A 144,179-nucleotide genomic window follows, 5' to 3' on the forward strand; every position below is an offset into this window, starting at 1 on the left:
ATAATTGTTCACCTCCTGGGTTATATGCATTCTTAGGTATTTTTTTGTGGCAAGTTAAATGGGATTGAGTTCTTGATTTGGCCCTCAGCTTCAATAATATTGGTGAATAAAAATGACTTTTGCGTATTGACTTGGTATTCTGAAACACTACTGAACTTGCTGATAAGTTCCAGGAGCTCTTTAGTAAAGTTATTAGGTGTTTTTAGGTATCAAATTAGATAATCCATAGAAAGAGATAGTTTGACTTTTTTTCCCGTAATTTGGATGCCTTTTATTTCTTGTTCTTGACTGATTGTTCTGACGAGAACTATTATTAATATTTTGTCATTAAAAGTGAATAAAAATTCTATCACTCTCCTGCTTCTACTTCCCTTAACTCTTACATTACAGCCAAAAGAAATCTTTACATTTCTCATTTTATTACAATAAAAATATGTATTTTACCAGAAAAATAAAACAAGAATATGGTTAAAAAAAACCCAAAACATATATCAAATTTAAAATTTTCTACAATAAAATAAAATCGATTGAAACATGTAAAATAAAAGAAAGCAGCCAGGTGCAGTGACTCACGCCTGTAATCCCAGCACTTTAGGAGGCCAAGGTGGGTGGATCACGAGATCAAGAGTTCGAGACCAGCCTGGCCAACATAGGGAAACCCTGTCTCTACTAAAAATACAAAAATTAGCCAGGCCTGGTGGCACATGCCTTTAATCCCAGCAACTCAGGAGGCTGAGGCAGGAGACTCACTTGAACCCGGGAGGCAGAGGTTGCAGTGAGGCGAGATCATGCCTCCGCACTCCAGCCTCAGTGAAAGAGTGAGACCCTGTCTCCAAAAAAAACAAAAACAAAAACAAACAAAACAAACAAAAAAACAAAGTGCAGGTGAGTGCTTCGAACTGAACACCTTAGAAGCCCTAGTCCATTGTGGATGCACTGAAGCCAAGATTGTCACCAAAACTCAGTTCTCTGTTCTCCAGAGTCCAGGATCTGTAAAACTCTGCATTTAAAAAAGCTCTCAATGTTTTTCCAGGGGAGACTGTGTTCATCTATATCCTATCTCTTCTCACCTTGATTCAAATCCTACCTGATCTAGCGGTGCTGTTTCTGGTTTTGAGCTTAGTTTTCTGTAATTCTCTTTCTTATTTGGATTGTGGTCTGGTCCTAGTCAGAAAGGAAGTTTAGGTGACTCAAATCTCTCTAGATCCAGAGTCCCATAGTCTATTCCTGACTTACATTTGTTGTTCATTTTCTTAACTAAGGCTGTTCAGCAAGCATCAAGAGTTAATGAGAAGAATACGGTTCCAAGGGATCATTACTACAATTCTCAAAGCCATCTCAGGGATATAAGCCATTTCTCATTCCCTAGCTCAAAATAAAACCCTACCAAAGACACACAGCTTACTATCCCTCATTCCACCACTCTTTCTGATCTTAATATGAACAGCCCAAGGCCTTATCTGGCATTTGAGTGCATTACCTACTGGAATGGGAAGAGAGCACCTTGTCTTTTTTCAAATAGTTTCTCCTCCTCATCTAAGCTTCTATCTGTAAAAAAGATTTGTTGAAAATGGAGCTGGCAAGTGGGGCCTTGGATGAAGAGGTAGAGAAGATCTTGGTCTTCAGTTTCCCATTCCATGTTGAAACTCAAATGAAATGTCCTCTCTCTTACACATCCAGACTCAGAATGCAGGGTGTTATGCTGGACTTGCCTTTTATAAGCCCCTCAGCTGGGTACGGCTCACTCTTATGACAAGAAATTTATTTCCTGGAGACATTATGGCCTTCATAAGGAATGTTTCAGGTTGTGATTTACTGGGTACCTTAGACACACATAAGGGGAGATTTTTTCAGGGTCCTGTCATAGCATCAAAAACCAAAATAACAAAACCAGCCAGGTGAGGTGGCTCACACCTGTAACCAAAGCACTTAGGGAGGCCAAGGTGGGTGGATCACCTGAGGTCAGGAGTTCGAGACCAGCCTGGCCAACATGGCGAAACCCCATCTCTACTAAACATACAAAAATTAGCCAGGTGTGGTGGCGAGTGACTGTAATCTCAGCTACTTTGGAGGCTGAGGCAGGAGAATCGCATGAACCCAGGAGGTGGAGGTTGCAGTGAGCCGAGATCATGCCATTGCACTGAAGCCTGGGTGACAAGAGTGAAACTCTGCCTCAAAAGAAAAAAAAAAAACCAGTAGGCATGAAAATTGAAAGTCAAGAGACTCATCCCCTTTTGATTTCTAGCCCTCTTTTCACCCAGAACTATTAAAAACCTTGGCCAGATTTTAAAATGCTAAATTAAACAGACCATATATTAACAGGTATATTTAAATTGTACACATAAAGAAAATTACATAAAGGCCAGGCACGGTGGCTCACACCTGTAATCTCAGCACTTTATGAGGTTGAGGCGGGCGGATCACTTGAGGCCAGAAGTTCAAGGCCAGCCTGGCCAACGTAGTGAAACCCCGGCTTTACTAAAAATACAAAAATGAGCTGGATGTGGGTGACATGTGCCTGTAATCCCAGCTACTCGGGAGGCAGAGGTGAGAGAATCGGTTGAACCCAGGAGGCAGAGGTTGCAGTGAGCCAAGATTGCACCATTGCACTCCAGCCTGGGTGACAGAGTGAGACTCTGTCTCAAAAAAAAAAAAAAAAAAAGAAAAAAAAAGAAAAAAGAAAATTACATATACCATTAAAATTGTATACCTATATGTCACAATTTTTCAAATGCTTGGAAATGACATATCAAATTATAGTTGATTGCATTTGATAAATATACAATAAAATAAAATGCAGAACAACCAAACTCCAAATAGAATATGCCTTTGTCTCTTGAATGTTGAAGAGATACTTAAATCAAATGTGATCACATTGAATTGATCAGATAGGAGCCAGTGCTAACTCAATCAACCACTGATTCCTAAGGCAGCAAAGAGCCCAGCTGGAGAAGCAAGCTTCTCCTCTACCTCACCCTCCCTCAGTCATCCTGGGTGCTACATTGTCTTCTGTAGAATTTGCTCAGCATTCACTATCTGAGCTGACAAATTTGGCTAGATTATTATCACAACCCTAACACATTTTGGTTCTTTGTTCTTGTTTCTTTGTTTAAAATAGGTTGTGGATATAACTATTACATCATGAAACTTTTTTTTTTTTTTGAGATGGTGTCTAGCTCTGTTAGCCAGACTGGAGTGCAGTGGCGTGGTCTGAACTCACTGGAACCTCCACCTCCCAGGTTCAAGCGATTCTCTTGCCTCAGCCTCCTGAGTAGCTGGGATTACAGGCGCCTGCCACCACACCCAGCTAATTTTTTGTATTTTTAGTATAGATGGGGTTTCGCCATGTTGGCCAGGCTGGTCTCAAACTTCTGACCTCATGATCCGCCCGCCTTGGCCTCCCAAAGCACTGGGATTACAGGCATGAGCCACCACACGTAGCCTACATCATGAATCTTTAGAAACCCAGTATGGTACTTGTCTGGGTCTAGTCCTAAAAATAATAAACAGATCCAAAAAACTGTTGCAACATTAACCTTTGAAAGCTGCCTGTGATGATACTGACTCACTGACCTCCTTTCTCCTCAATCCACAGAGAAAGTGCAAGAACCACCAGGTCTTAGGGCACATGGCCAGGACCAGGAGGTACCCAGTGAAGTGCTCTAATGTGGTCCTGTCCCACAGCCCCTGAACCAAATAAGGACAAGCAGAACCTGAAACCAAGGAAGGCTTGGGAACTGCAGACTCCAGGACTCTTTACTAAGACTAACAGGAGGAATGAAGGCAAAGATCAGATACCTGCAGGGTTGAAACCGTACCCAGACTTTGGAATTTTAGTGTCTCCTTCTTTACTCTGTGTCCACAGCCCTCTTTAAGAGTGGAGAGAGAAACATAATAGAAATACATGAAGAGTCTGGGTGCGGTGGCTCACGCCTGTAATCCCAGCACTTTGGGAGGCCGAGGGGGGCAGATCATGATGTCAGGAAATCGAGACCATCCTGACTAACACGGTGAAACCCCATCTCTACTGAAAAATACAAAAAAAAAAATTAGCCAGGCGTGCCTATAGTTCCAGCTGCTCAGGAGGCTGAGGCAGGAGAATCGCTTGAACCTGGGAGGTGGAGGTTGCAGTGAGCTGAGATCGTGCCACTACACTCCAACCTGGTGACAGAGCGAGACTCTGTTTCAAAAAAAAAAAATACATGAAGAGCCCAGCATACTCCTGAGTTCCTCTCTCAGGAGCTCATTCTATTCCTGGAGGATCATTGTGAGCAGGTGTATGAGGATACCTTGAAACTGCATGTGGCAGGCACAATTGCAGTAGATTACAAATGAAAGCCCATCTTGATTGGACATGAAGAAACCATGCAAGGATGCTTGGAGTTGGGGGCTGGATTTGACATGAAGGCAGAAGATACCTTCACAAAGTTCAGAAGACCTTCATTGCTTTCCTCACAGCAAAATATGAGCGAGGACAGTGCCCCTGCTGTTCCTTCCCTGGGTGGTGACAGAAAGTTGAGACACATACAAACACTTAACATAGTTTACTCAGCAAGCAAGAAAATCTTGGAAGGAAGATTCTACTGCAGAATTTGTGCAGCAGATATGAACTGAAGCATCAGCAAAACTGAAAAGTAATGAGAGAATCTGGTGGCTCTGAGGTGTTTTTTTCCCTTTGTTTCCTGCTTAGTTGCTCTTTGAGGATCCCCTGACTTGTTTTACTCCTGTGCCCTTTATGAATGAGTGATGATCATCTTAAAAATCAGGATGTTCGGCCAGGTGCGATGGCTCACGCCTGTAATCCCAGCACTTTGGGAGGCCGAGGCGGGTGGATCACCTGAGGTCAGGAGTTCGAGCCCAGCCTCACCAACATGGTGAAACTCCATCTGTACTGAAAATACAAAAATTAGCCTGGCTTGGTGGTGTGTGCCTGTAGTGCCCACTACTCAGGAGCCTGAGGCAGGATAATTGCTTGAACCCAGGAGGCAGAGGTTGCAGTGAGCCAGGATTGCACCACTGCACTCCAGCCTGGGTAACAGAGAGAGACTCTGTCTCCAAAAAAAAAAAAAAGAAATCAGGATGGTAAAAAATATTTTTCATGTATGTGTACCTTCCTTTTTACTCTTCTTCCTCTTCTTCTTCTTCCTCTTCTTCTTCTTCTTCTCCTTCTTCTTCTCCTTCTCCTCCTCCTTTTTCTCCTCCTCCTCCTCCTTCTCCTCCTCCTCCTCCTTTTTCTCCTCCTCCTCCTCCTCCTCCTCTTCTCCTTCTCCTGCTGCTGCTGCTTTTTTGGATTCTTCTGCTTCTGTTTTCTTTTTCTCTTTGCTATTATGTACATGCCCACCAAGAACATGCTAGGTATGGGGATTTCTGCACAGATGTTCAAGTGTTTTATGAGATGCCTTCCAGGAGGTAGAATCCTTTATGTAAGATCATGTGTCTTTCCACGCTTGATACATATTTTAAAATTATCTTTCAAAAGGTAATTGGCCATTTATACTCCTTACAAGCATGCACAAAACAGCAGGTTTCCTCTGATAACATAGAGACCGTATTAAGGAACATTTAAATTTCCAAACTGATGGTCACACAAACTCATATATTTTGTAATTATTTTTTAACCACCATTAAAGTTGGATGCCTCTTTATGTAGACAATGACAATTTTTACTTCTTTTACTGTGAAATGTTATTATAGGTCCCGTGTCTTTTTGTAATTAAGTTTGTAATTTTGCTCTTAATTTTTAGGGGTGGCTAACACCTTTTATTTGAACACCATATCTCCCACATCATTCTAGCAGGGTAGTGCCTATCCACAAATCCTGAGAATAGATTTGTTCTGAATCTGCTGTCATGAGTTAGCAAGAAGTCAATAAACCCAGAGTGTCATCCATCCGCCTAGCAGGGCCTCTTATCAAGTCATGAACTGGTTTCTCTCTTAATTCATGAACAGCTGAAGAACTGAAGGTGGATTTATTAATTGGCCCCATGCTTTACCTAACCACTTGGGCCAGGACTCAACCCTCTTTGCCAAGCTGACTATCAACAGGCTTGAAGTTTGCTCTCATAATGTACCCTAGTGTGCCACCAAGACACCTGTCCTGGCCACTACAACTTGTCTTATGGTTGTCTTGGTATAAATGCAAACTCAGATTGCTTGCTGTCGAGCATATATGTGGCCAGGACAGCAAATCTAGCATTCAGGAATGAGGCAAGAGGCCTTCCCAGACTCCCAAATGAACTTTTCAGAATTTTCCAAAAATGCTGAGACTCAGTACTTTCCAGACCCCACTCTCCAAAAGAATCATAGATGGGATCTGGGAACCATTCAGACACTCAAGCCTCCTCTGCAGTGAAAATGAACTTGGACCTAAAGAGGCAACCCTTTGTCCACAGGTCACCAAGAATGCTGAGCATCGATCTCCTCCCTCCCCATGGGAGACCTTACCTCAGTTCCATCAAAGCCCATATTGTTTCCCAACCTCCACAATCCAGACATGTTCTAGAGTAAACTCTCAGAATTGTCTTGAGATGGGACAAGGGCTGGTGGAGCTCCAGGTTCAGAATGGCGGCATCATTTTCCCTCCTGAGAAGTTTGCACCTGCTGATCAGAGCCCTTACCTCTTAGGGGGCTTAGCCCATGTCCAAGGAAGTACCCCCTAACTGGATCTCCCAGTCTCTTCCTCCTCTAAGGAGAGTGCCCATGAGACCCTCTATGCTAGGGAATACATGACCTCCATTCTTACGTAACTTGGTTGACTGATAAACGGATACCCTGAGAAACAAGAAGATGCAGGGAACATCTTGGTTCTGGTTAATCTGTGCTCCTTAGCTGAGGTGCCTGTGCAAATGCTGGAACCCAAAATAATATTGGGTGGTAGACACACAGACACTGCCTAATAAAATTATGTAAGTTTATGTTTAACATAAATAGAATTTATAATGTTATATAAAAATGTTGCTACTTAATTTTATAAGAAAATTCAGTCAGATTTTTATAAAGGCATTACAATCTAATTTTAATGAGAAGCTATGAAAATTATGTACACTTGGTGTGTAAATGACTGAGTTTTGGGTAATTCTGCAAAGGCCAACTATGAATGTGAGTCATTGTTAACCAAATGCTCTTACAGATACCATATTGCACACCTGTTTTAATTTGTTCTTTTACCTGAGGTCAATTTTTCATAATTTTAATTATCAAATTTTATACACTTTAGATAAAAGAAACCTTTGCAGTTACCATGTACTCTGTTGGTCTGTAGTTTGTTAGAAATACAAAATTTCAGACAAGATACAGGTATGTTGTATCAAAACCTGGATTTTATGTATTTCCAGGTGATTCACATGCACATTAATGGTTGTTATGTTGGAGTAATTCTATTCTTAAAAGGGGAAATAATTATATGGGTGTACTGGTTTGTCTAAAAGGTATAACTAAGATGGTACGTTTCAGTGCCTATACATCCTATCTCACACACACACACACAAAAACTGAGAAAAAAGTGGAAATGGGGAATAGATTGAAGTAGAGATTAAACAAAAATGACACATAGGCCAGGTGCAGTGGCTCATGCCTGTAATCCCAGCACTTTGGGAGGCCGAGGCAGGCAGATAACCTGAGGTCAGGAGTTCTAGACCAGCCTGACCAACATGGTGAAATCCTATCTTTACTAAAAATATAAAAATTAGGCCAGGCGTGGTGGCTCACACCTGTAATCCTAGCACTTTGGGAGGCTGAGGCGGGCAGATCATGAGGTCAGGAGATCGAGACCATCCTGGCTAACATGGTGAAACCCTGTCTCTACTAAAAATACAAAAAATTAGCCGGGTATGGTGGCATGCACCTATAGTCTCAGCTACTCAGGAGGCTAAGGCAGCAGAATTGCTTGAACCTGGGAGATGGAGGTTGCAGTAAGCCGAGATCATGGCACTGCACTCCAGCCTGGGTGACAGTGAGACTCTGTCTCAAAGAAACAAAACAAAACAAGACAAAGATTAACCAGGCATGATGGCACGCTCCTGTAATGCCAGCTACTCAGGAGGCTGAGACAGGAGAATTGCTTGAACCCAGGAGGCGGAGGTTACAGTGAGCCAAGATTGTGCCATTGCACTCCAGCCTGGTTGACAGTGAGACTCTGTTTCAAAAAAAAAAAAAAAAGACACACAATTAGCAGATATTGAAGTTGAGCATCAGTCTATTATGCTATTATGGTTATTGTGTAAATGTTTAAAGTATTCTGAATAAAACACATGTATGAAGAGATAAAGTTGATCTACAACATTAGCTCTTAAGATTGTGGTTCCTGGCTAAGCACAATGGCTCACACCTTTAATCCCAACACTTTGGGAGGTCAAGGTGAGCAGATCACTTGAGGTCAGGAGCTCGAAACCAGCCTGGGCAACTTGGTGAAACCCTGTCTCTACTAAAAACACAAAAATTAGCCAGGCATGGTGGTTCACACTTGTAATCCCAGCTACTCGGAAGGCTGAAGCATGAGAATTGCTTGAACCTAGAAGGTGGAGGTTTCAGTGAGCCAAGATCATGCCACTGCACTCCAACCTGGGCAACAGAGCAAGACTCTATAAAAAAAAAATTTTAGGGAGTGGACAAGATGGCCAAATAGAAACAGCTTTAGTCTGCAGCTGCCAACAAGAGACCAATGCAGAAGGCAGGTGATTTCTGCATTTCCAACTGAGGTACCCAGTTCATCTCATTGTGACTGCTTAGGCAGTGGGTACAACCCACAGAGAGTGAGCAGAAGCAGGGTGGGGCGTCACTTTGCCTGGGAAGTGCAAGGGACTGGGATCCTTCCTCCCTACCCACAGCTAAGGGAAGCCATGAGGAACTGTGCTGCCCAGCTGGGTTACTATGCTTTTCCCACAGTTTTTGCAATCTGCAGATCAGGAGATTTCCTCCTATGCCTGCACAACTAGGGCCCTGGGTTTCAAGCACAAAACTGGGTGGCTGTTTGGGCAGACACTGAGCTAGCTGCAGGAGTTTTTTTTTCATACCCCAGAGGCACCTGGAACCCCAGCGAGACAGAACCGTTCACTCACCCTGGAAAGGGGGTTGAAGCCCGGGAGCCAAGTGGTCTCTCTCAGCAGGTCTCACTCCCACAGAGCTAAGCAAGCTGAGAACCACTGGCTTGAAATTCTCAGTGCTAGCACAGCAGTATGAAGTTGACCTGGGCGATTGAGCTTGGGAAGGGCATCCACCCCCATTACTGAGGCTTTAGTAGGAGATTTTCCCCTGAAATTGCTAAGGAGGCTGAAAGGTCTGGGCTGGATGTGGCAAAATAGCTGTGGTCAGACTGCTTCTCTAAATTCCTCCTCACTGGGCAGGGCATCTCCGAAGGAAAGGTAACAGCCCCAGTCAGGGGCTTACAGACAAAACCCCCATCTCCCTGGGAAAGAGCACCTGGGGGAAGGGGCAGCTGTGGGCACAGCTTCAGCTGATTTAATTGTTCCTGCCTGCTGGCTCCGAAGAGAGCAGCTGATCCTGACAAGAGGGATTCTGCCAGCACAGCACACCAGCTCTGCTAAGGGACAGACTGCCTCCTCAAGTGAGTCCTTGACCCCTGAGCCTCCTGACTGAGAGAAATCTCCTAACAGGGTTCAACAGAGACCTCATAAAGGAGAGCTCTAGCTGGCATCAGGCCAGTGCCCCTCTGGGATGAAGCTTCCAGAGGAAGGAGCAGGCAGCAGTCTTTGCTGTTTTGCAGCCTCCACTGGTGATACCCAGGTGAACAGGGTCTGAAGTGGACCTCCAGCAAACTGCAGCAGACCTGCAGAAGAGGGGCATGACTGTTAGAAGAAAAGCTAACAAACAGAAAGCCACAACATCAACAAAAACATAAAGGACCCCCACACAAAAACCCCATCCAAACCTCATCAGCCTCAAAGATCAAAGGTAGATAAATCCATGAAGATGAGTAAAAACCAGTATAAAAACACTAAAAATTCCAAAAACCAGAATGCCTCTTCTCCACAACTCCTCTCCAGCAAGGGCACAAAAGTGGCTGGAGAATCAGACTGATGAATTGACAGAAGTAGGCTTCAGAAGGTGGATAATAACAAACTCCTCTGAGCTAACAGAGTATATTCTAACCCAATGCAAGGAAGTTAAGAACCTTGATAAAAGGTTACAGGAACTGCTAACTAGAATAAACAGTTTAGAGAGGAACTTAAATGGCCAGATGGGGCTGAAAAACACAGCACAAACACAAGAACTTCATGAAGCATACACAAGTGTCAATAGCTGAATCAATCAAACAGAAGAAAGGATATCAAAGATTGAAGATCAACTTACTGAACTAAGGCATGAAGACAAGCTTAGAGAAAAAAGAATGAAAAGGAATGAACAAACCCTCCAGGAAATATAGCACTACATGAAAAGACCAAACCTGTGATTGGTTGGTGTATCTGAAAGTGGCAGGGAGAATGGAACCAAGTTGGAAAACACATTTCAGGATATTACCCAGGAGAACTTCCCCAACCTAGCAAGACAGACCAACATTCAAATTGAGGAAATACAGAGAACATTGCTAAGATACTCCTCAAGAAGAGCAACCCCAAGACACATAATCGTCAGATTCTCCAAGGTTGAAATGAAGGACAAAATGTTAAGGGCAGCCAGACAGAAAGGTCAGGTTAAATACAAAGGTAAGCCCATCAGACTAACAGCAGATTTCTCTGTGAAAATCCTACAAGCCAGAAGAGAGTACGGGCCAATATTCAACATTCTTGAAGAAAAGAATTTTCAACCCAGAATTTCATATCCAGCCAAAGTAAGCTTCATAAGCGAATGAGAAAGAAAATCCTTTACAGACAAGCAAATGCTGAGGGATTTCATCACCACCATGCCTGCCTTACAAGAGCTCCTGAAGGAAGCACTAAATATGGAAAGGAAAAACTGGTACCAGCCACTGTAAAAACACACCAAAATATAAAGACCAATGACACTATGAAGAAACTGCATCAACTAACATGAAAAATAACCAGCTAGCATCATGATGACAGGATCAAATTCACACATAACAATATTAACCTTAAATTTAAATGGGCTAAATGCCCCAATTTAAAGACATAGACTGGCTAACTGGATAAAGAGTCAAGACCTATCAGTGTGCTGTATTCAGGAGACCTATCTCACATGCAAAGACACATATAGGCTCAAAATAAAGGTATGCAGGAATATTTACCAAACAAATGAAAAGAAAAAAAAAAGCTGGGGTTGCAATCCTAGTCTCTGATAAAATAGACTTTAAACCAAAAAAGATCAAAAAATAAAAAGAAGGGCATTACATAATGGTAAAGGGATCAATGCAACAAGAAGAATTAACTATCCTAAACATATAAGCACCCAATACACGAGTGCCCAGATTCATAAAACAAGTTCTTAGAGATCTACAAAGAGACTTAGACTCCCACACAATAATAGTGGGAGACTTTAACACCCCTCTGTTAATATTAGACAGATCAAGGAGACAGAAAATTAATAAGGATATTCAGGACTTGAACTCAGCTCTGGACCAAGCAGACCTAATGGACATCTACAGTACTCTCCACACCAAATCAACAGAATATAAATTCTTCTCAGTGCCACACAGCACGTATTCTAAAATTGACCACATAATTGGAAGTAAAACGTTCCTCAGCAAATGCAAAAGAATGAAAATCATACCAAACAGTCTCTCAGACCACAGGACAATCAAATTAGAACTCAGGATTAAGAAACGCATTCAAAACCTCACAACTACATGGAAATTGAACAACCTGCTCCTGAATGACTACTGGGTAAATAACGAAATGAAGGCAGAAGTAAATAAGTTCTTTGAAACCAATGAGAACAAAGACACAGTGTATCAGAATCTCTGGGACCAGAATCTAACACAGCTAAAGCAGTGTTAAGAGGTAAATTTATAGCACTAAATACCCACAACAGAAAGCTGGAAAGATCTAAAATCAACACCCTAAAATCACAATTAAAAGAACTAGAGAAGCAAGAGCAAACAAATTCAAAAGCGAACAGAATACAAGAAATAACTAATACCAGAGCAGAACTGAAGGAGATAGAGACACAAAAAACCTTCAAATAATCAATTAATCTAGGAACTGGTTTTTTGAAAAGATTAACAAAATAGATAGACTACTAGCTAGACTAGTATAGAAGAAAAGAGACAAGAATCAAATAGGCACAATAAAAAATGATAAAGGGGCTATTACCACTGATCCCACAGAAATACAAACTACTATAAGAGAATACTATAAACATCTCTATGCAAATAAACTTGAAAATTTAGAAGAAATGAATAAATTCCTGGACACATACACCCTCCCAAGACTAAACCAGGAAGAAGATGAATCCCTGAATAAACCAATAGCAAGTTCTGAAACTGAGGCAGTAATTAACAGGCTACCAACCAAAAAATGCCCAGGCCCAGATGGATTCACAGCTGAATTCTACCAGAGGTACAAAGAGGAGCTAGTACCATTCCTTCTGAAATGATTTCAAACAATAGCAAAAGAGGGACTCCTCCCTAACTCATTTTATGAGGCTAGCATCATCCTGATACCAAAACCTGGCAGAGACACAATAAAAAAAAAAATTTCAGGCCAATATCCCTGATGAACATCAATGCGAAAATCCTCAATAAAATACTGGCAAACCAAATCCAGCAGCACATCAAAAAGCTTATCCACCATGATCAGGTGGGCTTCATCCCTGAGATGCAAGGCTGGTTCAACATACACAAATCAACCAACATAATCCATCACATAAACAGAACCAATGACAAAAACCACATGATTATCTCAATAGATGGAGAAAGGGCCTTTGATAAACTTCAACATCCCTTCATGCTAAAAACTCTTAAAAAACTAGGTATGGATGGAACACACCTCAAAATAATAAGAGCTATTGATGACAAACCCATAGCCAATATCATACTGAATGAACAATAGCTGGAAGCTTTCCCTTTGAAAACCGGCACAAGACAAGGATGCCCTCTCTCACCACTCCTACTCAACATCATATTGTAAGTTCTGGCCAGGGCAATCAGGCAAGAGAAAGGAATAATGTGTATTCAAATAGGAAGACAGGAAGTCAAATTGTCTCTGTTTGCAAATGACATGATTGTATATTTAGAAAACCCCATCATCTCAGCCCAAAAACTCCTTAAGCTGATAAGCAACTTTAGTAAAGTCTCAGGATACAAAATCAATGTGCAAAAATCACAAGCATAGGCCTGGCATGGTGGCTCGTGCCTGTAATCCCAGCACTTTGGGAGGCTGAGGTGGGCAGATCATGGGGTCAAGAGATCGAGACCATCCTGGCCAACATGGTGAAATGCCGTCTCTACTAAAAATACAAAAATTAGCCAGGCATGATGGTGTGTGCCTGTAATCCCAGCTACTCATGAGGCTGAGGCAGGAGAATCGCTTGAACCCAGGAGGCGGAGGTTGCAGTGAGCCAAGGTTGCACCGCTGGACTCCAGCCTGGGTGACAGAGCAAGACTCCGTCTCAAAAACAAAAAGAAACAAAAAAAACACACAAGCATTCCTAAACAACAACAATAGACAAGCGGAGAGCCAAATCATGACTGAAATCTCATTCACAATTGCTACAAAGAGAATAAAATATCTAGGAAAACAACTTACAAGGCATTTGAAGGACCTCTTCAAGGAGAACTACAGACCACTGCTCAAGGAAATGAGAGGACACAAACAAATGGAAAAACATTACATACTCATGGATAGGAAGAATCAATATCATGAAAATGGCCATATTGACCAAAGTAATTTACAGATTCAATGCTATTCCCATCAAGCTACCAGTGACTTTCTTTGCAGAGTTAGAAAAAACTACTTTAAATTTTGTATAGAACCAAAAAAGAGCCCGTATAGCCAAGACAATCCTCAAGATGAATTGAAGACTTAAATGTAAAACCCCAAATCATAAAAATCCTAAAAGAAAACCTAGGCAATACCATTCAGGACATAGGCATGGGTAAAGACTTCATGACTAAAACACTGAAAGCGATTGCAACAAAAGCTAAAATTGACAAATGGGATCTAATTAAACTAAAGAGCTTCTGCATAGCAAAAGAAATTACCATCGGAGTGAAAAGGCAACCTATAGAATGGGAGAAAAGTTTTGCAAGCTACCCATCTGACAGAGGTCTAATATCCAAAATCTACAAGGAACTTAAACAAATCATTTATGTGGCCAACAAACATATGAAAAAAAGCTCATCAGGCCCAGAGCAGTGGCTCACGCCCGTAATCCCAGCACTTTGGGAGACCAAGGTGGGTAGATCACGAGGTCAGGAGTTCAATACCAGCCTAGTCAAGATGGTGAAACCCTGTCTCTACTAAAAAATATAAAAATTAGCCAGGCACAGTGGCAGGCACCTGTAATCCCAGCTACTTGGGAGGCTGAGGCAGGAGAATTGCTTGAACCCGGGAGGTGGAGTTTGCAGCCAGCTGAGATTGCACCACTGCACTCTAGCCTGGGCGACAGAGAAGGACTCTAACTCAAAAAAAAAGAAAAAAAGAAAAAAAGCTCATCATCACTAGTCATTAGAGAATGCAAATCAAAACCACAATGAGATACCATCTCACACCAGTTAGAATGGAGATCATTAGCAAGTCAGGAAACAACAGATGCTGGAGGGGATGTGGAGAAATAGAAATCCTTTTACACTGTTGGTGGGAGAATAAATTAGTTCAGCCATTGTGGAAGACAGTGTGGCAATTCCTCAAGGATCTAGAACTAGAAATACCATCTGACCCAGCAATCTCATTACTGGGTATATACCCAAAGGATTATAAATCATTCCACTATAAAGACACATGCACACATATGTTTACTGTGGCACTGTTCACAATAGCAAAGACTCGGAACCAACTCAAATGCCCATCAATGATAGACTGGATAAAGAAAATGTGGCACATATACACCATGGAATACCATGCAGCCATAAAAAATGAGTTCATGTCCTTTGCAGGGACATGGATGAAGCTGGAAGACATCATTGTCAGCAAACTAACACAGAAACAGAAAACCAAACACTGCATGTTCTCACTCATAAGTGGGAGCTGAACAATGAGAACACATAGACACAGGGAGGGGAACATCACACATTGAGGCCTGTCTGAGGGGGCAAGGGGAGGGAGAGCATTAGGACAAATACCTAATGCATGTGGGGCTTAAAACCCAGATGACCAGTTGATAGGTGCAGCAAACTACCGTGTCACATGTATACCTATGTAACAAACCTGCATGTTCTGCACATGTATCCCAGAGCTTAAAGTAAAATTTTAAAAATAATAAAAATTAAATTAACAAAAAAAGATTGTGATTACCTTTAGGGAGGAGAAGGAAAAGAGGCTGAAAATGGTGGTTGGGGGCATAAACAAGGCTAATTCTATTCTATGGTTAAACAAATGTGTTTGCCTTACAATGATTTATTAAGCTTTATATTAATGCTTTGTGCATGTATTTCTGTATGTATGCTATACATTAATAAAAATTTAAATATTACATATTTAATCCTAACAATATTTCAGAATTACAGTAATGTTTGGTATTATTTTGTTTTAAAGTGGGGCATTTTCATGCAGGTGTTCTGAGATGGATATTAATATTCCAAGGTATATCTTTATGTTCTGTCTCTTGGGAGACCCATAAGGTTTTCCAATTTCTACCTCAATTAAGTAGCACTGTTTTAATTTGGAGGATGCAATTTTTTACAGCAAAGTCTTCTCCCCACGATAGTACTCACCAAGGCCAGGCCGCCTAGCACAGTGCCCTGCACGCAGTGTGCACCCAGTCTGTACAGAACTGGTTTGAATCAGGAACAAAACAAGTAGCAGAGGTCAGTTCTACAAATGATAGAAAGTAGGTACACAATGAAGACTGAAAGGCTACACTCAACAGCAAACACTTTTGCATTTATTTGGAAAATATTTTAAACTAGCTCACCAAATGATGTTCATGTCAAGCAGTGATTTGGGAGTTTGGCTGTGACTGTAACCTCCTGGAGAGCTTTAAATCACATTGTCTCCTGGGTCTCACTCCAGGATTTTGGCTAATTGTGCCATTGCAACTTGAGTTTGGGGACTTTAAACATCCCACCTTCAGGTTGCTCTAATATCCAGGCAGGGGTAAGAAGCATTTATTCAGGGTGAAGAATGCATTGCTTGTGTGTGATTTTTATGTGTGCTTCAGGCTTTGCCCCATAGCTGCTCCTAAATTTGTGGGCTTAGAAAACATCTTTGCCCTTCAAAGTATACACAGCTGTTTGGCTAAATTGCAGCAGGAGAAAATATCAGCAGCTCTATCTATGTCACTTACCTTTCGAGTAAGAGGTTGTTTCAGGCACAGTAATTTGATTTCTTCTGTGTTGAAAATTATAAATAGCCTAGAACTACCAGAAAGAGATACAAAGATTTTGCAGATGTGTGGAGTGCATTATAGGTGTTTTCAAATTTCTCTTATAATGAGAAATAAAAAACATAATATTAGGCCTTAATTTACTAAACTCAGTGTTCAGCCATTTTCTCAAATGGTTTATAGTTTTTCCAAGAGACTTCAGCAGCATTCTCTAGAGGGAATGAATTCCCCCAAGAGTGCTAACTGGATGGGATGAGAATAAAACATAATCTTGCTTCTATTTCAGAAGTGTCCCTCTACAGAGCCTTTTTTTTTTTTTTAGGCGGAGTCTCTCTCTGTTGCCCAGGCTGGAGTGCAGTGGCATGATCTCGGCTCACTGCAATGTCCGCCTCCCGGGTTCACGCCATTCTCCTGTCTCAGCCTCCCGAGGAGCTGGGACTACAGGCACCCGCCACCAGGCCCGGCTAATTTTTTGTGTTTTTAGTAGAGACGGGGTTTCACCGTGTTAGCCAGGACGGTCTCGATCTCCTGACCTTGTGATCCACCCACCTCGGCCTCCCAAAGTGCTGGGATTACAGGCGTGAGCCACGCGCCCAGCCTCCAGAGTCTTGATGGACTAGAAAACGTGGCTGAGTAGTGTGGTCTGTGGAAGTGCATGAGCTCTGGACTCAGATAGAGTTAATCCTTAATCCCAGCCCAGCTGCTTAGTAGCTGTGGGACAGTTAAATAAACCTTATCTGCAAATAAAAGCATAATAGGCCGGGCGCAGTGGCTTACGCCTGTAATCCCAGCACTTTGGGAGGCAGAAGCGGGCAAATCACGAGGTCAGGAGATCGAGACCATCCTGGCTAACAGGGTGAAACCCCATCTCTACTAAAAAAATACAAAAAAATTAGCCGGGCGTGGTAGCGGGCACCTTTAGTCCCAGCTATTGCGGAGCCTGAGGCAGGAGAATGGCATGAACGCGGGAGGTGGAGCTTGCAGTGAGCCGAGATCGCGCCACTGCACTCCAGCCTGAGCGACAGTGAGACTCCGTCTCCAAAAAAAAAAAAAAAAAAAAAAAGCATAATAAAATTGATTGAAAAAAACAATTATTTTTATTCATTCTCATATCCATGCCCTTAGCATATGATTTTATAATAGTTCCCATCAAGAGACAGGATCTGTTTTCTAAATCTTGGATCTTTCTGGCCTTATTTGCACAGGCCAAAACTGAAATGACAGCATGTCAGTTTTGAGCCTAGGCTCAAAACGTCTTAAATGTTTCTAAAATGGGTCTTAAAAGCTCATTTTTGCTTGCTGAAAAATAAAAGTATCACAAGGAGAAAAATTGAAGTGCCCCAGTTGACAGGTAGCTCACTCTCAGAAGCAGAACCACCCAATCTGCCAGCAGCTGACCACTCATGCCTGAAGCCCAGCCTAAATTTCTAACCAGTTCAATGATGAGCTAGTAAGTTTTAGGATAGTTTGTTATGCAGTTATACCTTACTAACATAAACATTCATTATAGACAGGGTATCAGGATTCCAAAAAGATTCATTGCAAATAACCTGCAAATGGTCTGCACCTTATAAGTACTGATTTTCTTTTCCATTTATTTAAAGTTAGATTTCTGTTAGGTGGTATTGAATTATACAGAAGAGCAAGTAGATGTATATAATTGGTGCTTAAACTCACACAGTGCCCCATACCACAGGAGAAAAACATACAGCTACAGCCAGACAATTAGGTCCGAGGCCAAATAGCAAAATAAGGAGTTGACCTTTGTATTAATTTATTTTCACACTGCTATAAAGACATACCTGAGGCCAGGCACGGTGGCTCATGCCTGTAATCCCAGCACTTTGGGAGGCTGAGGCAGGTGGATCACAAGGTCAGGAGATCGAGACTGTCCTGGCTAACACGGTGAAACCCCGTCTCTACTAAAAACACAAAAAATTAGCTGGTTGTAGTGGCAGGCACCTGTAATCCCAGTTACTCGGGAGGCTGAGGCAGAAGAATTGCTTGAACATGGGAGGCGGAGGTTGCAGTGAGCACAGATCGCGTCACTGCACTCCAGCCTGGGCGACAAGAGTGAGACTCTGTCAAAAAAAACCCCAAAAAACAAACAAACAAACAAAAAAACTACCTGAAACAGAGTAGTTTATGAAGAGAAGAGATTTAATTGACTCAAAATTCTGCATGGCTGGGGAGGCCTCAGGAAACGTACAATCGTGGCAGAAGGCAAAAGGGAAGAAAGGCATGTCTTCAACAGGTGGCAGGAGAGAGTGAAAGAGAGAGAAAGCACTATAGACTTATCAAACAACCAGATCTCCTGAGAACTCTATCAGAGAGCAGCAAGAGGAAGTCTGCCCCCACGACTCAATCACCTCCCACAAGGCCCCTCCCCGACATGTGGGGATTACAACTCAAGATGAGATTTGGGTTGGGACAAAGAGCCAAACCATATCAGCCTTTAATCTATTCCCTCCACATCTGAACTTTGGAGGTCAACACTGTGAAGAGATGTGAAGACATGGGGTTTCCTCCTTCTGAGGCCCTATCATCCATTGTTTACTGTCTGATATTTGGAAGAGAAATCCCCTCCAAACAGCAACTGGGACACAGTGGTCTACATGTGGACACTTCCTGCTTGCAGCTGCTGCTCTGTCTAAGGGCACTGTGCCTCCCACCCTTGGGCCTGAACAGAGAAGTTTATAGGCAGAGGCTGTTCTCTCACTTCCAGCAGAAAAAGGATATTCAGGTCCTTTACCTCTTTGAGGTCAGAGAGTCACAGTCTTCAGAGATGCACTTCAATGTGCCAGCTACTTGCCATTTGAGGCTACTGGGTACCTGGAATGTGGCTGATTTAAAATGAGATGTGCTGCAGATATGAAATAGAGTCAGTTAAGAAAATTTAGAACCAAAAATCACTCTATTAATAATTACATACTGGGCTAGGCACGGTGGCTCACGCCTGTAATCCCAGCACTTTGGGAGGCCGAGGCGGGTGGATCATAAGGTCAGGATATCGAGACCATCCTGCCAACATGGTGAAATGCGTCTCTACTAAAAATACAAAAAATTAGTTGGGCGTGGTGGTGGGTGCCTGTAGTCCCAGCTACTCGGGAGGCTGAGGGAGAAGAATGGCGTGAACCCAGGAGGCGGAGCTTGCCATGAGCCAAGATTGTGCCACTGCACTCCAGCCTGGGCGACAGAGTGAGACTCCATCTCAAAATAATAATAATAATTATTATTATCATTATTATATATTGGGCTGGGTGAGGTTGCTCACACCTGTAATCCCAGCACTTTGAGAGGCCGAGATGGGTGGATCACTGAGGCCAGGAGTTCAAGACCAGCCTGGCCAACATGGCAAAACCCTGTCTCTACTAAAAATACAAAATTAGCTGGGTGTGGTGGCCCACATCTGTAATCCCAGCTACTTGGGAGGCTGAGGCAGAAGAAGTGATTGAACCCAGGAGGCAGAGGTTGCAGTGAGCTGAGATCACGCCATTGCACTCTAGCCTGGGCAACAAGAGCAAAACTCTGTCTCAAAAAAAAGATGATGATAATAATAATTATTATATGTTGATCACACATTTATTCCCAGTGTTCCATTATTGGAACACTAAGCATATGGGAGTTATTTATATCTCACTGCTCAAGGTCATTGCCAACGTCTGACTGCAAAAATTTTAAAAATTGCAACCTCAGGCATAAATGGGTTAAAATAATAATATTTTGGATGTACTGGGTTAAAAAATAATTTCACTTGTTTCTTTTTATTATGTTTAATGTGGCTACTAAAATATTTAAAATTCACACACGGCTGACATTTTATGTTTTAGAGGATTGCTTTTCTTTTAAAATCTCAGGTTGCCTACTCAGAAGATCAGGGGCCGGAAGTGTTATGAAATATTAAATATTAAAATAATTGCCATTATAGTGTTTCCATTTGTAAACAACATATATGTGTGTGTATAAAATTTATAAGTGGACCTAACCTTATACACAAGATTAAAAAATTACCCCCAGGCAGAGCTAAGCCCAGCTCAGAGGTAAAGCCCTTGCTGGAGATGACTGGAGCCAAGAGTCTGTCACTCTTGCCTCATTCAGTGCACTGTCTGGTAGCATCTTCTGTCACTCAAGGCCCGAGGGCGCGGGGCCGGGAGCTCTATCCAATCAGGGTGCTGGGATGGAAACTGTCCAATCAGATTCACAGCCAGAGAGGAAGGGGCGGCTCCCGGTATCTGGCGGGGCCTTTGTCTTTCGCTCCAGGTAGAGCTTGGGGTTAGTACATCACTGGCCTGCGTGCTCCGCTCCAGGAGGTCTCGGTGATTCTGCCACAGCCTCATCCTCCGTCGCCCTGTGACCTACTGGTATTGGAACATTCATAGCTAAGACTCCAGGACACCCACAAAGCCGAGAAATGCTGAGTTTGCGGGTCAGGGCGTCCGGAGACTGGGGAGGCCTCATCGGAGTCGGCCGGAAATGGCGGTGGCGGGACCGAGTCTGTGAGCCTGAGCCCCCCTCAGCTCAGCCCTCAGTCTCCTCTGGTGCAGGGTACCCAGGCGTCCTGTACCGTTTCAGCACAGCGGCTTTGGCCCCAGCCTGTAGCCCTCTTTGCGCAGCTCTGCGCCCGCATCTTCCCCAGCTTGTGAGGTGATGAGGAGAGGTTCACCAGGGAAAGACGCCGACTTGGTGTGCAGGGCTTCTGCGTGGAAGGAGCTCTGGTCTGTGGGGTCACCAGTCCCTACTTTAACCTATTCAGACATAAACGGAGGCACCATTAAAACATTAAAGAATTTATATGAGCAAACAGTGATGAACCAGTGGGACAGCCCCAGACATGGTTTGTCGTTTGGGGGCTACCAGCGGGTCTTGAAGAAAAGGCTTTAAGGTTTGTGAAGAGGCAAAGCAAACTAAATAATTGATTGGGTACAGTTATGTAGTCGTTTCATTTAGAGTGTCCAGGAGAAAATTTTCTGGTTATGTAATCAGATTAATTGGAGATTTATGGTTGGTTAAGCCTGAATTTTGTTTTCTCCTAAGGTAGTAACTTACGAGATACGCATTTGAGTTAGATCGTTTTGTTGCTGTTACACAGGAACCTAGATCCCTAGAGCCACTTCAGTCTACCTGCTATTTAATTATTTTAACTTTAATCAGAAGCACTGTTTTTTTCCTACATTTTCCAAATGTGTGGCAAGCAGAGTCTTAAATCTGTTCTGCCAGCCTAACTTGGCTTGCAGTAAAATCTTAAATTTCCAGTTTCTTTTTTTTTTTTTTTTTTGTTTGTGACGGAGTCTCACTCTATTGGCCAGGCTGCAACCTCCGTCTCCCAGGCTCAAGGAATTCTCCTGCCTCAGCCTCCCAAGTAGCCGGGATTACCGGCATGTGCCACCACACCCGGCTAATTTTTGTATTTTTAGTAGAGACGGGGTTTCACCGTGTTAGCCAGGCTGCTCTCCAACTCCTGACCTCAGGTGATCCGCCCGCCTTGGCCTCCCAAAGTGCTGGGATTACAGGCGTGAGCCACTGCACCAGGACTGAAATTTCCAGTTTCTTTTCAACATTCACCAAAGCCAACTACTCCCATCCAATTCACAACATTATCAACTATTTTTGTTTTTTATTGTATGTTTCTATTTGTAAATATTTCACCGGAGGAAAGCAGAAAATAATCCCATTACACTCCACTGTCAAAAATTTTTCTGCTTTTTCTTCTTTTATCTTCCCTAGGCACAAATGCCTTATCAGGATATCTTTAAATTCAAGTTTCCCTTTGGAAACTTGATGGGACAGTGTGTCCTCAGCCACACTGCTTTTTTTTAAGTCTTGAGTTTTAGAGCTCTCTTGGGATAACCCAAGATACACACAACAGCCATACCTTTTGGAAGGTTTGGTGAATATCAGCCCCTTGGTCATCTCCTTCCAGAGGACACACTGATGTATGGAAATGGAGCTTCTCAGGAGAGCAGCTGAATGTCCTGAGGCTGAGAGAAATATCCTGGTTTACCCTTCCCATAAAAAGAACCTTTGGGGATCTTAAGATTTTCTTTCCCCAGCCCCAGTTCTTCCTGGTCAGCCAATTGGATGGTTGTATTTAGGGGAAAAGACAAAAATAATGCCTGTCTTCTGAATTATCTCATATTTGTGAAGGGGGGAGAACTGTTTTAAAAGACAAAAAAAACAAACAAACAACAACAACAAAAAAAACTCACCCTAAGGAGGCATGCAAGAACTTGCAAAGCAAAAAAAAAAAAAAAAAAAAACACCAGGGACACACTGTAGGGCACTGTGCAGTGTCTTCTGGGAGGGAGAGCTTTGAGCACTTTAGTGAGTAGGGTAAGGGTGGCAGAATGTACCAACTTATAGGATTGCCTGATTTGACACTTGAGTCAGATATGTGTCTCTTCTGGCCGGGCACGGTGGCTCATGCCTGTAATCCCAGCAGCTGGGGAGGCCAAGGTGGGTGGATCATGAGGCCAGGAGATCGAGACCATCCTGGCGAACGTGGTGAAACCCCATCTCTACTAAGAATACAAAAAAAAGTAGCTGGGCATGGTGGCACGTGCCTGTAGTCCCAGCTACTTGGGAGGCTGAGGCAGGAGAATTGCTTGAACCAGGGAGTAGGAGGTTGCAGTGAGCTGAGCTTGCACCAGTGCACTCCAGCCTGGGCCACAAAGCGAGACTCCATCTCAAGAATAAGGGAAGAGACCAGCCCTCATATTGTCTTATGCCCAATTTCTGCCTCCAAAGAAAGAAGAACTAAAAACTAAAAGGCAGAAATGAAATCCACAGGCAGACAGCCCAGTGCCACACCCTGAGCCTGGTAGTTAAAGATTGACCCCTGACCTAATCGGTTATGTTATCTATAGATTACAGACATTGTATGGAAAAGTACTGTGAAAATCCCTGTCCTGTTCTGTTCCATTCTAATTACTAGTGCATGCAGCCCCCAGTCATGTACCCCCTGCTTTCTCAATTGATCACAACCCTCTCATGCGGACCCCCTTAGAGTTGCAAGCCCTTAAGAGGGACAGGAATTGCTCACTCGGGGAGCTCAGTTTTTGGAGACGTGAATCTGCCAGTGCTCCCAGCTGAATAAAGCCCTTCCTTAACTTGGTGTCTGAGGGATTTTTGTCTGCAGCTAGTCCTGCTACATTTCTTGGTTCCCTGACTGGGAATGAGGTGATTAATGGATGGATGGTTGATGCACCTCCTTAGGCAGCTGAGGCTTGCCCTGTGGAGCATCCCTGCGGGGGACTCTGGCCAGCTTGAGCAACATGGATCCTGAGAGCGCTCCCAGATAGGCATTTGCCCTGGTGGAATGCCTTGTTAGAGCGGTGCACAGCAGGCCCCTGCGGAGGATCAACGCAGTGGCTGAACACCAGGAAGGAACTGGCACTTGGAGTCCAGACATCTGAAACTTGGTAAGACTGGTCTTTGGAACTTGCCCACTCCATTTGAGTGGAAGCATGGCCTGATCACCCACGACGTGCCTGTACCGGCACTTTGGTTTTTGTTTTTGACTTGACTTGGATTGCTCGATACTTTGGTTTTGGTTTTGACCTGGCTTGGATTTCTTGATACTCTGATTTTTGTTTTGGTTCTGATTTGGTGTAAACTGTGAAAGTGTGTGTGTGCCCTTTTTACCCGTTCTTTGTTTTGTGGTGTGCGTGTGGTGTGAGCGTGGTGTTTTGTCTTGAGGAAGCATGGGTCAAGCACAAAGTAAGCCCACCCCACCAGGAACTATGTTGAAAATTTCAAGATTTAAGGGAGACTATGGAGTACTATGACACCAGGAAAACTTAAAACTTTGTGTAAGATAGACTGAACAGCATTAGAGGTGGGTTGGCCACCAGAAGGAAGCCTGGACAGGTCCCTTGTTTCAAAGGTATGGCACAAGGTAACCTGTAATCCAGGGCACACTGACCAGTTCCTGTATATAGACACTTGGTTACAGCTGGTTTTAGACTGCCCCCCACAGTGGTTGAGAGAACAGCAGCATAAGCGGCTGGCAGAGGCAAGGAAAGACCAGCAGAGAGAGAGAGGAAGAGACAGACAAAGAGGGAGTCAAGAAGAGAGAGAGAGAGAGACAGAAAGTGAAAGAGAGAAAGAAAGAGGGAAATATACAAGTAGTTAAGAAAAAAAAAGTGTACCCTATTCTTTTAAAAGCCAGCGTAAATTTAAAACCTGTAATTGATAATTGGAGGTCTTTTCCGTGACCCTACAACACTCCAATACAACCTTGTTGTAAGTGTAAGCAAGGGTGAAGCCCAAAAGCACTGAGGCCACTGACAACCTGTAGCCTTCGTATCAAAAATTCTTAACTGAGTAATCTGTGGATGGCCCAAATGCATTCAATCTGTAGCAGCAACTGCTTTGTTAACAGAAGAAAGTAGAAAAATAACTTTTAGAGGAAACCTCATTGTGAGCACACCTCACCAGTTCAGAAATATCCTAAGGGAAAAAAAAAAAAAGATGATTTAACATTAGCCACTGAAAATTCCCTTAACCTAGCAGGTTTCCTAACAGGGGGTCTAAATCTTAATTACCATACAAAGGTCTGACCAGACCTAGGAGGAACTCCCTTTAGGATGGGATGATAGAAGGAAAAAAAAGAAGCCATCTATACCAATTCTAAGTTAATTTGGACTAAACAAGGTCTTATTAATAGCAAAGGATAATTGAAATCCAAAACTTACAAGGTTTTCAACAAAAGTAAAGTTTGCTAAAAGTTAACAGTGTAACATGTATTATAGTAACTTCTAATCTTGTGGCCTTAGACAGTCTAGTCCACAGACATAAAGGAAGTTCACTTTGGAAAAGAATGGTTATCATCTTTGGGAAAAAAAGGGGAAAGAAGGTGAGGGAGCAGAATTTATGTAAAAAGAATGTTATATGGTAAATTCTTGTCCTGAAATAAATTAACTGGTTGTTTAAAGAAAGAAATGTTTGTAATAAGTCAGAAAGTTGAGGCCTGTAGAAGAATTGTCTGTGAAAGTCGTGAAAGAAAAAAAGTTATAAAAAAAAATTTATGCAAGAAATGTTGTATAATTTAAAAGTAACTAGGCCTCCTGAATGTAAAACTATTGAAAAAAACAGTTTATATGCAAGGTGTATAAACAAAGTAAAATATAACTTTGGTAAAAGGATTATAAGGAGGCATAAGAATGTAAATTTTTACCTACATTAAAAGGTTAAAAAAAATTGTTTTGAAGGTTTAAGCAAGTTTTAAAACATTAATTTTAAAGAAAATTCTGTGTGTAAACATATTAGCTAAAGTTAAAGGGGTATCATCCAGTTGTTCTGTGAACTGGACGTTAAAGTAAAAACACAATGAGTTTTTCTTAAAGCGCTAACATGCTCTTTTACAAAGATTATAAAAGGTTAAAAACAGTCTATAAAAATCTTACCTTGGCCGGGCGCGGTGGCTCACGCCTGTAATCCCAGCACTTTGGGAGGCCGAGGCGGGCGGATCACGAGGTCAGGAGATCGAGACCATCCCGGCTAAAACGGTGAAACCCCGTCTCTACTAAAAATACAAAAAATTAGCCGGGCGTAGTTGCGGGCGCCTGTAGTCCCAGCTACTTGGGAGGCTGAGGCAGGAGAATGGCGTGAACCCGGGAGGCGGAGCTTGCAGTGAGCCGAGATCCCGCCACTGCACTCCAGCCTGGGCGACAGAGCGAGACTCCGTCTCAAAAAAAAAAAAAAAAAAAAAAAAATCTTACCTTATGATCCAACATTAAAAATTGAATAAATGTGTCTATAAAGTTTTATTAAAACTAAGTTTAACATTAATAGCACACTAATATAAAGGTGAAATTTAGCTTATCTGGTATAAAAATCATACAGGAAGCATTGTCAAATATAAAATGGTATTTGGCTTCTTTGATCTAAAAACTAATAAAAAATACATGCTAAAGGAAATTTCTCAGTAGAAAGGCACCAAGGACTACAAAGTCCACTGCTGATGTCTCCACATTTAAAACAAAAGGTCAGTTTCTTAGAAATTATATACTTGGTTTATCTTCCGCTTTCCTTTCCATCAAAACTAAAAGTCTTTTAGCACATGTACCACCCCTAGAATTTCCAGTAAACCAGCACCAGCCTGAAGATCACGTTCTCATCAAAGGGTGAAAAGAAAGGAAACTTGAGCCAGCCTAGGAAGGACCCTACCTTGTGCTGCTAACCACTGAGACTGCTGTTCATGCAGCGAAAAAAGGATGGACTCATCACAACTGAGTCAAGAAAGCGCCACCCCCTCCAGAGTCATGGGCCATAGTCCAAGAGGAAAACCCTACCAAACTAAAGCTAAGAAAAATTTAACTCTCTCATCTATTCTATTACTCTTTCTTCTTTCCTCGCTCTATTGCTGACCATCTAGTTATTAATGTAGCCAAGTCAATTTCACCTCAAACTATTGCATTTAATGCATGCCTTGTTATACCCTGTGGGGACTTGCCAAGTCAAAGACTTGTACTTCAGAAAGCTCTGTACTTCAGAAAAGTACCTCTGTCCCTCCTGACTCTCCTCAGACTGGGCATTAGTAAATTAGGACCGTTTAATCCGGGGAAATTTCGATAAAGCCTCCAGTGTCAACCAGGAGCCTTGCTCCCCAATGTAGAGCTTTTATGCCATAGTTGGTCCAACATTCTGTGGACCACTAAAGAGCAAGGATGGACTGCCCCAACTGGTTTTTGTAATTCCCTAAAATCATACATTAATTTTACTAGAGGATCATAGAAGTTAAAGACTTAAAACAAACTTTGGCAAACAGGATACGAAGATGCAAATTCCTGGTTGGAATGGATCAAATATTCCATCCACACGTTAAACAAAAGCAATTGTTATGCTTGGGCACATGGCAGGCCAGAGGCCCAGATTGTCCCCTTTCCACTAAGGTGGTCCTCCTGTCCACCAGGCATGGGCTGCATGGTAGCTCTTTTCCAGGATTCTACAGCCTGGAGTAATAAGTTGTACCAAGCTCTCTCTGTGATATCCCAAAGTCCAGCACCCTGTGAGTCAGCCCCTGAGGGCCATCCAGCTTCTGTCTCCCAACACTAAGTTCACTTCATGTCTCTCATGACAGGGAGGAAACTTAGCATTCCTTGGAGACCTGAAGGGATGCAGTGAGCTTAAGAATTTTCAAGAGCTTATCAATCAGTCAGCCCTTGTTCATCCCTGAGCAGATGTGTGGTGGTATTGTGGTGGACCTTTACTGGGCACTGTGCCGAATAACTGGAGTGGCACTTGTACTTTAGTCCAATTGGCTATCCCTTTCACCCTGGCATTTCATCAACCAGAGGGAGGAAAAATAAGACATCGTAAAGTAAGAGAAGCCCCTTATGGGTCTTTCGACTCTCACGTCTATTTAGACACAATTGGAGTCCCACGGGGAATACCAGATCAATTTAAAGCTTGAAATCAAATAGCTGCAGGATTTGAGTCAATATTTTGGTGGGTGACAGTTAATAAAAATGTAGATTGGATAAACTACATCTATTACAACCAACAGCAACGAGCTTTTCGTGAGTTAAAAGAAAAGCTCATGGCGGCCCCAGCCCTGGGGCTACCTGACCTCACAATAGTTTTACATTCAGGAGGACTAATTACTTTTAAATTTATACAACAATTTCTTGCATAAATTCTTTTTTTATAATTTTTTTTTTTTTTACACAATATGTGTCAGAAAAAAAAATGATAGTTAATAGTTTTAACCCAGACTGTGGGACACTGGCCAAAGCTGGTGGCCTATCTCTCTAAACAATTAGACAGGGTTTCTAAGTGTTGGCCCTCATGTTTGAGGGCCTTGGCAGCAACAGCCCTGCTAGCACAACAAGCAGATAAGCTAACTCTTGGGCAAAACCTGAATATAAAGGCCCCCCCATGCTGTGGTAAATTTGATGAATACCAAAGGACATCATTGGCTAACAAATGCTAGATTAACAAGTACCAAATCTTGCTATGTGAAAATCCCCCCATAACCATTGAAGTTTGCAACACCCTAAACCCTGCCACCTTGCTCCCGGTATCAGAGAGCCCAGTTAAAACATAACTGTCTTAATCCTTTTAAATGGATCAAACCCCTCGGAGGATCATTGTTGTCACTGGCATTATTAATATTGGTATGTTTATGTTGTCTACTTTTAGTCTGCACATGTCTCCAAGGAGTCTGAGGACAAGTGCAAAGTCAACAACAAGCAATGATGGTGGTGGTGATCCTAGTCAATAAAAAGGGGGAAGATGTGGGTGGCAAGCCACCCAGGTGCCAAAGCAAGAGACTGAGGGCACAAGCTATTCCAGTATAATAAAGAAAATATATAGTATAAGAATAGTTCTACTAGAAATAGATTATGGATATGATTATATATGAATGTCATTAATCATTAGTTTGTAGCATTATTCTTTATTCTAATATTATAATAATCTTTGTTCTACAATTATAACCTAGGAAAAACCAGGCCCTACAGAGATAGGAGGTGAAGGGACATGGTGAGAAGTGACCAGAAGTCAAGAATGTTAGCCCTCTGTTACGCCCAGACAGGGCCACTAGTGGGCTCCCTGGTCTAGCAGTAATGCCAGCACCCATTACCTAGCAGACCTTGGTCTAGCAGTAGCATCAGTGCCTAGGGAAGGCACCCATTACTTAGCAGACCAGGAAAGGGAGTCTCCCTTTCCCCGGGGGAGTTAGAGAAGACTCTGCTCCACCACCTCTTGTGGAAGGCCTGACATCAGTCAGGCCCGCCTGCAGCCATCTGGAGGCCTAACCGTCTCCCTGTGATGCTGTGCTTCAATAGTCACGCTCCTGGTCCACTTTCATGTTCCACTCTGTATACCTGGCTCTGCCTTCTAGATAGCAGTAGCAGAATTAGTGAAAGTACTAAAAGTCTTTGAAATGCATAAAAGAAATAGTGGTGTAATCTGTCCTCTCTCTCTCTCCACCTCGGCTGCCAAACAGGGAAGGGCCCCCTGTCCAGTGGACACGTGACTCGTGTGACCTTACCTATCATTGGAGATGGCTCACACTCCTTACCCTGCCCCCTTGTCTTGTATCCAACAAATAACAGCATGGCCAGGCATTCAGGGCCACTACCAGTCTCCACACCTTGGTGGTAGTGGTCCTCCGGGCCCAGCTGTCTTTTCTTCTATCTCTGTCTTGTGTCTTTATTTCTATGATCTCTCATCTCCGCACATGAGGAGAAAAAACCCACAGACCCTGTAGGGCTGGGCCCTACATAACTGTGTAGAGGTATTAGACTCAGTTTATTCTAGTGGGCCCAACCTCCGAGACCATCTTGAGTATCAGGAGACTGTGAGCTATACTTGGATGGGAGCAGCTTTGCCAACCTCTGCAAAGTGACTCTGAAAAAGATGGCAAGCCCTGCTCCAGTCACACCTGGAAGCTGACTGGTTCCCGCATCACCAAAGCATGAGGAAATTAATCACAGGACTCATTTCCCTGAAAATTTGGACTTGTACAGTAAGGACTTCAACTGACCTTCCTCAGACTGAGGACTGTTCCCAATATATACATCAAGTCACTGAGGTAGGACAAAAGTTTGCTACAGTCCTATTATTTTATGGTTATTTTAAGTGTACCAGGACTCTAAAAGGAACTTGTTTGTATAATGCTATTCTATACAAGGTATGTAGCCCACGAAATGACCAGCCTGATGTGTGCTATAACCCATCTTTTTTCCTACTGCCCATAAAAACAGGCGAACTTCTAGGTTTCCTGGTCTATGCTTCCCGAGAAAAGAGAAGCATAGCTATAGGCGACTGAAAAGATGACAAGTGGCCCCCTGAAAGAATCATACAGTACTATGGGCCTGCCACTTAGGCACAAGACAGCTCATGGGGATACCGAATCCCCATTTATATGCTCAACTGAATCATACGATTACAAGCTGTCTTAGAAATAATCACTAATAAAACTGGCAGAGCTTCAACTGTTTTAGCCCAGCAAGAAACCCAGATGAGAAATGCTATCTATAAATATAGACTAGCCCTAGACTACTTGCTAACAGCTAAAGGAGGGGTCTGTGGGAAATTTAACCTTACTAATTGCTGTCTACACATAGATGACCAAGGGCAAGTAGTTGAAGACATAGTTAGAGACATGACAAAACTGGCACATGTGCCTGCGCAAGTGTGGCATGGATTTAATCCTGGGGCCATGTTTGAAAAATGGTTCCCAGCACTAGGAGGATTTAAAACTCTTATAGTAGGAGTTATAATAGTAATAAAAACATGCTTACTGCTCCCTTGTTTGCTATGTACTTCTTCAAATGATAAAAAGCTTCATCGCTACCTTAGTTCACCAAAATGCTTCAGCACAAGTGTACTATATGAATCACTATCGATCTGTCTTACAGGAAGACATGAGTAGTGAGGATAAAGGTGAGAACTTCCACTAATGAGAGAGGTTCTCAAACGGGGGGAAAAAGGGAGGAGACCACCCCTCATATTGTCTTATGCCTAGTTTCTGCCTCCAAAGAAAGAAGAAGTGAAAACTGAAAGGCAGAAATGGAATCCACAGGCAGATAGCCCAGCATCATGCCCTGGGCCTGCTAGTTAAAAATCCACCCCTGACCTAACTGCTTGTGTTATCTATAGATTTCAGACATTGTATGGAAAAGCATCATGAAAATCCCTATCCTGTTCTGTTCTGTTCTGACTAGTGGTACATGCAGCCCCCAGTCACATACCCTCTGCTTGCTCAATCAATCATGACCTTTTCAGGCGGACCCCGTTATAGTTGTAAGCCCTTGAAAGGGACAGGAATTGCTCACTCAGGGAGCTCAGTTTTTGGAGATGTGAGTCTTCCAATGCTGCCAGCTGAATAAAGCCCTTTCCTTCTGCAACTCGGTGTCTGAGGGGTTCTTGTCTGTGTCTCATCCTGCTACAACAGAGGTGGGCAGATCACGAGGTCAGGAGTTCCAGACCAGCCTGACCAACATGGTGAAACCCCGTCTCTAGTAAAAATACAAAAATTAGCCAGGCGTGGTGGTGCAAGCCTTTAATCCCAGCTACTCAGGGGGCTGAGGCAGGAGAATCACTTGAACCCGGGAGGCAGAGGTTGTAGTGAGCCAAGATTGCGCCATTGCACTCTAGCCTGGTCGACAGAGCAAGACTCCATCTCAAAAAAATTAAAAATAGGCTGGGTTGGTGGCTCATGCCTGTAATCCCAGCACTCTGGGAGGCTGAGGTGGATGGATCACCTGAGGTCGGGAGTTCGAGACTAGCCTGACCAACGTGAAGAAACCCTATCTCTACTAAAAATACAAAATTAGCCAGGTGTGGTGGAGCATGCCTGTAATCCCAGCTACTCAGGAGGCTGAGGCAGGAGAATCGCTTGAACCCGGGAGGCAGAGGTTGTGGTGAGCCAAGATTGTGCCATTGCACTCCAGCCTGGGCAACAAGAGTGAAACTCTATCTCAAAAAATAATAATAAATAAAAATAATAAAAAATAATAATGAATAAGTAAATAAAATAAAAATAAGGGATAAATATGCAAGGAAATAGCATAAAGAAAAAACAATCAGAACCTCAGGAAATATTGGACACACTTATAAAAATGCAAAATGCTCTGGAAAGTCTCAGCAATAGAATTGAACAAGTAGAAGAAAGAAATTCAGAGATCAAAGACAAGATCTTCAAATTAACACAATCCAGCAAAGACAAAAAAAAATGAACAAAACCTTAAAGAAGCCTGAATAATTGGTTTTTCTGAAAAAGAAGAAAAATCTAAAAGTTTGGAAAACATATTTGGGGAAATAATTGAAGAAAACTTACCTGGTTTTGCCAGAGGCCTAGACATTCAAATACAAAAAGCACAAAGAATACCTGAGAAATTCATCACAAAAAGATCATCACCTAATCACATTGTCATCAGGTTATCTAACGTTAAGATGAAGGAAAGAATCATATCATATATACATATATATATATACACATCATATATATATATCATCATATACACACACACACACACACACACACACACACACAATGGAATACTACTCAGCCATAAAAAGGAATGAATTAACATTTGCAGTGACCTGGATAACATTGGAGACTATTATTCTAAGTGAAGTCACTCAGGAATGGAAAATCAAACATTGAATGTCCTCACTGAGATGTGGGAGCTAAGCTATGAGGACACAAAGGCATAAGAATGATGCAATGGACTTTGGGGATGTTGGGGAAAGAGTAGGAGGGGGATGAGGGATAGAGACTACCAATATGGTGCAGTGTATACTGCTCTACTGCTCAGGTGATGGGTGCAACAAAATCTCACAAATCACCACTAAAGAACATACTAATGTAACCAAATACCACCTGTAGCCCAGTAACTTATGGGGAAAAAAAAGAGACTTAAAAAAATATATATATATACAAAAATTAGCCAGGCATAGTGGTGCATGCCTGTAGTCCCAGCTACTTGGGAGGCTGAGGGGAGAATCACTTTAACCTGGGAGGCGGAGGTTGCATTGAGCCAAAATTGTGCCATTGCACTCCAGCCTGAGCCACAGAGTGAGACTCTGTCTCAAAAAATATATATAAAAAATAAAACTAGTAATCCAGGCAAAACAAAAATGAATTATACATTATGAAAATACTCTGCCACATTTTTATACTAAATCAGCCAGTACTGAAATTTTTTAGATGTGCCATTTGAGTAAACTGTGTGTTCCAAGTCAGATTACCTATGATAACCTCTCAGTTATCAGTGCTATGAACCTAAATTGAAGAAACAAACTTGATATTTAAGAGGACATAAATTTAATGTTAAGTGTGAACTCATAGAGAACCTAGACAGCAGTGACTTTTTTCATTCCTGAGTTCTTAAAGCTTCCTTTATCAAAAGCACTGCATTTTATCACTCGCCACAGAAGAGATAAAAAATAGTCTAAGTTGGCGGGGCACAGTGGCTCATGCCTGTAATCCCAGCACTTTCAGAGGCCGAGGTGGGCAGATCACCTGAGGTCAGGAGTTCAAGACCAGCCTGACCAACACGGAGAAACTCTGTCTCTACTAAAAATACAAAATTAGCTGGGTGTGGTGGTGCACTCCTGTAATCCCAGCTACTTGGGCGGCTGAGGCAGGAGAATCACTTGAACCTGGGAGGCAGAGGTTGCAGCGAGCTGAGATGGTGCCATTGCAGTCCAGCCTGGGCAATAAGAGTGAAACTCCATCTCAAAAAAATACATAATAATAATCTAAGTTAAATATAAATTAAATGTGTGTGTGTGTGTGTGTGTGTGTGTGTGTGTGTGTGTGTGGTGACTGTCCTAACTACCAAAATAGGTTAGGACCGTTTTTTTCCTCTCAAACATATAATCCTGAGAAGACAATCCAAACTTCATGTACACTTTGGGAGACCAAGGCGGGTGGATCACAAGGTCAGGAGATTGAGACCATCCTGGCGAACACGGTGAAACCCCGTCTCTTCTAAAAATACAAAAAAAAAAAAAAAAAATTAGCCGGGCATGGTGGCAGGCACCTGTAGTCCCAGTTACTCGGGAGGCTGAGGCAGGAGAATGGCATGAACTCGGGGGATGGAGCTTGCAGTGAGCCGAGATCGCGCCACTGCACTCCAGCCTGGGTGACAGAGCGAGACTCCATCTCAAAAAAAAAAAAAAAAAAAGCTTCATGTACATTTCTGCTACCTGAGGATCTATTTAAACATTTGTAAAGAAATCTTATTCAATTGTCATGTTTAATGCATATTTTCTTGTAGAATAAAAATTTTCTCATGGGAAAAGTCTGATGTTATAACAGTAGCTTAAAGGATAATAAAAAATATGTTTTGCTCAGGAGACATTTCTGAAAAAGGCTCCAATAATATACTTATTTCGGCCGGGAGCAGTGGCTCATGCCTGTAATACCAGCACTTTGGGAGGCCAAGAAGGGTGGATCACGAGGTCAGGAGTTCAAGACCAGCCTGGCCATGATGGTGAAACCCTGTCTTTACTAAAAATACAAAAATTAGCCAGGCGTGGTGGTGGGCGCCTGTAATCCCAGCTACTCGGTAGGCTGAGGCAGAGAATCACTTGAACCCAGGAGGCAAAGGCTGCAGTGAGCTGAGATCGTGCCACTGCACTCCAGCCTGGGTGACAGAGTACGACTCTGTCTCAGGAAAAAAAAAAAAAAAAATCCGATTTCACTGGAGAAGTTATAAACTGTTAAATAAGCTATTCCAGAAACAATAGTATTGAGAAAATCCAACTAAATTGACAGGATTGCTTTTGTAATTGCAGATTGATGACAATCAGATTCACTGAGAGTGAAAAACTGTTTTGACTATTATAAACTTGTAATTGGATGGCTTATGTACCTGATAATAGAACCTCATGTGTGTTCTGTTACTGAAGTTTAATATGACTAAATGCAGCAAGGCTTTAATGCGTTATGGCAAAGCATATTTTCACCAGGTAAACAACCTTTTATGGTCTATTGACTGAGGACAGAAAAACCCTTTATAGTCTAGAACCCAGAGATTGAGTCTGCTTGCCATCTACACTGAAGCAAGACTTCAGGACCTTGAACCTTAGGTTGATAATCTCACAACTGAGAAGGGGCCCTCCAAATTCTTGCAATTGTATGCCCATTGGAGTTTTTTTTTTTTTTTTTTTTTTTTTGGAGACGGAGTCTTGCTCTGTTGCCTAGGCTGGAGGGCAGTGGTGCCATCTCAGCTCACTGCAAGCTCCGCCTCCTGGGTTCATGCCATTCTCCTGCCTCAGCCTCCCTAGTAGCTGGGACTACAGGTGCCCACCACCACGCCCAGCTAATTGTTTTGTATTTTTAGTAGAGACGGGGTTTCACCGTGTTAGCCAGGATGGTCTCAATCTCCTGACCTGGTGATCCTCCCACCTAGGCCTCCCAAAGTGCTGGGATTACAGGCATGAGCCACCACAACCAGCCGCAGATATTAAGGTAAAGTTAAACAGGGAAGTTTCTCCTAAAAAGCAAAGGCAGCTTTGATGTAGATCGCTTTCTTCACAAGATGAAAAATCAAGACATCTCTACTATCATGACACTCTTAGATTACGGTTTTTTTCTTATGGCTCTGCAAACAACAGAAATTAAAAAGGGCCTCTTGTGTGCACTCATGGGGTACACTTTTATATGTAGAAGATTTTGCAGCCAACATTATATATGAACAAACTTATGCCTTCATAAGTAAAAGATGAAGGTCCAATGAGGATGAGAAATTTTAATGGGACATCTGTTGCCTCATAATATCAGAAACAGAATATTGGTTCACTGCAGTTAACCTAATTCATAAGTTAAAGAGAACTTATTCAGAATAGATTATAGAGTATTGCCAGGAGGCCATTACTCTTCAATGGCTATCATTTGTTAGGTATTTTTGTTCCCCATGGTTTAGAGTAAATGAGGCAATGGTTAGAAATTTATTCCCCCTACTAGGGCTCTATAGCATATTCTATTGTAAAGGCTATGGTTACACAATAGACTTTAATTTTTCTTTTTAAAGTTGTGCAAAATAATAGAATTTCTCTAGATTACTTACTGGATGAACAGAGAAGTATCTGTGCAGTTGCTAAAACTTGTAGTTGTACATAGAAAAATATATCGGGTATTACAGAGATTCAGTTGTAGGAGATTAATAAATAGGCTGCTTGGTTGAAATGAGGAGACCATTTATTTACCTAATTATTTGATCTATTTAATGTTAGTTGGTGGGCTCATGAGACCCTGGCTAAAAAGCATACTTGAGGCCAGGCATGGTGGATCACACCTGTAATCCTAGCACTTTGGGAGGCCGAGGCGGGCAGATCACGAGGTCAAGAGTTCGAGACCATCCTGGCCAACATGGTGAAACCCCGTTTCTACTAAAAATACAAAAATTAGCTGGACATGGTGGTTCATGCCTATAGTCTCAGCTACTCGGGAGGCCGAGGCAGGAGAATCACTTGAACCTGGGAGGCGAGGCAGAGGTTACAGTGAGCCGAGCTCACGCCACTGCACTCTAGCCTGGCGAAAGAGCAAGACTCCATCTCAAAAAAAAAAAAAAAGCATACTTGAAACTCTTGTTATTATCTTTCTTATAGTCGAAATAGTAGTCTCCCTACTGCATTGTATTCTCTCAAAAGTTATAAATGTTTGTATGCAGTTATCTCTAGAATGTCAAATGATCTCTCTTTAACAGCAATCACAAAAACTCAAATGCATATGTGACCATGAGGACACCATAACCTATGAATGACCTGATAAGGACAAAAACTAAAGGTAATGGAAACTGAGAGTGGCATTAAGACAAAGTTTTGGTCACACTCTTACCTATGTGAGAACTTAACCAAAAGGGGGGAATTTTATAAACAACATTATTGAAGGCCATCATTCTGGATTGAGCTTGTGCATTACGCCCAAAGAGACCAAACCAAATCAAATGGAGTCACTCATGCTAAATGTGACATAATCAAACTGAAAATGTAAGGAAATAGGTAGATCCTAAAACAGGCCAGGTTTGGTTATTCTTTTGAAAACAGCAGATTTCAACACAAGGAGGTCACCTGTACTGTAACCCTTAAAAAAAAATAATAACCTGAAGTCCTTGTTTCCACTTTACAAAAGCTACAGTTCTGCTATTTCACAATGGGATTTGAGAATAAATAAGTAGATTTTTGATGGTGACAGAATAATATCAATGTCTAAAGCTTTGTTCTAGCTCTCAAAATTGAGAAGATGATCAAAAGGGAGAAATTGTTAAATTAATTATGCCTAAAGCTGCTCCCTTTTCTGTTTAACTTTGGTCACTAGGTTTTTTTTTAAACATTGTAAACTGAAACCTAACTGGATATATAAATAGACTGTAATCCATTATTGTACCAACCACTGTGTTTTTGCCAATAAAAGGACATCAAGTGTTCAAATTATGTTTCAATAAGGCAAATCCCAACCTGTAATCAATCTGGCTGTTTCTGTACCTCACTTCTATTTTCTGTATGTCACTTTGCTTTTTCCATCCACAAACCTGTTTTCATAATGTGGCTTTGCCAGAGTCTCTCTGAGCCTACTCTGGATCCACAGGCTGCCCAATTTGCAAATCATTCTATGCTCTATTAAACTCTGTTGAATTTAATTTCTCTAAAATTTTAAAGTTTTTCTCTTTTAAAAGTTTTCAAATATTTTCTTCTCTCTCTCTCTCTTTTTTTTTTCTTGAGATGGAGTTTCACTCTTGTTGGCCAGGCTGGAGTGCAGTGGTGCGATCTTGGCTCACTGAAACCTCAGCCTCCCAGGTTCAAGCGATTCTCCTGCTTCAGCCTCCCACGTAGCTGGGATTACAGACATGTGCCATCACGCCCGGCTAATTTTGTATTTTTAGTGGAGACAGGGTTTCCTCATGGTGGTCAGGCTGATCTCGAACTCCTGACCTCAGGTGATCCACCCACCTCAGCCTCCCAAAGTGCTGGGATTAGGCATGAGCCACCGCACACAGCCTAGTTTTCAAAAAAAATTTTTTTTTGAGACAGAGTTTCGCGCTGTCACCCAGGCTGGAGTGCAGTGGCATGATCTCAGCTCACTGCAAGCTCTGCCTTCCAGGTTCACGCCATTCTCCTGCCTCAGCCTCCCGAGTAGCTGGGACTACAGGCGCCCGCCACCATGCCCAGCTAATTTTTTGTATTTTTAGTAGAGACGGGGTTTCACCGTGTTAGCCAGATGGTCTCGATCTCCTGACCTCGTGATCCGCCTGCCTCAGCCTCCCAGTGTTGGGATTACAGGCGTGAGCCACAGTGCCAGCTCAAATATTTTCAATGATAAAAATAAATAATGTGCTGTTGGGCTTTGATTTTCTAAACTCATCCCTCAGCTATTTCCTCAAATTATTCTGTCTTCGAAATGCTTCTCCAATATTTTTTTTTTTTTGAGACAGAGTCTCATTTTACCACCCAGTGTGGATGGCAGTGGTGCAGCCAATCATGGCTTACTGCAGCCTTGACCTTCCAGACTCAAGCAATCCTCCTGCCTCTGCCACCTAAGTATTGGGACTATAGGCATGTACCACCATGGTTGGCTAATTTTTTCATTTTTTTAATGGAAACAAAATCTTATTATGTTGCTCAGGCTGCACTGGAACGCCTGAGCTCACATAATTCTCCCATCTTAGCCTCCCAAAGTGCTAGGATTACAGGTCTGAGCCACCGTGTTTGCAAAATGGTAGCAATTTTTCATCCCCCTTGTATCCATGCCCAATGCCAGATGCTTTTACAGTTGTTTCCATCAAGATTCAGAATCTGTTTTCCAAACCCTAGATCAGGCTGGCCTTATTTGCTCAGGGCAGTAGAAACCTGTGAACATGGCAATGAGCTAGTTTGGGACCTAGGCTCAAATGGTCTTGAGTGCTTCTGTTTTTCTTTTAGAATGTTGACATCACCTTGGAAAAAAGCCCATGTTAGCCAGCTGGAAAATAAGGTATCATGGGGAGGAGAAGCAAGGTGTCCCTATTGACAACCCCAGAAGCAGAACATCACCCCCAGAAGCACAGCTGCCTAGTCAACAAGCAGCTGACGACATATGACTGAAGGAGCTCAGCTGAAACCAGAAGAATGGCCCCACTGAGCCCAACCTAAATGGCTGACCATCTCGATTATGAACTAATAAGTTTTGGATGATTTGTTATGCTGCAATAGCTAACTAATACATGCACCCAGTGCAGATAGGATGCCAGGATTCAATGACAGGTTGATTACTAGTTATGTTCTAACAGTGGGCACCCTATAGGTACTGATTTTTTCCCCTGATTTAAAGTTGGGTGACTTGTAAGAGAATGTTGAGTAATGCAGAAATACAGGTAGACATGTATGCATGTGATTGGTGCTTATACCCACACAGTCCCACACACCACAGGAGAAAACAGGTAACTACAGCCTGACTAGTAGGGCCAAGGCCAATAGCAAAATAAGTTTTGCCTTTAATCTGTTTTCTCCATATCTAAACATTTGAGGTCAAGAGTGTGGACAGATCTGAAGACACAGAGTTTTATTATCCTGTGGCCCCAACATTCTTTCTTCACTGTCTGATCTCTGGAAGAAAAGTGGGCAACAGGTGGCCAGCAGTGGTCTACCTGTGGTTATTTTACTCCTGCTGCCATCTGCTCTTTTTATGGCCACTATCTGTTCCACCCTTAGAACTGAAGAAAGATATTGGTAGGGAGAGACTCTGCCTTCACTTCTGGCAGAAAAGGGATGTTCAGTTCATTCACCCCCCTGACATCAGAGCTGAACTTCAATGTGGCAGCTATTGGCCACGTGTGCCTCCTGAGTGACTGGAATGTGGCTGGTCTGAACTGCGATGTGCTAGAAAGGTAAAATACAGAGTTAGTTTCAAAGATTTAGTTTCAAATGTTTATATACATTATTAATAATTACACATTCCTCACACATTAAAATGATAATATTATGGACATATTGGGTTAAATTGTTACAATCAATTCAACCTGTTCCTTGTTTCTTTTTCAAGTTTGTCTACTAGAAAATTTAAGATTCACATGTGGCTCACATTTTATTTCAGAAGATTACCATCTTTTTAAAATCTGAGGCTGCCTCCTTTAGCCGGGAAGGTCATAAAATCTGAAATTTTAAAATAATTATTGTTACATTCTTTTCATTTTTGAATAGCCACTATATATATATAAATATAAATATATATAAAAATATATAAAAATAAAAATATAAATATATATAAAAACATAAATATATATAAATATAAATATGTATAATATATAAATATATAAAAATATATAAAAATATAAATATAAAAAATATATATAAATATAAATATATAAATATAAATATAAATATATATAAATATATACATATAAATATATAAATATAAATATATAAATATATAAATATAAATATATATAAATATATAAATATATATATATAAATATATAAATATATAAATATATATATATAAATATATAAATATTTATATATAAATATATATAAATATATAAATATATATAAATATATAAATATATATAAATATATATAAATATATAAATATATATAAGTATATAAATATAAATATATATAAATATATAAATATATATATAAATATATATAAATATATAAATATATATAATTATATAAATATAAATATATATAAATATATATAAATGTATATAAATACATAAATAAATATATAAATATATATAAATATATATATAAATAAATATATACAAATATATATAAATAAATATATATAAATATATATAAATAAATATATATAAATATATATAAATAAATATATAAATATATAAATATATAAATAAATACATATATAAATATATAAAATATATATAAATAAATATATAAAAATATATATAAATAAATATATATAAATAAATATATATATATATATATATATATATATTTTAGACAGAGTTGTGCTCTTGTTGCCCAGGCTGGAGTGCAATGGCACAATCTCGGCTCACCGCAACCTCCGCCTCCCAGGTTCAAGCGGTTCTCCTGCCTCAGCCTCCCGAGTACCTGGGATAACACACATGGGCCACCACAACCCGCTAATTTTATATTTTTTATAAAGACTGGGTTTCTCCATGTTGGTCAGGCTGGTCTCTAACTCCCGACCTCAGGTCATCTGCCCGCTTCAGCCTTCCAAAATGTTGGGATTACGGGCGTGAGCCACCGTGACCGGCCCCATATATTATTTATAAATGCATATGACCTTACACACAAGGTTAAATGCAAATAACCTCTGGGGTGGGCCTGGCTCAGCTCAGGGAGGAAGCCCTGTCAGAGAAGGATGCAGCCCAAGCTGTCACTCTTCTTTCAGCCCCGCATCTCATCACATCTTCCGTCAATCATGGCCTGAGGGGGCGGGGATTTAAATGTTATCCAATCAGAGACGCTAGGCAGGGAACCGTCCAATCAGGCACGCAGGTGAAGCGGACAGGGCGGCTTCCGGGTTTGGCGGGGCCTTTGTCCCTCGCTGTGGCCTGAGCTCCAGGTCTCGTCTTCAGCGCTCTGTGTCCTCTGCTCCTAGAGGTCCAGGCTCTGTGGCCCTGTGACCCGCAGGTATTGGGAGATCTACAGCTAAGACGCCAGGAACCCCTGGAAGCCTAGAAATGGTGAGAGTGCCGGGTCCGACATCCCCAGAGAGGGGAGGGGCTGGTTGTAATGGGTGGGAAGTGGCTGTGGCGGGACTCAGGCCTCCCGGCAGTCAGCTGCACAATCTGCGCCCCGAGTTCTTGCCCAGCTGGGCCTCAGTCCCCATCAGCCTTAAGATGGCGGCTGCGCTGACAGGCGGGCCCCAGCACGTCCCGTCTCTTCCTTGCGCAGTGACTGTGCCCTGGCCTGGAGCCCTCTCTGGGCAGCTCTGCATCCGCAGCGCCGCGTCTCTCCCAGACTGTGCAGGGACCACGGGAGGATCGTCACGGGAGAATCGTCACGGGAGAATCCTGACTTGGGGTGCGAGTTCATGAATGGGAAGAACTTTGGTCCTGGGTTCCTAGTTCCTCTTTTCTCCTATTAAAAATGTACAGACCGGGAGGGGTGGCTCACGTCTGTAATCCCAGTACTTTGGGAGGCCGAGGCGGGCGCATCACTAAGTCAGGAGAGTTCAAGACCAGCCTGGCCAGCATAGTGAAACCCCGTCTTTACTAAAAATACAAAAATTTGCCGGGCATGGTGGTACACGCCTGTAGTCCCAGCTACTTGGGAGACTGAGGCAGGAGAATCACTTGAACCTGGGAGGTGGAGATTGCAGTGAGCCGAGATAGCGCCACTGCACTACAGCCTGTGTAACAGAGCAAGACTCCGTCTCGGAAAAAAAAAATGTACAGAAGTCACCACAAAAATATTAAAGAAATTAATCAAAGAGTGATTAAAAAACTGTTGAGCACCCAGCTGTGGTTTGTAATTTGTTGTTCATGGCGGGGCTTGAAGGAAAGACTTTTATAAGGTGCATGATGAAGAAAGCCAAATTCAGTAATTGGTTAGGTACCGTTATGTAGTTTCTTAGTTTGTACAATAAAGGTGAAAATTTTCTGGTTGTGTAATCAGACCTTAATTGGCAGTATACAGTTGATTAAGCCTGAATTTTGTGTCTTTCAATGTAGTAATTTTCAAAACGATGCGCCTGAGTTAGATTTTTTTTTTTTTTTTTTTTTTTTTTTTTTGAGATGGAGTCTCGCTCTTGTCGCCCAGGCTGGAGTGCAGTGGCACAATCTCGGCTCACTACAACTTCTGCCGCTGCCTGTGTTCAAGCTTCTCCTGCCTCAGCCTTTTGAGTAGCTGGAATTACAAGCGCCTGCCACCCTGCCCAGCTAATTTTTGTACTTTTAGTAGAGACGGGGTTTCACCATGTTGGCCTGGCTGGCCTCGAACTCTTGACCTCAGGTGATCCGCCTGCCTTGGCCTCCCAAAATGCTGGGATTACAGGCGTGAGCTATCACGCCCAGCCACGTTAGATCTTTTTAAAAGTAGGAACCCAGGGTCTAGAGACACCTCAGTCTAATTGCCTGCCACTCAATTATTTTCACACTCCACGGGGAACTGATTTTCTGCTGCATTTTTCACCTGTGTCCCAAGCAGGGTCTTAAGTCTAACCCCCGTCCCCCATTTCTCCAGCCTCACTCTGGCTTGCAGTAAGATACTAAATTTCCAGTTCTTTCTGGCGTTCCCAAATGCCAACTTTTCCTACCTAATTCACATTATCACCTATTTGTCCTTTAGTGTACATTTTTTACACCGTATTTTAATTAGTTATTTTCTGACAAAGTATTAAATGGTGCTTTTAATAAGATTTGTTATCTGTTTGTAAATATTTCCCATGTGAAGAAAGCAAAGAATAATCCCCTGACACTGTGTTGTAAAAACTCTCTGTGCTTCTTCTCCTTGTATCTTCTCTGGGCACAGAGATCTTGTCTCAGGATGTTTTTGGGTCAGGGTTTTCCTTTGGAAACTTTATGGGGTGTTGTGTCCTCAGTCACCCTTCAGTTTTTTTCTGGTCCTGGGTTTCAGTATTGTCTGGGGATAAACCAAGATATCCGCCATGGTTATGTCAGTTAGAGTGTCTAGTGGATATCAGCTTCTGGGTTATTTTCTCCCATAGGAGAACCTGAAGTCTGGAGTGTATCCTCTCAAGGAAGCAAGTGGATGCCCTGGGGCTGACAGGAATCTTCTGGTGTACTCTTTTTATGAAAAGGTAACCCCTTGAGATGTTAAAATTGTCTTCACCCAACCCAGCTTTCATTTCTTGGAGACACATTGCTGGTCAACCAATCAGACTGTGGCATTGAGGGGAAAACAAATAATTTTTGCCTCTGGATTGTCTAAGGGGGCAGAAAAATAGTGAAATAACTATAGTGAAAGTAAAATAGTGGAAAAAAGTGGAACATTTGTGACAGAAAAAATAGTATCCCAAAAGACAAAAAGAAAAAGAAAAACACTGACCCCAGTGAGATGGCGTAAGAACTTGCAAAGTTAAATGCCCGTGGGACAGTCACTGGGGCATAGTGTGGTATCTCCTGAGTGGGTGGTTCTTGAGCACATAAGTGAGCAGGAGTGGGTGGAAGACTGTTTGAAGTGATTGAATGGCCTGACTTGAAACATGAGTCAGACACATCTGTTTTTTCATCAGCACTGCCACTCCCTGGGTTTGTCACCTTGAAAAGATTTGTTCATTTATTTTAACCTCAGTTTTTTAGCTGTAAATTCTATTAGTAGGGCTTGAAAGGTAGGAAAATATTTACCAAAGGCATAAAAGTGGTGGGTTTAAGAAAAAAAATAGTATCTAATAATATATTCCATTCATTAAAAATTCTCTATTCCCTTTTTACCCCCAGGGTGAGTTTAGGAATTTTCTCAGGTGTGTTTTTTATGGCTGGGTGATTTCAAACAGAATTCTAAGGCTCAGCTTTTAGAATGCTACCAAGGAAATGAGTAGGGAAAATCTCTGTTCCATTTTTTTGTAGAAAATAAATACATTTCTACAAGAAAATGTGGTAGATAATTGGTGAGTTACATACATTCATGAAAACATGAGTTTCTCTCTCTGCAGGGTAAATTTGTGACAGTAAACATCTCTGTTCAAATCCTGTTATCTTGATTTCTGAGTTTCATGCTAAATTTTATGAGATGAAACTTGGTACCACCTAGAAGTTTTCCCATATGACTAACTGTTTACTAAATGATTCTTAATGGAATTCATAAAATAATGCATACATTATGTGAAAGAAATAGATATTTTGCTTTTTTTATTGAGGTATAAATTGCAAACACCTTAAAATTTCCTTCCCTTGTATGAACACTGTGACTAATTTTGCTAGATTTTTCAAACACATAGTTTCAAAAACCAAGTGAGTAACTCTAACATAGAAATTAAAGCTTGAGCCCAGTGACTCAGAGCTAAGGCTAATATTGAGCCTGCAAAAGGAGTTTATTACAGGCCCAGTTAGTTTTTTTTCTGGGGAGCCTCCCCTGCAGATGTCCTAGCCTGCTCACTCTAGCTGTGGAAGAAGCTTTTCTGCTGAGAGAAGCTACAGAGTCCTGGAAAGGTGGGGACCCACAGGCAGATGCAGTTAAGGTTAAGATGGTAGGAGATTGAGAGGGTCTTACTGATGATAAAGTTGTTAATGTTTGAAGGCAGTTTCTAGACTTTGTAATACCTAACAAAGTTAGATTTATGTTAAAAATTTGAATTCCAAAGGACTATTGCAACAGGAGGAAATACCAACTGTAAGAACCTTAAGGATTGCAAAGTTTAGGCAGAAAAGGGCTTTCTTTCATGGGGAGGAGCAAACAAAATTAGAAGTTGGAGACGGCCGGATGCTGTGGCTCACACCTGTAATCTCAGCACTTTGGGAGGCCGAGGCAGGCGGATCATGAGGTCAGGAGATGGAGACCATCCTGGCTAACATGGTGAAACCCCGTCTCTACTAAAAATACAAAAAAATCAGCCGGGCGTGGTCACGGGCGCCTGTAGTCCCAGCTACTCGGGAGGCTGAGGCAGGAGAATGGCGTAAACCCAGGAGGTGGAGCTGGCAGTGAGCCTAGATCGCGCCACTGCACTCCAGCCTGGGTGACAGGGCCAGATTCCATCTTAAAAAAAAAAAAAAGAAGTTGGAGGTGACTGACAAATGAAGGGTGAAATAATCAGATTTTAGATCAGAGAATGTTTTACCCTGAAGTCAGCATGTTCTTAGGAGGGACATAAAATGGAGTTGTATATTGGCTCAGATTGAGGGTAGCTCCAAGTTCAGGAGCCTGTGAAAAATTTTATTTAGACCACTGAAGACAAATTCAGCTGATTTTTTTAAATGAGAAAAAGAAAATGTGCAGAGTTCTTATCGGAAAGGGGTCACAATCCACACCCCAAGAGAGGGTTCTTGGATTTCGCTCAAGAAAGAATTCAGGGTGAGTCTACAGAGTAAAGTAAAAGCAAGTTTATTAGGAAACAGAAGGAATAAAAGAATGGCTTACTCTATAGGCAGAGCAGCCCTGAGGGCTGCTGGTTGCCCATTTTTATGGTTATTTCTTGATTATATGCTAAACAAGGGGTGGATTATTTTTGCCTCCCAATTAGACAATATAAAGTCATTTTCTGATGTTTCCATGATGTCTCCATGGCATTTTGTAAACTGTCATGGCACTGGTGGGAGTGTAGCAGTGAGGACCACCAAAGGTCACTCTCATCCCATCTTGGTTTTGGTGAGTTTTATCCACCTTCTTTACTGCAACCTGTTTTATCACCCAGATCTTTATAACCTGTATCTTGTGCTGAACTCTTGTCTCATCCTGTGACTTAGAATGCCTAACCATCTGGGAGTGCAGCCCCATAGGTCTCAGCCTCATTTTACCCAGCCCCTATTCGAAATGGATTTGCCCTGATTCAATACACCTCTGACATTTCTCCTTTTTTTTTTATCTGAGACGGAGTCTCACTCTGTTGCCCAGGCTGGAGTGCAACGGCATCATCTCGGCTCACTGCAACCTCCACCTACCAGGTTCAAGTATTTCTCCTGCCTCAGCCTCCCCAGTAGCTGGGATTACAGGCGCCTACCACCATGCCTGGCTAATTTTTGTACTTTTTTTTTTTTTTTTTTCAGTCCAATCAGTTTACTCTGCTTTCTCCATCTCCTCCTCCCATTAGTCAGCCATTGGAACTGGGAAACCTCCTACTTTCCCCCTCTTTGTACTCTTTCCACAATTCATCTTGTCTTTCTGCAGCCATATCTTCTTAATACAGACTGAAGTTTCTGTCATTGAGAACAGAGTGATCCATAAACCTGGTCATCACACTTTTTATGAGATAGTAATGTGGGCCCCAGATCCATGGCATGGTTTCCTCTGGATGCACTCCTGGATCTAATTTTTGTATTTTTAGTAGAGACGGGGTTTCACCATGTTGACCAGGATGGTCTCCGTCTCTTGACCTCATGATCCACCTGCCTCGGCCTCCCAAAGTGCTGGGATTACAGGCATGAGCCATCATGCCTGGCCGTAATCTCTGACTTTTTTTTTTTTTTCTTGAGACGGAGTCTCACTGTGTTGCCCCGGCTGGAGTTCAGTGGCACGATCTCAGCTCACTGCAACCTCCGCCTCCCAGGTTCAAGTTATTCTCCTGTCTCAGCCTTCTGAGTAGCTGGGATTATAGGCGCACGCCACCACGCCTGGCCAGTTTTTGTATTTTTAGTAGAGATGGAGTTTCACCATGTTGATCAGGCTGGTCTCAAACTCCTGACCTTGTGATCTGCCTGCCCCAGCCTCCCAAAGTGCTGGGGTTACAGGCGTGAGCCACCGTGCCCGGCCAATCTCTGACTTCTTTAAGCAGTGTTTTGTGATTCTTGTCATAGGGATCTTTCACCATTCTGATTAGCTGTATTCCTAGATATTCTATTCTTTTTGTGGCAATTGTGAATGGGATTATGTTTTTGATTTGGCTTTTGGCTTGGATGTTTTGATGTACAGAGATTCTACTGATTTTTGTACGTGTATTTTGTATCCTGAAACTTTGCTAAAGTTGTTTATTAGTTTAAAGAGCTTTCCTGCTGAGACTATAGGGTTTTGAAGATATAGAATCATGTCATCTGCACACAGGGATAGTTAGACTTCCTTTCTTCCTGTTTGGATGCCTTTTTTCTTTTCTTTTCTTTTTTTTTTTTTTTTTTTTTTTGAGACAGAGTCTTGCTCTCGCCAGGCTGGAGTGCAGTGGTGTGATCTCGGCTCACTGCAACCTCCGCCTCCCAGGTTGAAGCGATTCTCCTGCCTCAGCCTCCTGAGTAGCTGGGACTACAGGCACATGCCACCATGCCAAGCTAAGTTTTGTATTTTTAGGAGAGACGGGGTTTCACCATGTTGGCCAGGATGGTCTCGATCTCTTGACCTCGTGATCTGCTCACCTCAGCCTCCCAAAGTGCTGGGATTACAGGCGTGAGCCCCCATGCCCGGCAGATGCCTTTTATTTTCATCTCTTCTCTGATTGCTCTGGCCAGGATTTCCAATTTTATGTTGAATAGGATGTTTGAGAGAAGGCATCCTTATCTTGTGCCAGTTTTCAAGGAGGAATGCTTCCAGCTTGTGTCCATTCAGTGTGTTGGCTGTAAGTTTGTCGTTGATGTCTCATTGTTTTGAAGTATATACCTTCAATGCCTAGTTTGTTAAGGGTTTTAAACATGAAAAATGTTAAATTATATTGAAAGTATTTTTAGCATCTATTGAGATAATCTTGGTATTTGTTATTAGTTCTCTTTATGTGATGAATAACATTTATTGATTGTATATGGAACCAACTTGCCTCCCAGAGATGCAGCCTACTTGATTATAGTGGATTAGCTTTTTGATGTTCTTCTGAATTCAGTTTCCCAGTATTTTGTTGATGGTATTTTCATCAATGTTCATCAAGGATATTGGCTTGAAGTTTTCTTTTTTTTTTAATCTCTGCCAGGTTTTGATATCAGAATGATGCTATTCTTATATATAATGAGTTGAAAAGGAGTCCTTTCTTTTCAATATTTTGAAGTATTTTTAGTAGAAGTGGTACTAGCTCTTTTTTGTACATCTGGTAGAGTTCAGCTAGGAATTTGTCTGGTTCTTTGCTTTTTTTTGGCTAGTAGGCTATTTCTTACTAATTCAATTTTGGAGCTTGTTATTGGTCTATTCAGGGATTCAGTTTCTTATTTGTTCAGTCTCTGGAAAATGTGTCTTTGCTCCCAGGTTACTATTCTCAAGCTTGGCCCAAATAAACTCTTATATTCATGTTGCCTCAGCTTTTTCCTTTTAGGTAGTCATATCACGTAGAATGAGCTAGAGCAGCCTCTATGAGGGGATCTCTCCTTTGATTGTACTCCACTTGCTGTAACACCCAAGAATGCAGAGTGTGGTTGATCCTACCTAGAATCTGCACATAAGGTCTGGCCTCTTCCTGGGATTTACAGGACACGGCCAGACTTTAGGTTGAGAATGTACAGAAAACCAACAGGAGGCATTTTCTCCATTGTGAGTTGTCAACATAGACATCTTAAAGCCCCCTTTGACAGTGTGGTTCTTTAAGCTTTTCAGATCTTGTTCAGTGATTTGCCACAGTTATGTGAGAGGCTCCAGATATAAATAGAATCTGATGACAGAATCAGCATTTTAAGAGTGAGATATCAAAGTCATAATGTATCCATAGCCATGACCACAACTATACCTACCTGTAAAATGTGATACTGGAGTAGAGTATTCTTGTCTTTCTCCTTACCCAAAAGCTAGCAAATTGGGACAAGTGATTAGGTTCTGGAGCTCCACCAGGCCATTTTCTATTTAGAATCAGCCTGAATCTCTCCAGCCTGGATTATCATTGGGCCATCAGCCCAGGGTCACTAAGAACCCTCTCACAATCACCTAGACGTCTTTGAGACATTTGAGGATGTCCAGGGCAGAATTGTGTCAGGCTGACAAGAGTGGTTAATTCTGCTTCTGGCTTGGTGTAAGAGAAATGAGTCATTCTGTGTGTGTGTGGTTTTTTTAGGGTTTTTTTTCTTTTTTTAGACGGAGTATTGCTCTATCGCCCAGGCTGGAGTGCAGTGGCGCGATCTCGGCTCACTGCAACCTCCGCCTCCCGGGTTCAAGTGACTCTTCTGCCTCAGCCTCCCAAATAGCTGGGAATACAGGCACTTGCCACCATGCCTGGCTAATTTTTGCATTTTTAATAAAGACAGGGTTTCACCATATTGCACAGGCTGGTCTTGAACTCCTGACCTTGTGATCCGCCCACCTCAGCCTCCCAAAATGCTGGGATCACAGGTGTGAGCCACCATGCCTGGCAATTCTGTGTTTTTTTCTCCCCTTATACAAGAGATAACTTTGGTTGGTACCCAGATGAGAGTTTCTCAAGTTTCCTGATACTTGGATGAAAGCAATAGGAGGTCTGGTGACTCAAACAGATAAAGTAATTGTTTTCATTTTATATGGCCATTCAAAAAACAGATGAAGCAGTCATGATCCTTACTATCCAGGAACATGTCTAGACTAACAACTGGATACATGGGTGAATTAAGCATTATATGGTTGGTACAATGAATAGATGTGTCCAAAAAAAATTGGGGCCACTGTTTTATATTGTTACTTCTGATACCATCAGCTGAGGAGATATTTATGGAGTGAAGATTTGTTATTATTTGTGTTTCCTTTACTTTGCTAAGAATATATATTTATCTTCTAGTATAATTATTCTAAAGAACTTTAATAAATTTGTTTAAATTGCTTATTAGTATATGTTATAAAATTGACAGGGCAGTGGCAAAAATAGATTAAAGTTACATAAGCTCTGGGATTTAAGATTCTCTTATGTAAGCTTAGGAAAAACAGAACTGGAAATACCTTGGTGGCAGAGAGAACATAATTCTACATAGGGTCCTTTCCCTGCCCAAATTCTGTTCAGATTCACGTTTTTTGGAGGCCTTATTTATGTCTGGCCCCGCTCTGGAGCCTTACCTCACAAAACTGATTTATAAAAATCAGAGTTTTGGCTGGGTGTGGTGGCTCACACCTGTAATCCCAACACTTTGGGAGGCCGAGGCAGACAGATCATGAGGTCGAGAGTTTGAGACCAGCCTGACTAACATGGTGAAACCCCGTCTCTACTAAAAATACAAAAATTAGCCGGGCGTGGTGGCACATGCCTGTAATCCCAGCTGCTCAGGAGGCTGGGGCAGGAGAATCGCTTGAACCCGGGAGGCGGAGGTTGCATTGAGCCAAGATTGTGCCACTGCACTCCAGCCTGGTGACAGAGCGAGACTCCATCTAAAAAAAAAAAGACTGGAGTTTTGTCTGGTGAGTCCTGCTGCTTTTCTAGAGCTGGTGCTCACAATTTTCTGAAACCCAAAAACAGATAAATGACAGAAATAAACTATTTATTTTAGGATCTTATTTTTTGAATTTGTATTAAAACCAGTGCTTACAGAAACATTCCATTTAGCACCTTGTTTTCTGTTTCTGCCAATCTAGCAGTTGCTCCACAAGCCACAAACAAGTAAATGTATACACAATAAAAATTTCTCTAAACTACATTAAACTTTTTCTATGTTCTTCTCATCTGCCTGTATTTAACTTTTATTCTATACCTTTAAAACAAAATCAATGACAGAGAAACAGAGGGAGAAATAAAAATGCTGAACCCTTTATCTAAGTCCTGGGAATTATTGAACACTTAGTATCAACTTCCAGGGTGTTATTAGGATTAAATCACAAAATGTGTTATTCCCAGCACAGTGCTCTGTAACATATCCTTGAGCACATAGTACCTGCTTAATAAACATTGCATTTGTATATGTGTACATGTTATTTTCCAAAGGCAGATTTATTCAGACATTGCCGCCTTCTGTTTGTTCTGTAAACTTTAAAGAGCCAGCGAAGAATATAAAAATTTAAGATGGAGATTGGTTTTATTTGTACCAGAAGTATTTGTGTTGTGACAAGAGTGCTAAGTGTAAGGGACTCTGTGCTGTACCTGCTTCTCTAACTAATGCTAATGAGCCCAGGGGGAACAACATCAGCATTGACAGGGAACTTGTTTGAAACACGCATTCATGAACCCTTTTCAAACTTGCAGATCCACATTACGTAGAGTGGGGCCAAAATTACCAAACGAGTTTTAAGCTCATTAAAGTTTGAGAGGCAGTGCTTAGCTAAGTGGTTATCAGCCCCGTCTTGTTTTTTTTGTTTTGTTTTGTTTTCTGTTTTTGAGACAGGATCTCACTCTGTCACCCAGTCTGGAGTGCAATGGCATAATCTCGGCTCAGTGAAACCTCCGCCTCCTGGGTTCAAGCCATTCTTATGCCTCAGCCTCCTGAGTAGCTGGGATTACAGGCACCCGCCACCATTCCTGGCTAATTTTTTGTGTTTTTAGTAGAGATGAGGTTACACCATGTTGGCCAGGCTGATCTTGAACTCCTGACCTCAGGTCATCCATGTGCCTCGGCCTCCTAAAGTGCCAGGATTACAAGTGTGAGCCACCGCGCCCGGCCTCTGCCCAGTCTTCTAATTAGGATTACATGGCAGAAATCTCTGTACTTATGCCCTTTCCATGGATTTCGTTTATTGTTCTGGGTGGAAGCATCCATGTTGTTTTAATGAAGTGCCTCATGTGACTCTAAGGTGAGGCCAGAATCAAGTATGAGGGCTTCAATATACATTCATGAGAGCTAAGTGCCACCTTTGCACTAAAGGGTGGTCTCAGGGCCCGTTCTGTTTGGGTTTGGTAGGGACAGGGGAGTGTGGCTCATATTTCCATTACTGTAGCAGAAATTGCTGGTGTCTGTGGCAGAGGAGGGCACCTAAGGACAGGAAAAGAGAAACATACTTTTATATTCATAGAGCAGCTCGTTGTTCCTGAATCCTTTCTGTTATAAAGGACAGAGAAATGGGTGGACTTTTTCTGCAGGACCTTCCTTCTGTTTGTGTGCGTGATGGTAGCAGACAAAAAGGTGGTGCTGACATTTTTAAAGGAACGTTCTCAAAATGCAGGTATAACTTGTCCAGAGAATGTTATCTAAAAAGGATTTTCAGAGAAAGAAAGAGAAAAAATGGCTTTTTTTCAGCTAAACGTGTCTCAGAAGAAGAGCTGTGTGCACTCTGCTTCATGGAATGCCATGTGTTTAGTACTTGCAAATCTTTACTTCTCGATTTGTGTTTTTCCTTCTTAAGGAGTTTGTTTTAACTACATTAAAAAATTCTTATAATATTCAAGGCTGTCTGCAAAACATTTCTTTACTATATACCAGAGCTTTCTCTACATTCTCTACATCATGGCTTCTTATATGCCACGCAGAATTCCTACCATAAATTTATAATCGGCACTACTAAAAATGTTCCCTTTGTGGCTGTTAAACATGGGGAGATGTAGATACTCAAGATTCCTATTGGGGGAAAGCTGGGGTCCCTAGTAAAGATGGAGAATATGTAATGTTGAGGTTTCATCTGTTTTCTCTATTAACTCTATGCAGAACAGGATTAAGAAAATGCTTATTTAAACAGAATACCATTTATTACCCAGAAAGTTCTGAAAAAAATTATTAGGAGATACCTGCTCTCTAGGGTGCTAAAGAAAGACTACTTAAAATCACTGTTAAAAATAACAGAACATGGGAGATATCTGTATTTTGAACTTTGTATAAAACTGATGTATCTTTATGGTTGCATTCAGATTATAATTTACTGTTTGAGGGGCAATATCTTAGCAGTGATGCCGTGTTCTTCTATGTGCATCAGCACATCATAAAAATTTGTTGGCTGGGTGTGGTGGCTCACACCTGTAATCCCAGCACTTTGGGAGGGCGAGGTGGGCGGATCACCTGAGGTCAGGAGTTCGAGACCAGACTGACCAACATGGAGAAACCCCGTCTTTACTAAAAATACAAAATTAGCTGGGCATGGTGGTACATGCCTGTAATCCCAGCCACTTGGGAGGTTGAGGCAGGAGAATTGCTTGAACCCAGGAGGCGGAGGTTGCAGTGAGCCGAGATGGTGTCATTGCACTCCAGCCTGGGCAACAACAGCAAAACTCCATCTCAAAGAAAAAAAAAAGAAGAAAGAAATTTAGAAGTTCAGACTTTACTCCAGATCTTCTGAAGAAAAAAAGTCTGCACAACAGAATCTCCAGTTTATTGTTCACCTTTAAAGTTGAGAGGTACCTTCGAACTCAACATGTCTTTTTTGTCTGAAAAATATACACAACTCAAACTTTATGATGTAAATATAGCACTCGAAGTGTACAAATTTTTGTTTATGCCCTTAATTTTATGCTTCTCATCCAGAGAAGTATCATATATATACTGGTGTTATGGATCTTATGCCATTCTCTTCTCTCAGAGTTAGAGAAAACATTAGATAATATTTCTGTGTGAAAAATTATTGGGGCCGGGCATGGTGGCTCATGCCTGTAATCCCAGCATTTTGGGAGGCCAAGGCGGGTGGCTCACCTGAGGTTGAGAGTTCGTGACCAGCCTGACCAACATGGAGAAACCCCGTCTCTACTAAAAATACAAAATTAGCCGAATGTAGTGGTGCATGCCTGTAATCCCAGCTACTCAGGAGGCTGAGGCAGGAGAATCGCTTGACGCCGGGATGCAGAGGTTGCCTCTGTCTCAAAAAAAAAAAAAATTATTGGATAATTTCAGTCATTCCTGCAAATCAGAACCAATTCTCTTTATTCTGTCATTTCACTTTAATTCAAATAATAAATTCTGCCCGTGGCCACTTGGTAAATATACGTGTGTCTTGTGTGCTTGTGTTTTTCAGGGGCCATTGACATTTAGGGATGTGGCCATAGAATTTTCTCTGGAGGAGTGGCAATGCCTGGACACTGCTCAGCAGGATTTGTATAGAAAAGTGATGTTAGAGAACTACAGAAACCTGGTCTTCTTGGGTGAGAATAACTTTAGTACACAATTACTAGTATACCCTAAAGGTTTCATTTCTCATTTTTTGAGAATAATTTTTGGTAATTTATGCTTTGCATAAATGAGTTTCTGATACTTGTTCTTAAGAAAACCTTGAGGATTTTTCCATATAGGAAAGAATTTTTTCAAGAAGTTTTATCTTGACTTAAACTTTCCACATTCCTGGGCTGATCTGTATCCTTCACTCTAGATTAGTGGCAATTCCAGAAATTTAGTGGCATAAAATATTGTTGCCCATATCTTAAAATCTATTTGCCGCCACCAATTTTTGATTAATGAATGCCAGGCAGTGAAATTAAGAACCTACAAATGTAAAATATTTTCTAAATACTTAGAAATTTCTGTTATAAATTAGTATTTTTAGGATTAATTTTCTAGAATATTCTACCACATCCTCTTTACTAAGCACAGTACTAGGTTGGTAACTGAAGAATATGAGAAAGATTCATGTTATTTATTTTCAATAAAGCAGGTATTGCTGTTTCTAAGCCAGACCTGATCACCTGTCTAGAGCAAGGAAAAGAGCCCTGGAATATGAAGAGACATGCGATGGTAGATCAACCCCCAGGTAGGTGAGAGTGAACACAACAGACGACATGAATGAGAGGTCCAAAAAAGAAGAAAGCCAATGCTTAAAATGTTATTTGAGAATCTGTGTTCCAAAGCAAATATTTTCTGGGAAGCCTGAGTTTTTTTTTTTAATTTTGCCCTCGCATAGGGTCATCTTCTGTCTTATGCTTTTAAATTCAAGGATTCTTTCCCCTTGGTGATCTCCCTTCAAGTTTGCTATCAGAACCAAAGTCCTCTTCATGGCATGCGAGACTCACAATCTGACTGCTTTTCCATTGTTTTGGGGGACACACAAATATCTACATGATTTTGAGAAACTCTATGTTAAACTATTTTCTTTTCTTTTTTCTTTCTTTTTTTTTTTTTTTGAGACTGAGTTTCATGCTCGTTGCCCAGGCTAAAGTGCAATGGCACGATCTAGGCTCACTGCAACCTCTGCCTCCTGGATTCAAGCAATTCTCCTGCCTCAGCCTCCTGAGTAGGTGGAATTACAGGCACCTGCCACCATGCCCAGTTAATTTTTTGTATTTTTAGTAGAGACAGGGTTTCACCATGTTGGGCAGGCTGGTCTCAAACTCCTGACCTCAAGTGATCCACCCGCCTTGGCCTCCCAAAGTACTAGGATTACAGGTGTGAGCCACTGCACCTGGCCAAACTATTTTCTTAGTTCTCTTTTTGCATCATGTCTGAAATGTGTAATAGTAGTGGTTTCTGTTCCACTGTTTTTTGTTGTTGTTGTTAACTTTTCTGCACACTCCATTCTGTTCTTATTACTATATTCTCGAAATATAGTTTGAAATTATAAAGCATCATGTCTTTCTACTTTGTTCTTTTTCCTCACGATTGCTTTGGCTATTTGAAGTTTATTGTTGTTTCTTGTAAATTTTAGAATTGTATTTTCCATTACTGTGAAGAAAAATGCCACTGAAATTTTGATAGGGAATTTATTGAATCTATAGATTACTTAGATAATAGGACACTTTAACAATATTTATTTTTTCAATCTGTAGACATGCAATATTTTTAAATTTGTGTCTTCTCTAATTTCTTTTATTAATAACATATCTTTCGTTGTAAAGATTTTTTACTTCCTTGTTCTCAGAAATTTATCATTTTAATGCTATTTTAAATTGTTTTCTTTCTCTGTTAAAGTGTATGGAACAATAACTTCATACTTGTGTGTTAATTTTATGTTTTGCTAATTTACTGAGTGTATTAATTCAGACAAATTTCAATGTAGTGTTCATGGTTTTTTATATATAAAATCATATGATCCACAAACAGCAACTTTTTACTTGTGTTCAATTTCAGTGGCTTTTTAAAAATGTTTTTGACTCATTATTCTGCCACATACTTCCAGTGCTATGTTAAAATAGAAGCATTGACAATGGGCACAATGTAGTTTTGCATTAGTGTCTGTGAATTTGAAGGAGCAAACAACTCCTCAAGCTTCTATAAACTGGTTTCAGTAGGTAAAGATCTTTTTCTGTCATGTCTCCAGGGTCATAGAATGCTCTCTGGGTTTGTAGTGGAGAGGGGGTGTAGCTTGGTCACAAGGCTGCTGGGTCTGCACTAGGGTCCACCTTTAGTTGGCTTGTTACAGGGGCTTGGGTAGTGGTAATTCCCATTTTATTTTTGGACAGACTGAATATCCTTCAACACTTTGATCTGTAGAGCAGACAATAGGGCAGGTTTCTGCAGTCAGGTTCATATATAATGGTCCTTATATCAGGATGTGAATGAGTATGGCGTTTATTGAGTACCGGAGAGGATTACTGTAGTTATGCAGACAAATTCTTTTTTAATGGTATATCAGTGTTGCACAGCAGATTTTATGAGTAAATATGTCACTTACTATTACTGCGCAGTTTCATATCAGTGTTTTGTTAGTGTAGGTTTCTTAACATTGAGTTATTGTGTTTTTTTGTTTCACTTTTGTATTATAATTTTAGACAGTTTGCAATTCGGTTTATCTCTTATAATTAAGAGATAAATCAGCCATATGTCTGTCACAATTAGATATATATGTGTGTGTGTGTTTATCTATAAATATGACCCCAATATTGGTTATGGCTTATCTTGTATATATTCTTTCTTAGCCAATTTTCAGTGGTTGTTTTATCTCACCTAAGTGAGTAGTCATGGAAATATTTTCACCATCTCTTATTTTCACCATGTGTTTAATGATGATGTTTCTCTCACCTTTGTGTGAGAGAAACACTTTTGTAATTTGAAGGTAATTTTTGAAAAGATTTATAAATCTGTATTTTTTTCAGTTTTTCCTTTAGAAAAATTAATTGTTGTAAAAACACATAATATTTACCATCTTAAATCTATTTAGGTGTACCTTTTAGGGCCAGACATGGTGGTGGCTCACATCTGTAATCCAGGATTATTTGAGCTCAAAAGTTTGAGACCAACCTGGGAAACATATGGAGAGTCCCTCTCTACAAAATGTTTTTTAAAAATAGCCAGGCATAGTGTTGTGCATCTGTGGTTCAGGCTACTTGCAAGACTGAGGTGGGAGGGTTACTTGAGCCTCAGAGTTTGAGGCCGAAGTGAGCCATAATTGTACCACTGCACTCCAGCTTTTTGACAGAGTGAGACTGTGTCTCCAAAAAAAAAAAAAAAAACCACAGCTCTACATTTCAGGCAGGCATGTTAATTATATTCACATTGTTATGCAAAAGACTTAGATATTTTACATTTTGTGAAACTAAAACTCAATACCCATTAAATAACAGCAACCCATTTTACCCTCTTTCCAGCCCTTGACAAACACCCTTCCACTTTCTGTTTTTATGAGTGTGACTAATTAAAATATCCCATATCAGTGGAATCATACTGTATCCATCATTTCGTTACTGGCTTATTTCAGGTGACATAATATTCTCAAAGTTTATCTTAAAATGTGACAAGATTTTCTTTTTTTTTTTTTTTTTTATTTTTGAGACGGAGTCTCCTGTCACCCAGGCTGGAGTGCAATGACGCAATCTCGGCTCACTGCAACCTCTGCCTCCCTGGTTCAAGCGATTCTCCTGCCTCAGCCTCCCGAGTAGCTGGGACTACAGGCATGTGCCACCATGCCCAGCTAATTTTTTTCTTATTTTTAGTAGAGAGAGGGTTTAACCATGTTGGTCAGGCTGGTCTCAAACTCCTGACCTCAGGTGATCTGCCATCCTCGGCCTCCCAAAGTGCTGGGATTACAGGTGTGAGTCACACGCTTGGCAAGATTTTGTTTTTTAAGACTGAATAATATTTCGCTCTACACATATGTTACATTTTTGATATGCTTATAAATCAAGAGACACCTGGGTTGCTGCAGCCTTTTAGCTTTTGTGAATACTAGTACAATAAACATGGATGTTCAAATATGTCTTCCAGGTCATGTGTTGCATATTTTAAATTGATAAAGAGGATTGCTGTATTTGATGATAATTCCATTTTTAATTACTTGAGAAACATTTATAACATTTAAAAATAATGACTGCATCTTTGTTTTCTACCAACAATTGACATAGGTTTTATTTTCATTGCATCATCAACAGATTTGGTGTTTTTAAATAATTTATAGTGGCCATTGTAATGGGTATGACATGATTTCATTTTTCATTGTTATTTTTATGTGTTTCTCTACAAATTATTAATTTTGCATGTCATTTCAAATGCTTTTTCCATTTGTGTATCTTTTATGATAAAAATTTAGTTCAATTGTTAATTTTCAAATCAAGTTATTTAACTTAGTTTTAAGGGTTTTTTATATATTCTGAATATTAACTGTGACATGTAATTTGGAAATATTCTTACCCATTTTCTCGGAGGCATTTTCACTGAGTTAAATGTTTTGTTTTAATGTGCAGAAATTTTGAAGTATAGCATAGTTAATTTTTTGTTGTTGTTCCTCAGGCATTTAGTGTCTTATCTAAGAAAATGGTGCCAAGACCAATGTCATGTCTTCTTTCTATTTTTTTCTAAGAGACTTATTAGTTTTTTTATGTCTAAGTATTTTACTTAAAATATTTTTGTATATGATTCAAAGAAATGATCCAACCTTATTTTATCAGTATTGATATTTAGTTTTTAACATTGTTTTTTAAAAGACTATTGTTTCCTCTTGGCAGCTTTGTAGATCATTTGATTATATATAAAAGGTTTCATTTCTGGGCTCCATATTTTGTTCTTTCATCTGTTCATCTGCCTTTGTGTCAATATTACACTGTTTTTGTTACTGTAGCTTCTAATTTTTTATTATTATTTTTGAGATGGAGTCTGGCTCTGTCGCCCAGGCTGGAGTGCAGTGGCTCGATCTCAGCTCACTGCAACCTCCTCCTCCTGGGTTTCAGCGATTATTCTGCCTCAGTCCCCCAAGTAGCTGAGGTTACAGGCGTGCACTACCACGCCTGGCTAATTTTTGTATTTTTAGTAGAGACGGGGGTTTCACAATGTTGACCAGGCTGGTCTCAAACTCCTGAGCTCAGGTGATCCCCCACCCTGGCCTCACAAAGTGCTGGCATTACAGGCGTGAGCCACTGCACCCTGCCTAATATGTTTAAAAATCAGGAAGTATAATGCCTGTTTATTCTTTTTCATGGGTGTTTGGCTATAGTTCATAATGAAATTTAAAAATTTTAAACAATATTTGTGTAATAAAACTGTGCTATTGTCATTTTTATAGAGGTTATATTGAATTTGTTCACCACTGTAGGTTGTATTGACAACTTAACTAAATTAAACTTTTTGAACCTTTAGCTGAAGAGTGTGTTTGATTGACTGATTGATTCGAGACAGAGTCTCTCTCTGTCATCCAGGCTGGAGTGCAATGGCATGGTCTCGGCTCACTTCAACCTCCGCCTCCCGGGTTCAAGGAATTCTCCTGCCTCAGCCTCCTGAGTAGCTGGGATTACAGGTGCCCACCACCATGCCTGGCTAACTTTTGTATTTTTAGTAGAGACGGGGCTTCACATGTTGGCCAGGCTGGTCTCAAACTCCTGACCTCAAGTGATTCGCCCACACCAGCCTCCTGAAGTGCTGGGATTACGGGCATGAGCCACCATGCTTGGCCTTATTTTTATTTTATTTATTTTTATTTTTAGAGACAGGGTCTTCCTATGTTGCCCATGCTAGTTTGGAACTCCTGGACTCAAGCAATTTTCTTGCCTTGGCCTCTGAAAGTGCTAGTATTATAGCCGTGAGCCACTACACTCGGCCCATGTGTTTTTTTTTTTCAAATATATTATTGGATTTAACAGTTTTACTTTTGCTATTTATTTATTTATTTATTTATTTATTTATTTTACTGAGACAGAGTCTCACTCTGTTGCCCAGGCTGGGGTGCAATGGTGTGATCTTGGCTCACTGCAAACTCCGCCTCACAGGTTCAAGCAATACTCCCGCCTCAGCCTCCCAAGTAGCTGGGATTACAGGCACCCACCATTATGCCCGGCTAATTTTTGTATTTTTGTAGAGACAGGTTTTCACTATGTTGGCCAGGTTGGTCTTGAACTCCTAACCCCAGGTGATCCACCCACCTTGGCCTCCCAAAGTGCTGGCATTACAGGTGTGAGCCACCGCACCCGGCCTACTTTTGCTTTTAATTTTTAGTTTCATTCAGTTTTGGTCAGAAAACACACAGTGTATGATTTTGGTTTTCTTATATTTATTTGTTGTTGTTTTGAAACAGGATCATACTCCGTCACCCAGGCTGGAGTATAGTGGCATAATTTTGGCTCACTGCAACCTCAGTCTCCTTGACTCAGGTGATCTTTTCTTCCTCCTAAGTAGCTGAGACTACAGACATGCACTACCGTGCCTCGCTAATTTTTTGATTTTTTTGTAGTGACAGAGTCTCACTATATTATTCAGTCTGGTATCAAACTTCTGGTCCCAAGTGATCCTCCCACCTTCATCTTCCAAATTGTTGGGATTAGATGTATCAGCCACTACTCCCAGGTGGTATTCTTTAATAAGACTTGTTATGTGTCCTAACAGAATATATCACATCCAAATAAAAATATTGTGTATTCTCTTGCTTTTAACTGGAAAGTTTTGTACATGCTGTTAAGCCTATTTGGTCTGTGGTACAGTTTGGATGTCCATGTTCTGCAAGGCTCATGCTGCAATGTAATACACAATGTTGGATGTGGAACCTGGTAGGAGGTGTTTGGGTCATGGGGACTAATTCTCATAAATGCCATGGCACCATTCTTTTAGTAATCAGAAAGTTTTCACTACATTAATTCAAATGAGAGCTGGTTCATTAAAATAACCTGTCTCCTTCACCTCACACTTGCTCTGTCTCTTACCATGTGATATGTCCAGCTACTCTGCCTTCCACTAAGATTATAAGTTTCCTGAGACCCTCACCAGAAGCAGATACTGGCACACACTTCTTATACAGTCTGCCAAACTGTAAACCAAATAAACCTTTTTACTTTATAATTTATCCACTCTCAGTTATTTGTCTATATGCAAAATAGTTAATACAGTCTATAATGTTGTCTGTTTTCTTACTGATCTTTTATCTAAATTTTCTATTTATTATTGCAAATGGGATCTTGATGTCTACAATTATTGTGTTGCTGTATATTTCTTGCTTTACCTTTGCCAAAATATGCTTTATATATATTGGAGTCCTGATGTTATATATACATATACATATAAACATAAATAGATAGATATGATAGTTATAGATTCTTGACCCATTTGGCCATTATATAATATCAGTGTTTGTCTCATGTTAGTACTTGACTTAAAGCATATTATATTCAATATAATTACTGCCACCTCACCCAATTATGGTTACTATTTGCATGTAATATAGATTCTTTTCATTCTATTACTTTCAGCCTATTTGACTCAATGCTAAAATGAGTCTGTTATAGACAGCGTATTGTATGCTTTTTTACTTAAACTACTCAGGCATCTTATTTCTTTTTCTTTTTATAAATTTATCTATTTTTGAGATAGAGTCTCATTCTGTCAACCAAGCTGGTTTGCAGTGGCATGATTACAGCTCGCTGCAGCCTCAACCTCCCAAACTCAGATGATCTCATCTCAGCTTCCAAGTAGCTGGGCTGCAAATGTGTGTCGTCACGCCCAGCTCATTTTATTGTTTTTGTTTTTGTTTTTGTAGGGACAGAATTTTGCCATGTTCTCCAGTCTGGTCTCAGACTCCTGAGTTAAAGTAATCAGCCCCTCTGGGCCTCCCAAAGTCCTGAGATTACTTTTTTTTATTAAGTAGTTTAATTAATTTATATTTAAAATGATTGCTTAAAGAAATAAAGTTACTATTACCAGTTTCATTGTTATTGTTTTGTTTAAATATTATTTTTTGTGTGTTCTGGGATACATGTACAGGATTTACAAGTTTGTTACATAGGTAAACATGTCCCATGGTGGTTTACTGCACCTATCAATTCATCACTTAGGTGTGAAGCCCTGCATGCATTAGCTGTTTATCTTGATGCTGTTTCCCCTACTCTGACAGGTTCCAGTGTGTGTTGTTCCCCTCTATGTGTCCATGTTTGTTTTTGTTTTTGTTGTTGTTGAGACAGAGTCTTGCTCTGTCGCCAGGCTGGAGTGCTGTGGCATGATCTCAGCTCACTGCAAACTCTGATACCCTGGTTCAAGCGATTCTCCTGCCTCAGCCTCCCAAGTAGCTGGGATTACAGGCATGCACCACCATTCTCAGCTAATTTTTGAATTTTTAGTAGAGATGGGGTTTCGCCACACTGGCCAGGATGGTCTTGATCTCCTGACCTCGTGATCTGCCCACCTCAGCCTCCCAAAGTGCTGAAATTGCAGGCATGAGCCACCGTGCCCAGCCCATGTGTTCTTATTGTTCGGCTCTCACTTACGAGTGAGAACATGTGGTGTTTGGTTTTGTGTTCCTGCATTAGTTTGCTGAGGATAATGGCTTTCAGCTTTATCCATGCCTTTGCAAACTACATGCTCTTATTCTTTTTTATGGTTGCATAGTATTCCATAGTGTATATGTACCACATTTTCTTTATCCAGTCTATTATTGATGGGCATGTGGGTTGATTCCATGTCTTTGCTATTGTAAATAGTGCTGCAATGAACATACACATCCACATATCTTTATAACAGAATTATTTATATTCCTTTGGGTATATACCCAGTAATGGGGTTGCTGGGTCAAATGGTATTTCTGTTTCTAGGTCCTTGAGGAATTCCCATAGTGTCTTCCACAATGATTGAACTAATTTACATTCTCACCGACAGTGTAAAAGTATTTCTATTTCTCCACAGCCTCATCAGCATCTGTTGTTTCTTGACTTTTTAATAATCACGATTCTTGGCCGGGCACGGTGGCTCACACCTGTAATCCCAGCACTTTGGGGGTGCCGAGGCAGGAGGATCACAAGGTCAGGAAATTGACACCATCCTGGCTAACACGGTGAAACCCCGTCCCTGCTAAAAATATAAAAAATTAGCTGGGCGTGGTGGCGGACGCCTGTGGTCCCCGCTACTTGGGAGGCTGAGGTAGGAGAATGGCGTGAACCTGGGAGGCAGAGCTTGCAGTGAGCCGAGATCGCGCCACTGCACTCTAGCCTGGGCAAAGAGTGAGACTCCATCTAAAAAAAAAAAAAAATTTAGAAAAAAATAACCACTATTCTTACTGGCATAAGATGGTATGTAATTCTGGTTTTGATTTGCATTTCTCTAACGATCCCTGATGTTGAGCTTTGTTTGTTTCTTGGCCACATAAATTTATTCTTTTGAGAAGTGTCCATGTTCTTTGCCCACTTTTTAATGGGGTTGTTTTATTCTTGTAAATTTGCTTAAGTTCCTTTTAGACTCTGGATATTAACGTTTGTCAGATGAATAGGTTGCAAAAATGTTCTCCGATTCTTAGGTTGTCTGTTCACTCTGATGATAGTTTTTTTGTTGTTGTGCGGAAGGTTTTTAGTTTAATTAGATTCTATTTGTCAAGTTTTGCTTTTGTTGCAGTTGCTTTTGACGTTTTCATGATGAAATCTTTGTCCATGCCTATGTCCTGAATGGTATTGCCTAGATTTTCTTCTAACGTTTTTATAGTTTTTGGTTTCATATTTAAGTCTTTAATCCATCTTGAGTTAACTTTTGTACAGGTGTAAGGAAGGGTTCCAGTTTCAGTTTTCTGCATAGGGCTAGCCAATTCTCCCAGCACCATTCATTAAATAGGGAGTTTGTTCCTCATTGCTTGTTTTTGTCAGATTTTTCAAAGATCAGATGGTTGTAGATAAGCAGTCTTATTTCTGAGTTCTGCATTCTTTTTCATTGGTCTATGTGTATGTTTTTATACCAGTACCAGGATGTTTTGGTTACTATAGCCTTGTGGTGTAGTTTGAAGTCAGATAGCATGATGCTTCCAGCTTTGTTCTTTTTGCTTAGAATTTTCTTGGCTATATGGGGTCTTTTGGGTTCCATATGAATTTTAAAATAGTTTTTTCTAATTCTGTGAAAGATGTCAGTAATAGTTTAGTGGGATAAGCATTGAATTACTTTTGGCAGTATGGCCGTTTTTACAATATTGATTATTTCTATCTTTTCCATTTGTTTGTGTCCTCTCTGATTTTCTTGAGCAGTGGTTTGTGTTTTCCTTAAAGAGGTCCTTCACTTACTTTGTTAGCTGTATTCCTAGGTATTTTATTCTTTTTGTAGCAATTGTGGATGGAGGTTCGTTCATGATATGGCTCTCTGCTTGTTTACTGTTAATGTATTGAAATGCTTGTAATTTTTGCACATTGATTTTGTATCCTGAGACTTTGCTGAAGCTTCTTATTAGCTGAAGAAGCTTTTGGGCTGACATTGGGGCATTCTAGATATGGGATCATGTCATCTGCAAACACAGACAGTTTGACTTCCTATTTGAATACCCCTTATTTATTTTTCTTGCCTGATTTTCCTGGCCAGAACTTCCAATACTACGTTGAATAAGAGTGGTGAGAGAGGGCCTTCTTGTTGTGCCAGTTTTCAAGGGGAATGCTTCCAGCTTTTGCCCTTTCGGTATGATACTGGCTGTGGGTTCATCATAAATGACTCTTATTATTTTGAGGTATGTTCCATAAATACCTAGTTTATTGAGCATTTTTAACATGAAGGTATGTTGAATTTAATCAAAGACCTTTTCTGCATCTATTGAGATAATCATATGGATTTTGTTTTTAGTTCTGTTTATATGATGAATTGTATTTATTGATTTGTTTATGTTGAAATAGCCTTGCATCCCAGGGATGAAGCTGACTTGATCGCGGTGGATAAGCTTTTCGATGTGCTGCTGGATTTGGTTTGCCAGTGTTTTATTGAGAATTTTTGCATCAATGTTTATCAGGGATATTGGCTTGAAGTTTCTTGTTGTTGTTATATCTTTGCCAGATCTTGGTATCAGAATGATGCTGATCTTATAAAATGAGTTAGAGTGGAGTCCCTCTTTTTCTATCATTTGGAATAGTTTCAGAAGAAATGGTACCAACTCCTCTTTGTACCTCTGGTAGAATTCAGCTGTAAATCCATCTGCCTCTGGGCATTTTTAGTTTGTAGGCTATTTATTACTTCCTCAATTCCAGAACTTCTTATTGGTCTATTCAGGATTCAAATTTTTCCTGGTTTGGTCTTGGGAGGGTGTTTGTGTCCAGTAATTTATCTACTTCTTCTAGCTTTTTCAGTTTATGTGCATACAGGTGTTTATAGTATTTTCTGATGGTTTGTATTTCTGTGGGGTCAGTGGTGATATCCTCTTTATGATTTTGTATTGTGTCTATTTCTTCTTCTCTCTTTTGTTCTCCATTACTCTAGTTAGTGTTCTATTTTATTAATGTTTTCAAAAAAAATAGCTCCTGGATTTATTGGTTTTTTGAAGGGTTTTTTGTGTCTCTATCTCTTTCAGTTTCACTTGGATTCTTCTTATGTCTTGTCTTCTGTTAGCTTTGGGGTTTGTTTGCTCTTGATTCTCTTGTTCTTTTAATTGTAATGTTAGGGTGTCATTTTGAGATCTTTCCAGCTTTTTGCTGTGGCTATGTAGTGCTATAAATTTTCCCCTTAACACTGCTTTAGCTGCATTCTACAGATTCTAGTACATAGTCTCTTTGTTCTCATTGGTTTCAAAGAATTTCTTGGTTTCTGATTTAATTTTATTATTTACCCAGAAGTCATTCAGGAGCAGGTTGTTCAATTTCCATGTACTTGTGTGGTTTTGAGTGAGTTTCTTACTCTTGAGTTCCAATTTGATTGCACTGTGGTCTGAGAGACTGTTATGATTTCAGTTCTTTTGCATTTGCTAAGGAGTATTCCTTCCAATTATGTGATCAATTTTAAAGTAAGTGCCATGTGACACTTAGGAGAATGTGTATTGTGTTGTTTTTGGCTGGAGAGTTCTGTAGATATCTATCAGGTCCATTTGACCCAAAGCTGAGTTCAAGTCCTGAATATCTTTGTTACTTTTCTGTCTCAATTGTTGGTCTAATATTGGCAGTAGGGTGTTAAAGTCTCCCACTATTATTGTGTGGGAGTTTGTTTAAGTCCCTTTGTAGGTCTCTAATAATGTGTTTTATAAATCTGGGTCCTCCTTGAATTGATTCCTTTAGCATTATGTAATGCCCTTCTTTTTCTGTTTTGATCTTTGTTGGTTTAAAGTCTATTTTGTCAGAAACTACAATTGCAACTCCTCCTTTTTTCTTCTTTTATTTGCTTGGTGAATTTTCCTCCATTCCTTCATTTTAAGCATGTGTGTGTCTTTGCATGTGAGATGGGTTTCTTGAATATGGCACACCAATGGGTCTTGACTCTTTAATCAGCTTGACATTCTGTGTCTTTTAATGAGGGCATTTAGCCCATTTAAATTTAAGATTAGGCCAGCCACGGTGGCTTATGCCTGTAATCCCAGCACTTTGGGAGGCTGAGGCAGGTGAATCACCTGAGGTCAGGAGTTCATGACCAGCCTGGCCAACATGGTGAAACCCCGCCTCTACTAAAAATATAAAAATTAGCCTGTCATGGTAGTGCTCATCTGTAATCCCAGCTGCTCAGGAAGCTGAGGCAGAATTGCTTGAACCTGGGAGGCAGATGTTGCAGTTAGTCAAGATTGTGCACTGCACTCCAGCCTGGGTGACAGAACAAGACTCCATCTCAAAAAAAAAAAAAAAAAAAGTTTAAGGTTAATATTGCTATGTGTGAATTTGATTATGTTTTCATGGTGCTATCTGGTTATTTTGAAGACTCTTTGATGTAGTTTTTTCATAGTGTCATTGGTCTTTGTACTTCAGTGTGTTTTTGTAGTGGCTAGTAATGGTTTTTTTCTTTCCATGTTTAGTGCTTCTTTCAGGAGCTCTTGCAAGGCAGGCCTGGTGGTGATGAATTCCTTCAGCGTTTACTTGTCTGAAAATGATTTTATTCCTCCTTTACTTATGAAGCTTAGTTTTCCTGGATATTCTTGGTTGGAAATTCTTTTCTTTAAGAATGTTGAGTAGTGGCCCCCAATCTCTTACGGCTTGTAGGGTTTCTGCTTAAAGGTCTGTTGTCAGTCTGATGAACTTTTGTCTATAGGTGATGTGGCGTTTCTCTCTGGCTGCCTTATCATTTATTCCTGAATTTCAATCTTGAAGAATCTGATTATTATGTGTCTTGGGGATGATCTTCTCATGGAGTATCTTACTGGGGTTTTCTGGATTTTCTGAATTTGAATGTTGGCCTTTCTTGTTAGGTTGGAAAAGTTCTTCTGGATGATATCCTGAAGGATGTTTTCTAACTTGGTTCCATTCTCCCTATCTATTTAAGGTACCCCAGTCAGTCATAGGTTCGGTCTTTTTACATAATCTCATAGACCTCAGAGATTTCTCTCATTCCCGTTTATTCTTTTTTCTTCAATCTTGTCTGCCTGTTTTATTTCAGCAAGATTGTCTTCAAGCTCTGAAGTTCTTTCCTTGCTTCGTCTACTCAGTTATTGATACTTGTGGTTGCGTTGTGAAGTTCTGATGCTGTGTTTTTCAGTTCCATCAGGTCATTTATGTTCCTCTCTAAATTGGTTGTTTTGGTTAACAGCTCCTGTAATGTTTTTCATGGTTCTTAGCTTCTTTGCATTGGGTTAGAACATACTCCATTAGCTCAGCAAAGTTCATCATTACCCACCTTCTGAAGCCTACTTTTGTCAATTTATCCACCTTAGCCACCGCCCAGTTCTGTGCCCTTCCTGGAGATATGCTGGGATCATTTGGAGGAAAGGAGGCACTCTGGCTTTTTAAGTTTTCAGCATTTTTTGGTTTATTCTTTTCATCTTTGTGAGTTTTTCTAGCTTCGATCTTTGAGGCTGCTGACCTTTGGATGGGATGCTTGTGAGGATTTTTTTGTTCATGCTGTTTTTGTTGTTGCTTTCTGTTTGTTTTTCTAACCATCAGGCCACTTTTCTGTAGCACTGTTGTGATTTGCTTGGGATCTACTTCAGACCCTATTTGCCTGGGTTTCTCTCACACCTGGAGGTGTCAACCAGTGGAGCCTGCAGAATAGCAGAGAGGACTGCTTGCTCCTTCCTCTGGGGTCTTTGTCCCAGAAGGGGAATGATCTGATGACAGTGGGAACACTACTTTATAAGTTGTCTGACGATGTCTGTTGTGGGGGTCTCACCCAGTCAGGATGCATGAGATCTGGGAACCACTTAAGAAAGCACTCTGGCTGCACCTTGGTGGAGTGGCTGTGCTGCACTGAGGGAAATTCCATACATCTGTACTGCCTGGATTGCTCAGAGCCAGCAGGGGGAAAGACTAAGTCTGCTGATCTGCAGAAACCACCTCATTGTTCCTGTTTTATGTATTTCTTGTAGATAAGTTTTTTCTCATTTCCTGTTTTACTACCTTTATTTTTGTTAACTTTATCGTTACATGCTTTGATTATTTTTTCATTTTTTGCATACTTTTTATAAATATTATGTAATCACCTTGAAGTATAATGTAATCATCTTAAAATGGAGATTACATAAAACATCTTTTTTTTTTTTTTTTTTTTTTTTTTTTTTTTAGTATTTATTGATCATTCCTGGGTGTTTCTCGCAGAGGGGGATTTGGCAGGGTCATAGGACAATAGTGGAGGGAAGGTAAGCAGATAAACAAGTGAACAAGGGTCTCTGGTTTTCCTAGGCAGAGGACCCTGCGGCCTTCCGCAGTGTTTGTGTCCCTGGGTACTTGAGATTAGGGAGTGGTGATGACTCTTAACGAGCATGCTGCCTTCAAGCATCTGTTTAACAAAGCACATCTTGCACCGCCCTTAATCCATTTAACCCTGAGTGGACACAGTACATGTTTTAGAGAGCATGGGGTTGGGGGTAAGGTTATAGATTAACAGCATCCCAAGGCAGAAGAATTTTTCTTAGTACAGAACAAAATGGAGTCTCCTATGTCTACTTCTTTCTACACAGACACAGCAACAATCTGATTTCTCTATCTTTTCCCCACATTCCCCCCTTTTCTATTCGACAAAACCGCCATCGTCATCATGGCCCGTTCTCAATGAGCTGTTGGGTACACCTCCCAGACGGGGTGGCGGCTGGGCAGAGGGGCTCCTCACTTCCCAGAAGGGGCGGCCGGGCAGAGGCGCCCCCCACCTCCCGGACGGGGCGGCTGGCCGGGCGGGTGCTGGCCCCAACCTCCCTCCTGGACGGGGTGGCTGGCCGGGCAGGGGCTGCCCCCCACCTCCCTCCCAGATGGGGCATAAAATATCTTAAAGTTAAAAAAATAAGGCCAAGCATGGTGGCTCACACCTGTAATCCCAACACTTTGGGAGGCTGAGATGGATAGATCACCTGAGGTCAGGAGTTTGAGACCAGCCTGGCCAACATGGTGAAACTGTCTCTACTAAAAATACAAAAATTAGGTATGTGGTGGAGGACATCTGAGACTGAGGCAGGATAATCACTTGAACCCAGATGACAGAGGTTGCAGTGAGCCGAGATTGCGCCACTGCACTCCAGCCTGGGTGACAGAGCAAGACTCCATCTCAAAAAAAAAAAAAAAAAAAAAAAAGTAAAAAAGATATATTTTAACTTCTTAAACTTTAATTAAATACAAAACCTATACTGCTATGTTTTCCAGTTTGTTATTGATACTACAAATTATATTATGTATCTATTAACAGATTTATATCTTGTATTTTTATATCTACAGAACTTTAACGGTTTTATGCACCATTATGATAGTAAAAAATTCTATATGTATCTGTATATTTATATTTAATAGGGAGCTTTATATATGGTTTTATGATGCTGTCTAGCATCATTTTATTTTTCAACAAAATGGATTCATTTTAGCATTTCTATTTGTTTATATGCAGAGTCTGTGTTTCTCAGACTGGATCTTGGACTCCTGGTCTCAAGAGATCTGACTGCCTTGGCTTCCTAAAGCTGTAGAATTACAGGCATGAGCCACTATGTCTGGCCACCATGTAACATTTCTTGTTACATTTCGTGCAACATTTCTTGTTACGTTTCCTGCAACATTTCTTGTTACATTTCGTGCAACATTTCTTGTTACATTTCGTGTAACATTTCTTGTTACATTTCGTGTAACATTTCTTATAGTGAACACCCTGAAATTTAATTTAGGAAAGTCTGTATTTTTATTTTGTTTTTCAAGTAAAATAACTTTGAATTAAATATTATTGGTTAGAATTTTTTATTACATCAAAATTTGGGAAGTTCTCAGCTTTCGTTTTCTTTAATTTACCTCTGTATTACTTTTTCCCTACATTATTCTTCTCTTTTTTTTTTTTGAGACAGAGTCTCTCTCTGTCACCCAGGCTGGAGTGCGGTGGCTCGATCTCAGCCTCAGCCTCCCGAGTAGCTGGGACCACAGGCGCCCACCACCACACCTGGCTAATTTTTTGTATTTTTTCAGTAGAGGCAGGGTTTCACCGTCTTAGCCAGGACGGTCTCGATCTCCTGACTGTGTGATCCGCCTGCCTCGGCCTCCCAAAGTGCTGGGATTACAGGCATGAGCCACTGTGCCCAGCCCCCCTATATTCTTCTAAGATTTATTTCATGAATATATTGATGGACTTGATGGTGTCCAATAAGTTTTACATTCCATATTTTTCTTTTGTTTTGCAATTTTATATTTTTATGTTATATATTTTAGGGTATGCCACCTCATACCAATTAACTGTGTTTTGATGTTTTAGTTTATATTGTAATTGTGTATGACAATGTTTAACTCTGTACAATTTAAGGCAGTTTGGAGCAAAATCAAATATAAATCAGCCATATGTCTATTGCCAATATAATTATCTCTTTTTCCCTGTATAAATATTCTCTCTGTATTTTTTATGACTTGTATATTTGTTATGTAGGTTTGTTGTGAGTGGTTGTTCAATCTTGTCTAGGTGAGCAGTCATCTCCTAATTTCAATATCTATTGTGAATCTATATTATTTTTGTGTGGAAGAAACACTCTTGGATTTGAAGATTATATACAAACTATCATAACTTTGTGTCTTTTTTAGGTATTATTGTTTATTTTTACTTGTCAGAACCACATAACAAAATTTATTATCAAACATTTTAAAATATGCTGTTTAGGCCAGGTGCAGTGGCTCATGCCTGTAATCCCAGCTCTTTGGGAGGACAAGGTGGGAGGATTGCCCGAGGTCAGGAGTTCAAGACCAGTCTGGCTATCTTGGTGAAACCCTGTCTCTACTAAAAATACAAAAACTACCCGGGTGTGGTGGCGAGTGCCTGTAGTCCTAGCTACTCGGGAGGCTGAGGCAGGAGAATCACTTGAACCCGGGAGGTAGAGGTTGCAGTGAGCTGAGATCATGCCACCTCACTCCAGCCTGGGCAACAGAGCAAGATTCCGTCTGAAAAAAATAAAATATGCTGTTTAGTCATATTAATTATATGACAATGTTATGCAACATATCCCTATAATATTTATATGTTGCAAAGCTAAATCTCAATACACATTAAACAAGAACCAATTTTTCTGACTTTCTGGCACTTTGCAAGCACCACTCTGTTTTCTCTTTCTAAGAGTGTAACTGTTTCATGTATCTTCTACAGTCTCTTTTTGTGGCTGGCTCATTTCATTTTGCATAATATCATCAAGCTTTATCTTTATAATTGTTAGAATATTTTTGGCTTTTTAAGTCCTAGGTGATATTCCAGTATTTTTATATTTTAAATTATATCTACTGAATAATTTGGTGACAGAAATTTGCATTCCTTTTACCTACTGGCTTTCAGTAGCAATGCTGCAATAATTATGGATATGCAAATAACTTCATATGGCCATATATGTGAACATTTATATATGTGCTAACTTCTATTTTATTAGTTCACTTTGTTTTGAGACAGTCTCACTTTGTCACCCGGGCTGGAGTGCAGTGGTGCGATCTCGGCGCACTGCAACCTCCACCTCCCGGGTTCAAGTGATTCTCCTGCCTCAGCCTCTTGAGCAGCTGGGACTACAGGCTCGTACCACCAAGCCCAGCTAATTTGTTTATTTTTAGTAGAGATGGGGTTTTATGTTGGCCTGGATGGTCTCGATCTCTTGACCTCATGATCCGCCCACCTTGGCCCCCCAAAGTGCTGGAATTATAGGCGTGAGCCACTGCACCCAGCCTATTAGTCCACTTTTTAGCCATTATACTCATACCAAATTGTTTTTATTCTGTAACTTTGTAATGTATTTTGAAATCAGGAACTATAATGACTTCAACATTGTTCCTTTTTTTGAATACTTTGGGTACTTTATTGTCTTTTGAGAGTCCATATGCTACTTTTGGAGTTGCTGTTTCTGTTTCCTCAAAAATGCAATGAGAAATTAAAAAAAAAATTGCATTAAATCTCTGTATTACATTGAGCAGTATGGACGTCTTCAAAATATTAATTATTTCAACCTTTGAACAGGAGCATGCTGGAGAATGTGTTTAATATCTATATAGTTATAAATTTTTCAGTTTTTGTCTGTTTTATACTCATTTCATTTTGGTCATAGAATGTAATTCATAAATTGTTTTTAAAAACTTAAAAATTAAAAAAATTTGTTAAGACTTCTTTTTTTGCCTACCAGGTGGTCTATCAAGGAGAATGTTGTATGAGCTACTGAGAAGGGCATGCATCCTGATATTGTTGAGGTGTCTTCTCTATACCTCTGTTAGAAATAGTTGTTTTATACTGCCTTCAAGTCCTCTCTTTACTTACTAATATTCTGTCTTGTGTTATTTTTATTACAGAAAGTTGGGTATTGAAATGTCCTACCATAATTATATTACTGTCTAAGTGTTTTTTCCATTCTTTCAATATTTGCTTTATATGTTTGGAGACTTAATGTAAGATACAAACACACACACACACATATATATACATAGGTTCCCAGTAAATGAATGTATTATTGTTTAATGTCTTTGTCTCTTTGCAGTTTTGACCTAAAGTACATTTTATAAACTATGACAGTTTTTGACTTAAGATGTAGCTTGTGTAATATTATTTTGGTCTCTTCTGCTCTCATTTGGTTAATATTTGCATGGAATGTCTAAATCCATCTTGCCACTTTCAATCCTTTTTTGTCATTAGATTTTAGCTGAGTCTTGTAGAAAGGCAAGTTGCATCTTGGTGTGAGAAACAAACTCACCTATCCAAACCCAAAGAATGGACTCAGGGACCTGGAGAACAGCGAAAGTGAGACTTTTAATGACGGTCTTGCAAGATTGAGTGTCTGGCATACAGGCACACGCAGCACAGTTTCAACAAACAATTATCTCTTAGTGCACAGGTCCCTCCCCCTGGTTCCTCATAGGCTGACTACTATTGGGTCACAGTCTTCCCAGATGTCACCTATTGGCAAGGGCTTTAGGTGTTTCTTTTACGAGTTGTCTTGTTGCATTTTGTTGCAGCCCAAAATGCATCGCGACTGTTCAGGACTCTTCAGACATTTGATTTGTGGCCCTAGTGGCTGCACTTAGCTGATAAGAAAGGGTACAATTATCTATGTTGCAAACTAACCTAAATTTTTTGGTGGGGTGGAGGGGGTGTGGTTGCGGGGACCCTGACCTATAGGCGCCTGGCTACTGGGTAAAAGAGAAGGCAGGAAGGAGGGGGGTGATGACTCAGTACACTCTGCTTCTTTATGTCTTTATTTCCATGTAACCTGCTTAAAACTAACGCACTTAGAATTGAGAATGGACCATCACATATAGGTTATTTTCTACATTGGTTTTTTTATTTTTATTTATTTATTTATTTTGATACAAAGTCTCACTATGTCGCCCAGGCTGGAGTGCAATGGCATGATCTTGGCTCGCTGAAACTTCCGCCTTCCAGGTTCAAGTGATTCTCCTGCCTCAGCCTCCCGAGTAGCTGGGATTACAGGCAGGTACCACCACACTGAGCTAATTTTTGTATTTTTGCTAGAGATGAGATTTCACCATGTTGGCCAGGCTGGTCTCAAACTCCTGACCTCAGGCGATCCGCCCATCTTGGCCTCTGAAAGTGCTGGGATTACAGGCGTGAGCCACTGCGCCCAGCCAAAAATTTTTTTAATAAATCACTTTATTGAACTCATGTCACTTGAGTGGAAAGTTAGTTATATATATGTATGTGTATATATATAAACTCTGAAACAGAAAGACATTAATGTTATTTTATTGTTGTATTTGATTCTTGTATCTTTGTCTCTCATTTTCTCTCTTAATTTGTGTCTTTTTTGTTTTTATGTTGATATACTTTTACTTCTTTCTTATTTTGTTTGTGTATCTATACAAATATATTATTTGTGCTATCTTGGGGATTACATAAAACCTCTAAAAGATACAACGATATATTTCAGTCTGGTAAAAAGAAAAAAACTTCAGTTACATGCAAATATTTTTTCTCATTACATCTGCCCTCAAATTTTTCATTGATGTTTGAATTATATTTTTTATGTTGTATATTAACTAACAGATGTTTATAATGATTTCTATGCTTTTAACTTTCAAATTTTAGAAAATAATTAAAAATGTTTTCTGCACCATTATAATAATGCTTAAAAATTCAATTTTTGTGTTTGTGCATATCTTTTCCAGAAAATAATGTATTTTTCTATGATGATGTGTTGTTTCATTGAATAATGTTATTTTCAGTAGAAGCAACTGCTTTTAGCATCTTTTTATATGTAGAGCATACGGAGTACCAATGCACTTTTTCAGAATTTGGTTATTTTTTAAGGTTTTTTTTTTTTATTTAGCAGGACATATTTGCTGATGGTATTATACTCACTTGATAGCTATTTTTTTCAGGACTTTGACTATATCAGACAGTACCCTTCTGGCCTGCAAAATTTTTGTTGACAATTTACTGGCTGTGTCATAAGACTATGCTTGCAAATGACATCACTTTTATCTTGCAGTTTCCAAGAGGCTGTTTTTGTCTGTGACTTTTGAAATTGTGCTTATATATGTGTTTGTTATAAATATCTTTGTGTGTATCCTAGTTTGTTTTTTGAGCTTCTTCATTTTTACGTCTTTTTTTTTTTTTTTTTTTTTTTTGAGACGGAGTCTCGCTCTGTCGCCCAGGCTGGAGTGCAGTGGCGCATCTCCGCTCACTATAAGCTCCGCCTCCCCGGTTCACGCCATTCTCCTGCCTCAGCCTCCTGCGTAGCTGGGACTACAGGCGCCCGCCACCACGCCCGGCTGATTTTTTCTTTTTTTAGTAGAGACAAGGTTTCGCCGTATTAGCCAGGATGGTCTCAATCTCCTGACCTCGTGATGCACCTGTCTCAGCCTCCCAAAGTGCTGGTATTACAGGCGTGAGCCACCGCGCCCGGCCGTCATTTTTTCTTTCAGGATTTTTCAGTTAGTCTTTTTGGTATTTTTTGCCTTCATAATTTCTGTTTTTCTGGTATTTTACATATTTTTGTTCTTACCCTCATTTTTCTGATTTTCTGTAGTTCTCTATGTTTCTGTGTCACTCACTGAGTATTATTCAATTTGTTTTCAATTTTTAAAATTAATATATACATTTTTTATGGTTTCTCTCTGAAACTTTTATATTTTTGATAAAACCATATTGCCTTATTTTGTATACATTGTAATCTTTGATTGAAATTTGTACATTTAAAAAAGCTACCTGTCACAATCCTTATAATGTAGCTTTGTCCTGGCATAGTCTGGACAATTGTCTTGATTAGAGATACTGGGAGTCTCTCAAACATGTTGCTAGAATGTGTCTTGTCTACAATTTTGTGTTTATTTTTTAATTAAAAGAGTTTGTGTTTCTTCTTTTTTTAGTTTTTTTTTTTGTTTGTTTTTTGTTTTTTTGTCAGACGGGGTCTTGCTCTGTCTCCCAGACTGGAGTGCAGTGGCGCAATCTCGGCTCACTGCACCCTCCGCCACCTGGGTTCAAGTGATTCTCCTGCCTCAGCCTCCCAAGTAGCTGGGAATACAGGTGTACGCTATCACACCTGGCTAACTTTTCTTTTGTTTTTTTAGTAGAGATGGAGTTTCACCATGTTGGCCAGGCTGGTCTCAAACTTGTGACCTCAAGTGATCCGCCAGCCTTGGCCTCCCAAAGTACTGGAATTACAGGCATGAACCACCACAACTGGCCTTTTTTTGTTTCTTCTTAATAGTAATAACTTGCTACACCTGTTTTCTGTGTGTGGCACTGCAGTCTCTCTGCTGCTGTAACATTTAGCTTTGGTCTCAGCAGACTTAAACTGTCATTCCAAAGTATACCACCATTTCTTTCAGCACTAGATGTCATAGGAGACAGAAACCAGTGTATAGATAGGTCCCTAGAAGCAAGTAATAAAGATGTATGTGGCAGTATTTTAATTGTCTTTTAAAAAAGAAACCAAAAGTTGGCAGTGGGGAGCAGGAAGAGCTGTGTTGGGTAAATTTAACAGACTTTTCTTTTTCTTCTGTGTCACTCTCTATGTTGTGCTCAGCTGGGGCACTTCACACACTTAACTTATTTATAAATTTTCCTCAGATGTATTTTTGTTGGATGTTTTTGTTACATTTACATGTCTGTAAAAAATTAGGGCCTTTGGGCCAGGCGCGGTGGCTGGTGTGCCAAAGTGCGGTAATCCCAGCACTTTGGGAGGCTGAAGTGGACGCATCATCTGAGGTCAGGAGTTCGAGACCAGACTGGCCAACATGGCGAAACCCCATCTCTACTAAAAATACAAAAATTAGCTGTGCGTGGTGGTGCGTGCCTGTAATCCCAGCTACTTTGGAGGCTGGGGCAGGAGAATAGCTTGAGCCTGGGTGGCGGAGGTGGCAGTGAGCAGAGATCACGCCATTGCACTCCATCCTGGGCTACAGAATGAGACTCTGTCTAAAAAAAAAAAAAAATTAGGGCCTTTATTATTTTGCTATGCCATCTTGTTTATGTAGTTTGTATAATTATATGGGTTAGATTTGTAAAGCATATTCATCTGAGTCTAGTAAATGGAGTAATTTGTTATTTTTATTTCTTTCAGTTACATATTCTCATTTTGCCCAAGACCTTTGGCCAGAGCAGGGCATAAAAGATTCTTTCCAAGAAGTCATATTGAGAAGATATGGAAAATGTGGACATGAAGATTTACAGTTAAGAACAGGCTGTAAAAGTGTGGATGAGTGTAATCTGCACAAAGAATGTTATGATGAACTAAACCAGTGTTTGACAACTACCCAGAGTGAAATATTTCAATATGATAAATATGTGAATGTCTTTTATAAATTTTCAAATCCAAATATACAAAAGATAAGACATACTGGAAAGAAGCCTTTCAAATGTAAAAAATGTGACAAATCGTTTTGCATGCTTTTACACCTAACTCAACATAAAAGAATTCATATTAGGGAAAATTCTTACCAATGTGAAGAATGTGGTAAAGTCTTTAACTGGTTCTCAACCCTTACTAGACACAGAAGAATTCATACTGGAGAGAAACCCTACAAATGTGAACAATGTGGCAAAGCTTTTAAGCAGTCCTCAACCCTTACTACACATAAGATAATTCATACTGGAGAGAAACCCTACAGATGTGAAGAATGTGGCAAAACCTTTAACCGGTCCTCACACCTTACTACACATAAAAGAATTCATACTGGAGAGAAACCCTACAGATGTGAAGAATGTGGCAGAGCTTTTAACCGGTCCTCACACCTTACTACACATAAGATTATTCATACTGGAGAGAAACCCTACAAATGTGAAGAATGTGGCAAAGCTTTTAACCAATCCTCAACCCTTACTACACATAAGATAATTCATGCTGGAGAGAAACCTTACAAATGTGAAGAATGTGGCAAAGCTTTTTACCGATTCTCATACCTTACTAAACATAAGATAATTCATACTGGAGAGAAATTCTACAAATGTGAAGAATGTGGCAAAGGCTTTAATTGGTCCTCGACCCTTACTAAACATAAAAGAATTCATACTGGAGAGAAACCCTACAAATGTGAACAATGTGGCAAAGCTTTTAATGAGTCCTCAAACCTTACTGCACATAAGATAATTCATACTGGAGAGAAACCCTACAAATGTGAAGAATGTGGCAAAGCCTTTAACCGGTCCCCAAAACTTACTGCACATAAGGTAATTCATTCTGGAGAGAAACCCTACAAATGTGAAGAATGTGGCAAAGCTTTTAACCAATTCTCAAACCTTACTAAACATAAGATAACTCATATTGGAGATACATCTTACAAATACCTAGAATGTGATAAAGCCTTTAGCCAGTCTTCAACTCTTACTAAACATAAGGTAATTCATACTGGAGAGAAACCCTACAACTGTGAAGAATACGGCAAAGCTTTCAACCAGTCCTCAAACCTTATTGAACAAAGTAATTCATACTGGAGAGAAACCCTACAAATGTGAAGATTGTGGCAAAGCCTCTAACCCGTCCTGAATTCTTACTAAACATAAGAACATTCATACTGAAGAGGAACCCTATGAGTGTGAAGAATATGGCAAAGCCTTCAACAAGTCCTCAATTCTTACCAGACATAAGATAATTCTGGCTGGGTGCGGTGGCTCACACCTGTAATCCCAGCACTTTGGGAGGCTGAGACGGGTGAATTACATGAGGTTGGGAGTTCGAGACCAGCCTGACCAACATGGTGAAATCCTGTCTCTACTAAAAATACAAAATTAGCCATGCGTAGTGGTGCATGCCTGTAATCCCAGCTACTCGGGAGGCTGAGGCAGGAGAATTGCTTGAACCCGGGAGGCAGAGGTTGAAGTGAGCTGAGATCGCGCCATTGCACTCCAGCCTGGGCAACAAGAGTGGCACTCCATCTCAGAAAAAAAAAAAAAAGATAATTCATACTGAAAAGAAACTCTACAAACTTGAAAGATGTGACAGTGCTTTTGACAACACCTAAAACTTTTAAACATAAAAAATCATACTGGTGAGAAATCCTAGAAATGTAAAGAATGTGACAAGGCCTTTAAATGGTTGTCACACTTCATTATAGGTAAGATAGTTCATACTGAAGAAAACTTCTACAAGTGTGAACAGTGTGGCAAAACTTTTAATGAATGCTCACACCTTATTGCACAGGAGAGCATTTATACTTGAAAAAAATTGTACAAATATAAAGACCATGAAAAAGCCATTAATATCTATTCACATCTTACCACTGGAGAGTTCATACTTAATAAAAGGAATATAAGTGCAATTACTGTCAAAAGATCTTTCAGAAAATATAAACCTTTAAAGCGAAGAAGGTATTTATTTTGAAGATGAACACTACAAATGTGAAGAGGGTTGTAGTACCTTTATTTGTATCACAGATTTTATTGTACACATTTTGTACTAGAAGAAAACTCTGAAGTAGTTGCTCAAACTTTGTTCAACATCAGGGAATTTATATTGAAGAAAAACTTTGCAAATTTAATAAATTTTAAAAAACACTTTTTCAAAAAGTACAGCTTAGAAGACACCAGAGTTCATACTAAAATATATTTTTGCAGATGCAGTAAAAATGAAAATATTTAATCCAAAATTAAGTCTATGTAAATATCAGAGAATTTACTGTAGAAATATATAAGGCACTGAGACTTCAGATATTATACTAAATCAGAGTGCTGAGTATAGAAAATAAAACTGAAGTTGGGGCCAGGTGCAGTGGCTCACACCTGTAATCCAGCACTTTGGGAGGCCGAGAAGGGTGGATCACCTGAGGTCAGGAGTTTGAGACCAGCCTGACTAACATGGAGAAAACACGGCTCTACTAAAAATACAAAATTAGCCAGCTGTGGTGGTGTATGCCTGTAATCACAGCTACTCGAGAGGCTGAGGCAGGAGAATTGCTTGAACCCGGGAGGTGGAGAGTGCAGTGAACTGAAATTGCGCCATTGCACTCCAGCCTGGGCAACAAGAGTGAAACTCCATTTCAAAAAAAAAAAAAAAAAAACAACTAAAGTTGGTAGAAAAATTATTTGTATATAACTTTAAAAGGAGTAGAAGGGCTTTTTGCAGAGTTATTACGTTTGAAGTATACTTTATTTCTTGAAAAAATTACAGATTTTTTGTAAATAATGATGTAATTCAACTCTCAAAATATTTCCTACTGTTTCTTTATTCCAGTTGTATTCACATGTGAAAGCATGTGATCAGTTATTGCTGCATTAAAAACATGAGTCTTTTTTATTAGGTGGCCATTATTTATGATCTTTTCTATGAAAGAGTAAGGACATTAAAATGTAAGATGCATGATGAAAAATTAAGTGAAGAGGCTCTTTATGGTTAATTTATATTGAATAATGCATTAGGTAGGTGTTCAGAGTAATATTTTGCGTTGTGAGAACATTTTTAATTTTATTTAAAATTAAATGAAAATAAATTAGTATATTATTGTACTAATTGTACTTTTGTATAATAAAATCCAGTGTATTTTAAAAATGTTAGGTTATGTGTGGTTAATATTTTAATCCAATATTTTTAACATGTTAAATACTATTGTGCATTCAATGAAGTGTTATTATGCCACGAACTTTAACCTGTTCCACTTTACTTAAAGGTATAGATGAAAGATAATAACAATAAGGGGCCAGGCGTAGTGGTTCACACCTGTAATCCTAGCACTTCGGGAGGCTGAGGTGGATGAATCACGAGGTCAGGAGTTCAAGACCAGCCTGGCCAACGTGGTGAAACCCCGTCTCTACTAAAAATACAAAAATTAGCCAGTTGTGGTGGCTGGCGCCTGCAATCCCAGCTACTTGGGAGGCTGAGGCAGAAGAATCGCTTAAAACCAGAAGGTGGAGGTTGCAGTGAGCCAAGATCGCGGCACTGCACCTGGGTGAAAGAGTGAAACTCTGTTTCAAAAAAAAAAAAAAAGATGGTAACAATATACTATTTGGCAACATAGTGGATTAACATCTTGAGTAATCTCTTTTGTCAGTGGGTTTAAACTGCAAATTAGTTAAAGAATATTGCTTCTGTAGGTTAAATTTTTCTTTTTCAATTATTTAAATTTATTTTTAAAATTTTTGTGGGTACATAATATGAGTATATATTTATGCCATATATGGCATATTTTGATACAGGAGTACCATATATAATAATCACATCAGGGCAAATGGGGTATCCATCACTTCTAGCAATAATTTATCCTTTGTATTACAAACAATTCAGTTCTACACTTTTAGTTATTTTAAAATGTACAATTGTTATCGGTTACAGGGTTATTTTTATGGTCATAATAAAAAATATGCAAGTATAAATAAAATCCATACATTTCTGAGTCCTGAATAAATATTATTAAAATTTTCTTACATATATTTTTGAACATGTGGCCTGTCTGCCTACAAACACATACAAACTTTTAGTTTTGATTTACATAGAGTTAAATATATATTAGTCTAAAGATAAATCTTAGTTGTAAGAAAACTATGGAATATGAGTTTGTCCCTACTTTCAGAAAAAAAAAGAGCAATATAGGAACAAAACAAGTCATTTTAACAAGGTGACTACTAGAAAACTAAAAACCTCAAAAATGCAAAAGCAAACATATACTCTCTGCTTTGTATTGAATTTATTACTGTATAATCTATGCCTTATACTTCGGAATCTCCCCATGCAAATTCTGTTTATACTTGCCTGGTACTCATGATAGACCCCTACTTTTTGGTATTTTGTATATTTATTTTATAGTTTATGAAATATTCATTATGTGAGCTGGAATGTGAGTATAAGAATAATTTTTATGAAATGTGCATACAAAATAATTTTATATGTAATTCCACAATTAGTATATTAAGTTACATTTTATTTAGCTAGAACACTCCATTTTGTTTTCAATTGGAGAACCCTATATAAGCTTACTATTCTTTAGTTATTGTTCTTTTTACTTTTTATAATTGACAAAGTAAATTTATTTATGGAGTCAAATTGTTCAGGTAAATACAAGGGAAGCTTAGTAAGTCATGAAGATGTTTTTACATGTAAATGTGGAAAGCATATATAGCAGTTCTTGGTGTGTAACATGCTCCAGAAAAAGCCATAAACATTTCTGCTAAAGTTAGTTTGTAACTTCAAGTCAGAGATAGAAAATATTAGTAGTGAAGAAATACAGCTGATGTTTTATGTGGAGAGGACACTTCCAGGCTGCAAAGCTGAGTGTTGCTGAATTAAAAAAAAAAAAAAAAAAAAAAAATGTGGCCTGGCACGGTGGCTCACACCTACAATCCCAGCACTTTGGGAGGCCAAGACAAGTCGATCATGAAGTCAGGAGTTCAAGACCAGCCTGGCCAAGATGGTGAAACCCCGTCTCTACTAAAAATACAAAAATTACCTGGGCATGGTGGCAGGTGCCTGTAATCCCAGCTACTTGGGAGGCTGAGGCAGAGAATCCCTTGAACCTGGGAGGCGGAGGTTGCAGTGAGCTGAGATCACACCACTGTACTCCAGCCTGGGCAACAGAGCGAGACTCCGCCTCAAAAAAAAAAAAATGCTAGCTGGGTGCGGTGGCTCACGCCTGTAATCCCAGCACTTTGGGAGGCTGAGGTGGGCAGACCACAAGGTCAGGAGATCAAGACCATCCTGGCTAACACGGTGAAACCCCGTCTCTACTAAAAATACAAAAAATTAACTAGGCGTGGTGGCAGGCGCCTGTAGTCCCAGCTACTCGGGAGGCTAAGGCAGGAGAATGGCATGAACCCGGGAGGCGGAGCTTGCAGTGAGCCGAGATCACACCACTGCACTCCAGCCTGGGCGACACAGCAAGACTCCGTCTGAAAAAAAAAAAAATGCTGCTTTTATTTTCTTCAGATTTGTTTGTATTATGTGTATTCTAGCTATGTATGCATCACAGCCCTTATTTTTCTATGTTATGGCTACAGTTTTCTCTTTGTTGTCTTCATGCCATTTCATTTCACATGGTACTTTGTAGATTTTGATGAGAAACTTCATAATTTTTAATGCCCTGAAAAAATGTTTTTGTTTTCTATTTCTTTAAGATGGAGTTTCACTCTTGCTGCCAAGGCTGGAGTGCAATGGTGCGATCTCGGCTCACTGCAACCTCTGCCTCCTGGGTTCAAGTGATTCTCCTGCCTCAGCCTCCCAAGTAGCTGGGATTACAGGTATGCGCCACCACGTCCAGCTAGTTTGGTAGTTTTAGTGGAGATGGGGTTTCACCTTGTTGGTGAGGCTGGTCTTGAACTCCTGACCTCAGGTGATCCACACACCTAGGCCTCCCAAAGTGCTGGGATTACAGATGTGAGCCACAGCACCAAGCATGAAAAATTGGGTTTAACTGGAGAGTTTGCTTATCAATATAACTTTCAGATCAGTGAATTAAGATAAAGGCATACACTGTCCACAGGTGAGAGAATTAAATCAGTTGCATGGGTTTTGTTTGTTTGTAAAAGAAAAAGCTTATTACATTGTTATACAAAGTGTGGCAAATAAAAAATTTGCTAGAAAATATACCTTAAAAATTATTTATTTATTTATTTATTTATTTATTTTGAGAAAGAGTCTCACTCTGTTGCCCAGGCTGGAGTGCAGTGGCGCGATCGCAGTTCACTGCAACCTCCACCTCCCGGGTTCAAGCGATTCTCCTGCCTCAGTCTCCTGAGTAGTTGGGATTACAGGTGCGCACCACCACGCCCAGCTAATTTTTGTATTTTAAGTAGAGACAGGTTTTCACCATGTTGGCCAGGCTGGTCTCGAACTCCTGACCTCGTGATCCACCCACCTTGGCCTCCCATAGTGCTGGGATTACAAACACTGCACGGAGACTTTATTTTTTATTTTATTTTATTTTATTTTATTTTGAGATGGAGTTTTGCTTCTGTTGCCCAGGCTGGAGGGCAATAGCACGATCTCGGCTCACCACAACCTCCACCTCCCAAGTTCAAGCGATTCTCCTGCCTCAGCCTTCCCGAGTAGCTGGGATTACAGGCATGCCCCACCACACCCTGCTAATCTTATATTTTTAGTAGAGATGGGGTTTCTCCATGTTGGTCAGGCCGGTCTCGAACTCTCAACCTCAGGTCATCCACCCTCCTCGGCCTCCCAAAATGCTGGGATTACAGGCATGAGCCACTGCATCTGGCAAAAATTAAATTTTTAAAAGAGTTAATGGTAAGTGAACAATTTTATATTGAATTCTCTGTGATATAACACAACTTATGTTTCCATGCAGAATCTTCTAAGCGTAAATGTTAAAGGTTGCAAAATAATAAAATGACCTCTGTGAATTTGCAATTTGGAAGAATTTTTTTTCCATATTGATATTGAAATTTGGAGGAATTTCTCTCATTTTGTATAATTTTTTTAGTGGGTGAAGTTCAGTCTTCAGTTTTTATTTTTAGTCACCTAACTATAGCCAACTCCTCAGTCATTTTCTCTGGATAACTTTTGGAGATCCTGACAGTTTTGGGATTAAAACATTTACTGTTAGTTTGCATGTAAACTAGTTATACTGTGTTCACAGAGTGGCCAGTTATGGGACCATAGGCAACAACTGCCCCCTTAGTGTCTTTCATACCATTACCATCATCACCAGAAACTCCAGGTGCCCCAAGCTTAAAGCAAAAATCCTGAAGTACATCAGCTCCTCCCTTGCAACGTGCTGGGTTTGGAACATGCTGTTAAAATATCAGAGTTCCTGGCCAGACATGGTGGCTCATGCCTGTAATCCTAGCACCTTGGGAGGCTGAGGCGGGCAGATCACGAGGTCAGGAGCTCGAGATAGCCTGGCCAATGTAGTGAAACCCCGTCTCTACTAAAAATACAAAAACATTAGGCAGTGTGGTAGCACACACTTGTAATCCCAGCTACTCCTGAGGCTGAGGCAGGAGAATCGCTTGAACCTGGGAGGTGAAGGTTGCAGTGAGCTGAGATGGAGCCACTGCACTCCAGCCTGGGCAACAGGGGGAGACTTCCGACCTCAGGTAATCCACCTGCCTCGGCCTCTCAAAGTGCTGGGATTACAGGCGTAAGCCACAGTGCCCGGCCTTGAACTGTTGATTCTATATTTTGTCTTTTATGAAGAGTGCTGCAAACAACATAGAAGTGCAAATGTTCTTCATTAGGCATTATCTGTTTCGGACACATATCCAATGGTGCAATTGCTATGTTACATGGTAGTTTGATTTTAAGTTTTTTGAGAAACCTCTATTTCATTTTTCATAATAGCTGTCTTCATTTACATTCAAACCAACAGTATGCAAGTATTCCCTTTTCTTCACGTCTTTACCAGCACTTTATTCTTTTTCTTTTTAATAAGAGTCATATTATAGGAGTGAGTTGATATCTCATAGTGTTTTTTGGCTTGCCTTTCCCTGATCATAATTGACAATGAGCATTTTTAAATATTTCTGTTGGCCATATGTATGTCTTTTCTTGAAAAAGACTTATTTAAGGCTTTTGCTTATTTTAAGTTATTTCTTTTTTGTTGTAGTCATTTGAGTTTCTTATATATTTTTAATATTAACTCCTTGTCACATGTATGATTTGCAAATACTTTCTCTCATTAATTAGTTGTCTCATCCTGTTGATTGTACCACATTCTGTGCAGCAGCTTTATAATTTGAAGTAATCTGACTAATCTATTTTTTCTTCTATTCCCTGGGATTTTGAGGTTAAATAAACTCTCTGCCCAGGACAATGTGATGGGGATTTCACTCTATTTTTTAGTAATAGTTTCAGGCCTTACATTTAAGTATCTAATTTATTTTCGTTGATTTTTTAATATGGTGTGAGATAAGGGTCTCATTTTACTGTGCTGCCTGTGGATATAGTTTTCTCAACAACATTTATTGAAGATACTGTTCTTTCCTTAAGAAATCATCACCTTTATTTAAAATCAGCTAGCTGTAAATACACAGATGTATTTCTGGTCTCTTTCTGCTCAATTGGCCTATATGTCTGTTTTTATTCAGTACCATACTGTTTTAGTTACTATAGCTTTGTGGTATATTTCAGTCAAGTAGAGGGATATCTTCACTTTTTTTTTTTAATTGCTTTGGCTATTTGGATCTTTTGTGGTACCATATGAATTTTAGATATACATTTTTAAACTTCTTTTTTTTTTTTTTGAGACAAAGTCTCACTCTGTTGCCCAAGCTGGAGTGCAGTGGTGTGATCTCGGCTCACTGCCACCTCTGCTTCCTGGGTTCAAGTGATTCTCCTGCCTCAGCCTCCTGAGTAGCTGGGATTACAGGCCCAACATGTGCGCACCATCACGCCCAACTAAGTTTTGTATTTTTAGTACAGATGGGGTTTCACGATGTTGGTCAGACTGGTCTCAAACTCCTTACCTCAAGATCTACCCACCTCAGCCTCCCAAAGTGCTGAGATTACAGGCATGAGCCGCCATGCCCAGCCTACTTTTTAAAATTTCTATGAAGTATGTCACTGGTATTTTGATAGAGGTTGCATTATATCCATAGATCATTTTGTGTAATACAGATACTTAATTACTAATAATGCCAATTCATGAATGAATATTATTTTATGTGTATATTACTTAATTTGTTTAATGTTCTTTAGAGTATAATGCAAGATGTTTCAACTTTTTGGTTATATTTATTTCAAAGCATAGTTACTAAAGTTAGATGGAATTGTTTTTTAATTTCGAGATAGTTATTGTATAGAAATGCTGCTTACTTTTGGATGTAGCTTATTTATTCTGAAAGTCTAATAACTTTGTTTATTAGTTCTAATAGTTTTTTGTAAAGTCTTAGGCTTTTCTATACTTCAGATGTTGTATAGAAATAAAAGATTATTATACAGGGATAATTTACATTCCTTTTTTCCAATCTGGATACTTTTGATTTTACTCTCTAATTTCTTTGTCTTGGATATTTAGTACTATGTTTAGTAAGACTGACTAGAGTGGGCATCCTTGTCTTGTTCTAGCTCTTAGAGTGAAAGCTTGCAACATATCCCTGTTTAGCATGTTATTAGCTGTGCATTTTTTGGTTATATGTGGCATTTATTGGCTGAGGTGCATTTGTTCCATACCTGTTTTTTTCAGAGATTCATCATAAGGGAGTGTCAACTTTTGTCAAACTTTTCTTCTGCATCTATTTCTTTCTTTTTGTGCTTTGCATCTATTTAAATGTTAGATTTGTGAAATCACAATAAATCCTACATAGACAGGAAAAATCCTCAGAGACTACTATGAACATCTCTATGCCTGCAAACTAGAAAATTAGGAGAAAATAGATAAAATCCTGGATACACAAACTTCCAAGATTGAGCCAGGAAGAAACAGAAGCCTTGAACAAAGCAAAAATATATAAAATAGATAATGAAATTGAATTAGTAATAAAAAACCTACCAAGTGTGATTCAACATGTAAAGATAATAAAACCAAAAAATGATACGATTAACACAATAGATGCAAAAAAAAGCATTCAAGAAAGTTCAACATTCATGAAAATATTCTCCACAAAGTGGGCATTGATGAAACATACCTCAAAATAATAAGCCATCTATGACAAATCCTCAGCTAACATTATACTTAAGCAAAAGCTGGATGCATTCTCCATTAGAATAAAAATAAGACAAGAATATCAACTTTATCCCTTCTATTCAACATAGTTCTGGAAGTCCTAGTCAGAGCAATTCAACAAAATAAAGAAATAAAAGGCATCTAAAGCCTGGCGCAGTGGCTCATGCCTGTAATCCCAGCCCTTTGGGAGGCCGAGGCGGGAGGATCACCTGAGGTCAGGAGTTCGAGACCAGCCTGACCAACATGGAGAAACCCCATCTCTACTAAAAATACAAAATTTGCTGGGAGTGGTGGCACGTGCCTATAATCCCAGCTACTCGGGAGGCTAAGACAGGAGAATCACTTGAACCCGGGAGGTGGAGGTTCCGATGAACCGAGATCATGCCATTGCACTCCAGCCTGGGCAACATGAACGAAACTCCATCCCCCCCACCCCACTCCCCCCAAAAAACTCATCTAAATAGAAAGAGAGGAAGTCAAATAATCTTCACTGATTATATAATTCTCTACCTAGAAAACAAAAGATTTTGGGCCAGGTGCAGTGGTTTACGCCTGTAATACCACACTTTGGGAGGCCGAGGCGGGTAGATCACTTGTGGTCAGGGGTTCAAAACCACCCTGGCCAACATGGCTAAACCCCATCTCTACTAAAAATACAAAAGTAGCTGGGTGTGGTGGCGCATGCCTGTAATCCCAGCTACTTGGGAGGCTGAGGCAGGAGAATCATTCGAACCTGGGAGGCAGAGGTTGCAGTGAGCTGGAATCACACCGTTGCACTCCAGCCACTCCAGCCTGGGTAACAAGAACGAAATTCCGTCTAAAAAAAAAAAGTTCACCAAAAGACTCCAAAGCTTAATGAATGACTTTAGCAAAGTATCAGGATACAAAATTAATATACACAAGTCACATTTTTGTATACCAATAACATTCAAAATCAAGAACAGTTTTATTTTATTTATTTATTTTTGAGATGGAGTTTCACTCTTGTTGCCCAGGCTGAAGTGCAATGGTGTGATCTCTGCTCACTGCAACCTCCGCTTGCCGGGTTCAAGCAATTCTCCTGCCTCAGTCTCCCAAGTAGCTGGGATTACAGGCGCGCACCACCATGCCCGGCTAATTTTTTGTATTTTTAGTAGAGACGGGGTTTCACCATGGCCAGGCTGGTCTTGAACTTCCTGACCTCAGGTGAGCCGCCCGCCTCGGCCTCCCAGAGTGCTGGGATTACAGGCATGAGCCACCGTGCCCGGCCAAGAAGAGTTTTATTTTGAATAACCACAGACAAAAAATAATATACCTACATATACACTAAATCAAAGAGGTAAAATATCTCTACAAGAAGTACAAAACACTACTGGAAGAAATAAGAGACAATGCAAATAAATAAAAAAGCATTATATGCTCATGGATTTGAAGAATGAATGTAATTAAAATGTCTATGCTGCCTAAAGCAGCCTACAGACTAAGTGGTATTTCTATGAAACTATCAATGACATTTTTTATAGAATTAAAAAAAGAAGGCCAGGCGCAGTGGCTCACACCTGTAATCCCAGCATTTTGGGAGGCCAAGGCGGGCGGATCCCAAGGTTCAAGAGATCGAGACCATTCTGGCCAACATGGTGAAACCCTGTCTCTACTGAAAATACAAAAATTACCCTGGCGTGGTTGAGCACGCCTGTAGTTCCGGCTACTCAGAAGACTGAGGCAGGAGAATCGCTTGAACCCAGGAGGCGAAGGTTGCAGTGAGCCGAGATTGTGCCACTGCACTCCAGCCTGGCGACAGAACCAGACTCTGTCTCAAAAAAAAAAAAAAAAAAAAAAAAGCCGGGTGCGGTGGCTCACGCCTTTACTCAGCACTTTGGGAGGCCGAGGCAGGCGGATCACAAGGTCAGGATATCGAGACCATCCTGGCTAACACAGTGAAACCCCATCTCTACTAAAAATACAAAAAATTAGCCGGGCATGGTGGCATGCGCCTGTAGTCCCAGCTACTCGGGACGCTGAGGCAGGAGAATCGCTTGAACCTGGGAGGCGGAAGTTGCAGTGAACCAAGATTGCGCCACTGCACTACAGCCTGGGTGACAGAGTGAGACTCCGTCTCAGAAAAACAAAAACAAACAAACAAAACAAAAAAGCTATTCTAAAATCTATATGGAATAATAAAAGAACCCTAATAGCCACGGCAACTTTATACAAAATGAATAAACCTGGAGGCCTCCCATTAACTGACTTTAAACTACTACGAGTTACAGTAACCGGTGTAACATGGTTCAGGTACAAAAATATACATATAGACCAATATAACAGAAGAAAGAGCCCTGAAATAAAGCTACACTTTTACACCCAACTTATTTTTGACAAAGTCAACAGAAATAAAGGGGAAATAACTCCCTGTTTAATTAATTGTACTGGGAAGACTGGTTAGTAATATGCAGAAGAAAACTGGACGCCTACCTCTTCCCATATAAAAAATGTAACTAAAGACATATTAAAGACTTATCTGTGAGTCTTCAAGCTACAAAAATTCAAGAACACCTAGAAAGTACTCTTCTAGACACTGGCGTCTGAAAAAAAAAAAAAAAAAAAACTTAAAACTAATAAAAGTGAGTGCAACAAACATAAAAATCAGAAATTGGCATCTAATTAAACTAAAGAGCTTCTGCAAAGCAATAGAAACTATCAACGAAGTGGACAAGCTACAATATGGAATAAAATATTCGCAAACTGCATACAATGAAAGATTAATATATAGAATCTATAAGAAATAGCCAGGAGCAGTGGCTCACGCCTGTAATCCTAGCACTTTGGGAGGCTGAGGCAGGTGGATCACCTCAGGTCAGGAGTTCGAGACCAACCTGGCCAACGTGGTGAAACCCCATCTCTACTAAAAAAAAAATACAAAAATTAGCCGGGCATGGTGACGCATGCCTGTAATCCCAGCTACTCGGGAGGCTGAGGCAGGAGAATCATTTGAACCCCGGGAGATGGAGGTTGCAGTGAGCCAAGATCGTGCCACAGCACTCCAGCCTAGGCGACAAGAGTGAAACTCCGTTTCAAAAAAAAAAAAGAAAAAGAAAAAAATTTAATAAGAAAAAGGGCGGCGAATGATATGAATATGCATTTCCCAAAGGAAGACGTGAGAGCTGCCAATAAACATGCAAAAATTGCTCAACATCCCTAATCATCAGAGAGATGTAAATCAAAGTGACAATGTGATACCATTTCCCAGCAGTTAGAATGGCTGTTATTAAAATGTCAAAAATTGGCTGGGTGCGGTGTCTCATGCCCGTAATCTCAGCACTTTGGGAGGCCGAGGCGGCTGGATCACCTGAGGTCAGGAGTTGGAGACCAGCATGGACAACATGGCAAAAGCCAGTCTCTAATAAAAATACAAAAATTAGCCAGCGTGGTGGTGGGCATCTGCAGTCCCAGCTACTTGGGAGGCTGAGGCAAAAGAATTGCTTGAACCTGGGAGGCGGAGGTTGCAGTGAGCTGAGATCGCACCACTGCACTCCAGCCTGGGTGATAGAGTGAGACTCTGTCTCAAAAACATAATAATAAAAAATTTAAAAATTGAAAATGTTGAAGTTGTGAAGAAAAGGGAATCTTTATACACTGTTGGTAAAAATGCAAATTAATTTAGCCTCTTTAAAAAGCAGTTTGGAGATTTCTTAAAAAACTAAAAATTGAGCTGCCATTTGACCCATACACCTCATTACTGGGTATCTACCCAAAGGAGAATAAATTATTTTTCTAAAAAGACATCTGCGGTCAGCCAGGTGCGCTGGCTCACACCTGTAATCCCAGCACTTTGGGAGGCCGAGGCGGGTGGATCACGAGGTCAGCAGTAAGAGACCAGCCTGGCCAACATGGAGAAACCTCGTCTCTACTAAAAATACAAAAATTAGCCAGGTGTGGTGGCAGGTGCCAGTAATCCCAGCTACTCAGGAGGCTGAGGCAGGAGAACTGCTTGAACCTGAGAGGCGGAGGTTGCAGTGAGCCAACACCACACCATTGCACTCCAGCCTGGGTGACAGAGCGAGATTCTGTCTCAAAAAAAAAGACACCTGCAATCAGATGTTTATTGCATCACTATTCACAATAGCAAAGACACCGAAGTAAACCAGGTACTCATGAAACTTAGATTGAATAAAGAAAATGAGGTCCTTATACACCTTGCAATACTATGCAGCCACATTAAAAAAATGAAGTAATGTCCTCTGCAGCAGCATGAATGCAACAAATGGCCATTATTATAAGCAAATTAACACAGATCAGGAAAACAAATACTACATGTTCTCACTTACATGTGAGAGGTAAACATTGGATGCACATGGAAACAAAGATAGGAACAATAAACACTGGGAATTCCAAAAAGAAGAAAGAAGGAAGGGAAAACAAGCCCTGAAAAACTACGTATCTACAAAATTAGCCGGGCGTGGTGGCACATGCCTGTAATCCCAGCTATTCAAGAAGCTGAGGCAGGAGAATCGCTTGAACCCGGGAGGTGGAGGTTGCGGTGAGCCGAGATCGTGCCATTGCACTCCAGCCTGGGCAACAAGAGCAAAACTCCATCTCAATAAAAAAAAAAAAAGAAAGAAAAACTACGTATCAGGTATAATGTACATATGTACATAACTTGGGCAATGGGATTATTAAGTGCCCAAATGTCGGCATCATGCAGTATACCTATGTGACAAATCTGCACGCATACCCTCAAATGTAAAATAAAAAGAATAAAATGCTTTGGGCTATAACAACATCACATTTTTCTAGCTCTTGGTTAATAGCTGAAATTAGGGGTGAAAGACAAGGAATTATATCCCCTTTGGGCATGGGGTGAATGTTTCTATTCCAGGTCACCCCAAATTTTATGAGCTAACATCTATAAAAGCTCTTGGCCTATAGCCCAAGGTTTTCTTCTCAAGTATGCAGTTAAAATAAATGACTCTACATCTTTATTTTTTATTAACTGTACGTTAGACTATAGAGTTAATTTGTCACTCTGCTCTTTGGGGAATAAATATTAGTATACAACCTGTATTACTTTAATAAAGAAATTATTTCTTTAGTTTTGATTCTTCAGGATGATTCAATTCCCTGGTGAGAGAATAACTTACTTATTAAGGTAATAGATGTAGGGAAGACTCATTACTCTTGACCAACATCTCCCCCACCACCAGCCCCAGGCAATCATCATTCTACACTTTGCTTTTATTAGTTTGAATTTTTTAATATTCTACATAGAAATGAGATAATGTAGCCAGGCATGGTGGCTCATGTCTATAATCCCAGTTACTTGGGAGGCTGAGGCTGGAGAATCGCTTTAACCCTGGGAGGCAGACATTGCAGTGAGCTGAGATGGGGCCACTGCACTCCTGCCTGGGTGACAGAGAGAGACTCCATCTCAAAAAAAAAAAAAAAAAGAAAGAAAGAAAACAAAACAAAAAACTACAACTACATAAACAACAAGGCACTTAACATGATCTTCAGAATTTGTGGGGGCCCCACAGATGTAACTTCCTGTTGGGGGTCTGGGTGCAGCTAGTTGTTGTAAGTTTCTGTGCTGCCCATCATCCTCATGGAAACTGAAGCTGGGATGGAAATTTAAAGGGTAAGATGAAACATGATGACAGCAAGAAAGCTGAAGCTCTTAATAATGAATATTTTTTAAAATAATAATGCCATAAAATAGTAAGGTGGCTAAATTACTTGCTGTAAACAAACTCACAATTTGAAAATAAAATTAATTTTTTGCCCATTTCAAGATAGTTGAACAGGAGTTTCTGAATGTATCTGCTTGCTAGGTCTAGTTGGCATATTAAAGCCGACAATTTTTTTTTTTTTTTTTTTTTTTTTTGAGGCAGAGTCTTGCTCTGTCACCCAGGCTAAAGTGCAGTGGTGAGATCTTGGCTCACCGCAGCATCCATCTCCCAGATTCAAGTGATTATCGTGCCTCAGCCTCCCGAGTATCTGGGATTACAGACGTGTGCCACCATGCCTGGCTAATTTTTGTATTTTTAGTAGAGATGAGGTTCCACCATGTTGGTGAGGCTGGTCTGGAACACCTGGCCTCATGTAATCCACCTGCCTCGGTCTCCCAAAGTTCTGGGATTACAGGCGTAAGCCATTGTGCCCGGCCAAAGCCAACAATTCTTATTGAGAACTTTCTACTTCTGCCATTAACTGTCATTTTATGCTTTATATGTTGGGATTTTTGTTAGGTACAAATATATTTACAACTATCATATTATCTTGATAGATTTACAATTTTTTCAATATAACATGTTGTCATTTGCCAGTTAATTACAACACTTTTGTCTTAACACCTTCTTTTTCTAAGTGTAGCCACCCCAGCTCTCTTTTGGTTACTATCTGTATGAAATCTTTTCATCTAACCTTTCATTGTAAAACTATTTGTGAGTTTAGAACTAAAGAGAGTCTCTTGTAGATAACATAAATTTCTCGAATCCGGGCGCAGTGGCTCATGACTGTTATCTTAGTACTTTGGGAGGCTGAGGTGGGCAGATTACCTGAGGTCAGGAGTTCAAGACCAGCCTGGCCAAGATGACGAAACCTCGTCTCTACTAAAAATACAAAAATTAGCCAGGTATGGTTGCAGGTGCCTGTAGTCCCAGCTTTACTCAGGAGGCTGAGGCAGGAGAATCGCTTGAACCCAGAAGGTGAAGGTTGCAGTGAGCCAAGATCATACCACTTCACTCCAGCCTGGGTGACAGAGCAAGACTCCATCTCAAAAAATATAAAATAATTTTAAAAAAACATAAATTTCTCTTCAATTTATTTTATAGTCCCTCTCTCTATTAATATTTTCTATTTGCAGCATATTTAGGATAGGTAATTTAGACTTTTTCTAGGCTTTCTAATGCCTAGGCTTCCTCTAAGACTTTTTCTGTTCATATCTGTTACTTATTCATAGGCCATGTTTTCTTATTTCTTTGCATGCCTTGTATCTTGTTGCTGAAAACTGGACATTGTTCTACTATAATATAAAAACCATAAAATCTTACGTACTCTTATCCTTTGGGTTTTTGTTCCTGCTTATTTTAACTTGTACTTTTGTGCTTAGTTTTCAAAATTATTATTAATATTATTATTATTATTATTATTATTTGAGATGGAGTCTTGCTCTGTCACTCAGGCTGGAGTGCAGTGGTACGATCTCGGCTCACTGCAACCTCTGCCTCTTGGGTTCAAGCAATTCCCTGCCTCAGGCTCCCGAATAGCTGGGATTACAGGCATCTGCCACCACAACTGGCTAATTTTTGTATTTTTAGTAGAGACGGGGTTTCATCATCTTGGCCAGGCTGGTCTTGAACTCCTGACCTCGTGATTCACCTGCCTCAGTCTCCCAAAGTGCTGGGATTACCGGCTAAAAGTTATTTTTTTTAAATACTGTTTTTTGTTGTGTTTGGCAATAAAAATCTGTTTCTTTAGCTTAATGCGAACTAGTGATTTGAAAGAGATTTACCTCAAATGCCTGCTCACCTCAAATGTACATTTCCTAATTCTTGCAGCTGGGTTTACACAGCTAGGAAGATTACAACTTTGCCACCTTCTTCTCTTCTTGCATGTTTAGAGATTGAGGGTAAAGCAGAGATGAGAGAGAACATCTTCTTAGGTCTTTCTGAGCATTTGCCTGGCCTTTGACTGACCCTGAACATGCTTATGAGCTTCTAGATTCTTAGAAATATGTGGACAATTTTCAAAGCCCTAATCCTACAAGCACTTCACTCCTCAGTTTTGTCTCATATATACTACGTGACTTTTGCTTGCCCAGATTGATATTCTTTTTCCCAGGTATAATGAGTAGTTAATTTGTCCTTAAATATTTTTGCCAAAAATTAGGTTATTGATTCTAAATTGTTGTTTATGTTTTATGTAGGTGTTTACTGCTATGAATTTCTCTGAACAGTTTGCTGCATCTCATATGTTTGATAGGTTGTGGCTTCATTTTCATTCATCTGAAAATATTTTCAAATTTTTTTTTTTCTTTGACACATTAGTTACTTAGAAGTATGTTTTATTTCCACATATATGTGAGTTTCTCAAACTTTCCGCATTTATTTATTTTTACTTTCTATGAAAGTCAGAGAACATACTTTGGGTTATGTTTATCCTTTTAATTTATTGATGTTTCCTTGCTGTATGGCCTACCATGCAATCTATCCTGAAGAATAACCTATGAGTACTTCTCTTTTTTTTTTTGAGATGGAGTCTCACTCTGTCACCAGGGCTGGAGTGCAGTGGCACAATCTCAGCTCATTGCAATCTCTGCCTCCTGGGTTCAAGCTATTCTCCTGCCTCAGCCTCCCGAGTAGCTGGGATTACAGGCGCCTGCCACCATGCCTGGCTAATTTTGTATTTTTAGTAGAGATGAGGTTTCATCATCTTGGCCAGGCTGGTCTTGAACTCCTGACATCAGGTGATCCACCCGCCTTGGCCTCCCAAAGTGCTGAGATTACAGGCATGAGCCACCGCACCCGGCCACCTATGTGTACTTCTAATCTTGAGAGGAGATTTCTGTAGAAGGCTATTTATATTTGTTAACAGTGTTGTTCATGTGTTATATTTTCTTGCTGATATTCTGTCTAGTTTTTCTATTATTTAAATTCAGGTAGAAAAGTTTCTGATCTGACAACCTCGGCCATTGGATTTAATTATTTAACCCATTCATAGCCAATGATATTATCAATATAGTTGGATTTACACTGGCCATTATGCTTTTTGCTTTTTTTCTTTTTGAGATGGAGTCTTGCTCTGTCGCCCAGGCTGGAGTGCAGTGGCGCTATCTCCGCTCACTGCAAGCTCCGCCTCCTAAGTTCATACCATTCTCCTCCCTCAGCCTCCCGTGTAGCTGGGACCACAGGTGCCCACCACCACACCCGGCTAATTTTTTGTATTTTTAGTAGAGATGGGGTTTCACCGTGGTCTCGATCTCCTGACCTCGTGATCCGCTTGCCTCGGCCTCCCAAAGTGCTGGGATTACAGGCATGAGCCACCGCACCCGGCCTCTTTTTCTTTTTTCTTTTCTTTTTTTTTTTTTTTTTTGAGACAAAGTCTCACTCTATCACCCAGGCTGGAGTGCAGTAGTGTGATCTCCACTCACTGCAACTTCCACCTCCTGGGTTCAAACACTTCTCCTGCCTCAGCCTCCAGAGTAGCTGGGATTACAGGCACCCACCAGCATGCTGGCTAATTTTTGTATTTTTAGTAGGGACGGGGTTTCACCATGTTGGCCAGGCTGGTCTCGAACTCCTGACCTCAGGTGATCCACCCACCTCAGCCTCCCAAAGTGCTGGGATTATAGGTGTAAGCCACCATGCCCAGCATATTTTTATTCTTCCTTTACTGCTTTCTTTTATATTAGATACTTCCCATATAATATTTAAATTTCTATAGTGATTGTTTATGTTTTTGCAGTTACTTTCTTTTTTTTTTTTTTTTTTTTTGAGACGGAGTCTTGCCCTGTCGCCCAGACTGGAGTGCAGTGGCTTGATCTTGGCTCACTGAAACCTCTGTCTCCCGGGTTCAAATGATTCTTCTGTCTCAGCCTCCTGAGTAGCTGAGAATACAGGCACCTGCCACCACGCCCAGCTAATTTTTTTTATTTTTAATAGAGAGGGGGTTTCACCATGTTGGCCAGGCTGGTCTTGAACTCCTGACCTCATGATCTGCCCACCTTGGCCTTCCAAAGTGGTGGGATTACAGGCATGAGCCACTGCACCCAGCTACTTTCTTATTTTCTCTAGGCCTTATAACATAGATCTTTTTATAATCTGCTTCATGTTTATATTAACTTAATTCCAATGAGATATAAAAATATTACCTCTATATGGTTCTTTTGCCTTGATTTAGACTGAATTTAGTTTTTATCAAAATGTATAGGGTAAGCCCTAACCTGCAATGTGATTCTTTTTTTTTTTTTTGTATTTTAGTAGAGATGGGGTTTCACCATGTTGGCCAGGATGGTCTTGATCTCCTGACCTCGTGATCTGCCTGCCTCAGCCTCCCAAAGTGCTGGGATTACAGGTGTGAGCCACCGTGCCTGGCAGAGAACAGCAATTTTAGAAAGTGATTAAGTTTAAGTAAGTTTATGTGAGTTGGATGGAAAAGCCATAGGCACTCAATGCCAGCTTGTGAAAGCAGCTGCAGGGGCTGTACTCTGCAGAGCCACAGGGGTGGAGCTGCCTAAGACCTTGGGAGCTCACCCCTTGCATCAAAGTGGCCTAGATGTGAGACGCCAAGTCAAAGGAGATTATTTTGGAACTTTAAGATTTAATGACTGCCCTGCTGGGTTTTGGAGTTTGATAGACCCAGAGCCCTTTTGCTTTGGCAAATTCTCCCTTTTGGAAGAGGAATATTTACCCAATGCCTGCACATGCATTGTATCTTGAAAGTAACTAACTTGTTTTTGATTTTACAGACTCATAGGTGGAAGAGGCTTGCCTTGTCTCAGACAAGACTTTAAACTGGACTTTTGAGTTAATACTGAAATTGGTTAAGAATTTGGGGGACTGATGTGAAGGGATGATTGTGTTTTGAAATCTGAGAAGGGCATGAGGTTTGGGAGGGCCCAGGGGCAGAATGATATCGTTTGACTCTGTATCCCCACCCAAATCTCGTGTCAAATTTTAATTGTATTAATATAGGTAGGGGTCCAGTTGTGTTCTGCATAAGATCAGCTTTAAACTTTATTTTTAAAACAAAAAAAGAGCCAATTTTTAATGATAAATTATTTTGCTTCTTATTTTTCAGTTTGGAGAACCTCTAGTATATTTATAATATTTTATAATTTATTGAATTTATGATATCTTAATACATGAGATAATTTAAATACTTTATAATATTTCAAGTGTCATTTTTTCTTATTTCGTTATGAAAATTGCTAATAGATACATTTTTTTCTGGTTATCACAAAACTATCTGAAAATGTGACATTTGCCATTTATCAAATCTTCATTGTTAATACTTTACCTGAATGGGGGCTTGTAATATGTATTATAATTTTTCATGTTGTCTTAAATTAATTCGGTTTTATTATTTTATTTTATTTAAAAAAGCTAAACTTATAAAATTGGTTGTATATTAGTTTAGGTGAAATTGCTTAGTGATGAGAGAAAAATAATTTGCAAAATATAGAGACTGGATAGTTTTTTTAATTTTTTTTTTTTTTTTTTTTTGAGACAGAGTTTCGCTCTGTCACCCCGGCTAGAGTGAAGTGGCTCCATCTCAGCTCACTGCAAGCTCCGCCTCCTGGGTTCACGCCATTCTCCTGCCTCAGCCTCCCGAGTAGCTGGGACTACAGGCGCCTGCCACGGCGCCCGGCTAATTTTTTGTATTTTTAGTAGAGGCTTGTTTTATAATTTATAATTTAGTGTTAGCCAGGATGGTCTCGATCTCCTGACCTCGTGATCTACCCGCCTCGGCCTCCCAAAGTGCTGGGATTACAGGCGTGAGCCACCGCCCCCGGCGGATAATTTTTTATAATAAAAATGTTCTTTATGTTTGCCCCTTACCATTTTTTTTTTTTTTTTTTTTTGAGATGAAGTTTTTGCTCTTGTTGCCCAGGCTGGAGTGCAGTGGCGCGATCTCGGCTCACCACAACCTCCACCTCCCAGGTTCAAGCGATTCTCTTGCCTCGGCCTCCTGAGTAGCTGGGATTACAGGAATGCGCCACCACGTGCGGCTAATTTTGTATTTTTAGTAGACGGGGTTTCTCCATGTTGGTCAGGCTAGTCTTGAACTCCTGACCTCAGGTGATCCACCCGCCTCAGCCTCCCAAAGTGTTGGGATTACAGGCGTGAGCCACTGTGCCCAGCTGCCTATACCATTTTCTTTGAAAGTTGAAGTTTTAACTCCCTAATTAGGAAACATATTCATAAATGTGACTTGTAAATACTGAAATTTGTGTTTGCTTTTTCTGCCTTCAGTAGAAATGGTGTTTTCTAGCATCTATGTCTTTTTAAAATAAAAGAGAGGATGGAAGCAGAATAGGTTGAAAATGCTATTAACAAAATGATGTTGACAGAGATGATCTATCTGGTCTACCAGGGCATAAAAATTTCAAAAATCATAATCAGTACAAAACCTCTATGTCCGTTAATATTACAGAATATTGCTTGTGTTAAAATCATTTATGTTGGCCGGGCGCAGTGGCTCACGCCTGTAATCCCAGCACTTTGGGAGGCCGAGGCAGGCAGATCACGAGGTCAAGAGATCGAGACCATCCTGGCCAACATTGTGAAACCCCGTCTCTACTAAAAATACAAAAAAAAATTAGCTGGGCGTGGTGGCGCGTGCCCATAGTTCCAGCTACTTTGGAGGCTGAAGCAGGAGAATCGCTTGAACCTGGGAGGCGGAGGTTGCAGTGAGCCGAGATCGAGCCACTGCACTCCAGCCTGGGTGACAGAGCGAGACTCCGTCTCAAAAAAAAAAAAAAAAAAAAAAAAATTATGTTAAAAACTCTGCCTCGCCGAGTGCGGTGGCTCACGCCTGTAATCCCAACATTTTGGGACGCCAAAGCAGGCGGATAACGAGGTCAGCAGTTAGAGACCAGCCTGGCCAACATGGTGAAACCCCGTCTCTACTAAAAAGACAAAAAAGTAGCCGGGCGTTGTGGCGGGCGCCTGTAGTCCCAGCTACTCCGGAGGCTCAGGCAGGAGAATGGCGTGAACCCGGGAGGCGGAGCTTGCAGTGAGCTGAGATTGTGCCACTGCACTCCAGCGTGGGTGAGAGAGCGAGACTCCGTCTCAAAACAAACAAACAAACAAACAAAAAACAAAACAAAAAAACTCTGCCTCTCATGCATTTAGTAGAGATAAAGTCAGAGGGCAGAACCCTCCGCTGATCCTTATCAGGACACCTGAAGTACAGATGATATATTTCTGTTTTCTCTCAAACTCCATATTGGATACAGTTATTCTGCTTCTAATCCATATTATTACAGTAATGCACAGACACGGGATCATAAAAGAACTTGCAAGCTTTTTAAAAAAGTGTTATATTTTACACATGTGTGTATGTATTTGTAGACAGCTCTGTCATCTTGGCCAGAGTGCAGCTCAATCAAACCTCAAAATTCTTAGCTCTCAGCCTCCTTGGTAAATGGGACTTCACGTACACACCACTACAGTGGCTAATTAATTTTTTTTTTTTTTTTTTTTTTTTGTAGAGATGGGGTCTTATTATGTTGCCCAGGCAGCTCTTTTTTTTTTTTTTTTTTTTTTTGAGACAGAGTCTCCCTCTGTCGCCAGGCTGGAGTGCAGTGGCGCGATCTCGGCTCACTGTAACCTCCGCCTCCCGGGTTCAAACGATTCTCCTGCCTCGGCCCCCCGAGTAGCTGGGAATACAGGCGTGCGGCATCACACCCAGGTAAGTTTTTGTATTTTTGGTAGAGACAGGGTTTCACCTTGTTAGCCAGGATGGTCTCGGACTCCTGACCTCTTGATCCACCCACCTCGGACTCCCAAAGTGCTGGGATTGCAGGCGTGAGCCACCGTGCCTGGGCGATTCTATTTTATTCGTTGATCTTTTGTGGTGCTTTTACAATTTTACATCTACATATTATAAATCCAGTAACAAAGAGTCATAATTGTTGCTTTTAATAGTGATAGGTTGCTTTAAAACTGAAGGGTACAATTTAGTCAGATACTTTGGTGCTATGCAAATACAATGCTTATTTTTTAAGTGTTATTTACAATTTTTACACTCCTCAGTTAACCTTGGATACAATAATAACTGGTGGTTTTGTGATGGTTTCTTTAGCATTTTATCTATGTTGATTAGTATTTGGAATTCTGTAAAAAAAAATTTCCCTATCCTTTTTTCTTTTTTATTTATTTAAAGTTTTTTGTGTATCAGTGTAAATGCATGGGTATTTATTTATTTGACTTGATTTATTTTATAGGTCAGTGCTCTAATTATTCATTTGGATGCTAACATTGTTCCAGGATGGACCATTGGGAGTTCTTTCAGGCTGGCTCCCTTTGACATGTTCCCATCATTTTTTAAAATTAAAAAAAAAGAAAGAAAAAACATTTTGAGGCTGGGTGCGGTGGCTCACGCCTGTAATCCCAACACTTTGGGAGGCCAAAGCGGGCAGATCACCTGAGGTCAGGAGTTCAGGACCAGCCTGGCCAACATGGTGAAACCCCGTGTCTACTAAAAATACAAAAAATTAGCCGAGCATGGTGGCGCGCGCCTGTGATCTCATCCAGCAGTGCTTTACTTGTAATTATTTTATTCCTGCTGCCGTCTCCTCTTTCTTTGGCCACTATCTGTTCCACCCCCGGAACGGAAGAGAGATGTTGGTAGGGAGAGGCTCTTCCTTCACCTCTGGCAGAAAAGGTTTGCTTGGGCCCTTCACACCGCTGACATCAGAGCTGCACTTCAATGTGGCAGTTATTGGCCATGTGTGGCGCCTGGTCTGAAGTGCGATGCTAGAAAGGTAAAATACAGAGTTAGTTTCAAAGATTTAGTTCCAAATATTTATATACTTTATTAATAATTACATATTTCTCACACATTAAAATGAAAATTTTTTTGATATATTGGGTTAATTAAATTGTTACAATCAATTCAACCTGTTCTTGTTTCTTTTTCAAGTTTGGCTACTAGAAAACTTAAAATTCACATATGGCTCACATTTTATTTCAGAGGATTACCTCCTTTCTAAAATCTCAGCCTGCCTGCTCAAAGACCAGAAAGAAGCCAGGAAGGTCATAAAATCTGAAATTTTAAAATAATTGTTATTATAAAATTATATTTTTTCCTTTGTGAAGAGCCATATATTATTTATAAATGCATATGACTTTACACACAAGTTTAAAGGCAAATTCCCTCTGGGGTGGGCCTGGCTCAGCTCTGGGAGGAAGCCCTGCCTGAGAAGGCTGCAGCCTAGGCTGTCACCCTTTCTTCACTCAGCCCAGCAACTGATCACATCTTCTGTCACTCAGGGCACGAGAAGGTGGGGTTTTAAAAGTTATCCAATCAGCGACGCTGGGTTGGGAACCGTCCAATCAGGCCTGCAGCTGGAGCGGACAGGACGGCTTCGGGGATGTGGCGGGGCCTTTGTCTCTCGCTGCAGCTGGAGCTGCAGGTCTCGCCTTCACTGCCCTGTGTCCTCTGCTCGCAGAGGCCCAGCCTCTGTGGCCCTGTGACCTGCAGGTATTGAGAGATCCACAGCTAAGACGCCAGGTACCCCGGAAGCCTAGAAATGGTGAGAGTGCCGGGTCCGACATCCCGAGAGAGGGGAAGGGGCGGGTTGTAAGCGGTGGGAAGTGGCTGTGGTGGGACTTAGGCCTCCCCGCAGTCAACTCTACAATCTGCGCCCGGAGTTCTCCTTGCTCAGCTCGGCCTCAGTCCCCTTCAGCCATAAGATGGCGGCTGCGCTGACTGCGGGATCCCGGGCGTCCTGTCTTTTCCCTGCGCAGTGACTGGGCCCTGACCTGGAGTCCTCTCAGGGCAGCTCTGGACCCTCAGCGGCGCGTCTCTCCCGGATTGTGCAGGGACCACTGGAGGGTCCCAGGGGTAGAATCCTGACTCGGGGTGCGGGTTTATGAATGGGTCCGTGGGGTTCCAGTTCCTCTTCTGTTGAAAATGTATGGGAGTCACCGTTAAAACACTAAAGCATTTAATCAAAGCGTGATTCAAAAATTGTGGAGCACCCAGCTGTGGTTTGTAATTTATGGTTTATGGGCGGGGCTTGAAGTAAAGACTTTTATAAACAGCATGATGAAGAAAACCAAATTCAGTAATTGGTTAGGTTCAGATACATAGTTTCTTAATTTGTAAAATAAAGGTGAAAATTTCCTGGTTATGTAATTAGATGTTAATTGGCAGTTTATAGTTGGTTAAGGATGAATTTTGTTTCTCTCAATGTAGTAATTTACTAAAAATGCACCTCAGTTAGATTTTTTTTTTTTAAGATGGAGTTTCGCTCTTGTTGCCCAGGCTGGAGTGCAATGGGGCGATCTTGTCTCACCGTAACCTCTGCCTCCCGGGTTCAAGCGATCCAATGCTTCAGCCTCCCAGGTAGCTGGGATTACAGGCATGCGCCACCACGCCCGTCTAATTTTGTGGTTTTAGTAGAGACGGGTTTCTGCATGTTGGTCAGGCTGGTCTCGAACTCCCGACCTCAGGTGATCTGCCCTCCACGGCCTCCCCAAAGTGCTGGGATTACAGGCGTGAGCCACCGCGCCCAGCCAGATTTTTTTAAAAGTAGGAATCCAGGGACTAGAGACACCTCAGTCTAATTTCCCGCCGCTTAATTATTTTCACACTCCATGGGGAACTGATTTTCTGGTGCATTTTTCAACTGTGTCCCAAGCACTGTCTTAAATCTAACCTCCCGTCCCCCATATCTCCAGCCTCACTCTGGCTTGCAGTAAGATATTAAATTTCCAGTTCCTCCTGGCATTCCCTAATGCCAGCTTTTCCTCCCTAATTCACGTTATCACCTGTTTGTCTTTTAGTGTACTTTTGTATACCATATTTTAATTAATTATTTTTTGACAAAGCTTTAAATGACGCTTTTTAAAAGGTTTGTTACCTGTTTGTAACTTTCCCATGAGAAGAAAGCAAAGAATAATCCCCTGACACTGTATTGTAAAATTTCTCTGTGCCTCTTCTCCTTGTATCTTCTCTAGGTACAAAGATCTTGTCAGAATGTTTTTGGGTCAAGGTATTCCTTTGAAACCTTTATGAGGTGATGTGTCCTCAGCCACCCTTTAGTTTTTTTCTGGTCGTGGGTTTCAGTACTGTCTGGGGATCAACCAAGATATCCACCATGGTTATGTCAGCTAAAGTGCCTAGTGAATATCAGCTTCTGGTTTATTTTCTTCCATAGGGCGACCTGAGGTCTGGAGTGTATCCTCTCAAGGGAGCAAGTGGATCCCTGGGGCAGAGAGGAAGCTTCTAGTGTACTCTTACTTTGAAAAGGTAATCAGATGCTGGTACTGAGGGGAAAACACAGAAATAACATCTGCCTCCTGGATTGTCTAAGGGGTAGAAATATAATGAAATAAATGTAGTGAAAGAAAAAATAGTGTTAAAAAGAAAAAAAAATTGTGACAGAAAAAATAGTATCCCAAAAGACCAAAAAAGAAAAAAAAAATCAAGCAAACAAACAAAAAACACAAAAAACCTGACTCCAGCAGTCAGGATTTTTTCCAGCAGTTCCATTAGCACTTAAGTTTTCCCTTTTGGAGAAGAAAAAGATCCCCATGTCCTATGGTCTTGTAGATGCCTAATTCTGTCACCCATAGCCATCAGCAAGGTTAACTGAGATGGTGTAAGAGCTTGCAAAGTAAAATGCCTCTGGAGCAGCCACCGAGAAATACTGCAGTGTCTCCTGAATGGGTGCTTCTTGAGCACATAAGTGAGTAGGAGTGGGTGGAAGAATCTCTCAAGTGACTGAATAGCCTGACTTGAAACATGAGTCACACACATCTGTTATTTAACCATCATTGCCACTTCTGGATTTGTCACCTTGAAGAGATTTGTTCACTTATTTTGACCTCAGTTTTTTAGCTGTAAATTGCATTATATTAGTAGGGCTTGAAAGGTAGGAAATTTTTTTTTTTTTTTTTTTTGAGACAGTTTCACTCTTGTTGCCCAGGCTGGAGTGCAGTGGTATGATCTCGGCTCACTGCAACCTCCACCTCCTGGGTTCAAGTGATTTTCCTGCCTCAGCTGGCCAGGCTGGTCTCAAACTCCTGACCTCAGATGATCTGCCCTCCTTGGCCTCCCAAAGTGCTGGGATAACAGGTGTGAGCCACCACGCCCGGCCAGCAGGAAAATATTTACAAAGGGCATAAAAGAGATGGGTTTTAGAAAAAGAAATTAATGCTTAATTATATATTCCATTTGTTAAAAATTCTCATTTACCTTTTTCTTTCCCAGAGTGAGTTTAAAAGGTTTCTCAGGTGTGTTTGTTTTTTATGGCTAGGTGAATTCAAACAGAATTTCAAGGCTCAGCTTTTAGAATGCTAGCTACCGAGGAAAAGAATAGGGAAAATCTCTATTCTATTTTGGCTGTAGAAAATGAATACATGTCCATAAGAAAATGTGGTAGATAATTGGTGAGTAAACATAGATTCATGAAAACATCAGTTGCTCTATCTGCAGGATAGGATTTTTGACAGTGAATATCTGTGTTCACATCCTGTTATCTTGATTTCTGAGTTTCATGCTACATTTTATGAGATGAAACTTGGTACCACCTAGAAGTGTTCCCATATGACTAATTGTTTACTACATGATTTTTAATGAAAACAATACAATAATAGATATATTTTCATAAAGGAGTAGATACTTTTGCTTTTTTTATTGAGGTATAAAATGTAAGTACCTTAAAATTTCCTTCCCTTATATGAACACTGTGTTTGAGTAATTTTGCTGGATTTTTCAAACACGTAGTTTCAAAAACCAAGTGAGTAACTCTAACATGGAAACTAAAGCTTGAGCCCAGTGTCTCAGAGCTAAGGCTAATATTGAGCCTACAAAAGGAGGTTATTAAAGGACCAGCTAGTTTATTTATGGGGGATGCTCCCCTGCAGATGTCCAGTCTGCTCACCCCAGCCATGGAAGAAGCCTTTCTGCTGACAGAGCCCTGGAAAGCTGAGGACCCACAGGCAAATGCAGTTAAGGTTAAGATGAAAGGGGACTGAGAGGGTCTTACTGATGATAAAGTTGTTATTGTTTTGAGGCAGTTTCTAGGCTTTGGAATATCAAACAAAGTTAGGTTTATGTAAAAAAAAAAAAAAGAATTCCAAAGGAGTATTGCAACAGGAAAAAGTACCAACTATAAAAATTTTAAGGATTGCATAGTTTAGGCCAACAAGGGCTTTCTTTCCTAGGGAGCAGCAAACAAGATTAGAAAGAAGGCAGGAGAGCAATGGCAAATGAAGGGTGAAAAGTCAGATTTTAAATCAGAGAATGTTTTACCATGAAATCAGCATGTTCTTAGAAGAGACATAAAATGAGATTTTATGTTGACTCAGACTGAGAATAGTTTAAAGTTCTGGGGCCTGTGAAAAATTTTATTTAGACCACTGAAGACAAATTCAGCTGAATCTTTTAATGGGAAAAAGAAGAAAATGTGCAGAGTTCTTACTAGAACAAGGTCCCAATTCAAGCCCCACAAGAGGGTTCTTGATTTCGCTCAAGAAAATATTCAGGGTGAGTCCACACAGTAAAGTAAAAGGAAGTTTATTAAGAAAGTAAAGGAATAAAATAATGGCTTACTCCATAGGCAGGGCAGCACCGAGGGCTGCTGGTTGCACATTTTTATGCTTATTTCTTGATTATATGCTAAACAAGGGGTGGATTATTTATGCCCCCCAATTTTAGACCATATACAGTAACTTCTGATGTTTCCATGGCATTTGTAAACTGTTACGACACTGGTAAGAGTGTAGCAGTGAGGGTGACCAGAGGTCACTCTCGTCACATCTTGGTTTTGGTGGGTTTTATTTGACTTCTTTACTGCAACCTGTTTTATCCGCAAGGTCTTTAAAACTTGTATCTTTTGCTGACCTTCTATCCTGTCCTGTTACTTAGAATGCCTAACCATCCAGGAATGCAGCCCAGTCAGTCTCAGCCCTATTTTATCCAGCCCCTATTCAAAATAGATTTTCTCTGGTTCCATATGCCTCTGACATCTCCCCCTTCTTTTTAACATGGGCACACTTAATCCTAAGAGTTGTAGAGGGATGAAGATTCATTTTCTGTAACTACTTCATGCTGAACAGGGGTGATGATATTTTTGCCTAACTAGTCAGAGTCTTCTTGACCCTGAAAAACAAAACAAAGGATCAGTGACATTTTATGCAAAGTCAAAAAATATAACTTCAGTCTTCTATTAGTTCAGTCCATTCAGTTAATTCCTATTCTGTTTGATAGTCATGAACATTTCAGTTCTCCATGAATACTGAAAGTTTTTTCTGTATTCTAATGTCACAATTTCTAAAGTTACAACAAACTTGCATTTGAGAACATCTGTCAAAGTCTTAAGTTAACTATAAATCATCTTTTGAAGAGGATCAACACAACTTGATTGTCTGCATGGGAAAGTCTTAGGGCAGTCTCAGCAAAAAAAAAAAAAAAAAAAAAAAACATGATCGACAAGGAAATTTGGTTAGCTCTGTGGCATAAAATAATTTTATGTAACAATTGTGATTATTAATGATATACACTTAGTCATTAGAATTACAGGAGTTTCCCATAATTTTGGAACACATACCAATAACATATTTACAAAAACAGTCCAAAAATAGTCAAACATGATTTCACATTTGACATGTTTTCTATGTGATTTTTTATACTAAATGAGCCAAATTTTACTATTATATTTGTGTATTATTAATGTCAAACCCAATTCTTAATCTTTATAGACAAACCTATCCAATTTTAGTATTTGACCGTAAGGTAATATTCTTATAAACCTTTTATAACTCTTTACAAAGTCCTTGTTGTTTAAGAGTAGATCAGTGCTTTAAGAGAAACCTGTTGTTTTTATCTCAATGTTCAATTTATAGAAAAACTGAATAATACCCATTTAACTTTATATGTTCACACACAGAAACTCTTTTGCAATTAAATTTTAGCAAATCTTTCACAATTTGTTTAAACCTTCAGTTTTATTCTAATTTAAAACAATCCTTTAACCTTTTAATCCAGGCAAAAAAGTCCACATTTCCATGTCTTCTTATAATCTTTTATCAAAAACACATTTCACTTTCTCTGCATACCTTGCATGTAAAACTGTTTTTTAGTAGTCAAAGTTACATGTTACAATGTTAACTCTTAGCAACTTTTACTTTTGATGAAACCCTTGGTAAGTAAAGGATTTTAATTACGTACTAGGCGTGGAGTCCAGGACACAGACACAAGTTTATATAAGGTCTGACTCCAGTGTATTAATAGTTAGGGGGTGTGGCTAACTTGATGTGTCCCAGGCCTTACCTAGCCGTAAAGCAGGCAAGTTGTACAGTGAACAGTGATAGTGGCATTTTGAGAAGTCTTTAAGAGGCCTAGTAACCTTTAAATTGTACAACATTTCTTGCATAAATTTCTTTTAGTGAATTATTTCATGACTTATACAGACCATCTATAATATGTTTGGACTCTCTGATTTGTCCTAAACATCCATCTTTTTAAATAACCAGTCATTTTATTTTAGGATAATAATTTACTATACAACATCTTTTCTTATATAAAATCTCTTTTCTTTATAACCTTTGTATATTTAGGGGGCATGGCTAATTCCATATGTCCCAAGGCCTTATTTGGAATCTACTGGCTTCAAGATAGGTAAATTGAACAATTTTTAAAAGTCAAAGAACCAATTTATGACCTTAAAGTATTTGGCAAATCTAATATCTGACCTATATAATTTAGATCAAATGGTTTATATTTTGAAGACATTTTTATTTTCCCAATGATCTTTAAAACTGTTTTTATTTCAAAAAGATTACTTGTCACATGAACTAAAAGGCATTGCACTTTTTACTTTTCTGACAAAATATTTGATTTAAGCTCTTATTATTTTTAAACCAATTAATCAGGGTTCTTTTATATCACACACACAGACAGAAGATTCAGTAGTTGTAAGGTTTTTCTTTGTCAGTTTCTTAATTGGATTACTAGCCCACGACCAGGAAAGCATGTAGTTTCTATGGCTTAATAAGTAAACAGCTGGACAACAAAATGGATTCCCCCTAAATTAAGGCTCCCATTTTTACATCAGATCTTGTATCTAAAAAGGAGAGAATCAGTTCATCCCAAGGGAAGTCTTATTTCTCAGTGGGACATGGGGACACCTCCATACTTCCTAAGTGGTCCAGAGTATGTTTCTCTGATCCAAATGTGAAGAGCTGAGTTTTTCCCCATAATTGCCCTTAGCCATTCCAAAAGTATATTTCTCACCCAGTTATTACATGCCAAAGTTCTTTTATAATGTGAAGTAATTCCTGATACCCCCAAAAGTAAAAAACATCAGATAATGCAATGCAAAACAGAAGAGAAACTTAGATTTTGAGAGGGATCTATTCACTTCCAATTCCTGGGGTTTCATAAGGAAAAAGAGGTGTTTCCCAAAACAGGGTCTATAGTGTCTCTTCTGTTTTTCCCAAGGAGTCCCAGGCTGCTAGAGCTTGAATATCTGCTTTTAATTAAGCTGACTTTTAACCATAGTGCTCTTTTAAAAAGTCCTTTTAAATTTCTTATTACCAGACTTTAGTCAGGTCAAACGGCCAATATCTCTGGTTTTTGAATTTTACCAAAAGTAACTTCACAGGTGTTCTGAAAAAGGAAAATTCAAGGTGGTTTCTGGAGGGGAAGAGAATCAACAAATGGTAAAGCTCACCCAAATACCAAACAAGAAAGTACTCATTCCCTAAGCTGAGAATGGAACCCTGAACCTGGGCCACCATTAATGATGGTGGAGACAAGAGAAAGTACTATCATGTGGTCACAAGGTCAAGCGTCCAAGGACATGACTGAGCACTTTGCTGGGCCATCCTGAACAGCAGCCTTAAAGGGTCCTAGGCCTGCATTCTATCCTAAGGAACCCCTCTTAATGACAGAACCATACAGAAAGACAAATTTATAGCACAGAGTACAACAGATTTGTTACAGCTTAAGACTAACCTCACAAATGCATCTCCAAATTAATTAGAACTTTACATAGGAGATAAACAGTAATTTTTTTTACCATTCATTCCATCAGTTTACATAGAGAGGCTAGAATTCTGGTAAGAAATTTGTACCCTTTTGCCAGCATGCCAGGCTTCTGGGCTTCCTTTCCCTGGGTTGCCCTAGTGACGTGGCTGGCTGCACCACAGCCCTGGGGGCCAAGCCACAATACAAAGGAAAATTATCTTTTTCTATTCTGGCCATAGCAAAATATGTGTGACAACACAGACATTAGCTACTCTCCTTAGCAACCAATATCAAATGCAACTCTTAAACTTGGCCCCAGTTGGGCCCTGTCATCATTAATTCAACCTCTGATCAGGAGTTTCAACTTGAGGCCTCTGGGCAAGATGGTTACTCTGGGAATAGAAAAGATAAGAAAGGGAAAAGAGAGAAAAAGCATTGCCTGTGGCAGGTTGGGGAAGGCAAAGAGCTCAGGGGGCCAGAGAAAGACCTACCCATTGCAGTGATAATAAAAAGTTGAGGTGGCTGCTTCTTGGTAGGAAAGATTTTTTCCAGCAGTCCCATTAGCACTTAAGTTTTCCTTTTTGGAGAAGAAAAATATCCCTATGTCCCATGGTCCTGTAGATGCCTAATTCTGTCACCCATAGCCATCAGCAAAGAGTGCAAGACAGATTAATCCAAAGAGAATAGCAATGAATATCCCGTAGTGTCAAACCAGTTCTTGCTGAGATGGATTTTACTGAGAGGTTTACCCAGGTATATGCACCCCACTCACCCAAAGTCAGCCAGTTGGTGCACACAGATGATTTTCCTTTGGGTCAGAGTACAGTCCCTTTGTGGTTGCCAGAAAGATGTTACTGGAAAGAAGTTCTGTTCCAGACCCCAAGAGAGGGTTCTTGGATCTCGCTCAAGAAAGACTTCAGGGCAAGTCCATAAAGTGAAAGCAAGTTAATTAAGAAAGTAAAGCAATAAAAGAGTGACTACTCCATAGGCAGAGCAGTCCTGAGGGCTGATGGTTGCACATTTTTATGGTTATTTCTTGATTATATGCTAAACAAGGGGTGGAATATTTATGCCTCTCCTTTTTTTTTTTTTTTTTTTTTTTTTTTTTTTGAGACAGGGTCGCGCTGTTTTGCCAGGCTGGAGTGCAGTGGCATGATCTCAGCTCACTGCAACCTCCGCCTCCCGGGTTCAAGCAATTCTCCTGCCTCAGCCACCGAAGTAGCTGGGACTACATGCACATGCCACCATGCCCAGCTAATTTTTGTGTTTTTAGTAGGACGGGGTTTCACCATGTTGGCCAGGATGGTCTCAATCTGTTGACCTCGTGATCCACCCACCTCAGCCTCCCGAAGTGCTGAGATTACAGGCATGAGCCACCACATCTGGCCTATGCCTCTCCTTCTTAAACTGCTATAAGATAACTTCCAGATGTTGCCATGGCATTTATAAACTATCATAGCACTGGTGGGAGTATAGCAGAGAGGATGACCATAGGTCACTCTCATCACCATGTTAATTTTGGTGGGTTTTATCCAGCTTCTAATACTGCAAACTGTGTTATCAGCCAGGTCTTTGTGACCTGTATCTTATGCTGACCTTCTATCTCACCTTGTGAGTTAGAATGCCTAACCATCTTGGAATGCAGCCCAGTGGGTCTCAGCCTTATTTTTACTCAGGCTCTATTCCAAATGGAGTTGCTCTGGTTCAATACGCCTCTGACAGAATCTGTGTCTGGCTATGTGATAAATAAGAAAAGAGAGCACCATCTAAGTCATAATGGGAAGGGTGTTTCTTTCCATAAACTATTTCTAGAGAACACAAAGGATGAAGGATTTTATTAATCACAGCTATTTACCCAGATTATGTTTGTGATTCATCATTCCCCACCTCTTTTCTTTGTCATGTACATTTCTTCCATTTGACTTTTCCTGGGTTGTACTTTTTATAATAAACTAGTAAACATAACTACAGTGTTTTGCTGAGTTCTGTGAGTAGCTTGATCTAATTATTGAACTTGAGGAAGTTTGTAGGAGTCCCCAGTTTTTAAACAGTAGCTCAGAAGCATAGATAGGCCTATGCGGTTTGTGACTGGCATCTACAATGAGGGCAATGTTGTGAGACTAAGCCCTGAATCAGGGTCTGTGCTGACTCTGGGTGGTGTCAGAATTCAAATGTTAGACATTGAGTTGCTGTTGGAGAATTGCTTGGTATTAAGCTAACTCTACAGATTTGGTGCCAGAAGAAAGATATCACAGAGGCCTGTCCTGGAATAAAACTCTTGGTATCTGGAAATGGGAGGCTCTGCTCTCCTGTACACAGGCTTTCACACTGCCCATTGTCCTGGGATCCCAGGCCTCCTCCCAGGGTGAGAGAGGATGAAAACTTAGAGGAAAGGAGCTCTGATGACAGACCCCCTTTTCCCACAGCTGCCACCACAGGATTCCCACCCACTCCCAAACATGCCCACTAGACATTGACATGTGCACACCACTCCCAGGACTAGGCACCACCCTCAGGAATTTCACCACAGCATTGTTGATTTTAGTGTTTCTTGACAAAAAGCCACAAAAGTGTCAAGTCTCCTGGCATATCCCAACCCCCAGACAGTGAATCTGCAGCAGCAAACTATTTTCCCCAGCAACCTAGAGTTCTGGGCCTCCTGTTCCTAATCTCATTTAACTGCATGGGCACAGAAATAAATCAGAGTCCAGCCCCACCTGGGCCACTATCTGTAAAACAAAAACTCCGTCCACTTACATTGCATTCTTCCCCACGCATGGATTTTTTTTTTCTTTCAACTTTTCTTTTTGGTTCAGGGATCCATGTGCAGCTTTGTTATATACGTAAAATTGTGTCATGGGGTTTTGGTGTAGATTATTTTGTCACTGAGGTACTAAGCATAACACCAAACAGGTACATTTTCTGTTTCTTTTGTTCTTTCATTGTCTATTCTCAACTAGGCCTCAGTGTCTGTCGTTCTCCTCTTTGTGTCCATGTGTTCTTATTATTTAGCTCTTATCAATGAGAACATGCATTTGGTTTTCTGTTTCTGTTTTAGGTTCCTAAGGATAATGGTCTCCAGTGTCGTCTATGTTGCTGCAAATAACTTAAACTTTTTTTTTTTTTTTTTTTTTGAGACAGAGTCTCGCTCTGTCAGCCAGGCTGGAGTGCAGTGGTGCGATCTCGGCTCACTGCAAGCTCCGCCTCCCGGGTTCATGCCATTCTCCTGCCTCAGCCTCCCGAGTAGCTGGGACTACAGGTGTCTGCCACCACGCCTAGCTAATTTTTTGTATTTTTAGTAGAGAATTTTTAGTGTTAGCCAGGATGATCTCAATCTCCTGACCTTGTGATCCACCTGCCTCGGCCTCCCAAAGTGCTGGGATTACAGGCGTGAGCCACCATACCTGGCCTTGCAAATAACTTAATCTTGTTTTTGTTTAATTTATTTATTTTTTGAGATGGAGTTTTCACTCTTGTTGCCCAGGCTGGAGTGTGATGGCGCCACCTCAGCTCACCACAACCTCCGCCTCCTGGGTTCAAGCAATTTTCTTGCCTCAGCCTCCCGAGTAGCTGGGATTACAGGCATGCGCCACCACTCATGGCTAATTTTATATTTTTAGTAGAGATGGGGTTTCACCATGTTGCCCAGGCTGGTCTCAAACTCCTGACCGCAGGTGATCCGCCCGCCTCAGCCTCCCAAAATGCTGGGATTACAGGCTGAGCCACCACGCCCAGCTTGTTTTTTTTTGTTTTTGTTTTTTTGTTTTTTTATTGGCCACATAATCTTCCATCATGTTTACATACCATACTTTGTTTTTATTAAATCTTCTATTTTATTTAATTAATTAATTTTATTTGGAGACAGTGTTTCACTCTGTTGCAAAGGCTGAAGTGCAGTGGTGCAATCTTGGCTCACTTCAGCCTCAACCTTCCAGGCTCAAGGCACCCTCTTCAGCCCCCTAAGTAACTGGGACTACAAGCATGCACCACCATACCCAGTTAACTTCTTTTTCTATCGTTTGTAGAGATGGGGTTTTGTCATGTTGCCCAGGCTGGTCTTGAACTGTTGAGCTAAGGTAATCCACCTGCCTCGGCCTCCCAAAGTGCCGGGATTACAAGTGTGAACCACCTCACCTGACCATACCTTATTATTTTAATCTAGTCTACATTAATAGGCAATTAGATTTGTTCCATGTTTTTGTTTTTTGTTTGTTTGAGACGGAGTCTCACTCTGTTGCCCAGACCAGAGTGCAGTGGCACCATCTCAGCTCACTGCAACCTCTGTCTCCTGGGTTCAAACGATTCTCCTGCCTCAGTTTCCTATGTAGCTGGGACTACAGGCACATGTAACCACACCTGGCTAAATTTTGTATTTTTAGTAGAGATGGTGTTTTGCCATATTGGCTAGGCTAGCCTCGAACTCCTGACCTCAGGTGATCCACCAGCCTCAGCCTCCCAAAGTGCTGGGATTACTGGCATGAGCCACTGAGCCCAGCCCATGTCTTTGTTATTGCAAACAGTGTTGTAATAAACATGCATATGCATGTGTCTTTATGGTAGAATAGTTTATATTTCTTTGGATATATACTCAATTTGGAGGTTGCTGGGTCAAACAGTAATTCTGTTTTCAGTTCTGTGAGGAATCACCACACTGCTTTTCACAATGGTTGAACTAATTTACCCTCCCACCAGCAGTGTATAAACATTCCATTTTCTCTGCAACCTTACCAGCATGTTACTGACTTTGGTTTTTGAGACAGTCTCACTCTGTCACCCAGGCTGGAGTACAGTGGTGTGATCTCAGCTCATTGCAACCTCCACCTCCTTGATTCAATAGATTCTCATGCCTTAGTTTCTGGAGTAGCTGGAACTACAGATGTGTGCCACCAAGCCTGACTAATTTTTGTATTTTTAGTAAAGATAGGATTTCTCCATATTGGCCAGGCTGCTCTCAAACTCATGACCTCAAGTGATCTGCCTGCCTTGACCTCCCAAAGTGCTGGGGTTACCGCACCCAGCCTGTTACTTTCTAACAACAGCCATTCTGAATGGTGTGAGATGGTGTCTCATTGTGGTTTTTGTTAGTTTGTTTTTGGCATTTCTGTAGTGATTAGTGGTGAGCATTTTTTGCACATGCTTGTTAGCCACATGTTTGTCTTCTTTTGAAAAGCATCTGTTCATGTTTTTTTGCCTACTTTTTAATGAAGTTTTTTTTTCTGTAAACCTGCCTAACTTCTTTATGAATTCTGGGTATTAAACCTTTGTCAGGAACATAGTTTGCAAATATTTTTGTTTATTTGGTATGTTGTCTGTTTACTCCATTGATAGTTTCCTTTGCTATGAAGAAGCTCTTTAATTAGGTCCCTGTTGGGAAAAAGCTGGGTGTTGGGAGGGAAACTGAGGCAGGCCTTGCATAATGTCCTCTGGAATGTGTCTAGACCTGCTGGCTCCTTGCTTCTAGCTTTCCTAGGTTCCTATTCCCATTATCTCAAGTAGCAGAACATGTTCCTTATAATGCTAAACCATCACAGCTGTAGATCATGCGCCTGCTCTTTTGACCTCCACGTTCTCACCACCTGTTTCTTTGTTGGATTATCAGTAAATACCGTGGGCTCCCAGAGCTCAGGGCCTTCACAGCCTCCATAATGGTGATGGCCCCCTGGTGTTCCATCTTTTATTTTTTTTTTGAGACAGAGTCTCGCTCTGTCACCCAGGCTGGAGTGCAGTGGTGTGATCTCAGCTCACTGCAAGCTCCGTGTCCCGGGTTCACGCCATTCTCCTGCCTCAGCCTCCCGAGTAGCTGGGACTACAGGCGCCCGCCACGACACCCAGCTAATTTTTTTTTTGTATTTTTAGTAGAGATGGGGCTTCACTGTGGTCTCGATCTCCTGACCTCATGATCCGCCCGCCTCAGCCTCCCAAAGTGCTGGGATTACAGGCGTGAGCCACCGCGCCTAGCCTGGTGTCCCACCTTTATATCTCAAACTGTCTTTTTTCTCAATCCTTTGACTCCACCGGACTTTGTCACCCCCACGACCTGATGTTGGGTCTGATCACCCCAAGAGGTCCCATTTGTCAATTTTTGCTTTTGTTGCAGTTGCTTTTGGTATCTTCATCATGATACATGTAGATACGTGTGGTAAGACAGTGAAACTCCAGGGCCTCATATGACTCTATGGTGAGGCCAGAATCAAGTATGAAGGCTTCAAGATACATTCCTGAGAGTTAAGTGCCACATTTGCACTAAAGGGTGGCTTCAGGACCTGTTCTGTTTGGGTTTGGTAGGGACAGGGCAGTGGCCCATATTTTCATATTTTCATTACTGTAGTAGAAATTGTTGGTGTCTGTGGCAGGGGAGGGCACCTGTGGACGGTAAAAGAGGAACATATATTTTTATTTCCGTGGAGCAACTCATTGTTCCTGAATCTCTTCTGTTATAAAGGAGAAAGATGAGTGGACTTTTTGGTCTTGGTCCTTCTGTCTGTGAGTGTGAGGCTAGTAGGTAAGCAGGTGGTGCTGATGCCTTTAAGGGACTTGTCTCAAGATGCAGGTGTTACTTGTCCAGAGAATTTTATCTGAAAAGGATTTCTAGAGGAGGAGAAAGAGGAAAAATGCTTCTTTTCAGCTAAACATATCTCAGATCAAGAGCTGTGTCCACTCTGCCTCCTGGAGTGCCATGAGTTTAGTACTTGCAAACCTTTACTTCTCTACTTCTGTTTTCCCTCCCCAATGATTTTGTTTCACATACTTTTAAAAATTCTTGTGATAGTCAAGGATCTCTAAAAAATATTTCTATCCTATGTACGAGAGCCTTCTCTACATCATGGCTTCTTATATGCAATGCAGAATTCCTACCATGAATTTATGATCTGCCATATTAAAAGTGTTCCTTTTGTGGCTGCTGAACATGGGAAGATGTGGATACTCAAGATTCCTATTGGGGGAAAGCTGGGGTCCTTAGTAAAGATGGAGAACATATAATGTTGAGGTGTCGCTTGTGTTCTCCATTAGCTCTATGCAGAACAGGATTAAGAATATGCTTATTTAAACAGGATGGCATTTATTTATTTATTTATTTATTTTTATTGTTTGAGACAGAGTCTCGCTCTGTTGCCCAGGCTAGAGTGCAGTGGCGCAATCTCAGCTCACTGCAAGCTCCGCCTCCTGGGTTCATGCTTTTCTCCTGCTTCAACCTCCCAAGTAGCTGGGACTACAGGCGCCCACCACCACACCCGGCTAATTTTTTGTATTTTTAATAGAGACGGGGTTTCACTGTGTTAGCCAGGATGGTCTTGATCTCCTGACATCATGATCCGCCTGCCTCAGCCTCCCAAAGTGCTGGGATTACAGGTGTGAGCCACCACGCCCGGCCTGTTCAGGATAGCATTTATTACCCAGGAAGTTCTGGAGAAAATTATTCAGAGATACCTGCTTTCTAGGATGCTAAAGAAAGGACTACTTAAAATCATTACTAAAAATTATAGAACATGGGAGATATCTTGACCTTCGCATGAAACTGATTTTTTCTTTATGGTTAAATTCAGTCTATAATTGACTTTTTGAGGGGCAATATCTCAGCAGTGATGTTGTGTTCTTCTTTGTGCATCAGCACATCATAAAAATTTATTCTAGTGTTGTTGATGTTAATAATTTGCTTGGTTAAAGAGCTCTCTGACTTTTTTTCACTATAGAGTTAATTGTTTTTCTCTTTATTGTTAAGTATCTTTATGTAGCTAATAAACTATCACATTTAATCTGGCACCTGCCCTTTTTTCTTAGGTTTTTTTGTTTGTTTTTTGCACATATGTGTCTTTGGAAAATGAAGGCTCTTATCTTTGTTTACAGACCAAAAAAGTTGGGAAAAACACAATCTCTTTCACTTACTGAATGTCTGACAAAATAGTCTTCTGGGGTCAAAAACATTGGCATTGCTAGTAACCTTGTTAGAATTTTAAAAACTCAGACTTTATTCCAGATCTTCTGGGGAAAAAAAAAAAAAGCTTCACAACAGGATCTCCAGTTTATTGTACATATTTAAATTTGAGAGGTACCATCTAACTCAACATGTCTTTTTTTGTCTGAAAAATATACACAACTCATTATGATGTAAATATAGCACTCAAAAATGTATACGTTTGTGTCCTTAATTATATTCTTTATCATCCAGAAAAGTATTATATATGCACTGGTGTTGTGGATCTTATGCCATTCTCTGCCCTCAGAGTAATACATTAGAGAATATTTCTGTGTTAAAAATTATTGGATAATTTCAGTTATTCTTATAAGTCAACCAATTCTCTTTACTCTCTCATTTCACCTTAATTCAAATAATAAATTCTGCCCATGGCCACTTGGTAAATATACGTGTGTCTGTGCGTATGTGTTTTTCAGGAGACGTTGACATTTAGGGATGTGGCCATAGAATTCTCTCTGGAGGAGTGGGAATGCCTGAACCCTGCTCAGCAGAATTTATATATGAATGTGATGTTAGAGAACTACAAAAACCTGGTCTTCTTGGGTGAGAATAACTTTAATACATAAGTCTTAATATACCCTAAACGTTTTATGTCTCTTTTTTTGTAGAATTTTCTTTGGTAATTTATGCTTTGTATAAATGAGTTTCTGATCCCAGTTTTCAAGAAAATCTTGATGATTTGTCTCTGTAGAAAAGAATTTCTTCAACATGTTTCATCCTGACCTGAACTTTCCACATTCCTGAGCTGATCTGCATCCTTCACTCTAGATTAGTGGTAATTCCAGAAATTTGGTGGCATAAAATATTGCCCGTATCTTAAAATCTATTTTCCACTGTCAATTTTTGATTCATGAGTACCAGGTAGTGAAATTAAGGACCTACAAATTTAAAATATTTTCTAAATAGTTAGAGATGTGTCTCATTAATTAGTATTTTAGGATTAATTTTCTAAAATATTCTATTATATCCTTTTTACTGAGCACAGTACTAGGTTGGTAACTAGAGAATATAAGCAAGATTTATGCTATTTACTTTTAATAAAGCAGGTATTGCTGTCTCTAAGCAAGACCCGATCACCAGTCTAGAGCAAGAAAAAGAGCCCTGGAATATGAAGATATGTGAGATGGTGGATGAATCCCCAGGTAGGTGAGAGTGAACACAACAGATGACACAGATGAGAGGTACAAAGGTAAAAAAAAAAAAAAAGCAAGCCGGCCCTTACAATGTGATTTGGGAAGCTGTTTTGCAAAGTATATAGTTTCTGGGAAGACTGAATATTTTCTTAAAATTTTCTCTCACTAAAGGGCATCTTCTGTCTTATGCTTTTAAATTCTCTAAGAATTTTCCTTTTCCTTGGGTGAACACACAAATATCTGCATAATTTTGAAAAACACTGTTTTTTTTTGTTTTGTTTTGTTTTGTTTTTTGAGACAGAGTTTCGCTTTGGTTGCCCAGGCTGGATTGCAGTAGCGTGATCTCAACTCACTGCAACCTGTGCCTTTTGGGTTCGACGATTTTCCTGCCTCAGTCTCCTGGGTAGCTGAGATTACAGGCGCCTGCCACCACACCCAGCTAATTGTTTTGTATTTTTAGTAGAGACGGGTTTTTACCATGTTGGCCAGGCTGGTCTTGTACTCCTGTCCTCAAGTGATCTGCGCACCTAGGCCTCCCAAAGTGCTGGGATTACAAGTGTGAGCCACCGTGCCCAGCTGGAAAACTCTATGTTACATTATTTTTTAGTTCTCTTTTTGCATCCTGTCTGAAATATGTGAGAGTAGTGGTTTCTGTTCCATTAGGGGTTTCTTGTTAATTTTTCTGCATAGTCCATCCTGTTTTTATTACTATAGTCTTAAAATATAGTTTGAAATTATAAATTATGATGTCCTGTCCCTCTGCTTTGTTCTTTTTTTTCTCAAGAATGCTTTGGCTATTTGAAGTTTATTGTAGTTTCTTGTAAATTTTAGAATCGTATTTTCTATTGTGAAAAAAATGCCACTGGAATTTTATTAGGAAGTTTATTGAATGTGTAGATGACTTTAGATAATATGGCACTTTAACAATATTTATTCTTTCAATCCATAGACATGAAATTTTGTGTTGTTGTTGAGACAGAGTCTCGCTCTGTCACCCAGGCTGGAGTGCAGTGGTGCAATCTCAGCTCACTGCAACCTCCACTTTCCGAGTTCAAGTGATTCTCCTGCCTCAGCCTCCCTAATAGCTGGGATTACAGGCATGTGCCACCATGCCCGGCTAATTTTTGTATTTTTGGTAGAGACGGGGTTTCACCTTGTTGTCCAGGCTGGTCTCGATCTCCTGACCTTGTGATCCGCCCACCTTGGCCTCCCAAAGTGCTGGGATTACAGGCATGAGTCACCATGCCCAGCCGACATAAAATATTTTTAAATTTATTTTTGTCTTCTCTAATTTCTTTCATTGATATCTTATATATTTCATTGTAAAGATTTTTTACCTTGGCCAGCCGCAGTGTCTCACACCTGTAATCCCAGCTCTTTGGGAGGCCAGGGAGGTGGATCCCCTCAGGTCAGGAGTTCGAGATCAGCCTGACCAACATGGAGAAACCCCGTCTCTACTAAAAATACAAAAGTGGCTGGCCATATTACAGGCATAGATTACATGCCTGTAATCCCAGCTACTCAGGAGGCTAAGGCAGGAGAATCGCTTCAACCCAGGAGGCAGAGGTTGTGGTGAGCCAAGATGGCACCATTGCACTCCAGCCTGGGCAGCATGAGCAAAACTCCATCTCAATAAAACAAAAAGATTTTTTACCTTCTTGGTTAAATTGGTTTTCAGAAATTTATTATTTTAATACTATTATAAATAAGATTGTTTTCTTTATTGCATCAGATAGTTTAAGTGTATGGAAGCATAACGTATGTTAATTTTATATTTTGCTAATTTACTGACTGTATTTATTAGTTTAGACAATTTTGTTGTTGTTCAAGACAGAGTCTCACTGTGTCACCCAGGCTGGAGTGCAATGGCGCGATCTTAGCTCACTGCAACCTCCACCTCCTGGGTTCAAATGATTCTCCCGTAGCCTCTCAAGTAGCTGGGACTACAGGCGCCCACCACTACACCTGGCTAATTTTTTTTGTAGTTTTAGTAGAGACAGGGTTTCACTATGTTGGCCAGGCTGTTCTTGAAGTCCTGACCTCGTGATTTGCCCGCCTCGGCCCCCAAAAGTGCTGGGATTACAGGTGTGAGCCACCAAGCCCGGCTTTTTAGACAAATTTTAATGTACTGTTTATGGTTTTTTATATAATAAGATCATACTATCCACAAAAAGCAACTTTTTACTTATTTCTCTTCAATTCCAATGGCTTTTTAAAAATGTTTTTGACTAATCCTTGTGCCATACACTTTCAGTGCTTCATTAAAATAGAAGCATTGACAATGGGCACAATATAGTTTTATATTGATATCTGTGAATTTGAAGGAGCAAACAACTCCTTAAGCTTTTGTTATCTGGTTTCAGGAGGTAAAGATCTTTTTCTGTTGTGTCCCTAGGGTGATGGGATGCCCTCTGGGTTTGTAGTGAAGAGGGGTTGTAGCTTGGTCACAAGACTGCTCAGTCTGCACTAGCATCCACCTTTAGATGGTTTGTTACCAAGGGCTTGGGTAATCATAATTTCCATTTTATTTTTGGACAGATTATTCTTTAAGACTTTGATCTGTAGGGCAGACACGAGGGCAGTGTCTGCAGTTGGCTCCATATATAATGGCCCTTATATCAGGATGTGAATGGGTTTGCCTTTCACTGAGTACCAGAGAGGATTTCCTCAGGTCACTGTGTGAGTTTCTACTTAAGCAAAACTGGTCATGAACTGTGGCTCAGAGAGCTGGAACTGAGTCATTAAACTACTTCAGGGACTACAGTAAAAACCAAGGCCTGTAGGCCTGTCTGCATGGCTGCAAATGGGTGTCTTCCTCCAGGTCTCTGAAAGGGCAGGACCTCTCTTAGACTGTAACTGGGAGGAGTTTGGGATGGTTACAGAGTTAACTTCAGAATTCTCTGTTGGACCAAGTTGCGTGGGCCATTTCTTGGTCTGTAGCCAAAACCAGGGGTCCTGTAGTTTCTCACATGAATAAGTGCCTGTCCTCTGAAAAAAACACTCCTCAATCTTGGGCTTTAGCAGAGTTTCACAACTCCCTCCCTGGGTCTCAAAGCTCTTCTAAAGGCACTTACTTGGGAGATGGGATCTTGTTTATCATCCGGGCTGGTCTGGAAATCCTGGCCTGCAGCAATTCTCCAACCTCAGTGTACCATGTAGCAGTCATTACAGATGTGAGCCATGATACCTGGCTGTCTCATAAAGGCATTTTTTTGTCAGGGATGACTGAAAAACTTTTTTGCTGTGGTGAGGATAATCAAATAGAGCACCTTTTATTTTTTCATGTCACTGATGTTACTGTTTCTATACATTTTTACTTTCTATTTTCCATTTCAAACTTGTCTGTAATTTTAGATTTGGACATTTAGGACAATATGCTAGAATTTACATGTTATGCCTGAAATAAATTAGATAATTGATAGGCACTCCATATTACTAGAATGGTTACTTAAATTTAAGTTTGCTGCAGGTAAAAAGGAATTATAGGATTTTCACCCACTTTCTTCAGCATATATCTAAATGATAATTTACTTGTAAATATTTGTTTTACATATCAGAGGCTCTAACCCTATTTTGAAAAATATAAGTTTTAATTTAGCAATGTAATGCTGTTCTTTGCTTAAGTTGGATTACAGCAGTTTCATTTTGTGTAAGAATAGCATATATTTAAAACATAAAAATTATCACATTTCTTTTACATGCTTATTAAAAGTTTCTCATTAGTATGTTCTATTTATAATTATACTGCATATTCTGTGAAATTTTACTGCCACATAGTGCATGCCAATTATTCGAAATACCTGCCTTCCATGAGTACACAAATATTGTAGTTATCCAGACAATTCTTTTTTAAAGGTATATTAATGTTGCATACCAGATTTTATGAGTAAACATGTCTCTTACTGTTGTGCAGTTTTCATGTTAGTGTTTTTTCAGTGTAGGTTTCTTAACATCAGCTTATTGTGTTTTTTAGTTTTTCTTATATAATTTTAGCCAATTTGCAGTTCTGTTTGTATACTTTAAGTCAATGTGATGTTTAATTAAGAGATAAATCAGCCATACATCTATCACAATCGGATTATATATGTGTGTGTGTTTATCTATAAATATGACCCCAATATTGGTTATGGCTTATCTTGTATACTTTCTTAGCTGATTTTCAGTGGGTATTTTATCTTGTCTAAGCGAGTAGTCATGGAAATACTTTCATTATGTCTTATTATCTCCATGTGTCTAATGATGAATATATATTTCCTTTGTGTGAGAGAAACACTTTTTGTGATTTGAAGGTAATTTTTGAGAAGATTTGTAATTTAGTATTTTTTCCATTTTTCCTTTAGAAAAAGTAATTGTTGTAAAAACACATAACAGGCCTGGCTCGGTGGCTCACGCCTGTAATCCCAGCACTTTGGAGGCTGAGGCAGGCAGCTCACTTGAGATCAGGAGTTCCAGACCAGCCTGGTCAACATGGTGAAACCCTGTCTCTACTAAAAATACAAAAATTAGCTGGACATGGTGGCCTACGCCTGTTGTTCGGGCTACACAGGAGACTGAGGCAGGAGAGTCGCTTAAACCCAGGAGGCAGAGGTTGCAGTGAGCCGAGATCACGCCACTGCACTCCAGCCTGGGTGACAGAGCGAGATTATGTCTCAAAAAAATGAGAAGAAAAAACAGTAAAAACATATTAAAATTTAGCATCTTAAGTCTATTTAAGTGCACATTTCAGGGCCAGACGTGGTGGCTCACATCTGTAATCCCTGGATTTTGGGAGGCCAAGACAGGAGTATCATTTGAGCCCAGCCTGGGCAACATTCGGAGATTCCCTCTCTACAAAAATTTTTTAAAATATCCAGGCATGTTAGTGTGCACCTGTGGTCCCAGCTATTTGGGAGATTGAGGGGAGGATTACTTGAGCCTGGGAGTTTGAGGCTGAAGTGAGGCATAATTTTGCCACTGCACTTCAGCTTGAGTGACAGAGTGAGACCCTGTCTCAAAAAGAAGCTGTACATTTCAGTCATGTTAAATATATTCACATTGTTATGCAAAAGACTTCTAGAAATTTTACATCTTGTGAAACTAAAACTCAGTACCCATTTAAGTAACAAGAACCCATTTTACCCTCTCCGCGGCCCTTGACAAACACCGTTCCACTTTGTTTTTATGAGTGTGACTGCTTAAGATATCTCATATACATAGTGGAATCATACAGTTTTTATCATTTTGTTATGGGCTTATTTCCCATGACATAATATTTTCAAAGTTTATCTTAAAATGTGACAAGATTTCTTTGATTATATTTGATTTAATTATGATAATATTTGATAATCTTTGATTTCTGTGATATTGGATGTATATGTTACATTTTTTATGTGTTTGTAAATTAAGAGACAACTGGGTTGCTTCTGCCTTTTGGCTTTTGTGAATACTGGTACAATAAACATGGATGTTCGAATTTGTGTTCCAGGCCCTGTGCTTCATATTTTGGAAATATATTCATAAGTGAGATTGCTGTATTTGATGATAATTCCATTTTTAATTAAGAAGCATTTATAACATTTAAAATAATGGTTGCATCTTGTTTTCTACCAACAGTCAACATAGTTTTATTTTCATTGCATCATCAACAGATTTGGTGTTTTAAAAAAAGGTATAGTGGCCATTGTAATGAGTGTGAGGCAATTTTGTTTTTTCATTTTATTTATTTATATATTTATTTATTTATTTATTTATTGTGATGAAGTCTTACTGTTATCACCCAGGCTGGAGTACAATGGTGCAATGGCTCACTGCAACCTCCGCCTCCTGGATTCCAACAATTCTCCTGCCTCAGCCTCCCGAGTAGCTGAGATTACAGGTACCTGCCATCATGCCTGGCTAGTTTTTGTATTTTTAGTAGAAACGGGGGTTTTCACCATGTTGGCCAGGCTGGTCTTGAACTCCTAACTTCAGGTGATCCTACCTGACTCGGCCTCCCAAAGTGCTGGGATTACAGTCGTGAGGTGAGCGCCCGGCCTCATTTTTATTTTTATATGTTTCTCTGCAAATCATTAATTCTGCTTTTCTTTTCAAATGTTTTATCCCATTTGGGTATATTTTTTGATGAAAATTATTTTTTCATTTCTTTCTTTTTTTTTTTTTTTTGAGACGGAGTCTCACTCTGTCTCCCAGACTGGGGTGCAATCGTGTGATCTTGGCTCACTGCAAACTCTGCCTCCTGGGTTTAAGTGATTCTCCTGCCTCAGCCTGCCTCAGCCTTCTCAGTAGCTATAGGTGCCTACCACCATGCCTGGCTGACTTTTGTATTTTTAGTAGAGTTTCACCATCTTGGTCAGGCCAGTCTTGAACTCCTGACCTTGTGATTCACCCGCCTCGGCCTCTCAAAGTGCTGGGATTACCTGCGTGAGCCACCGGGCCTGGCCTTACTTTTTCATTTCTAAATAAAGTTATTCAACTTTATTGTTCAGTTTTAAGAGTTGTTCATATACTCTGAATATTAACTACTTTCACTTGTGAGTTCCATATATTTTCACCCACTTCCTAGATGACATTTTCAGTCTATTGAATTTTTTTTAATGTGCAGAAATTCTGAAGTATAGTGTAGTTAAATATTTCTGTTCTTTCCTTTGTTGCATATGCATTTAATGTCGTATCTTAGGAAATGGTGCCAAGACCCATGTCAAGTTTTTTTTCTAAGAGATTCGCTAGTTTTTTGTTTTTTTGTTTTTCTGTTTTTTCTTTTTATGTCTAAGCATTTTATTTGAAATATTTTTTGGCCAGGCGCAGTGGCTCATGCCTATAATCTCAGCACTTTGGGAGATGGAGGCGGGTGAATCACTTGAGGTCAGGAGTTGGAGACCAGCCTGGCCAACATGGTAAAACCCCGTCTCCACTAAAAATACAAAAATTAGCCGGGCGTGCTAGTGCATGCCTGTAGTCCCAGCTACTCGGGAGGCTGAGGCAGGAGAATTGTTTGAACCCGGAAGGTGTAAGTTGCAGTGAGCCGAGATCATGCCACTGCACTCCAGCCTTGGTGACAGAATGAGACTCCATCTCAAAAAAAATAAATAGGCCAGGCGCGGTGGCATATGCCTGTAATTCCAGCATGTTGGGAGGCTAAGGCGGGAGGGTCACGTGAGGGTCAGGAGGTTGAGACCAGCGTGGCCAACATATAGTGAAACCCCATCTCTACTAAAAAATACAAAACTTAGCTGGACATTGTGGCATGTGCCTGTAGTCCCACCTACTTGGGAACCTGAGGCAGGAGAATCACTTGAATCTGGGAGGCAGAGATTTCAGTGAGCCGAGGTCGCACCACTGCACTCCAGTCTGGGCAATAGAGTGAGACTCCGTCACTCCAAAAATAAATAAATAAATAAAATAAAATCGGGCCGGGCACGGTGGCTCACGCTTGTAATCCCAGCACTTTGGGAGGCCGAGGCGGGCGGATCACGAGGTCGGGAGTTCGAGACCAGCCTGACCAACATGGTGAGACCCCCATCTCTACTAAAAATACAAAAATTAGCTGGGCGTGGTGGCAGGCGCCTGTAATCCCAGCTACTCAGGAGGCTGAGTCAGGAGAATCACTTGAACCTGGGAGGCGGATGTTGTAGTGAGCCGAGATCGTGCCACTGCACTCCAGCCTGGGTGACAGAGCAAGACTCCGTCTCAAAAAAAAAAAAAAAACAAATATTTTTTGTATATGGTTCAAGGAAATGATTCAACTTTATCAGTGTTGTTATCCAGTTTATGGCATTATTTTTTGAAAAGATTATCTCTTCTCTGTTGTGTGCTCGTGGCAACCTTGTGGAAGATCATGTAATCATATACAGAAGGCTTCATTTCTGGGCTCTCCACTCTTTTCTTTCATCTGTTTATCTGCCTTTGTGTCAGTACCATACTGTTTTTGTTATTTTAGCTTATTTATGTATGTATGTATGTATGTTTTGAGATGGAGTCTAGCTCTGTCACCAGGCTGGAGTGCAGTGGTGCGATCTCGGCTCACTGCACCTCTGCCTCCCGGGTTCAAGCGATTATCCTGCCTCCAGCTCCTAAGTGGCTGGGATTACAGGCACACGCTGCCACACCCCGCTAATTTTTGTATTCTTAGTAGAGACAGGATTTCGCCATGTTGGCAAGGATGGTCTCGATCCCCTGACCTCGTGATCCACCCACCTCAGCCTCCCAAAGTGCTGGGCTTACAGACATGAGCCACGGTACCTGGCTTATTTTAGCTTTTAATATGTTTTAAAATTTGGAAGTATAATACCTCTTTGTTCTTTTTCCTGGGCGTTTGGCTGGTTATAGTTCCAAATCAAATTTTTAAATTTTAGACAAGTTTTCTTTCTTTTTTTTTTTGAGACGGAATTTCGCTCTTGTTGCCCAGGCTGGAGTACAATGGCGCAATCTTGGCTTACCGCAACCTCCGCCTCCCGGGTTCAAGCAATTCTCCTGCCTCAGCCTCCGGAGTAGCTGGGATTACAGGCATGTGCCACCACGCCTGGCTAATTTTGTATGTTTAGTAGAGATGGGGTTTCTCCATGTAGGTCAGGCTGGTCTTGAACTCCTGACCTCAGGTGATCCGCCCACCTTGGCCTCCCAAAATGCTGGGATTGCAGGTGTAAGCCACCACACCCAGCCATAGACAAGATTTCTATAATGAAACTGTACTTTTGGGATTTTTAAAGAGCTTATATTGAATTTGTTTCCCACTGTAGTTTGTACTGACATCTTAACAAAATTAATTTTATTGACCATTGAACAAAAATACGTTGAAGAGTGTCTTTTATTTTTATTTTATTTGTTTTAGAGACAGGGTTTTCTTACGTTGTCCATGCTAGTTTTGAACCTCTGAGCTCAAGCAATCTTCCTGCCCAGCCTTCCTAAATGCTAGTATTGGAGGCATGAGCCACCGTACTCAACCCATGTGTTTTATTTTTAGATATTCTTGGATTTGCCAGTTTTACTTTTTAATTTCTAGTTTTATTCAGTTTTGGTCAGAAAACAAAGTGTATGATTTTGGTCTTCTTATTTATTGTCGTTTTGAGACAGGATCATATTTATCACCCATGCTGGAGTACATTGACATAAATTTGACTCACTGCAACCTCAGCCTCCTTGACTCAAGCGATCTTTCCACCTCAGCCTCCTATGTAGCTGAGACTACAGACATGCACTACCATGCCTCGCTAATTTTTTTGGTTATTTGTAGTAATGGGTCTCACTAGACAGGGTCTCACTGTGTTACTCAGGCTGGTGTCAATCTTCTGATCCCAAGTGATCCTCCCACCTTCATCTTCCAAATTATTGGGATTGTAGGTACCAACCACACATCCAGCCAGTATTTAATAAGACTTGTTATGTGTCCTAACAGAATACATCAGGTGCAAATAAGAACATTGTGTTGTTTCTTGCTTTTAACTGAAAAGTTTTGTACCTATCTGTTAAGCCTAGTTGGTCTGTGGTATGGTTTGGATGTCTATGTCCTGCAAACCTCATGCTGCAGTGTAATCCTCAATGTTAGATGTGAAACCTGGTGGGAGGTGTTTGGGTCATGGGGACAAATTCTTCATGAATGCCTTTGTGCTATCCTGGTCATGAGAAAGTTTTCACTCCATTAATTCAAATGAGAACTGGTTCATTTAAAGAAACTGACTCCTTCACCTCACGCTTGCCGTCTCTTACCATGTGATATGTCCAGTTACTCTTTGTCTTCCACCATGATTGTAAGTTTCCTGAGACCCTCACCAGAAGCAGATGCTGTTACACCCTTCTTGTACAGTCTGCTGAGCTGTGAGCCAAATAAACCTTCTTTCTTTATAAGTTATACACTCAGGTATTCCTCTTTATGCAAAATAGTTAATACAGTCTATAATGTCTGTTTTCTGTTTTCTTATTGATCTTTTATCTGAATTTTCTATTTATTATTGCAAATGATGTCTTGATCTCTACAATTATGTTGCTATGTATTTCTTGCTTCACCTTTGCCAAAATTTGCTTTGTATATTTTGGAAACCTCATGTTATATATACAGACACATATACATATAAATAGATATGATAGTTATAGATTCCTGGTAAATTGACCCATTTGACCATTATGTAATACTGTGTTTGTCCTATGCTAGTACTTGACTTAAAATACATCCAATATAATTATTACCACCTCATCCAATTGTGGTTACTATTTGCATGGAATATAGTTTTTTTTCCATTCTGTTACTTTCAACCTATTTGACTTAATGCTAAAATGAGTCTCTTATAGACAGCAAATTGTATGCTTTTTAACTTAAGCCACTAAGCCATCTTATTTTTTCTTTTTATAAATTTATTTATTTTTGAGATAAAGTCTCACTCTGTCAACCAGGCTGGTTTGCAGTGGCATGATCATGACTCACTGCAGCCTCAACCTCCCAAACTCAGATGATCTCATTTCAGCTTCTTGAGTAGCTGGGTTGCAAATATTTGCCATCCCAAGCCCAGATAGTTTTTTGTACCTTTTTCTGTAGATACAATTTTTTGCCCTGTTGTCTAGGTTGGTCTCAAACTCCTGAGTTAAAGTGATCAGATTCCTCAACCTCCAAAAGTTCTGAGATTACATTTTTTAAATAAGTAGTTTAATTAATTTATATTTAAAATGACTGCTTAAAGATATAAAGTTACTATTACCAGTTTCATTGTTGTTTTTTTTTTAATTTAATTTAATGTAATTTAATTTTATTTCAGGATACATGTGCAGGATGTGCAGGTTTGTTACATAAGTAAACGTGTGCCATGGTGGTTTGCTGCACTTATTAACCCCTCACCTCGGTGATAAGCCCTGCATGCATTAGCTATTTATCCTGATTCTCTCCCTCCCCTGCAACAGGCCCCAGTGTGTGTTGTTTCCCCCCATATGTCATGTGTTCTTATTGTTCAGTTTCCACTTATAAGTGAGAACATGTCGTGTTTGGTTTTCTGTTCCTGTGTTAGTTTGCTGAAAATAATGGCTTCCAGCTCCATCTCTGTCTTTGCAAAGTACATGATGTTGTTCCTTTTTTATGGCTGCATAGTAGTCTATGGTGCATACGTACCACGTTTTCTTTATCCAGTCTGTCACAGATGGGCATTTGGGTTGATGCCATGTCTTTGCTATTGTGAATTGTGCTGCAGTGAAGATACACATCCATGTATCTTTACAGTAGAATGATTTATATTCCTTTGGTATATACCCAGTATAATGGGATCGTTGGGTCCAATAGTATATCTGGTTCTAGGTCTTTGAGGAATCGCCATACTGGCTTTCACAATGGTTGAACTAATTTACATTCCCACCAAAAGTATAAAAGCATTTCTATTTCTCCATAGCCTCACCAACATCTGTTGTTTCTTGGCTTTTTAGTAATCACCATTTTGATGGCATGAAATGGTATCTCATTGTAGTTTTGATTTGCATTTGTTTAATGATCACTGATGTTGAGCTTTTTTTCATGTTTTATTGGCCACATAAATGTCTTCTTTTGAGGCGTGTTTCTTCTTGTTCTTTGCTTACTTTTTAATGAGGTTGTTTGTTTTATTCTTGTAAATTTGTTTAAGTTCTTTGTAGACTCTGGATATTAGCTTTTGTCAGATGGATAGATTGCAAAAATGTTCTCCCATTCTGTAGATTGTCTGTTCACTCTGACAATTTATTTTGCTGTGCAGAAGCTCTTTAATTAGATACCATTTGTCAATGTTTGCTTTTGTTGCAATTGCTTTTGACGCTTTCCTCATGAAATCTTTGCCCATGCCTATGTCCTGAATGGTATTGCCTAAATTTTATTTTAGGGTTCTTGTAGTTTTGGGTTTCAAATTTAAGTTTTCAATTCATCTTGAGTTAATTTTTGTATAAGTGTAAGAAAGGGGGTCCAGTTTCAGTTTTCTGCCTATGGCTAGCTAGTTCTCCCAGCACCATTTATTAAAAGGGAATCCTTTTCCCATTTCTTGTTTTTGTCAGGTTTTTCAAAGATCAGATGGTTGTAGATATGCAGTCTTAGATTTCTGAGTTCTCTATTCTGTTCCATTGGTCTATGTGTCTGTTTTTATAACAGTACCAGGCAGCTTTGGTTACTATAGCCTTCTAGTATAGTTTGAAGTTGGATATCATGATGCCTCCAGCTTTGTTCTTTTTGCTTAGGATTCTCTTGGCTATATGGGGTCTTTTGGGGTTTCATATGAATTTTAAAATAGTTTTTTTCTAATTCTGTGAAGAATATCAGTAGTAGTTTAGTCAGAATAGCATGGAATCTATAAATTACTTTGAGCAGTATGGCCATTTTTACAATATTGATTCTTTCTGTCTTTTTGTTTGTGTCCTCTCTGATTTTCTTGTGCAGCGGTTTGTAGTTCTCCTTGAAGAGGTCTATCACTTCCCTTGTTAGCTGTATTCCTTGGTACTTTATTCTCTTTGTAGCAGTTGTGAATGGGAGTTTATTCATGATTTGGCTGTCTGCTTGTTTATGGTTGGTGTATTGAAATGCTTGTGATTTTTGCACATTGATTTTGTATCCTGAGACTTTGCTGAAGTTGCTTATTAGATGAAGAAGCTTTTGGGCTGAGACAATGGGGCTTTCTAGATCTAGGATCATGCTGTCTGCAAACATGTCGTCTGCAAGCTTCTGCAGACAGAAGTTTGACTTCCTAATTGAATACTGCTTATTTATTTCTCTTGCCTGATTTCGCTGGCTGGAACTTCCAATACTATGTTAAATAGGAGTGGTGAGAGGGCATCCTTGTCTAGTGCTAGTTTTCAAGGGGAATGCTTCCAGTTTTTGCCCTTTTAGTATGATATTGGCTGTGAGTTTGTCATAGATAGTTCTTACTATTTTGATGTATGTTCCATGAATACCTAGTTTATTGAGAGTTTTTAACATGAAGGGATGTTGAATTTGATCGAAGGCCTTTTCTGCATCTATTGAGATAATCGTGTGGTTTTTGTCTTTAAATCTGTTTATGTGATGAATTATGTTTATCGAGTTTTGTATGTTGAACTAGCCTTGCATCCCAGGAATAAAGCTGACTTGATTGTGGTGGATAAGCTTTTTAATGTGTTGCTAGATTCAGTTTGCAAGTATTTTATTGAGAATGTTTGTATTAATGTTTATCAGGGATATTGGCTTGAAGGTTTTTTTGTTTGTTTGTTTTTGTTATATCTCTGCCAGGTCTTGATATCAGGATGATGCTGGCCTCATAGAATGAGTTAAGGAGAGGCCCCTCCTTTTCTATCATTTGGAATAGTTTCAGAAGAAATAGTACTCTTTGTACCTCTGGTAGAATTTAGCTATAAATTCATCTGGCCCTGGACTTTTTATGGTTGGTAGGCTATTGGCTATTTGTTACCGCCTCAGTGTCAGAACTTGTTATAGGTCTATTCAGGGATTCAACTTCTTCCTGTTCAGACTTGAAAGGATGGATATGTCCAGCAGTTTATCCATTTCTTCTAGATTTTCCAGTTTTTGTGCACAGAGGTGTTTATAGTGTTTTCTGAAAGTTGTTTTTATTTCTATGGGGTCAGTGGTGATATCCCCTTTATCATTTTTTATTGTCTATTTCATTCATCTCTCTTTATAGCTAGTGTCTATTTTATTAATTTTGTCAAAAAAACAGCTCCTGGATTCATTGATTTTTTTTTTTGAATGGTTTTTTTGTGTCTCTGTGTCCTTCACTTCCAGTCTGAATCTGGTTATTTCTTGTCTTCTGCTAGCTTTAAGGTTTGTTTGCTCTTGGTTTTCTCGTTCTTTTAGTTGTGATGTTAGGGTGTCCATTTGAGATCTTTCTGGCTTTTTCATTTGGGTATTTAGTGCTATAAATTTCCCCATGAACACTGCTTTAGCTGTATGCCAGAGATTCTGGTACATTGTCTCTTCATTCTCATTGGTTTCAAATAGTTTTTTTATTTCTGATTTTTTTTTTTTTTTTTTTTTTTTGAGACGGAGTCTCGCTCTGTCGCCCAGGCTGGAGTGCAGTGGCGCGATCTCGGCTCACTGCAATCTCTGCCTCCCAGATTCAAGTGATTCTCCTGCCTCAGCCTCCCAAGTAGCTGGGATTACCAGCACCCACCACCATGCTGGGCTAATATTATGTATCTTTAGTAGACATGGTGTGTTTCACCATGTTTGCCAGGCTTGTCTCGAACTCCTGACCTCAGGTGATCTGCCTACCTCGGCCTCCCAAAGTGCTGGGATTACAGGTGTGAGCCACCATGCCCAGCCAAAGCCTACAGCACCCGGTATTCCCAGGTGGTCTCCCCTCCAAGTCCCAGCAAGGCCCGACCCTGCTTAGCTTCCGAGATTGGGCACGGTCAGAAGGGTGTGGCTGTGGATGCCAGCCTCTGATTTAATTTTATTATTTAGCCAGAAGTCATTCAGTAGCAGGTTGCTCAATTTCCATGTAGTTGTGTGGTTTTGAGTGAGTTTCTTACTCGTGAGTTTTTTTGTTTTGTTTTTGTTTGTTTGTTTGTTTGTTTGTTTGAGACAGAGTGTTACACTGTCACCCAGGCTGGGGTGCAGTGGCATGTTATGATTTCAGTTCTTTTGCATTTGCTGAGAAGTGTTTTACTTCCAATTATGTTACAATTTTTTTTCTTTTCTTTTTTCTTCTTTTTTTTTTTTGAGACCGAGTCTCGCTCTGTCACCCAGGCTGGAGTGCAATGGCACAATCTTGGCTCACTGTAACCTCCACCTCCCAGGTTCAAGCGATTCTCCTGTCTCAGCCTCCTGAGTAGCTGGGATTACAGGCACATACTGCCACGCCTGGCTAATTTTTTTTGTATTTTTAGTACAGACGGGGTTTCTCTGTGTTCCCCAGGCTGGATTTGAACTCTTGAGTTCAGGCAATCCACCCACCTTGGCCTCCCAAAGTGCTAGGGTTACAAGCGTGAGCCACCATGCCCAGCCATATGATCAATTTTAGAGTAAGTGCCATGTGGAACTTAGAAGAATGTGTATTGTGTTGTTTGTGGCTGGAGAGTTCTGTAGATATCTGTCAGGTCCACTTGACCCACAGCTGAGTTCAAGCCTTGTTACTTTTCTGTCTCAATGATCTGTCTAATATTAACAGTGGGGTGTTAAAGACTCTCACTATTATTATGTGGAAGTCTAAGTCTCTTTATAGTTCTCTAAGAATGTGTTTTATGAATCTGGGTGCTCCTTGAATTGATCTCTTTACCATTATGTAACGTACTTCTTTGTCTTTTTTGATCTTTGTTGGTTTAAAGTTTGTTTTGTCAGAAACTGTGATTGCAGGCTGGGCTCGGTGGCTCACGCCTGTAATCCCAGCACTTTGGGAGGCCAAGGTGGACAGATCACAAGGTCAGGAGATCGAGACCATCCTAGCTAACACAGTGAAACCTCGTCTACTAAAAATACAAAAAATTAGCCAGGTGTGGTGGCGGGTGCCTGTAGTCCCAGCTACTTGGGAGGCTGAGGCGGGAGAATGACATGAACCCAGGAGATGGAGCTTGCAGTGAGCTGAGATCGCACCACTGCACTCGAACCTAGGTGACAGAGCGAGACTCCATCTCAAAAAAAAAAAAAAAAGAAACTATGATTGCAACCCCTGCTTTTTTTTCTGCTTTTATTTGCTTTGTAATTTTCCTCCATTCTTTAATTTGAGCCTACATTTGTCTTTTCATGCGAAGTGGGTCTCTTGAATACAGCACACAAATGGGTCATGACTCTTTATCCAGTTTGCCCTTCTATGTCTTTCAATTGAGGCATTCAGCCTATTACATTTAAGGCTAATATTGTTATGTTTGATTTTGATTCTATCCAAGTGGTGCTAGCTGCTTATTTTGCAGAGTCGTTGATGTAGTTGTTTTATAGCATCATTCATCTTTGTACTTCACTTTGTTTTTGCAGTGGCTGGTAATGGTTTTTTTCTTCCCATATTTAGTGCTTCCTTAATAGCTCTATCTAGCAAGGCAGGCCTGGTGGTCATGTATTCCTTCAGCATTTGCTTCTCTGAAAAGAATTTTATTTTTCTCCAGTTACAAAGACTTAGTAGTGTTATTTTATTGTTTTATTTGATTCTTGTATCTTTGTTCCTCATTTTCTCTTTTTCTGTCTCTGTGTCTTTTTTATACTTATCTTGATATGCTTTTACTTCTTTCTTATTTTGTTTTGTGTATCTATTCAGATATATTCTTGGTGGTATATTAGGAATTACATAATACCTCTAAAAGATAAAACAGTGTATTTTAATCTGGTAAAAAATGAACTTCAGCTGGATTCATAAATTTTTTCTCATTATATCTGCCCTCAAATTTGTCATTGATGTTGCTAATCATATATTTTATGTTGTATATCATTAACAAATGTTTATAATGATTTCTATTCTTTTACCTTTCAAATTTTAGAGAATAATTAAAAATGTTTTTTGTGCCATTATTATAATGCTAAGAAATTCCATTTTTGTGTATGTGCATGTTTCCCTAGAAAATAATGTATTTATATGATAAAATTATTATTTATAAAATTACTTTATTTAATCGTATTATTTTCAGTAGAAGCAACTGCTTTCAGCATCTTTTATGTTTAGGGCATATGAAGTGCCAATATTTTTTTTCAGAATTTGGTTATTTTTGAAGGTTTTTTTCTTTTTATTGGGCAGGACTGGTATTATTCTCACTTGATAGCTATTTTTTTTTAGGACTTTGGCTATATCACAGTTTCCTTCTGGCCTGCAAAGCTTTTGTTGACAGTTCACTGACTATCTTATAAGACTGTGCTTGTAAATGACATGCCATTTTTATCTTGCAGCTCCATTCTCTTCTTGTCTGTGGTTTTTGAAATTGTGCTTATATATGTGTTTGTTATAAATATCTTTGTGTGTATCCTAATTGTTTGTTGAGCTTCTTCATTTTGACAATATTTTTTCTTTCAGAATTTTTGAGTTATATTTTCTTTTGATATTTTTTACCTTTACAATTTCTGTTTTTTGGATATTTTAAATATTTTTTTCTTATCAGTTTTTTCTGGTTTTCTATAGTTCTCTGTATTCCTATTTTACTCATTGAGTATTCAATTTATTTTTAATTTTTAAAATTAATATATACATCTTTTTTATGGTTTCTTTCTGAAAATTTTATAATATTTTTGATAGAACCATTTTGCCCTATTTTGTATTCATTGTAATCTTTGATTAAAATTTAGACATTAAATAAAGCTACCTGACACAGTTTTTATCTTGTAGCTTTCTCCTGGCATAGTCTGAAAACAATTATCTTGGTTAGAGATCCTGGTAGACTCTCAAACATGTTCTTAGAATGTATCTTGTCTAAAATTTTGTGTTTACTTTTTAGTTAAAGGAGTTTATTTCTGCTTCATCTTAATCAGTAACCATTTGCTCTGTTTTCTGTCTGTTGTACTGCAGTCTCTCTGCTGCTGTAACAATTACCTTTGGTCTCAAGACCCAAACTATAACTCCAAAATATACCACCATTTTTTTCAGCACTTTATGTTACGGGAGACCAGTTTCTGGAAAGGCCCCTAGAAGCAAGTAATATAGATGTATGTGCCAGTATTTTACTTGTTTATTAAAAAAGAAACCAAAAGTTAGCAATTTACTTTGAAAGGCAGTATGTTATATTGTTGAGTAGGAAGAACTGTGTTGGGCAAAGGTAATGGACTTTTCTTTTTCTTCTGTGTCTTTGCATTCCTGTGTACTCATCTGTGTACTCACCTGGGGAACTTTACATGCTTATTTATAAGTTTTCCTTATGTATTTTGGTCAGTATGCTTTTATTACATTTATATGTCTATGAAGGATTTAGGGCCTGTGGTATTTTATTATGGCATCTTGCTTATGTAGTTTGTATAATATAGGTTAGATTTGTAAAGTATGTTTATCAGAGTCTAGTAAGTTGAATAATTTGTTGTTTGTATTTCTTTCAGCTATGTGTTCTTCTTTTACCAGAGACCTTTGGCCAGAGCAAGACATAAAAGATTCTTTTCAACAAGTGATACTGAGAAGACATGGCAAATGTGAACATGAGAATTTACAGTTAAGAAAAGGCTCCGCAAATGTGGTTGAGTGTAAGGTGTACAAAAAAGGTTATAATGAACTAAACCAGTGTTTGACAACTACCCAGAGCAAAATATTTCCATGTGATAAATATATAAAAGTCTTTCATAAAATTTTCAATTCAAATAGACACAAGACAAGACATACTGGAGAGAAACCTTTCAAATGTAAAAAATGTGATGAATCATTTTGCATGCTTTTACACCTACATCAACATAAAAGAATTCATATTAGAGAGAATTCTTACCAATGTGAAGAATGTGACAAAGTGTTTAAGCGGTTCTCAACCCTTACTAGACACAAGAGAGTTCATACTGGAGAGAAACCCTTCAAATGTGAAGAATGTGGCAAAGCTTTTAAGCACTCCTCAACCCTTACTACACATAAGATGATTCATACTGGAGAGAAACCCTACAGATGTGAAGAATGTGGCAAAGCCTTCTACCATTCTTCACACCTTACTACACATAAGGTAATTCATACTGGAGAGAAGCCCTTCAAATGTGAAGAATGTGGTAAAGCTTTTAACCACCCTTCAGCCCTTACTACACATAAGTTCATTCATGTTAAAGAAAAACCCTACAAATGTGAAGAATGTGACAAAGCTTTTAACCGATTCTCATACCTTACTAAACATAAGATAATTCATTCTGGAGAGAAATCTTACAAATGTGAACAATGTGGCAAAGGCTTTAACTGGTCTTCAACCCTTACAAAACATAAAAGAATTCATACTGGAGAGAAACCCTACAAATGTGAAGAATGTGGCAAAGCCTTTAATGTGTCTTCACACCTTACTACACATAAGATGATTCATACTGGAGAGAAACCCTACAAATGTGAAGAATGTGGCAAAGCCTTTAACCACTCCTCAAAACTTACTATACATAAGATAATTCATACTGGAGAGAAACCTTACAAATGTGAAGAATGTGGCAAAGCTTTTAACCAATCCTCAAACCTTACCAAACATAAGATAATTCATACTGGAGAGAAACTCTACAAATGTGAAGAATGTGGCAAAGCTTTTAACCGATCCTCAAACCTTACTACACATAAGAGAATTCACACTGGAGAGAAACCCTACAAATGTGAAGAATGTGGCAAAGCTTTCAACCGATCCTCAAACCTTACTAAACATAACATAATTCATACTGGAGAGAAATCTTACAAATGTGAAGAATGTGGTAAAGCCTTTAACCAATCCTCAACTCTTACTAAACATAGGAAAATTCAGCAGGGCATGGTGGCTCATGCCTGTAATCCCAACACTTTGAGAGGACTAGGTGAGCAGATCGCGAGGTCAGGAGTTCAAGACCAGCCTGGCCAACATGGTAAAACCCCATCTCTACTAAAAATACAAAAATTTGCTGGGTGTGGTGGCAGGCGCCTGTAATCCCAGCTACTTGGGAGGCAGAGGCAGGAGAATCATTTGAACCTGGGAGGCAGAGGTTGCAGTGAGCCAAGATCGCGCCATTCTACTCCAGCCTGGGCCACAAGGCAAGACTCTGTCTCAAAAAAAAAAAAAAAAAGAAAAGAAAATTCATACTGGAACGAAACCCTACAATTGTGAAGAATGTGCCAGTGCTTTCAACCAGTCCTCGAACCTTTTTAAGAAAATAATTTATACTGGAGAGAAATTCTACAAATGTGAAGAATATGGCAAAGCCTTTAACCAGTCTTCAACTCTTACTAGGCATTAAAAATTCATACTGTACAGAAACCCTACGAGGGTGAAAAACATGGCAAAGCCTTTAACAAGCCCTCAATTCTTAACAGACATAACATAATTCATACTGGAAAGAAACTCTGCAAACCAGAAAGATCTGGCAATGCTTTTGACAACACCTCAAACTTTTCTAACCATAAAAGAAATTATACTGGTGAGAAATCTTAGAAATCTGAAGAATGAGACAAAGCCTTTAAATGGTTGTCACACTTGATTGTAGGTAAGATAATTCATACTGGAGAAAACACCTACATGTGTGAACAATGTGGCAAAACTTAACCAGTGCTCACACCTTATTGCACAGGAAAGCATTTGTACTTGAGATAAATTATACAAATATAAAGACTGAAAAAGCCATTAATATATGTTCATATCTCAACACCAGATAGTTCATACTTAATAAAAGCATTATAAGTACAATTACTGTCAAAAGACCTTTCAGAAAATACAAGCTTTTGACCAGGCGTGGTGGCTCAGGCCTATAATCCCAGCACTTTGGTAGGCCAAGGCAGGTGGATCATGAGGTCAGGAGTTTGAGACCAGCCTATCCAAGATGGTGAAACCCCATCTCTACTAAAAATACAACAATTAGCCGGTTGCGGTGGTGGTGCCTGTAATCCCAGCTACTCAAGAGGCTGAGGCAGGAGAATCACTTGAACTTGGGGAGGGAGAGGTTGCAGTGAGCTGAGATTGCACTCTAGCCTGGGCCACAGAGCAAGACTCCATCTAAAAAGTAAAAAAAAAAGAAAATATGAACTTTACAGTGAAGAATATTTATTTTGAAGATGAATGTTACAAATATAAAGTGGGTAGTAGTGCCTTTACTTGTATCACAGATCTTATTGTAGACATTTTTTGTAGAGGAAAAACTCTGAAGCACTTTCACACTTTGTTCAATATCAGGGAATTTATATTGAAGAAAAATCATGCAAATGTAGTAAATTTGGAAAAACACTTTTTCAAAAACTACAGCTTAGAAAACAGAGTTCATACTAGAATATATTTTTGCAGATGCAGTAAAAGTTAAAAAAAATTTAATCCATAAGTAAGTCTGTGTAAATATCAGAATTTATGGTAGAAATACATAAGGCACTGACAACATCAGATATACTAAATCAGAGGGCTGAGTATAGAAAATTAAAGTTGGTAGAAAAATTATTTGTATATAACTTTAAGAGGATCAGAAGGTTTTTTGCAGTTATAATTACATTCAAAGTATACTTTATTTCTTGAAAAATATTACAGATTTTTTGAAAAGTGAATAATGATGTCATTCAACTCTGAAATTCCTGCCGTTTCTTCATTCCTATTGGATTCACATGTGAAAGCATGGGATCAATTATTGCTGTATCAAAGATATGAAAGATTCTTTCTTTGTTTTGTTCTGTTTTTTTGAGATGGAGTTTTGCTCTTTCGTCCAGGCTGGAGCACAGTGGCATGATCTCGGCTCACTGCAACCTTCAATTTCCAGTTTCAAGCGATTCTCCTCCCTCAGCCTCCTGAGTAGCTGGGATTACAGGCGCATATCACCACGCCCAGCTAATTTTTATGTTTCTAGTACAGACAGGATTTCATCATGTTGGCCAGGCTGGTCTCAAACTCCTCACCTTGTGATCCACCCACCTTGGCCTCCAAAGGTGCTGGGATTACACAGGCATGAGCCACTGCTCCTGGCAAGAGATTCTTTTTTATTAGGTGGGCATTATTTGTGATCTTTTCTATTGAAAAGTAAAAACATTAGAATGTAAGATGCATAATGAAAATGTAAGTGGAGAGGTTCTTTGGGGTTAACTTATAATATTGAGTGGTGCATGAGGTTGGTGTTCAGAGTAATATTCTGCATTATGAAAAAACATTTAATTTTATTTAAAATTTAGTTTATCATACTAATTGTACTTTTATATAAGATGCAGTACATTTTTAAAATTTTAGATTGTGTGAAGTTAATAGTTTAACATTTTTAACATGTTAAATACTATTGTGCATTCAATGAAGCATTATTATACCACAAACTTTACCCTGTTCCACCTTACTGAAGGGTATAGGTAAAAGATGGTAACGATATACTATTTAGTAACATAATGGATTAACATCTCTAGTAATTTTTTTTGCCAGTGGCTTTAAACCGCAAATAAGTTAAAGAATATTGTTTCTGTAGGTTAAATTTTTATTTTGTTTTTAATCATTTAAATTTAATTTTGGTGGGTACATAATATGAGTATATATTTATGCACTTATATGGCATATTTTAGTACAGGAATACAATATATAATAGTAGCATCAGGGTTAAGTGAGGCATCCTTCACCCATAGCATTTCTCCTTTGTTTTACAAACAATCCAAACCTACACTTTTTAAAAATTTTTTGTTGTTGTTGTTCTTGTTGTTGTTGAGACGGAGTCTCGCTCTGTCGCCCAGGCTGGAGTGTGCAATCTCGGCTCACTGCAAGCTCCACTTCCCGGGTTCACGCCATTTTCCTGCCTCAGCCTCCCAAGCAGCTAGGACTACAGGCGCCCACCACCATGCCCGGCTAATTTTTTGTATTTTTAGTAGAGATGGGGTTTCACCATGTTAGCCAGGATGGTCTCAATCTCCTGACCTCGTGATCTGGTCTCGATCTCCTGACCTCATGATCTGCCTGCCTTGACCTCCCAAAGTGCTGGGATTACAGGCATGAGCCACCGTGCCCGGCCACTTTTTATAAATTTTAAAATGTACAATTGTTATTTACTATAGAGTTATTTTTATGGTCATAATACAAATTATATATGAGTATAAATAAAATTCATTTCTAAACTATTAATATTTTTTCCAAATTGTTATATATTTTTCTTTGAACATGTGGCCTGTCTGCCTGCAAACATGCAGACTTTTTGATTCACATAGAGTTAAATATGTATTAGTCTAAAGACAAACTTTAGGTGTAAGAAAATTATGGAATAAGTGTGTGTGTGTGAGTATGAGTTTGTACCTATTTTCAGAAAAGAACAATATGGGAATAAAAATCATTTTAATAAGGTGGCTACTATAAAACTAAAAACCTTAAAAAATGCTGAAAGCAAATGTATACTTTGTGCTTTGTATTGAATTTATTACTGTACAATCCATGACTTACAGTTCTGAACCTTTTCATGCAAATTCTCTGTATATACTTGCCTGGTACTCATGCTAGACCCATACTTTTTTTGTTTCTTACATTTTTTTTGTTTTATGGTTTAGGAAGTATTCATTATATGAGCTGGTCTGTGATTATAAGAATTTTTATGAAATTTAGTGCACACAAAATAATTTTTAGATGTAATTCCAAAAGTAGTGTATTAAGTTACATTTTATTTAGTGAGAGCACTCCATTTTGTTCTTTTAAGGGGAGAACAATATATAAGTTTTCTTTTCTTTAGTGATTGTTCCTTTCACTTTTTATAATTGACATAAGTATATTTATTTATTGAGTCAATTTGTTCAGGTAAGTACTGGGGGGCTTCATAAGTCATGAGGATGTTTTTATATATAAATGTAGCAAACATACATTACAGTTCTTACTGTGTAATCGATGCTCCATAATAATTCACAAATATTCCTGCTGGAGTTAGTTTGTAATTTCAAGTCAGAAATGAAAGATATCAGTGGTGAAGAAATAAGATTGATTCTTCATATGGAGTGGACATTTTTTCCAGACTATAAAACTGAATCTTGCTGAATTTAAAGAGAAATTCTGGCCGAGGCAGATGGATCACCTGAGGTTAGGAGTTTCAGACCAGCCTGGTGAAACCCGGTCTCTACTAATAAACTACAAAAATTAGCTGATTGTGGTGGCATCCACCTGTAGCCCAGCTACTCAGGAGGCTGAGGCAGAAGAATTGCTTGAACCCAGGAGGCGAAGATTGTGGTGAGCCGAGATTGTGCCATTGCACTACAGCCTGGGTGACAGAATGAGACTCATAAAAAAAAAAATAAATTCTGCTTCTTTTATTTTCTACTTCTCTTCAGATTTGTTTCTCGTATGTATTTTCCAACTATGTATGCATCACAGCCCTTCTTTTTCTGAGTTATAGCTACAGTTTTCTGACTGTTCTCTTCACGCCATTTCATTTCGCCTGGTATTTTGTAGATTTTGATGACAAAATTCTATTTTTAGTGCACTTAAAAATGGATTTTAACTGGTGAGTTCGCTTATCAATATAACATTCAGATTAGTTAATTAAGATAAAAGCCAGGTGTGGTGGCTCACGCCTCTAATCCCAGCACTTTGAGAGGCCGAGGCAAGTGGATCACTTGAGCTCAGGAGTTCGAGACCAGCCTGACCAACATGGTGAAACCCCGTGTCTACTACAAATACAAAATTAGCCACATGTTGTGGCGCATGCCTGTAATCCCAGCTACTCGGGAGGCTGATGCAGGAGAATCGCTTGAACCCAGGAGGCAGAGGTTGCAGTGAGCCGAAATTGCGCCATTGCACTCCAGCCTGGACAAGAGCAAAACTCTGTCTCAAAAAAAAAAAAAAAAAAAGATTAAAGGCGCACACTGTCCACAGGCAAGAGGATTAAATTAGCATTGCATTTCTTTGTTTTTAAAAGAAAAATCTTATTAGATTCTTATACAAAGTGTGGCAAATATAAAACTTGCTTGAAAATATGGAAATTAAATTTTTAAGAGAGTTAATAGTAAACGAATTTAATTTTCTTTTTTTATTTTTACTTTTTATTTTTTAGAGACAGAGTCTTGCTCTGTCTCCCAGGCTAGAGTACAGTGGTGTGATCTTGGCTCACTGCAAGCTCCGCCTTCCGGGTTCACGCCATTCTCCCGCCTCAGCC

General features: G+C 39.9%; 2 protein-coding genes, 1 long non-coding RNA gene and 2 pseudogenes across 9 annotated transcripts in view, besides 5 other annotated features; 4 read left to right on the forward strand and 1 right to left on the reverse strand.

Moving 5' to 3' along the window:
- Positions 1-4,647, forward strand: part of LOC112268247 (uncharacterized) — an 11,786-nt gene extending 7,139 nt beyond the window's left edge. The window contains exon 2 of the long non-coding RNA XR_002958424.1: positions 3,596-4,647. This is a non-coding gene — a long non-coding RNA (uncharacterized LOC112268247). The remainder of the gene's footprint in view (positions 1-3,595) is intronic.
- Positions 20,947-21,480: an enhancer, noted in NCBI's record as "NANOG-H3K27ac-H3K4me1 hESC enhancer chr19:21183049-21183582 (GRCh37/hg19 assembly coordinates)". NCBI's record gives its function as "activates a minimal SCP1, AML or CMV promoter by ChIP-STARR-seq in naive H9 embryonic stem cells {active_cell/tissue: H9 hESC(naive)}" and the evidence as "EXISTENCE:reporter gene assay evidence [ECO:0000049][PMID:30033119]".
- Positions 41,051-41,644: an enhancer, noted in NCBI's record as "H3K27ac hESC enhancer chr19:21203153-21203746 (GRCh37/hg19 assembly coordinates)". NCBI's record gives its function as "activates a minimal SCP1, AML or CMV promoter by ChIP-STARR-seq in primed H9 embryonic stem cells {active_cell/tissue: H9 hESC(primed)}" and the evidence as "EXISTENCE:reporter gene assay evidence [ECO:0000049][PMID:30033119]".
- ZNF430 (zinc finger protein 430) lies at positions 41,361-80,754 on the forward strand. Of its 4 annotated transcripts, none has more exons than NM_025189.4 (5): positions 41,361-41,507; positions 43,493-43,585; positions 54,160-54,286; positions 54,790-54,888; positions 77,335-80,754. In NM_025189.4, exons 1-5 carry the CDS (start codon positions 41,505-41,507, stop codon positions 78,723-78,725), a joined length of 1,713 nt encoding a protein of 570 aa, NP_079465.3. In that variant the 5' UTR covers positions 41,361-41,504; the 3' UTR covers positions 78,726-80,754. The 4 variants fall into 4 exon arrangements, with proteins under 4 accessions (NP_079465.3, NP_001166142.1, XP_047295420.1 ...); NM_001172671.2 differs by having other exon boundaries at positions 54,793-54,888; XM_047439464.1 differs by lacking the exon at positions 43,493-43,585.
- Positions 41,645-42,236: an enhancer, noted in NCBI's record as "H3K27ac hESC enhancer chr19:21203747-21204338 (GRCh37/hg19 assembly coordinates)". NCBI's record gives its function as "activates a minimal SCP1, AML or CMV promoter by ChIP-STARR-seq in primed H9 embryonic stem cells {active_cell/tissue: H9 hESC(primed)}" and the evidence as "EXISTENCE:reporter gene assay evidence [ECO:0000049][PMID:30033119]".
- Positions 44,882-45,382: an enhancer, noted in NCBI's record as "H3K4me1 hESC enhancer chr19:21206984-21207484 (GRCh37/hg19 assembly coordinates)". NCBI's record gives its function as "activates a minimal SCP1, AML or CMV promoter by ChIP-STARR-seq in primed H9 embryonic stem cells {active_cell/tissue: H9 hESC(primed)}" and the evidence as "EXISTENCE:reporter gene assay evidence [ECO:0000049][PMID:30033119]".
- Positions 84,628-84,965, forward strand: VN1R80P (vomeronasal 1 receptor 80 pseudogene; annotated as a pseudogene).
- ZNF714 (zinc finger protein 714) overlaps positions 102,907-144,179 on the forward strand; it is a 42,892-nt gene continuing 1,619 nt past the window's right edge. Inside the window, exons 1-6 of one of the 4 annotated variants that reach the window (NR_117086.2) lie at positions 102,907-103,052; positions 104,682-104,773; positions 118,889-119,015; positions 119,519-119,614; positions 130,327-130,348; positions 137,511-139,589. Coding sequence is in view for 1 of the 4 variants with exons in the window: in NM_182515.4 (NP_872321.2) it covers positions 118,973-119,015; positions 119,516-119,614; positions 137,511-139,036 (1,668 nt within the window). In the remaining 3 variants the exon portion in view is untranslated. Of the gene's footprint in view, positions 103,053-104,681; positions 104,774-118,888; positions 119,016-119,515; positions 119,615-130,326; positions 130,349-137,510 lie in introns of all 4 variants that reach the window. The other 3 variants (NR_117087.2, NM_182515.4, NR_117088.2) reach the window with 3 other exon arrangements.
- Positions 103,246-103,395: an enhancer, noted in NCBI's record as "active region_14381". NCBI's record gives its function as "activates an Ori minimal core promoter by ATAC-STARR-seq in GM12878 lymphoblastoid cells {active_cell/tissue: GM12878}" and the evidence as "EXISTENCE:reporter gene assay evidence [ECO:0000049][PMID:35858748]".
- On the reverse strand, positions 133,832-133,940 carry RNA5SP469 (RNA, 5S ribosomal pseudogene 469; annotated as a pseudogene).

This window comes from Homo sapiens, chromosome 19 (genome assembly GCF_000001405.40).
Source record: "Homo sapiens chromosome 19, GRCh38.p14 Primary Assembly".
Lineage (NCBI taxonomy): Eukaryota > Metazoa > Chordata > Mammalia > Primates > Hominidae > Homo > Homo sapiens.

Excerpts from the sequence above, each read along its gene's own strand:
- ZNF430 (NM_025189.4), top strand. Across the intron at positions 43,586-54,159 it reads TGTACTCTTTTTATGAAAAG|GGGCCATTGACATTTAGGGA; the intron begins GTAACCCCTTGA and ends TGTGTTTTTCAG. Across the intron at positions 54,889-77,334 it reads GATGGTAGATCAACCCCCAG|TTACATATTCTCATTTTGCC; the intron begins GTAGGTGAGAGT and ends TATTTCTTTCAG.